General features: G+C 44.8%; 14 protein-coding genes across 18 annotated transcripts; 4 read left to right on the top strand and 10 right to left on the bottom strand.

The window, feature by feature from the left end:
• Nucleotides 1-2,171: 2,171 nt before the first annotated feature.
• LOC311360439 (ATP-sensitive inward rectifier potassium channel 10-like) lies at nt 2,172-11,220 on the bottom strand. Of its 2 annotated transcripts, none has more exons than XM_084480516.1 (6): nt 10,961-11,220; nt 6,928-7,273; nt 5,368-5,579; nt 4,761-4,892; nt 3,755-3,932; nt 2,172-3,156 (listed from the first exon to the last, which is right to left on the bottom strand). In XM_084480516.1, exons 2-6 carry the CDS (start codon nt 7,271-7,273, stop codon nt 2,720-2,722), a joined length of 1,305 nt encoding a protein of 434 aa, XP_084336642.1. In that variant the 5' UTR covers nt 10,961-11,220; the 3' UTR covers nt 2,172-2,719. The 2 variants fall into 2 exon arrangements, with proteins under 2 accessions (XP_084336642.1, XP_084336643.1); XM_084480517.1 differs by lacking the exon at nt 10,961-11,220 and adding an exon at nt 9,480-9,613.
• Nucleotides 11,221-18,943: 7,723 nt separating this feature from the next.
• pnp5b (purine nucleoside phosphorylase 5b) lies at nt 18,944-24,534 on the top strand. Its single transcript, XM_084481030.1, has 6 exons — nt 18,944-19,143; nt 20,181-20,350; nt 20,510-20,613; nt 21,771-21,946; nt 22,323-22,513; nt 23,304-24,534. Exons 1-6 carry the CDS (start codon nt 19,118-19,120, stop codon nt 23,501-23,503), a joined length of 867 nt encoding a protein of 288 aa, XP_084337156.1. The 5' UTR covers nt 18,944-19,117; the 3' UTR covers nt 23,504-24,534.
• Nucleotides 24,535-28,164: 3,630 nt separating this feature from the next.
• LOC311361294 (uncharacterized protein) lies at nt 28,165-35,083 on the bottom strand. Its single transcript, XM_084481469.1, has 8 exons — nt 34,649-35,083; nt 33,662-34,234; nt 32,499-33,254; nt 31,575-32,202; nt 29,950-30,161; nt 29,585-29,649; nt 29,400-29,493; nt 28,165-29,309 (listed from the first exon to the last, which is right to left on the bottom strand). Exons 1-8 carry the CDS (start codon nt 34,902-34,904, stop codon nt 28,201-28,203), a joined length of 3,693 nt encoding a protein of 1,230 aa, XP_084337595.1. The 5' UTR covers nt 34,905-35,083; the 3' UTR covers nt 28,165-28,200.
• A 7,415-nt stretch (nt 35,084-42,498) lies between these two features.
• Nucleotides 42,499-44,885, bottom strand: LOC311360633 (uncharacterized protein). 2 transcript variants are annotated; one of them, XM_084480733.1, is made up of 3 exons: nt 44,519-44,885; nt 43,473-44,268; nt 42,499-43,279 (listed from the first exon to the last, which is right to left on the bottom strand). In XM_084480733.1, the coding sequence occupies exons 1-3, from the start codon at nt 44,799-44,801 to the stop codon at nt 43,210-43,212; spliced, it is 1,149 nt and encodes a 382-aa protein (XP_084336859.1). In that variant the 5' UTR covers nt 44,802-44,885; the 3' UTR covers nt 42,499-43,209. The 2 variants fall into 2 exon arrangements, with proteins under 2 accessions (XP_084336859.1, XP_084336858.1); XM_084480732.1 differs by having other exon boundaries at nt 42,499-44,268.
• Nucleotides 44,886-44,970: 85 nt separating this feature from the next.
• arhgap30 (Rho GTPase activating protein 30) lies at nt 44,971-54,447 on the bottom strand. Of its 2 annotated transcripts, none has more exons than XM_084480856.1 (14): nt 54,387-54,447; nt 53,419-53,806; nt 52,768-52,870; nt 52,498-52,642; nt 52,127-52,209; nt 51,880-51,987; nt 51,337-51,455; nt 50,887-51,058; nt 50,537-50,634; nt 50,359-50,430; nt 48,730-49,674; nt 48,235-48,395; nt 47,084-47,676; nt 44,971-46,985 (listed from the first exon to the last, which is right to left on the bottom strand). In XM_084480856.1, the coding sequence occupies exons 2-14, from the start codon at nt 53,504-53,506 to the stop codon at nt 45,365-45,367; spliced, it is 4,308 nt and encodes a 1,435-aa protein (XP_084336982.1). In that variant the 5' UTR covers nt 53,507-53,806; nt 54,387-54,447; the 3' UTR covers nt 44,971-45,364. The 2 variants fall into 2 exon arrangements, with proteins under 2 accessions (XP_084336982.1, XP_084336983.1); XM_084480857.1 differs by having other exon boundaries at nt 48,796-49,674.
• Nucleotides 54,448-55,969: 1,522 nt separating this feature from the next.
• Nucleotides 55,970-59,135, top strand: LOC311360836 (uncharacterized protein). The gene is made up of 6 exons (XM_084480931.1): nt 55,970-56,310; nt 56,428-56,546; nt 56,813-56,909; nt 57,084-57,205; nt 57,492-57,588; nt 57,822-59,135. The coding sequence occupies exons 1-6, from the start codon at nt 56,097-56,099 to the stop codon at nt 58,832-58,834; spliced, it is 1,662 nt and encodes a 553-aa protein (XP_084337057.1). The 5' UTR covers nt 55,970-56,096; the 3' UTR covers nt 58,835-59,135.
• Nucleotides 59,136-61,170: 2,035 nt separating this feature from the next.
• On the top strand, nt 61,171-64,695 carry LOC311361002 (uncharacterized protein). The gene is made up of 2 exons (XM_084481170.1): nt 61,171-61,581; nt 61,854-64,695. Exons 1-2 carry the CDS (start codon nt 61,278-61,280, stop codon nt 62,705-62,707), a joined length of 1,158 nt encoding a protein of 385 aa, XP_084337296.1. The 5' UTR covers nt 61,171-61,277; the 3' UTR covers nt 62,708-64,695.
• A 782-nt stretch (nt 64,696-65,477) lies between these two features.
• Nucleotides 65,478-76,674, bottom strand: nectin4b (nectin cell adhesion molecule 4b). Of its 2 annotated transcripts, none has more exons than XM_084481168.1 (11): nt 76,222-76,674; nt 74,420-74,626; nt 72,590-72,757; nt 71,483-71,764; nt 70,831-70,948; nt 69,073-69,224; nt 68,532-68,697; nt 68,243-68,294; nt 67,740-67,799; nt 67,173-67,376; nt 65,478-66,176 (listed from the first exon to the last, which is right to left on the bottom strand). In XM_084481168.1, the coding sequence occupies exons 1-11, from the start codon at nt 76,268-76,270 to the stop codon at nt 65,865-65,867; spliced, it is 1,770 nt and encodes a 589-aa protein (XP_084337294.1). In that variant the 5' UTR covers nt 76,271-76,674; the 3' UTR covers nt 65,478-65,864. The 2 variants fall into 2 exon arrangements, with proteins under 2 accessions (XP_084337294.1, XP_084337295.1); XM_084481169.1 differs by having other exon boundaries at nt 65,479-66,176; nt 67,173-67,373.
• A 769-nt stretch (nt 76,675-77,443) lies between these two features.
• On the bottom strand, nt 77,444-79,744 carry fcer1gl (Fc receptor, IgE, high affinity I, gamma polypeptide like). The gene is made up of 5 exons (XM_084480740.1): nt 79,554-79,744; nt 78,849-78,940; nt 78,676-78,714; nt 78,095-78,118; nt 77,444-77,931 (listed from the first exon to the last, which is right to left on the bottom strand). The coding sequence occupies exons 1-5, from the start codon at nt 79,615-79,617 to the stop codon at nt 77,866-77,868; spliced, it is 285 nt and encodes a 94-aa protein (XP_084336866.1). The 5' UTR covers nt 79,618-79,744; the 3' UTR covers nt 77,444-77,865.
• Nucleotides 79,745-80,608: 864 nt separating this feature from the next.
• vangl2 (VANGL planar cell polarity protein 2) lies at nt 80,609-95,207 on the bottom strand. The gene is made up of 8 exons (XM_084480655.1): nt 95,129-95,207; nt 89,706-90,103; nt 88,920-89,043; nt 86,145-86,752; nt 85,206-85,339; nt 84,190-84,325; nt 83,412-83,655; nt 80,609-82,791 (listed from the first exon to the last, which is right to left on the bottom strand). The coding sequence occupies exons 2-8, from the start codon at nt 89,774-89,776 to the stop codon at nt 82,531-82,533; spliced, it is 1,578 nt and encodes a 525-aa protein (XP_084336781.1). The 5' UTR covers nt 89,777-90,103; nt 95,129-95,207; the 3' UTR covers nt 80,609-82,530.
• Nucleotides 95,208-95,498: 291 nt separating this feature from the next.
• On the bottom strand, nt 95,499-105,165 carry ncstn (nicastrin). The gene is made up of 17 exons (XM_084480672.1): nt 105,100-105,165; nt 104,304-104,405; nt 103,631-103,754; nt 103,275-103,396; nt 102,561-102,706; nt 101,859-102,006; nt 101,327-101,439; nt 100,557-100,709; nt 100,089-100,193; nt 99,818-99,895; nt 99,350-99,519; nt 99,080-99,182; nt 98,452-98,550; nt 98,146-98,233; nt 97,679-97,842; nt 97,094-97,306; nt 95,499-96,603 (listed from the first exon to the last, which is right to left on the bottom strand). The coding sequence occupies exons 1-17, from the start codon at nt 105,155-105,157 to the stop codon at nt 96,481-96,483; spliced, it is 2,109 nt and encodes a 702-aa protein (XP_084336798.1). The 5' UTR covers nt 105,158-105,165; the 3' UTR covers nt 95,499-96,480.
• A 535-nt stretch (nt 105,166-105,700) lies between these two features.
• Nucleotides 105,701-121,389, bottom strand: copa (COPI coat complex subunit alpha). The gene is made up of 30 exons (XM_084481314.1): nt 121,220-121,389; nt 120,757-120,870; nt 120,577-120,650; nt 120,172-120,252; nt 120,001-120,077; nt 119,735-119,844; nt 117,608-117,717; nt 117,228-117,327; nt 116,202-116,420; nt 115,743-115,893; nt 115,472-115,538; nt 115,314-115,389; nt 115,110-115,192; nt 114,562-114,787; nt 114,021-114,159; nt 113,441-113,603; nt 111,516-111,662; nt 110,825-111,014; nt 110,568-110,663; nt 110,137-110,225; nt 109,566-109,689; nt 109,328-109,417; nt 109,014-109,120; nt 108,625-108,771; nt 108,277-108,417; nt 107,610-107,792; nt 107,296-107,406; nt 106,827-106,988; nt 106,264-106,458; nt 105,701-106,064 (listed from the first exon to the last, which is right to left on the bottom strand). The coding sequence occupies exons 1-30, from the start codon at nt 121,257-121,259 to the stop codon at nt 106,005-106,007; spliced, it is 3,672 nt and encodes a 1,223-aa protein (XP_084337440.1). The 5' UTR covers nt 121,260-121,389; the 3' UTR covers nt 105,701-106,004.
• A 582-nt stretch (nt 121,390-121,971) lies between these two features.
• On the bottom strand, nt 121,972-125,717 carry pex19 (peroxisomal biogenesis factor 19). Its single transcript, XM_084480416.1, has 8 exons — nt 125,625-125,717; nt 125,148-125,239; nt 124,729-124,891; nt 124,533-124,618; nt 124,247-124,432; nt 123,893-124,063; nt 123,619-123,663; nt 121,972-123,436 (listed from the first exon to the last, which is right to left on the bottom strand). The coding sequence occupies exons 1-8, from the start codon at nt 125,686-125,688 to the stop codon at nt 123,350-123,352; spliced, it is 894 nt and encodes a 297-aa protein (XP_084336542.1). The 5' UTR covers nt 125,689-125,717; the 3' UTR covers nt 121,972-123,349.
• Nucleotides 125,718-127,600: 1,883 nt separating this feature from the next.
• On the top strand, nt 127,601-133,403 carry myadmb (myeloid associated differentiation marker b). The gene is made up of 2 exons (XM_084480689.1): nt 127,601-127,707; nt 131,303-133,403. Exon 2 carries the CDS (start codon nt 131,463-131,465, stop codon nt 132,342-132,344), a length of 882 nt encoding a protein of 293 aa, XP_084336815.1. The 5' UTR covers nt 127,601-127,707; nt 131,303-131,462; the 3' UTR covers nt 132,345-133,403.
• The last annotated feature ends 5,865 nt before the right edge of the window (nt 133,404-139,268 follow it).

Below are 139,268 nucleotides of genomic sequence, written 5' to 3'. Positions count from 1 at the left end.
CAGACACCAGTGACACTCCTGTTGGTATTCTCACAGTGGTCACAGAGAGAAGTACATCTCCAGTTCACTTCAGCACTCCTGCAAGCGCAGCCATTGTGGTGGAAGATGAGTTGGTTATGATGGACATTGCCATGTTTGCCGAAGCGCATGTGTTACTTTTTGGGCTGGTTTATGCTTTGCATCTGGACTACCCAAAGAAGCTTGTTAACACGTTCACCTTCATTCAGAAGGTACTCATGGGGTTGGATGATGGTGCACCACTCAAACCTTCTTTGCTCTGTTTGAAAAATGACCTGCTAACGACAATGTAGAAGTTGTGGATTTGTCCAGACACCTGTATCATGACAGCATGTTTGTTGTTGCATTGTTTCATTGTTTATTTGATTGATTGTTCTATGCAAGATGTGCCTTATTAAACAGGTGAGTGCAGGAGAAATACGATAGACCAAAAGGGTGTGTTTGATTCGTTTCAAAAGGCTCAAATTTCAAATTTCCTTTTTGGTTATTAATTGAATTTTTTTATGTGCAATGATTTATTTTGATTTCTTTAAGATTTACTTTTTGGTTATTTATTTTATTTCTTTCCTTAAGTTATGTTTTTGAAGTAGAATGGCCATAAAATAACTTGAAGATGCTGTTTTGAAAGGCCATACCTTTACACTGAGCACAAGTTCCCAATGCTTTTATCACTGAGTTACAAACATTTCAACATTTGCGGTTAACCATACAAACCTGTTTTTATATAATGTATGTGTGGATGTATATGTGTTTACAGTTCTTTTTCATGATATGCAAGGTTTCCTCCAACCAAACGGGTTGTTTACATTTTCAGATTGTGCATTTGTTGGCCTGTCTTTACAAATGGTATAGACTTGAAGTCTTTATTTTTTGGTATGCTTATTGTTTAATCAAAATTCAAATCTTTTATTGTGTTGTTTGGAAGTTGGATGGCCATGGATAACGATTTTAAGATGCCATACCTTTTGATATTGAGCACTGAACATCATGGTGCTCTTGTTTTTATCTGTAATACACATGTTTTCAAAGATTTATGCACTCACCCATACAGATGTTTGTATGTGCTGTTTGTATGCTTACAGTTCTGTTGCTGTGTCCAAAGTGGTTTGGAGAAAAAAACATCTGAATAAAACCACTGAAATATTCTACATTGAGTATTCTGTACTTTAAAAAATAGTAGTTTATGAGCTGTGTAAAATTATCTTTTTGGTTACTAACCAGTATATTTTTTGAGTTCAAAGATGTTGATCAATTAAGTACCATAGCATCAGAACAACTCATTACAAAGAAATTAAAAAATATATACAAATTAAAACATGTTTTAAGTACAGTACTCACAAATTTGAAAAATAAAAAATACTATTTGAGTGTAAATGATTTAAAAAATGTAAGTACTCCAAACTTAAATATTGTGACTTACTTACTCAAAAACTTTGAGGTAATCGGTTTCCACAAAAGTTTTGAGTATTCTGAACTTGTTCGGGTTTACAGTGCTGACCAAACCAACCTTATAAGCACACTGGCTACTAAGCTACCAACCAAAACACGTGACAACTAGCCCAACTAACAGCAGTAAATACAGCAGTATGCAGTAAGCAGAATATCATTGGGGTTATCAAGTGGGCACCCTCTTTCACAGATGTTTCGTTAAGTTAGGCCCACGACACCTCCTGAAGGCTTAACAATGAAACGAGCGTCCTGGATTCACCCCCCTCAATGCTGCCACCACATTGCCACATTTAATGCATCTAAACACTCTCTTTCCTGCATCGTACCTCTAGCCCTACCACTAACCCTGACCAAACAAACACGTTAGCACAATAGCACACGTTAGCACATCTAGCTTACCTTAGCTTGGTAACCCCAGGAAGTATGTTTTCTTCTTATCCACAGCCATTCACTTGCTCGTTCTGCTGCCATGGACATGTTACTAACCGCCTGCCTCAGACTTCGTCCACAAATACCCAGTTCAGTCAGCAAGCTAATAGCAGATCTAGCCATGAACCAACATCTTATTGTTGATTTGATTTGGTGTTGTAATTGGAACCAGTCAATAGATGCACAGATGGGAGCATATGATCTCTAAAAATCGGCCCAGAAATTGGGTTAATTTTTGCCCGACATTAAAGGATGCTTTTATTTAGAAACCGTATTTTTTTTATTGTTTAAAACAATGCAAGCATTCATACTAATCAATATGTTTAAAACTGTTAAAATACAAGCATCATTTTAAAGTTACTGTTCCATATACATCTTCAATCAGTATGTTAAAATATTTTTTTAACCCTCTATGACTAAATTCACAAATGTGCATTAACTTAAGTTAACTTCAACTTAACTTAAGTGCTAACCATGACTGTTTAAAAGCCATGACGACACTAGATAACAAATACATAAATGAAAGTCATACCGACACCACTCATCATATGAAATAATCATATGAAATACAGTAGCTTGTGTCCAAGCTGTACTTACTAGATTCCATTTGTTCTACATTAGTGTAATCATTTCTCTAAAGTGCTTGCTGCTGTGTGTGTGTGTGTGTGTGTGTGTGTGTGTGTGTGTGTGTGTGTGTGTGTGTGTGTGTGTGTGCACGCCCCCCCCCCATTAATGTGTTGGCCGTGTAGTGTAAGATGTGGAGGTAAGTGCAGGGGTACGCCCACCAGCAGCAGCAGCACCACCCTAACCCCCCCCTGCCCTGTCAGACGTTACTGATGCGTACGCTGAGCGGGCCGCTGTCCCGGACCCGCCCCTGATCCTGAGCCCCCTGCCGGTAGCTCTGCTCTAGGCGGATCTTGTCCGGGTCGGTCCCCTCCGGCACGGACCCCACCCTGCCGCTCTGGTAGCCCGGCTGGGTGGGTGGTTGTGGTGGAGGCGGTGACGGGTTAGGGTCCGTGGAGGGCGATTTGAAAAAGGGCGTGGTCTTGGTTTTGGCCACCTTGTCGAAGAAGGCAAAGTCGGCCACGTACTTCCCCGACGGGGAGAGGGAGACGACAGGCGGGAACTCGTAGCCCCACAGGATCTCGTCGGGCAGGTAGGAGGTGCGCACCTGGCAGGTGGCCGAGGTGGGCTCCACCGTGGCGCTCAGGATGACCAGCAGCTCAAAGTCGGCCAGGTCAGGGTCGGTCCATCCACCGCCTTGAGGAAGGGGGGGGAAAGAGAAGAAGAAGGCCCTGGTGACAGAGGTCATCGTCACTGTATGTACATTACTGTACATACAAGTTTTAAACCAAACCGAAAACAACTTTGGGGACACTAGAACACATATCTTTATTTTCAGCTGTCAATGTCAGCTGCCCAACAGAGGAAGTCGAAGAGAGAAGTTGAGATATTTGCAATACTTCCGCAAACACGGCCGCAGCAGTTTAGTGACAAGAGATCTGACGGGTATTTCTTTTTTTTTTGCCGTGACATTTGTTGCATGTGCGTGACAGCGTGAGATTGATGCTGAAAGCGTGTCAGAGTGTCATGCCAGATGCGTGAGAGTTGGCAACCCTGTTATAACTCGCCACCAGTTCCCAACTTTCATGATAAATGTAACAGCACACGGCACTGGACATGGCCCAGCTTTGGCATCATGGTTAAAGGGGTCATATTAATTAATTTTGTGGTTCAAGTTATTTAGGTGGCCAATAACAGTGGCCAAGACGCGTTGAACGAATTGCATATTCAAAACTACCAGCGATCGCACCCCTCCTGCTGACCACGATTGAGAGGACAACTCTTCTAGCCTTACCCTTGGCCGCCCAGGCTCTCAAAGGGCTGCTGTCATCAATGGTGTGGTAGAAGGTGAGGGGTAGGATGAGGAAGGGACTGTCGCTGGATGTGTCCACCTGGAACGGCACATTCCTCTGGTCCAGACGCACCGTCTCGCCCTCCTTGGTGAGCGACGACTGAAGCAGCTTACCTGTTACCTGGAGGGGAGGTGTGTCATTGCTGAGAAAACCTTTTCAACCTGTGTGTCAGTGGAAGCTACACAACAAGCTGTGTTGAGGTCTCAGAGCAGCAATGTAGTACATTTAGGATGGGGGAATTAATGGAAAGGAAGCTGCTGCCGTTTCCATCAAAATCCCTTCCCTGGTTTCAAGCACGAATTCCAGATGTATGAACGATCCAATGCCAACCGTATTAGATTCAATTTTAATACTTTCAAAATATTTTAATATTTTTAATACTGTTGAATCCATTTTCTTGATGTTTCTTCTCCTGTCTAGATTGGCAACCTTCAGCCCAATATCCCCCAGGCCTGGCCGTCGGATCATCAGACTACCTCCTGCTAGCTGTCCCAAACACCTGACCGTTGTTTCAAGCTGCACTCTCAGACAGAACCCAGGCATCTGAATATCAACTCGCCGGAAAGGTGAAGCAATAGACCATTGAGTGCGCTAGTTAAAAAGACGCAAGCCCCCATCCACGAGAGATAACACTGTCACAAGATTAAATGCCCAAGAAGGCGATGGCAAAGCCTTAGGCCTGAAGGACCGCCCTCGAAACCTCGCTTCGCCAGATAGAAGCGCCTCGATGGAAGCGCCTCGATGGAAGCGCCTCGATGGAAGCCAAGAAGATCACTGATGATAGTGACCATTGTGAAATATGTTAAGTATAAAATATATGTGATTTCTGTCTGTGTATACATATAACCACAAATCAAAAATCATTCTCAAATGTTTCAATATATTTAATAACACACACACACACACACACACACACACACACACACACGCACACACGCACGCGCTCACCTGGCATCCTAACAGGAGACTCTTGCGCATGTTGGCTACCCTGATCATGAGGCAGGGGCGACCCTCGTTGGTGGACACCACGGCATGCTGGGAAAACTTCACAGTTTCACCGCGCTTCTTCGGCCGCGCCACCTGATGGTAGAGAGACACATTGACAAACCCTGCTCCGCTCCTTAATAAAGAGAAGTAAATACAGTGATGGAAGCCTGACAAATGGCCCGATTAACACTATTCCATATTTGAGCTGATGTCTATGGTATGTGGATACGTTGGATGATACGTATGGATCATGATACGTATGGGTCATGATACGTAGGGATCATGATACGTATGGGTCATGATACGTTTGGGTCATGATACGTATGGGTCAAGATACGTATGGATCATGATACGTTTGTGTCATTTGGATACATTAGATATTCAAGGTGGATCTCCAGCATGGGAAAACGGCATCATGGCGCAACGCGTCTTGCTCAATGGTTCTTCAGCCTTCATCCATGGCTTTTTAAATTTATTTTTATTCATATACGTATATATAAAGAATCTGAATCACTACGACCTGCCTTGACCTAAAACCCCTGGCACTCAAAGTTTCACCACAGCGCACCTTGGCCAGGAAGGTGCCGGTGATGAAGATCTCCATCACCATGGTGATGACCAGCTGGATGATGAGGAGGAGGATGGCCGCGGGACACTCCTCGGTGATGCAGCGGAAGCCGTAGCCGATGGTGGTCTGGGTCTCCAGGGAGAACAGGAAGGCCCCGGTGAGGGTCTGCATCTGCATCACACACGGCGTGTGGTTGGACGGGGGATCGAACTCTGGAAGTACAGGAGTGGAGAATCAGAGGGAGAGAGAGAGAGAGAGAGAGAGAACGAGCCAGAGGCAGAGAGGGAGAGATCGCTTTATACATAGAGAGATAGGCAAGAATATACAAGGCAAGCTAATTATATATAAGCATTCAAACACAAGGCCATTCATCGTGCTTCACAAAAGGAAGAAATCCCATCCGCATTGAAAGGACAAAAAATAAAATATGTGTAAAAAAACTATGTCCTTGCTTCTCTTTGTTTATGTGTATGCATAGATACATATATCTTTGATTAGATACATATATATTAAAAAAAGGTGGCTGATAAGAGTCAATTTCCAGATCAAGAGCAATGCTCCGGGTCAGATGACATACCACACCACAGCAAAAAGTCCCCACGTTGTTTAAATTGAGAAAAGTGACCTCAACCACGCAGGAAACCTTACTGCGTGACACACACCATGTGACATGTGACATCCGCTTTCAACTGTTACCAACTGAAACCTACAGCTTCCTTTTGGTTTTATCCAATAAGCCTGCAGCCTTCGCCTTTTTCATGCTCTGTACATTGTCTGTGAAGACGAAGTGTGGCGTCTGTGCCACATATGGTGCACTATTATGCACTATTAAAATGTTGTGTGACTATATGTTTCTGTATACAAATGTTGTTATATCTCCTGTACATGTTTGTATATAATTGTGATATTATATTATCTGTGGTGTAACTTTGGTGATTTGGATACACTGTGACCCCAAATGTGTCTTGGGGTGATTGGGTGATTGGCAGGCGAGCCTATAAAAGGCCGCTGCGCCCTGTGACGTGTCACGTACAAGGAACACTGATGAAGGGCTAGACCCGAAACGTTTACCCCTTGTTTATGTGGCCTGTAATTGTTGTTTCGGCTTTTAAAATACACTTTTGGAACTTCTGAGCCCTTGTGTGCGATCTCCCCTTTCTGTACATTGTCTGGAAATGTGTATTTAATTCAAGTATTTCCATTTCATTTTTAATTCACTTCATTTATATTTGAACAACTTATAGTATGTGCCATAAAAGTGATGATTTATACCTAATCAACGAATGATAATGAAAATAAATCCTCATGGAAAAATGTTTTTACTTGAAAGGTAATTTATTTCTTAAATATACAATAACTAACGCTTTTTTATGTGCTCTGAAATATTCTTTATCATGTATAGGCTAACTAACTCTAAGGCTACATGAACGTAGAATATTTGTGTAGACTGCCGATTTCTTTCATTACACTGACTGGAGCTAGCTTGAAATAGGCAATCTTGCATATTGTACCTTTAAGGTCAACTATATGTTGTGTTCTCCACTTCTACTGGATCCTCACCCAACAGGTCACCGTGGACCAGAGCCACAAGGTACCAGAGCACACCGAAGAGGAACCAGGTCCCAGCGAACGTGGCCGTGAACAGGAAGAACTTGTAGCGCCACTGCATGTCCAGGAAGGTGGTCCAGAGGTCCCGCATGTAGAGGGCGCTCCGGCCACTGATGTGCTCGATGCGCACGTTGCTTCGGCCATCTTTGGACAGCACACGCCTCCTCCGCCTCAAGTTCCCGCCCCCTCCAGACTCGCCGCTGCCCAATAAGGGCTTCAGAACATCCGTTTGCGTTTGGGAGTGGCAAACTTTCTGAGGGGAGGAGCTACGAGAGGAAGGGGGTGTGGCAGATGTCATCTAGCCAACAAGAAGGAAAGACATACAAAAAAATGTCACTGCCCCGTTCTTAAAGTGTAAACAAGAATACCATTATAAAACCTCCCAAACATGGCGTGAAGTACAATTAGTGCAGATTAGACATATATTTGAACAAAAATGCCACTCTTCCAGAAGTTTTAAAAAGCATTTGGTTACTCTTTAAAAGTTTAATGTTTATATTATGAAAAAAACACAACATATTAACTGGACTAAGTAGCTTATTAATAAAGAAGTTTTTAATTTAAAGGTGTAATATGTGAATATACCAGAATGAGCAAATGTGCATTTTTTTCAATACTTATTATATAATGTCTTGCATAATGATAGATAAAGCGTTGCGATGTGCCGTAAGAGGATATTTTTTCTTTCCCTGAGTGACAAAAAGGATTTACAGTCTAATAAATTGTGGTCGGGTCATTTGTTCGACACCAGTCCAGAGAGCTGGAACAACCAATGAGTGACGAGTGACACTATCTACATTTCGCTGTAAATGTTACACCGTCGAAACAGCCATACAAAGAGGTGGAATAAATGCTACATAAAGAATTAAGGCTTTTGAACATTCAAATAAGAAAGTATTGCTTGTGACGTGAATGCATGTTTATTTATTTAATATTGCTACTGGTTGTTTTTGGCAATTCGCTAATGGTCATCTTGACAGAAACTCTGCGAAGATTGTTTGTAGAGCAAGGGGAAAGAGGCCAGGTGGGCGGGGCAGAATGACAGTGAGATCAAAAGGAACGGTCTTTCAGGAGTTCAAGTGTGTTGCTACTGCAGCTTTAAGTAATTCAGAAGATGGTAAATAAATTAGTAAATAATTTTGTAATGCTACATGCATTCATCCCATTCTCATTTGTTATTTAAATAATTAAACAGGACATGATGTAGATGAACAGATGCTCCCTTTTAAAATGTTAACACCCGGGAGTGTGCATGAGTGATAGGTGCATTTATTAATCAATACTGACTCTTTCCTGTCAATCGCAAGTGTTCGAATGCAACACTTGCGGAAACTTACAATTGCGATTTTGGATTTTCGCAATTTTAACAATCTTGCTTCAGACTTCATCAACTTCTGTGCCTTTTCTGGATTTTAAAGTTAGCAAATATGTTAAGTATTATTACACACAAACACTGCAGACAAACAGCTGGCCCAGAGACAGACTGCTGGTTGCTGGCCCATCCATCCCATTGATAAATCCACTTACGTCCCACGCATCAGGGAACCCGGTGCAGCATGGCAAAGAAGAGGGGAAGAAAAAAGGCAGTAAGAAGGTAGATAAAATACAAAGAGCAGGAGAGAGAGAGAGAGAGAGAGAGAGAGAGAGAGAGAGAGAGAGAGAGAGAGAGAGAGAGAGAGAGAGAGAGAGAGAGAGAGAGAGAGAGAGAGAGAGAGAGAGTTTAGATTTCGGACAGAGATGGACATTATTCCAGGAGACAATCAATAAAGCCTCTATTTTGTGTGCTAGGAGAAAGGAGAAATCGGAACAGGTGAACGAAGCCGTACAAATCTTTGTGTAAAAGTAGGTTGAGTATCTTGATTAAACATCCCATCGCCCCCTTCAAGGCGATACGGGGGTATAAGTTGGGTTTCGTGGCAGTGAGGCCTTTAAATGGACAAAGACTAGAAACTAGAGAAGGCGCTAAGCGTTTGCCAGGATGAGGGCCAAGGTTGGGCTGCACCTGTCGCTTCTACAGCTCTGTTCTTCACTGTGTACAGGTTCCCCTATTCTTTTCTTTACCCCAAGACCGTTGCCGTGCTTTACTTCAATTCACTTCACTTGTCGTGTACCAAAGTACCAATTCATAGGGCAAAGTATATCAAAATAAATGAACCAAAAAGAGACCCCGACAATGTAGGTCAAAGCTTGCATAATCAATTAACAGTGGCATCCCCTTTGTGAGGACACCAGGCCCCCCACACGAAACTCCTACAAAGATTTCCTAATTACAATGACGGCATTGAGAAAAAACCTCGCTTTTACTCGCTCGTGTTTTGCTCTCGGCCAATCACCACTCTCTCACACATGAACACATACACACACATACACACACACATTCACAATAAACACATGCAGAAACTCTTACCGACTTTGGAAGGCGCGTAATAGTTGCCGAGTGCCACAAGAGAAACTGTGTGGATTTGTTTTTAGAAATGAACAGAAGAAAAAGATGCCACACTGACCTCTCCAGAACTATATATTCCATCTCCATGTCGACGCCTCAACTTACTCTACCTCGCTGCCCCGGTTGTGCTGAACTCGATGGCTGCATCAAAAGTTTTTCTTCTCTCTCTAAGCTAGAAATTATGCGTTTTCCTTATTTTCTCTCCATCTCTCTCTCTCTCTCACTCTCTCTCAGCCTCCCTCTCTATCTCTCTCTCTCTCTCTTTCTCTCTCTCTCTCTCTCTCTCTCTCTCTCTCTCTCTCTCTCTCTCTCTCTTCTCGTTTTCCTCTGTGAACACAGGAATGCTTTGTTTGCAAGAGAGATGAAAGAAACAAAAGATGCCATTGACAAAAACGACTGTATACCCATCCGTCCCTATGATTGTATGTGTGTGTGTGTGGGGGGGGGGGGGGGGGCTGATAGAGTATGGCTGATAGAGTGTGTGTGTGTGTGTGTGTGTGTGTGTGTGTGTGTGTGTGTGTGTGTGTGTGTGTGTGTGTGTGTGTGTGTGTGTGTGTGTGCGTGCGCGTGTGTGTGTGTTCATACGTGGATTCATATGAATGTATTTCATATTCAGGTTTGCATGTGATTGGTCCATGAGTGTCTGTTGAGCTATCCAAGAGTCGCAAACATTGTCTATGTGTATGTACACACTAGCCTGTGTAGCACAGAGATCTGTGCCAAAAGGCCCCTGTTAGTATTCAAGTTTGGAATCATTCCCTCCACCTCTTTCTCTCTCTCACTCTCTTTCTCTCTCTCTCTCACTCTCTTTATTTATCTCTATGTCTGTCACTCACTCACACGTTACATTCACCAACCCACACTCTCATTCTCACCCCCTCATATTTCCTGTTCCAGTTAACTCTTTCAGATGTGCATTTGTGTTTTTTTTTTTTTATTTCACCTCCACCCTCCCCCACACACACACAGCCATCAGCCCTTGATCACATGGTATACATCAGAGGTGAATATATATGCACAGTTGAACACCATCGTTACAGTACACATCTGAGACCACTGAGGAAAAGGTTTTAAATCATTGTGCTTTTTTTTTTTTGCTTTGTTTCTTTGTTTTAATAAATGATGTAATGAATACACAATTATGTATATATAATGAGATATGAATCCTATTCTTAGTCTTTCTCATGATCTTTACATATGCATTACTTACGCCCTTTTCTCTCCATGTATCTCTATCTTTGGCAAAAACATAAATTATTTGTCAAATTCGATACCCTACGAAAGATTTGTTTGGCATATATTTTTACTTAAATGTTTCTTACATTTAAGTAAAAATATATGCCAAACAAATCTTTCTTAACCCTAACCCTAACCCTAACCCTACACCTTATCATTGAATAAAATGCCATTAGTATACAGAATTAAAAGGAAACAGGGAGAAACACCATAGGCCTACAGTACAATCCCAACTAAAAACCCCTGTACCGTCAATACCAATGTATTGCTTACCTGCGTGGATGGTGCAAAACGACCACTCACCTTTTCTTTCTGTTACAGGACTTTTGCTTGAGCCACTGGACTGGGCAGAATAAGACTTAAGTTACGTCGGATCCCTAATCACATGTCAGGAGAAGTTGGTCCTGTCCGCGGATGGGTTGGCATCGTGTAGTGACGCAAAGCCTTCTCTCATTCGGGTACCAGAACCTGCAGGAATCGACGGGGCACGAGAGGGCTCGACTACTTGTGGGGGCTTGCTGTTCGGCCACATTGACCCACCATTCAAGGGACTGATGAAGACACCCCTGCAGGCTCAGGGTTCCGGGTGCTGACTGGAAGCCCCACGCGGCCACTCGCAAATTCTCTCCAAAGTGACAGGATACGGATATATAAGAGGCCTCTCGCTCTCTTCTTTCCCTCTCTGTACCTCTCTATCTCTCTCTCTCTCTTGTTTTCTTTCTCTCTCTCCCGCTCCCCCTCCATCGCTCCCTCTCTCTCTCTCCCTCTCTCCCTCTCTCTTTCTTTCACTGTCTTTCTTCCCTAAATAGCTGGCGTGCCCCGGTGTGCTTTCCTGTAATACTAATGAGTAGCTTCCCACTCCTACGTCTCAGTTAAGACGGAATGTTAGACAGGGAATTCTGATATTGACATATTCGGCCAATTCTGCTCAATTTGAACAACATTACTACCGCAGGATGCCAACTGGATCACCCGTTCAACACAAACACACACGCACACACACACACACACACACACAGATTGTGTGCACGTGGCTCCCACAGTGGCACAGGATCTGTAGCACACGTGCACAGCAACAAACACCCCCACGTGATCCCCCCCACCGCCCCCCTGAAAGGGCACATACACACACACACATCCATTGAGACCCCCCACCCCCTACATACGTACACATACACACACACACACACACACACACACACACACACACACACACACACACACACACATCCACCCAGACCCCCCCAGCACATACACACACACATCAGACCCACACACCTTCAAACATCCCCACACACACACACACACACACAAATACACAAATATATATACACAGCAACATTCACACATCTTCGCACAAGTTCACACATCAGCACACACACACACAAACATAGACACACATACACACACACACACACACACACACACACACACACACACACACACACACACACACACACACACACATATTAGACCCACACACCTTCACACATCAGCAAATACACACACATAGAAGCACATACACATTCACACACACATACACACATGCACACCCAAAAAACACTCTTAGGAAGTTCCCTTGGAGCCCCCTATTCACCGCTTTTGTGTCCGGCGTTCGCTTTGCTCAACTGCGTCCGTACTCGGTGTCCTGTCGCTGGACTCCCATAAATAAAATGGGGAGGCGAGGGGGGCGATGCAGTCGTGAAGTGAATAAATCACCAAGCATCACCACCACCACCACCACCACCACCGCTCTACCCACCCCCAGCAAGGAGCAGACCCCTTTCTCTCCATGGCTTACACCCGTGTCTTATTCTTTGAATGGGAAATGGTAGGAACTGAGGACAAGGGAGTAGGAGGACTGGGTAAACTGGGTAACACATGCCGGGGGATTCAACGTCCTGCTCACGGGCAAAATACAGATATGTACCCATTGTACCCCGCAGTGTTCAAAGCACGCAGAGGTGTTGTAGGGCTAGAGCTTAGTCAGAACAGTAGGCGTTTCTTACTTACATACAGGAAGTGCACTTCCTGTATACAACCTGTGGTCACTTGACATGCATATGGGGGTCCCAGGGGGACTGCTGTCTCATAAGCTATGAGTCAGTTCATCTGATGGGGAATTTTATGGCATCAAAATGAAACCTTACATGGTTTGAAAGGGCCCTCAATACGATTCCACATGAACCACTAGTTAACCGTTCCCTTCAACATTGATATTATGGGTTTGATGTTAAATGTGTGTGGAAGCAGATGCACAAAAAAGTGCAAGAAGTTGGGGTCCGCAAAAAATAATTCTGACCTCAACATTGGGGTCGTGGACCAAAATAAGGTTGCCTTATAAGACTTGGCTTGGGCTACCACCTTCAGTGATGGGACTACCAAGTGCATCGGGATAATCATGCAGCTCTCAGGCTGCCATCAGCCATCTCCTGCTGAGAACTTTTGGTCATGGTGAGGTGAGGTGAGGGGAAGGAGGAGGACGAGGGGGCGCGGAAGAGGTGGAGAAAGCTGTGCAGGAGGAGGTTAGAGGTGGCGGAGGACGAGGACGAGGAGCTGGCCGAGAAGGAGGAGGAGGAGAGGGGGGCTGGGGGGGGGGGGGGAGAGGAGGAGGAAAGAAAGGATGTGGTGGAGGAAGAGGAGATGGTAATGGAGGAGGAGAAGGTGGAGGAAGTGGATGAGGAGCAAGACGAGCAGAAGGAGGAGGACGTAGACGACGACGATAAAGGAGAAGGAGGAGGAGGAAAGAGAAGGAGCAAGAGGAGGATGATAAAGGAGGAGGAAGAAATAGGAGGAAGAGGAGGAGGAGGAAGAAAGGAGGAGGATGGGGAGGAGAAGGAGGAGGAGCAAGACGAGCAGGAGGAGAATGAGGAGGACGACAACGATAAAGGAGGAGGAGGAAAAAGGAGGAGAAGGAGGAGGAAGCGGAGGATGATAAAGGAGGAGAAGGATGAAGAAAGAGAAGGAGGAGGAGGACGGGGAGGAGAAGGTGGAGGAGGAGGAGGAGGACAATGAGGATGATGAGGATGATAAAGGAGGAGGAGGAAGAAGAGGAGGAGGAGGAGGGAGAGAAGGAGTATGACGACGGCGACGAGGAGACAGGACGACGAGGAGAAAGAGGAGGAGGACGAAGAGAGGATCTCTAGGGATGAAAAAAAGCTTGGGTGAAAAGTACTGAATGACCCCATCACATGCACATCCATGCACACTCACCAAAAGACATCCTCACACACGCACATACACAAACACACACTCACTCACACACAAACACGCACACACACGCACTCTCTCTTTCTCTTCATCTCTCCGGTCTTGTGTTGTATCCCGGAACTTGTTTATTTGCCTCATGGAGTCCTTTCCTTCCTACGAGGTATTGGTTGAATAGGTTGACACAGGAGTTCAGAAGACTGTGTTATTTCTTCATCCGATCATTTGTTTGTCTTTACTTTGGGTTTTCTTGTATTTAAATTGATGTAACGGATGTTGGTGTAAAATATCAGTGTCTGTGTTGAGCCAGTAGATGGCAGCAGATACTCGCTTTAAAAAAAAGAAACTGATCCGAGACACGAGTTGGACGTGAGACTGAGTAATTAAGTAGGATAGTTCAAAGCAGGGAAAAAAGTGATCACACAACTAAAAAAGAATGGCCATGGCCTAACCCATTTTTAACCCAAACATTAATAAACGCTATAGGGGCCTAAATAAATAGGTCCCCATGAGTGTTTCTGGGCATTTTACAGCAGTAGTAAAAAATAAAAAATAAAATTAAAAAAACCTTACGCCAACAACACTAACAACAAACATGCTTTGTTAACATGAATGAGTTATTAGAAAGGGATGTTTTGACAGGAAAATGTAGGCTGTTGGTTTCAATACCATACTCTGCCCCTAGTCAAGAAATCCTGGACAAATCCTATCAGATTTCTATCACAATTTGAAAGCCAAAGCTCCTCCTCAACCATCCATTCGCCCTTGAGCAAGGCAAATGGTAGTGGAGGTGGTGTGCCACAAACACGGGCATTCACTAGAGAGAGAGCAGTGGTTACATAACAGAACACTGATGGCTCTGTTGCCATAACACTGTCATGCATGATGAATGTATGGATGAACAAATTAACGAATGAATGACATGTGGACACACAAAGGAATCACGGCTGGACACACACACAAACACTAATATTTATCGAAACACACAGGCAACCTATTCATGAAGGCAGACCCCTGAGCGTGTGTGTGTGTGTGTGTGTGTGTGTGTGTGTGTGTGTGTGTGTGTGTGTGTGTGTGTGTGTGTGTGTGTGTGTGTGTGTGTGTGTGTGTGTGTGTGTGCGTGTGTGTGTGCGAGTGTGCGTGTGTGTGTGCGTGTGTGTGTGTGTGTGTGTGTGTGTGTGTGTGCGTGTTCTTGCCCCCGTGATGCAAGGCAATCACCCGTTACTATGTCCTCCTCACAGTCAGTTCCTTTGATAGATATCCACACTTGTCATGCCATGTCATTCCTCCACCCACCCTCCAAGGCCATATGGAAAGCTAGGGAGTCACAGCTGTTTGAGAGGAGCATTTATAATTGATCCTTTGTCTTCCCATTGTTTGCTTCAAAGGGCAGAGGTTATGGAGTTTCATAAAAAACGTTCAATATATAATATTGAACGTAATAATAACAGCATGTGCAAAAACATCACATTAGTTATAAAACCAATAAAAAAAAACTTCTGGGACTTTCAATTGTCTTTAACAAGTTATAAATTTGCATCATGTGTGACTCTCTTTCAATTTCACTGATTTCTCAACATATTTATGTAATTTCCTGGTGATTTCGTGGCTTGAAAGTAAAGTCTGCAGGCCTATTACAAAAAGGAGGATCTCCCAACGTCTTACTGCTTGGCCCCACCGCGTGGCCATGCCCCGGGCTCTTTCTCAAGGGTCAGCAACCCGCGGCTCTGGAGCCGAATGTGTCTACCCCCACTGTGGCTGTTATTTTTATTTTTTATAAATAATAACTTCTTTTTTTAATCTCAAAGGGAACACCTCTTATTTTGGAGATCAAGGTGATACTGTGACACACAAAAAAAGTTTTCATATTTTGAACGTCACATCCTACACCAACACATTTCATAAACAAAACAAGTGCACAAAATATGTACAAAGTACAAAATATGTGGTATAACTATATATAAAACGTTAGATGCTGTGCTATCTTCATTTTAGGGGTCGAATAGGTTTTATGGCTCCAGATTTATTTGGTCCACTCTTTTGGAGGACCACTCTTTTGATAGTGAAGGTTGCCGACCCCTGTGGCTTCTTGGGGGAGTGCACCCCTCTGTCGATGAAAGGGCTTGGAACCAGGAAATGCAATTCCACCACGAGTCCGTATGGTCCGCCACAGAGCCATCTAGTGTCAATTAGAGGGGTTCCCAAACCTTTTCACCTCGAGACCCAAAAGGGAAAAATTGGTGTCTCCCCGGGACCAAAATAAAAAAAATCTTCATAAATTTCCGTAACATCTACATTTATCTACATCTACATAAACTACTGATAAATAACACAACAAACCAGGAATTTAAAATGTATATTAAACGTTTTTATTTCATAAAAAAGAACATCACAGCAATATGCTGAGTGTAATGTTACGTTACTCACGGCCTCATTGCGAATTTGCACTATAATCTTTAAACTGAGCAGCATCAATACAATCACTAGGTCAGCTGGAATTAAGTGTGGTCAAGTATAGTAGCCTAAACACAAACAAAATCACACCAATAGTCACTCTTGTAATAACAATAAAAGTGTAACATAAAGTTGTATATAACGCTTTAATTATGAATTCAAGTGTACTCAATGAATGAATGAATTATTTGTTTATGTGGTTTATGTGGTTGAATATAGTTTTTGTTAGAGAAAAGTCATTACTAAATCAATAACCATCTTTGCATCTTTAGTTAATTGATACAGTAATAATAAGTTGAATAAAGGGTAGGCTACATATTATAAATGTGCACAATGCACAACTAATTGTATTAGTTCATTATTATGGGGAAATGAGCAAAGCGTCACATGGAAGTGTAGTAAAAGGAGGCCTCTGTTACACTACTCCCCTTTTGTTGTTTTTTCTGTTTAAGATGGTATAACATAATAAAAAAAATGGGCTTTGCTTTTGCGCAGTCATGCATTGTTGACAGAAAAGGTTCGTTCGTCATAGGCTGGCTGGCCCGGATGGGGGGAGTTCCCCACGTGTTCTCCGTGTTTTACCGTAAAGACCGCCCGCCAGGGACTTCCCTACACCAACAAACACTGAAAATGAAATGTAAAGCAGCACAGCCTGCTGCGATGGTGTCTTAAAACAATCACGCATCTCAATCGCAGTTAGTGTAGTCCTTAGAAAGTGTAGAAAAATATTGGATTTTCAGCCGATATTAACGCTCTGAATTAGATATGTGACGCGGGGAACTAAAGACTTGATCCCCGGTGTGAGTCCCGTGTGCCTACGGCGTATTCCTTATCAGGAGATGGGGAGAATTCTCATGTCGGGCTCAGCTCTTATATTTTCGCTTGACATCGCGATCGAGTAAGGGAATCAAATAAGTCACACTCAACTTTACCACGACCAGAGAACGTGAAGACAACGTTTTCAGGTCTAGGTTGGCGAGAAGGGGGTGCGGGATGGGGTCCCGCACACAGCGTCTGAGCTGGAAGACGGCGGAGCGAAAAAGAACGCTCTTCTATTTGAATAAGGACAATTATTTCAAAGCATTGTTGTGCATTTTACTCAGCCAATAGGTGGCCCAATAAACACTGGTCGGTGGCCCATTTTGGGTTGGGACCATGAGATTTAGAAAGCTGATTAAGAGCCATCTAAATAATAGTGATGGTCGGTATAAAGTTTGCCTATTCAGAATGATACGAAGGTCTCCGCGCTACAGGTGCTCCGTGCATGCTATGCGTGTGTGCAGTGACACGTCATGCATGCATGCAAGTTGCAACCAATAACGTGTGGATAGACAGGGATCATACCATTAAGCAAGCAGCGAGGGGCAGGGATGCGCGTTCCGCCCATGGACAGCTCGGGTGCGCTGCGCGAATGCAATGGAAACAATCGGCTACAGCAATTTATTGATATTAGAAAATGTAATTGTTACTTTTTAATACTTCAGAACAAAGGATGGATTGAATAATTGAAGTGATATATATGCCTACACATACGAATCCTAAGTCAAAACGGGCAGTGGCGATCTTAGCCCTTTGGAGGCTCCAGACAAAGGTGAGGGGATTGTTGAGGGGGGAGTTTTGGGTTGCGGGCGAACAGGATTGTTGAGGGTGGGGTGGGGGGGGGGGGGGGGGGGGGGTAGAGTGTTGGATTGCGGGCGGACAGGATTGTCGGGGGGGGGGGGGGGGGGGGAATTGCATGATTGCTTCGCAAAAATATGACGGGATTTGCCTAACAGTACGGCCCGCCCCTGAAAACGGGCTACATTCGGCTGAATTATAAAAGGTATAAGTGGTAATATGAAGAGCCGTTTGGGAGCCGAAAGAGCCGGCTCTTGTTGGTGAGCTGATCCAAATGATCCGAATCACTAAAAAGAGCCGTTATTCCCATCACTACTAAATAACTAAATAACGCGCCCTGCAAGACACGCTCATCTCGTTAAATGAAGTTAAATTAAGTTTAACTTCACCCGCCAGCACGCGAGCCTTCCCACAATCCCTTGCACCACGCGAGAACGTGTCCAATACAAAATGAAACGGAGGCGAGAGCCACACTCGAGGGCGCCACGTGTTGGTGGGGCCAAGCCCCTCCCCACCAAATCATTAATTTTTATGAATGAATGAATGGATGTGTCATGTTCTGGGGAAAAACTGCCCCAAAACCCCCCTAAAATATGCCACGAATCAACGAAGCAAGCTTAATATTTCTCTGATTGATGCATTTCCTTTTTTGTTGCTCTCTATACTTTAATACTCAAGGATGGAAATACTTACTTCAATAACGAGGCAGCCCTAACTTGCAACACGTTGGTAGCAACACGTTGAGCACGGGCTATTACGTGTCCAAGCAAGTTCTGCATTTTATATATAGAGTCATAAAGTAATTTTGACATACAAAAAATATTAAAGGCGTGTTTAATGATTCTAACCGAGACATGCAAACACTGAGTGCTGGGACTTGATCATCTTCTCTAGTAGGCTGCGGCCCCCCACATCCGCCTTTGAGCCAATCATAACGCAGGGTCCCGTGTGACGCTGAAAGGATGTGGCTCATGCCACGGGCTCTGACTGGGCGGAGAGGAGTACCATAACCCAAACGAGTCGTACTCAAACCGCACGCCATTACCGCGGCAGAAATCACTAGTGCGACGTAAACGTAAACGAAGACACAAGACCGATCGCTCTGTAGTTGTGAGGCGAAAAAAACCGACAAACTATACTGGTTAATTGCGGGCGCTGCGAGAAGCATCTAAAGTCTACGTTATGATGTCGTCAAGTTCAGCGCATGGGTGAGTATCCTATCCAGTGTTGACATTTACCCAAAACGTTTCTTCCGCTTTTTTAATTAATACTTAATACTAATACTACTAGGCCTACTACTACTAATAATAATAATAATAATACGAATAGGCCAACATGAATACTATACGAGCAAAATATCAGATTTGGCCCAACTGGGGCGAATGGGTCGGGGTGAATGGGTCCAGGGCTTAGATGTTCCATCCTCAGTCAGCAGTGAACAGCGAACATTTGACAATTAAAGCCTTCTTAAATATAGGCCTACGCAGTTGACCACGCCAATGGACGCACAGTAGCTTACATAAATTACCTTTGGTGGAGATGTGTCTATTTAATTCAATAAGTGTGCCTATTTTAAAACGCCTGTTTTACTATCTGGCTTTTAGCAGGCTCCGCCCAGTGTGAGGGTGTGTTAGTCATTTCATAGTGTTTGTTATATACACTATGAAATGATACGCCTTGTTACACAAATAAGGAAACGTCAACAAGCGATCATCCTGCCCCACCGGCAGAGAAAGTTCCAAAACGTGTTCCTATGTTATTACATCGGAATAGTATTTGCAATAAATGCTAAGATTTGGACAGGACAGGAATTAGGATTTACAATCAATAAATCGAGGGGGATCTCCAGCCTTACACATAGCTATAGTAAAGAAAAAAAACATAGTAAAACCTTTCAATAATTGGAGCCAATAGATTTCATGAAAGCCATTGAGAACATGGATGGTAAAACCAAACCGTCTCCATGCCCTATTTTTATTTTACTTGGATCCTGTCCTGTGCCACTGATAAGAAATAAAACGGTGTTCTTCATCGGTTGCTCCATTCCAGATGCAAAGACAGCACTGTTGTATTTCACTGTAACCCTCTTGATAAAGTGTTTCTCTCTCTCTCTCTCTCTCTCTCTCTCTCTCTCTCTCTCTCTCTCTCTCTCTCTCTCTCTCTTTCTTTCTCTCTCTCTCTCTGTGTCTTTCTCCACCTTTCTCTCTCTTTCTCTCCCACTGATGCCCACCATCCCGACTGAAAGCAATAGCTATGAGGAATGCAAGATCACATCCGATTGGCTGCAGGCCCACATGGACGTGCGCCCTGTGCTGGCCATTGTCTGTGGCTCGGGGTTGGGGGGGCTAGCTAAGAAAATCAAAGACCCAGTCATCCTAAAGTACGAGGACATCCCTAACTTCCCCCAAAGCACAGGTAAGCTCGACCACCTGTGTGTGACCAATATGCTTGTGGATGAGTCTGATTGTCTTTAACCAACATCCTTGTGTGTGTGTGTGTGTGTGTGTGTGTGTGTGCTAATGTTTGTGTGTGCTAATGTTTGTGTGTGTGTGTGTGTGTGTGTGCTCATTGCAGTGCATGGTCACGCGGGTCAGCTTGTGTTTGGGACTCTGCAAGGGAAGCAGTGTGTGTGTATGCAGGGTAGATTCCACCTCTACGAGGGTTACCCCGTTCAAAAGGTGAGTAGAAGCCCCCAGGCTCTTGAATGTCGAGCTCAGTGTTTAGTTTGTTATTTTTTAGTTTGTCGTGGCTTGCAATCATTATGTGTCCCTTTGTTTGGTTTAGTTTACTTTGGCCCTGTTTAGCTTCCTTGTACAATGTATCTGTTTCTGCTCTCTTTTACAGTTTAGAGTTGCGGAAAGACTTAAGACATTGTGAAAAGTAAATTAGTACCACAGGATGTTACCAGACAGTAACCATGCAGGAATACATTAAGACATGTATAGCCACTACAATTACAAATAAAAATCAGCTAGCATAGAATTATCACTTCTGGTTTTCATGATGCTCCTTTTGAATGTCATGGTAATTTTTATTGGAATTGTGGTGGTGTCAGACCAGTCAGTCTCGTTATGGAAACACTTAAAACACTTAAACACTTAAACCCTAACAAGGAAAGAGATAAGGACCACCAATTTAAGATTTTTATTTAGAACATTAACAAAGTAACGCTAAAGCCAAGCTGGTCTGTAGAACACCTGCTCTTCCTGTTTTGGCAAACAGTTTTTATAGTATTGGTTACTTGATTCCTCCCATAAAATCCAAGCCAGGGTTTTGAACAATGTCCATACATGGCTTCACCGCCATCCAACTTCTGTCATGGTCATTATTCTGGGATTTTAGCCCTGTTTCATCATCTAACCTATCTAACTTAACTTACTCATCTAACCTTGTCTGAACATCTCAATATCTCTGTATCAGACAATGTCATGCATTCACATATCTTGTTCTTAAAGCCCTGAAGGCAACTGTATACTCTTCCCACCAGGAGCCAGGGGCGTAATTTGTCCCTGAACAAACCGAATAGATGCTTTGTCTATTTGAAAAAAACAAAACCTAATATCACCTTGATCCCCAGGCCTGTGGCACAGCACTTCGGATGACCTTTCCATGAAGCCAGAGTCTCTTCAGAGGACTCCCAGTCTTTTTTCCACGTTTATCTCATCCATATAGCAAATAAGCCAACATATTGATTACAATCCTCTAAGGTGATAGTCAAATTCTCCCCCAGGTTGTGAGACATGCAAATCAGACACATGCCAACCAGGCTAGTTCAGAAACAAGCTTGGTGACTTACTGCAGTTGATCTTTTCTTCTTTTACCGCACGTGGACCAGATCACGCTGCCCATCCGCGTCTTCAAGCTGATGGGCGTGCAGACTGTGATCCTGACCAACGCGGCTGGCGGTCTCAACCCAGGCTACAGAGTAGGGGACGTTATGGTGATCAGGGACCACATCAACATGCCCGGCCTCGCTGGGAACAACCCACTGGCTGGGCCCAACGATGAGAGGTGTGTGTGTGTATGTGTGTGTGTGATAATGGAGATGAGATGCCTTCATGTAACATTTCGGAAAAAACATAGAGCAACATGGAGCTGGGGTTAAACTCAGAGATATAGTCATTAGTTAATTCATGGGCTCCCTTGTTAAGATTTGGCATATTTGGCATAAGACCACTGCTGCTGAATGCGAGAGACATCAAGAAATAAATCTTCTTCAAATTGGGCCCTTCAATATCTTCCAGACTTACTACTATAGTTTTAGAGTTGCATAACATTTTCACTTACAAAAAAAGGAAAAGGGAGATTCATTAATCCAAACCCAACCAGGCCTCATGTTCTTGTTCTTGACGGTAAATACGTTGCTTCCTCCACACCACTCTTCAAGGTTTGGTGTCCGCTTCCCCTGCATGTCGGACGCCTACGACAGGAAGCTCCGGGAGCTGGCGCACAAAGTCGGCGAAGAGTTGGGCTTCACTGACTTCCTGAAGGAAGGGGTCTACTGCGTCCTGGGTGGTCCCTCCTTTGAGACCATCGCCGAGTGCCGCATGCTGCATTCAATGGGGGCGGACGCGGTCGGTAAGTCTACGAACTGCGGTCACTGCGACATGGGACGCACACCACCCCCTTATCTTATTTTATTTTATTTAACCTTTATTTATCAAGGTGAGTCCCATTGAGACCTTTAGCCTGTTTTTCAAGGGAGCCCTGACAATCATCACAATTATCAATGGCACGCTACAGATTCAGAGAACAACATAGGGGCAACTGCTGCTTTTACTGAACAGTGTTAACATGGACCATCATGTGGACCATCTGGTTTGTGTGTCCAAAGGTAGATCGTAAACACGTTTCCTTTGTGCCTGATATGTTTGCTGAGAGTCTTGGTGTCAGAGATTTCTGATCATGGAAGATCCTCAGCACTCAACACGTCCTATTACATCGTAGAAGTCGACTGATTTTTATTATTATTATAGCAACAATTTTTATTGTTGCTTTTTCGGTTTTAATCACATATTTGTATTATTTTTGAAAAAAGCAGTACTGATACAAAACAATGAATAGACAGACATATTATATCCCTCCCACCTTTGAACTTTTGCCCCTGAGCACAAATTAAGTAAAAAGGAGAAAGCAATAACAGAAAGATGGAGATAAATGAATTCCAATATCAATTGCAATCCAAAAATAAATAAACAAAACAATGGTACAAATGGTAATGGTATGATAAAGAGTATTTCACAATACAGTTTTGCGACAAAGCAAAGCGCATTTCCAACAATAATAACAATCAAGCACTACTACTAATCAAGCAAACACTCATGGCTAACCGCTCAGTCCTGCGCTATAACCCCCGTCTCTCTTCCAGGCATGAGCACCGGCCACGAGGTGATTGTGGCGCGCCACTGCGGCATGCGTTGCTTCGCCCTGTCCCTCATCTCCAACCAGTCGGTCATGGACTACACCAGCAAGGAGAAGGCCAACCACGAAGAGGTGCTGGAGACGGGCAAAGGGAGGGCAGCCCAGATGGAGCAGCTGGTGTCCACCATCGTGTCTCGCATGGAGTAGCACGGGGGCATGTTAGGCCGGCTCCACGTGTCCAATGGCAGGTCAACATTCCTATTCACTTACTAACTCCTAGCGACTGATATTTCCCGGGAGCTTGGGTCGCAGCTGGCCGGCTCAATCGTTAATACTGCTGAGGCTTGTTTTTGGAAAACTGGAGAATGCGACCAAAGAATTCTGTTGCATGGGGAATGTGGTCTCTTTTGTCGAATGTAGTGTGCAGTGTTCCCCCTACACGCACCCAGCAGTGGCCCCCAAATACCATTTGTTAGTGATAACACTTATTACTTGTTATGTTTCTTAAAATTATTATTCTACCTCCCTATTTCGTGTAATTATCTACTACTTTCCAGGTATGAATACCGAACCACTACCAGAAAGTTGGACATATATATTGCATTATTTTTGTTAAATTAATATTTATAATATTATTAAGTACTATTGACAGTGAATGGGGAAAAAAAACGCTTAAATAAACCCCTCCGAATCTGAACACCTGAGACTGGTTAATTTAAGTACACATGTAAATCAGAAGAAAGGAGGTCCAAATGCTCTCTAATAATGCCTGATCTTATGTAATTATTTTGATTTTGATTCTGCCCCATTATTCAATCATTCAAAAGTCCACCTAAAAGTGGCCCAGGGAGACAGGACGAGTTGGCTCATGCAACACATCTAGGTATCGTCGCTGAATAAAATCTTAGGGGAAACACTGGTGTGAAAATATTTATAAATAGATATATAAAAGGTAATTTATGTACATACCTCGAGAATATACTTGAACATAAGACACACAATATAAGTGATACAATTACTCTTGGGGTTTAAACTTGAAACCACCAGCATCTTTGTTTCTAATTTAAGAATTGTATTTATTGTTTTAACTCGATAATACATTCCCTGCTAAAGGTGAAAGGTGTGATGCTTCAAATATTTATGGGAACTGTATGAATTATCGTGTGTGTGTGTGTGTGTGTGTGTGTGTGTGTGTGTGTGTGTGTGTGTGTGTGTGTGTGTGTGTGTGTGTGTGTGTGTGTGTGTGTTTGTGTGTGCGTACGTGTGTCAAAGTCTAAACCACATTCCATAAATATATCTCCTACCCTACTGTTAAAAAACGTGTGCAGAAATCAATTATTCTACTTAAAGACGGGATGGTTACAGATAGTCTTGAAGGTTCCCCTTGAGGAACCGTCTAATACTGATATAAAAAATGTGTTTATTATTAATTTTACAACAATCAAAGAATTGAATTCCATTCCTGTTTAGTTCTGCACCCATTACCCCTGTCCCTGTAAATTTAAATGGAAACAATATGCAGAATGCATGTTAGAGAATGTCATTAATCCATATCTAAGAGCATTGGGTATCCACAGTGCAACTCCAATTAGTCCGCTGGTACATGCAGAGTATTTGTCAGGCTTCACTAGTAATCTTGTATTTCTGTCTATGTTGCTTCATTTCCAATAAACAAATAGATCTGAATAACAAAGTGAGTGGTTGTGTATTTGTGTAGGTTAAATATTAAAGACAAAGAAAAATGAAAAATGAAAAAAAACTCACAATTGTAAATTTCTCTTGCCAGGACTGAAGGAGAGGAAAAAGGAGTGGTAAAAAAACACAAATACATTCACGTTCACATGTGGCCCACCTCCAACCCCCATGAGGTACAAAATGTTCGGTAGCACAAACAAATGATAACACAGGCCGGGTTCTGTTCACTTATTCCCATGAACGCCATTGGCCCCCTCCCCCCTTGTTGTTTTTCCTCTCGCCTCAGCTAATCAGCCCACCTTCTCCTCGACCACATTGCCCCGCTGTTTCTTACCTAAAACACTGCTGCTGCTGCTGCAGTGACCCCCTCCCTGGGCCCCAATCCCAAATACCTTTCCAGTGGGAAGCTACAGCGTTCCCACGTCTTCACCATATAAGGTCACGGGGGCTTTTTTTACATAAGCTGTCAAGTGTCATGCTCAGTTAAATCTTAGTCTTCTTTCCGTGTCGAGCAGGGGGATGGCGGGTCCTTTTAGCAGTGGTTATAACAGTATGGGTAAGGTGACGTAGCATGATTGTGACAGTGCCTAAGAGGTCAGCTTATGGCTTAGTATGAGCTTAAGAGTTCAAGCCTTTGCATCAGGTGTGTTCTCTGCTTTTTAGCTGCTGGATTTGATGGACACTCAACACAGTACTAGTTGTACTACTAGTACTAGATCTCGTCCTGTGAACAGTAGAGCACAGGTCGATGATTGTGTTCTGTGTGAGCGTATTGTAAGCCATGTGAGTTAGGACGCCACTAATACGGTCAAAGGAAAGTTATCGGAGTGTTATCGTAAATATAAAGCTATGGGTGTATTTGAGGTAGAACAGGAAGGACAGACTGCAGTGACACTTCAGGGAATAACCCGTTGCTGTGTGAACATTGCTTCAACTCAAATACTTGAATTCTTTGCCGGTTGATCATGATGCCAGACACAGGCGTATCTTGTGTCGGAGGCCAAGAAGAAATAAGTGAGAAAGGAGTGTTTGCCCAGAAGTCAGATGGTTCCAATGCGACCGGATCATAGAAGGTCCTCTGTGGTGCTTCATTCAGAGCAGCACCACACTGGGGATGAATGGCCAATGCTGTTATTAATTGAGGGGTTTTGCTGCCCCCTGTTGCTCTGGCAGACAACTGTCAGTGTACATAAAGGTTGACATTAATTATTTTCATGAGGCAACATAACACAGGATATTCAGAACATCATTGAAATGTGCAGGAATTGCCATAAAACGTCAGCCAAGCTAAACTGCATAGGAATAATGATATTGCACCCTATTTAGCTTACCTGCTGGGCTCCATGTAACTCACATGCAACTTAGATTGCCACTGGTAAAATACTTTGGCATCTAAGCTCACACATGCCTAAATGGTCTCTCCAGAGAGAATATACCAATACCAATATCTTAGTTACATTTGTTGCATTTTACCCATCGCCAGTCTAAATGTAATGATCTTTCTTGGTCGTAGTACCAGAGTACCCCTGAAATTGCTTCCTTTTCCTAATTCTCGAGCTGAGGCTTGACCGCTTGAGCTTTGAGCACCAGCGGTAGCATGATAAAGGAGCAATGTGGAAAATTGGGAATGATTGAGACAGCTGATTGGCTTCAGCGTCGTAAAAGGCAACGTCAAATGATGGTGTTCTGACGAATAACAACCTTCAGACATCGTAGTCAATCACATTTGTTATATGTGGCCATACGGCAGTGGCTGATTGATGCTCTTGTTGAGCGTTCAACAATCGGAACTGCTGGTGTAGTGGAGATAAAGGAAAACATCCAGAGTTTAGCAGGAATCAGGGAACGCAGCCTGAATAGTTGGATAATTGGAATGCAACCTTTGGCTCCAAAATGGCAACACATTGGTGACACATCGCATGCAAAAGGGCCTATAGACATTTGTCTTTCACCAGAGATGATGTAGCTTCCAACTGAAATCAGAAACATACAAAGTCAAAGGAAAGAGCTCTTGATCGCTTTTGTAAACAAGCTTTGGGTTTCAAATGTTTAATTAAAGTTATTTGCTACCTGTGATCATCAGAATACAATTGTATGTGGATTCCGTTTGGGGTTTCAGCTTGGAGTTTTTACGGTACATGCACATCTGTGTGCAAATGGACAGCAAACATCACAACTTAAATATCAGTTTTAAAAAAAGGCTTGCGTAAAGCAATGCCCTTCATAAAAACACATTCATAAGCTCTTTTATACAAATCTCAACCTTGATTAGATCAACTCTGGGATCATCTTAAGCATTGGTTTTAACATGGAACATGCAGAGCATCAGATCAGGAGCAAGGGCTGGCGATACGTACGTATATTATAGTCAGATGTTTTAATGAGGACTATTTCCTCTAGGAAACGTAGTTATTACACCTTTCAAAAGAAAAATGGAACACTAACAGCATATTTTGAGAAATAAATAACAAATAAAAAACAAAACTCTCTTTAGTGGGGCTTAGAGGGTAATATGGTCCCATATTGTGATATCAGGAAATTACAAAAGACCATGAAGTCACATCATGCGACACAATGGCTGTGTATAGGAAATTGCTCACCCGTTCACTATTTGGGATGTCAACATGTTGTAGTGCTACTCGGAGTGTCTGACATCATACCCACAATGCACCGCAAAAGCTGTGTACAACTGACAGTGTACAAGGGAGACTACACTAATCCTGCATATCCATGTCCCACGATGCACAGCGGTTCTCATTTTCATCATATTCATCCGTCTGGTGACACCTCACACGTGTTTACAGGACCAATGCGCATCCCACTGACAGACCTCCACAGCAGATTAGTGTCCCAGTTTCCCCTTTTCCCTTCCTTACTTGTTCCCTACATAGTCTATATCCCTGCAGAGTGTTCACTCTATAAGGATTAGGAAACGGATGAACAAGTGAGCAATTTCAGTTCACGGTCATAACGTTGCGGCTGCCATATCCCCATTTCCCGCCCCTCCACCACTCTATCCAGTCCTGGTGTGAATGTGTGTGTATGAGTGTAGGGTCTGTGTCTGCGTGTGTGCGTGTGTATGTATCCATGTGCGTGTGTGTGTGTGTGTGCGCGTGTGCGTGTGCGTGTGTGTGCGTGTGCGTGTGCGTGTGCGTGTGTGTGTGTGTGTGTGTGTGTGTGCGTGCGTGTGCGCGCGTGTGCATGCGCGCTCAGCTGTAGGCGTGGATGATCCGGTGCCTCTTCAGGTGGTGCAGCAGGATGAAGGTCTTGCCACACTGCGTGCAGCTGTAGGGCCGCTCGCCGCTGTGCGTGCGCTGGTGCACGCGCAGGCTGCTCTGCTGCGTGAAGCGCTTGCCGCACTGGCCGCAGCCGTACGGCTTCTCGCCTGTGTGCGTGCGGTGGTGGATGTTGAGGTGCGACGAGCACTGGAAGCTCTTGCCACACACGCCGCACCAGAAGGCCCGCCGCCTCTTGTGGCTCTGCTGGTGCAGCTTGAACTGGTGCAGGCGGGCGAAGGCCTTGCCGCACAGCGAGCAGATGTAGCCCCGCGTCGCCCCCGCCGCCGACCCCCCGCCCGCCGCCGAGCCCGCCCTGTGGTGGTGGTGCGCAGGGGCAGGGTGGTGGTGGTGGTGGTGGTGGTGGAAGCCGTCGGGCGAGAAGGCCGGCCGGTCGGAGGCGGCGTCCCGTTCCGCGTGTTCGTGGGGCGGGTGGGCCTGCCCGGGGTTTCTGGGAGGGAACGCGGCATGGTCGCTCGGCCTGTCCTGCGGCGGGCCGTGTGCGTCAGGGGGGCCCCTGGAGGACTGGAAGGCGGAGGCTTGGGGCGGAGGCGCATCCTTCTGGTACTCGCCGCCGTAGGGGGTCTTGCAGGGGGGCTTGGGGGCCGAAGGGGGGCCGCCGCCGCCGGACTTGCAGTGGCCACCGGGGAATGCGTGCGTGTCCGGGTGGTTGGGGAACGTGTTGGAGTACTCCTCCACGACGCTGGAGAAATCCAGGAAGCCGGCGTCGATGTCGTTCCCCTCAATGATGGACGACCACAGCTGGTTCTCTCTGTCGTCCAACGAGAAGTCCCCGGGGAGCTGATTCTGTTTGCCGGTGCCGTGCTGGCATCGGTCCCGACTCGACGCAGAGTGACCCTCCTCCTTCTCCATTTTGATGGTCAGCTGCAGGTCGTTTGTCTCCTCGCCCCGCAGTCGGGGATTGTGTGAAACGGCGAAGTGGTTTGGGGTGCCTTCATTGGTGAACTCTGCATTAGACAACTGGCTGGGCTCCTCCAGCAGGTGCGTCTCGGCGGAAGTGTTCGAGTATTGCATGGCATGCCCTAAAAAAGACACATTAGGGTGAAGGTGGATGATGCAGCCGTCAACGCATACAACCGACCACTAGCTGACCCATATTCTTTTGGACCCACCTATAGAATCTGAAGATCTTCTTCTCCATACAGCTTCATCTGGAGTCTCCTCCTTTATGGTAAAGGCTGCAGTATCCTGATCATCGTTGGCAAACTACAAAATCATCGGGTTTAATTTAGCTTTGCGTTTATTTAATTGAATGTACATTAACCAAATGAGGAAGTCGTAAGGGTGCGAAACCTACCTTGATATTTCCGGCGGGATGCGGACAGCTGCTCCCAGCATCTGTCCCGCTGTCAATATAGCTTTCTAATTGGTACCAAATAGACAAACAAGGTAGAGCCCCTTTAGTACGTAGCCTATGACAATTAGTTAGGCAGCTGCATGGTAACTTGTTTCAATCCCAACAAGCTAGAATGGATGATGGATGATCAACGATGAACATAAACACTTAATACCATGTCCAATTCTGGTAGCTTTTGTGTTCATTTATCTAAGGCATAACCTGGTTTAATGACATATTAAGATAAAGCATCACTTTATAAGCATACGAATGCATGCTAAAATAACAATGAGTAAAGGTTGCACATAAGAGCACCCACTACTTACCAAATCCCCGATGCATTTGTGCTTTTTGGTTTTCCATGACTAATAATTTTCTTTTCAGGATTTCATTCTCGCTCTGTGTTCGTGATATTTCAATATGTAAAGAACCGCATTTATCATCGACAAGTTTAGAAATTTCTGACACAGCTGTTTTTACCAACACCTCCATGATAGAGGTAAGCTGGGTTTGAAAAGGAATACACGTCGCCATGTTACTTTATAAATATAAGTATATTAGGTTGATTTCTAACAATATATCATAATGCGAATACTTGTTATAAACTGCAATAACAATCGAGGCAGGAAAAATACATCCCTGACTGTAGTAACCCGGAACCTTTGTTTCGCGTGGCGGAGCATTTTACCGTAAAAACCAGAATACTGTGCCCGGTGGGTTCAGGGGATTCTTGGCTCCATCTATCGCTTGCAACCTGTGTTTCAACTGCAGGACAACTCTATGCGCTCAACGGACTGGAGACCTAACTTAGGCCAATAGCGCGTTTGTTTGACATAGTGAAAATGAAGAAAATACATGAATATTAATACTTGTTTTTGAAGGAGTGAGTACAAAAAAACAAGTGTATCGAAGCTACAAGATTTGGCAAACAAGCAGCACTGCCAAGCTTATGTTTGAGAATCCACACTATTTTAGCATAATGGCTGAATAATGGGAACCTTAGGGGTTCTATAGAGGCCTTTCTATCCTACTGTTTTGCCATTTATCATAGCAGACGCAGAATGATTTGCAAATGATAGATTGCAGATTAGCCTTCCGTAGGGCAAAACTCTAACTGTTTACATGCTAAACATTCACAAGACTAGTTATGGATATTCATTACACAAAGATTAGTCTTTTTAAGACACACCGAAGACCAAGCGTCAACATTTTGATACTTTCATTTTCGTCTGGGTATATTATATGTTAATGTCAGAGGCACCTTTTTTTGTGGCGTATACAATTATTAATTAAATGGACGATAACCTATTATTGCTTCTGAAGATAGGCATTTAATTCATCATGCAAGCATATTAGGACTCTTTCTGTTGAATGGTTTCATACCTACATTCCTCATTCCAGACATGTGGGCATGAGGCAGAAACATACAACAAAGTGATTGACAAAATAACTAATTGAACATTTCCTTTTTTAATCTTGAATGTTTGAATTTCAAAATTGACTTTTTAGAAAAAAGGTCAAAACTTCAAAGAGGCTAACAGGTAATGTGGCATACCATTCATCTTCAAATTCAGTTTAATTTGTCTGAGCTACTGTGTGACAGCTATAGATCAACACAGAATCGGTGCAACATAGGAAACCACTCAGAAAGACTGTATTGCCTTCTTTTGTAACAATTTCATGCACAACACCTAGGCAGTACTTACATACGCACAAACGTATGTAATGTGACATTGAACAAGGCCCCGGTTCCCACGATTTCTAAGGGGCCTGCGTCAAAATTCTCACCAAAGAAACGGAAGGACCACCTTATTGACTCAAATTGAAATTGCACATGTCGACAGCACTATAAAGTATTGAATATGCAATATAAAAAAAAACACATAATCTTTGCAAACTATGCACCTAATGTCATTTTAAATAGAAAACAGGATTCACCAAATAAACCTACTAACTGGGATCTTTGCACTGGTGGCTCTCAAAGTTACTCCAACATTCATAGCTCGTCCCACAAGTCAAACAGATGAACCCGTTCTGCTTGTCCACGTCCGCGCTGCAGCCCTCCTCCAGGGCGTTGAGGTCGGGCACCTCGAACGGCGACGACGTCCCCTCCTGGGAAGGGTCCATGCCCGTATACTGCTCCTGCAGCATCAGCTCCATATCGTCTTTGCCCTTCACCGAGGGCACCTCTTTGTCCTGGGACCCGTGGCCCCCGGGCTCGCTAGCCGGCCCGCTGCCGGGACCCAGCCAGTCCTTTACCATGTTCGACACCACGCTGGCGGCGTGGGCGCTGTACGTCGACGCCAGCGGGGAAAGGCTACGGCCGCTGTCCTCGATGATGGAGGTCCAGAGGAAGTTGGCATCGTCCGCTATACCTTGTGCGTTTCCCGGCGGTAGAACGTAGTCCGTTCCGGGCTCCAGCTTCACAGTGACCGCTGGTTCGCCACGGCCTACGTCGTACGGCGAGTCGGGCATTCGTTCCCCCAGGGAGGCTGGTCCAGCCATGGACGTACCAGGGTTCATCGGGGGTTGGGGGTTGCTTTCCTGTTGCTGTGCCTCCAACATTTCTATGCTCTGTTCTTTACCAAAGAAAATGAAAAACATTGAAATTAGTTTTATGAGCCAAGCATAATTTCCTTCATTATTCAAGCTTTGTTGACAGCTGTATGCATTTAGGGCTAAAATAAGTGCTTGGTTATTAGATTTGTTTAGCTTTTGTTCAATTTAGAGTTTGTTTTGAACTTATGCCAGTCTCTCTCTCTCACACACACACACACACACACACACACACACACACACACACACACACACACACACACACACACACACACACACACACACACACACACACACACACACACACACACACACACACCAGTTCTGTGGGTCTTCAAGTGGATCTTCAGACTGCCTTTCTGATTGAAGAACCTCCCGCAAATTTGGCAGCCATACGGCTTCTCGCCCGTATGGATCCTCACGTGCCTCTCAAGGTGTCCGCTGCGCTCAAAGACCTTGCAGCAGAAAGGGCAGACAAAGCATTTCTTGGGCTTTGCCGGCTCAAAGGAGGGGTTCCTCCTCGCCCAGTGGGGCTGCCACGGCATACAGTTGAAGCTCGCCGACATCGCCGTCTCACCGAAAGACCCCGGGGACGAATATCGCGTCAGGGATGTGGCGTTGTCACTCGGATTTCGGTACGGTTTCACCGACATGTTAAAGGGACGCAAATGTTCCCGTGGTGTAGAATGTAAAGAGCCATGTCCCGGGCCAGATGGCATGTTCTTCCCCATGATGCCGTTGCTTGTTCCTGGGTTCTTTTTCACATGAGGCCCTGACATCCACGACTCTCTGTCTCTATCGAAGACCTTGACGTCCTCCACCGGCGGGCTACCGCTTGCCTCCCTGGCTGGCTGACTTCCACTGGGACATGGGTTCAGGGGTTGTGTGGCCACTTTTACCTCAGGTCCTGACTTCACTGGAAATCCTGTGGTGGGATGGGCTTCTTCTTTCAGCAGCTCATCTTTAACTGTAGACTGGCCCCCATTTTCAGCATGAGGGGTGTCTGTACTAAATTTCTCTTCAGGAACTTGCTGATGCTCTGCTGCGCCTTGTATTTCTGGTTTTGACTGAAGACCTGTAAATGTAACATATTCATTAGGGCATCTCTAGAATTGACCTCTAACAATGACTACACTACAATACAACATCAGCTGATGTTCTGCTGCACCTTGTATTTCTGGTTTTGACTGAAGACCTGTAAATGTAACATAATCATTAGGGCATCTCTAGAATTGAACTCTAACAATGACTACACTACAATACAACATTATAATTATAACATTATGATTGAAGCAGACACCTTATGGAGGAACCATTTTCCTTGTAAAAAGACAATTTACACAGATGAATATCTAGATGAGTGTTAAGGTGTGAAGAGACATACTTGTTCATAAGGCATGTCGATGGCTTAATGACAGCAACCTCACAATTACCAAACGGGGCTTAGATTGTGCACATTTGAGTCACACATGACAAACCTACCCTTTTGGTGTATCTTCATATGTTCCTTGACGCTGCTCTTCTGATTGAATCGCCGACCGCACAACTCACAGACGTACGGCTTCTCGCCAGTATGGATCAGCTTGTGCCTTTCGAGGTGGGCCCTCCGGCTGAAGTTCTTGCCACAGTAAAGACAGGCGAAGCCCCTCTTAAACATTAAGCTCTTAATGTTCCTCCATCGCACCGGGTTGTAAGTGTTACGATAGTAGCTGAACGCAAGCTGCTCACGGGCAGCGGGGTTTTGCTGTACAGCCCCTGAGCTGACAACACTAGAGGTGCTGCCAACTCCTGTAGGAGCCGATGGACCAGGCTGCAGGCCATCTGCTAAACCCAAATAGTCAGAAGTACCGAGTCCAGCTGCGTTGTACATGGAGTTTGATCTCCAGGCTCCAGAGTCCCTTTCAAACCGGGTCTGTTCTGCTCCCTGCTGGGCCAGGGCCTCTCTGGGGTCCATGATGATCTTCTCTCCAGGCTCCCTCTTGACTTGTACCTCAGGTGTGGAACCTTTGCTTGGGTCCTTGTCGAGCATATTTTCATTGGAGGCATCATTGGCGTCTGTGGAAAAAAAATAAAACAGTCAGGTTTTTTTTCCAACAAACATCATAGCCCTTTTAAATAGAGGCATTATTGCAGGACAAATATAGCTGTGCTTCATAACACTCACTATGGGCTATTTCTTGACTAATACTAGAATTATACAAAATAACTTTAGATTACTAATTAAATGTGCTCCTGCCTGACTTTTAGTTTCCCTACAGTTTACAAGCTAACTTACTCCCACATCCATACATTCCTTGTGGATCAAGAGGTTAAGGTCTAGCCTCTTGGATTTAAAAACAACAATCCAAGATGGTTTGCAATTGTAATTCAACTTATACGAATCAATCTGACTCCTCAGCATCAGAATTCATCCGAACCAGATGCCTTTTCTGGAGTAAAACGATGTCGGATTGTAACGTTACGCCTTACCATCACTCCCTGGTCGGTCATCATCAGTAAGAACGATCACCCCTCGATCTTGACCCCCAGTCGCTGCTTTCAGCTCATTGTTGAGAATGTCGATGTTGTCTTTCAGCTTTAGGATCTCATTGTCGCGTTGGCATATTTCCAAACGCCACACCACCATGCCATCTTCGACAACTTTGGCGATTTCTGCAACAGCAGCTTTGGACAGTGCATCGATAACAGAGGAAATCTGAGCTCGTATATTAACGACACTCAACATAGTATACGTATAAAGGATACGTCGAGATGTTCACTTCACAGCTCTAGGCTACCTTGCAAAGGCCTCCAGCTTGTTGTTCTGATCAAAGTAAGGTAGCCCATTTACATTTACAATAGAAAGTACACTACCTGATCGTATCGCTTTTGTCGTAGCTTATAAGACGCTACATGCTAATATACACAGACTGAATCATGGCCGAACAAGCGAGGAGTTCCTCCCGTTCTACGGATATGACGTAATTACCTTAATAACAGACAAACGCGCAGCAAACCAAAACCCTACAATTAACTTAAAACTAGTATGGTCATTTTAGAACTTTTATTTTTTTTCAAACATTACTTTAGAAGTCATATTTGTTGAAATTCTTGACAGCAAAATGATCAAATGCTCTCTCAAAAATGCTGTCATTTTATTCGGCCTGAATGGAATTATTGGGTGGCCACACTCCGCCCCTGCAGTCATTGCGCATGACCGGAGTCTTCCACAAGGCTAGGCCTTTATAGGTCCATGGGCAAGTAGGCACATATGGCTGTTGGTGGCAGACCTTTTGCTAAAGCTAGCGATGTGCTTTGTGGGTGTGTCTGTGGCAGAAGGCCTGAAGGGAGGAGTCATATGTTTCAAGCGAATGCCAGTTATGAATGTTTTTTTCTCCGCATAGTGGACAACACCATTTAAGCTGACCAAAGGTTTACCCGGGTCAATTAAAACCTGTGCGCGTGGCCTATTTACCATTCCGCCCACTTCCAATATAAACTGAATTCTCACCTGTGTTCGACACCTGACCTGTGTTCATTATCCACCTCCAGAACGCACGCTCGTTTACCTTGTGTCTCTGAATAAACCAGTGTGCGAAATACCCTTCAATATTCGGGGGGGGGGGGGGGTCCCATCTCCCGATTGTTGCGCAATATCGATCTAAATTTTTCTCATGCAGTGGCCTATAGCATAGCCTACTTAGCAGACGTCAAGGCGCAAAGTCAAAGTACTTTGTGGGCGGTTCTATGGCGCTGTTGCTATTATGACGGCGAGATCAATGAGCTTTGCGCCCGGCGTAACATGCAATAAACCAATGAGAGTGGCATCTCCCATCCCCTTTAAGAGCCAGCGCATTTTCACTTGACGAGTTGATTTTTTGACAGCGCGTTTGCAGTCTCCGCTGAGACAGATGCATGATGACCACATGAATTTCAAACTTCAACTGGCTCAGTTTATGGCCAAATAATAGGCATAATTAACACATGGAATAGCGTTTTCTTCTCCAACTTCAGAAACAATGATTCGTCATGTAAATTGCGGCAAAGACAACTTAAAACATATGCGGACGCGGTCCTCGATGGCCGCAACTGTGGGTGACGGGTCTATTCAATGATATGCGGCAATACATTAACAAACATCGTTTGTTACCAGTATTGTATACATTATCGTTGTCGACTTGTGTTCATAATGTGTCCCCCTGTTAATATACATCGCCATGGACTGCATTATGCGTTACGTGTTTAATTTGCGTGTGTTTAGACAGATGGGCGCGCACACACGCGCACCAAGCAACACCCGCATTAATTCATTCTTTAAACACTCACTCGCGGTAAAACTATGTTTTCTCACGATCAAATACTCATCAATCCTAAAAGTAATGGGCTTGTACACGATGTCTGGGTCAAGAACATATGTGTTTGCTGTACGGTGTTTGCAGATGCATTGATTTAAAAGTACAACTTACCCTGTATCAGCTGTTCTTTCCCAAATCATTTAACCAATCATTTACCCTAAAGATTTTGTTTTGGAAGCCTGGAATATACTTTGCTCGAATGTATTATTGTTATTATTATTATTTTAACGCATGGCATAGCCTACTATACTTCATTCATGTTCATTCATGCAGCCCTATGGAAAAAAATGTTTCCACAATCCACACGCTATTTCTATGCAGTTTCACACGTATGAATAATCTTTGACATCATAATATTTAAATCAGGTTAATAGTTTGCATGTTTGTGCTGTGTCAGGCATGCAAACTGGTTTGGGGTGAAAAAGGTGAGAATGCTGCGTGAGCCAAGGAAAACACAGACCCACTAGGGGGGTTCCAGGGTTATACTCTAGGGAGTTAATTTTTTTAATGAAAAAAAAAAATATATATATATATATATATATATATATATATATATATATATATAAATATATTTAAAAATTATATTTTAAAAATTATATTAAAAAAAAAAATGACCTGCGCACGCACGTTTTTCTTGGACCTGCGCGCGCAGGTCCAAAAAAAAACATGCGTGCGCAGGTACAAAAAAAATTATAATTTTTTTTAATCAAAAAACGTGAAGTATACATACACAGACTAAACTGTTGTGATATGAAACAACTTTATTTATCTTATAACCAAGTCTCATATAAAAAGGAAATATGGCCTTGCTTTTTCTTTGCAGAAAAATAAAAAATTGCAAAAACACCAATGATGATTCATAATGTTTGTCGATCAGATGCTTAAATTAAAATCAGAGGGAGACAGCAAGTGCCGCTCGCAAGCGACTTCCCACACGAGCAACGGAATCATTGGATTTTATTATATGCCTTGTGATAGGGTTGCCTTGTGACGTGGCGTTTGATCGCCTACGTTTCGACTGCGCATGGATTTTTGGAATTTTAAATTGCTGCAATAAATTATATTTGTGTTGACTTCTAACATGTCTGTCTTTGCTGTTTAAATCTAACAGTAGTCTACGAGTAATATATATGCGGGAACCACTGTTTTTGGGGTATTGCGAAATAGTGCCAGCTGGACATTCAGTGGTATTGGATGATGTGTTTTAATAAAACACATCCAATACACGGAATGTCCAGCTGGTGACTCCACTGAGGCTATATTAACGATGCATCCTAGTGCTTAACGAGAACCCCTTTAGGCGTCGTTAGCTACGAGGGTTTTAACGACGTTGTTACGTAACGATGCTTTCGGGAAACGGTCCGAAAATTCTGCAATGATCGTACGACAGTGTTAACGACGTCGTTAGGCTAACGATGCTTTAACGATGGATCCATGCTCGTACAATCCATCGTACGATGATCTCACGATGCATCGTTCATTTTAGGGGAGCGTTTCCCGAAACTCATCTTAACATGAACGCGCGTGCTCTGCTCTTACGACGTCGTAGGATTGTAGCTGTCTACTGACATGGTGCTAAAATGGGCTCGGTAGGAGGGGGAGACGCAGGAATGTTGTTGGATTAAACAATATTTTGTGGCAGCAAAAAAATATCTCCCCATCAAGGCCAACAGCAGAGTAGCCTACGAAAAGAATAGACTAATATGATTGCTACAAATATTAAAACACAATTGATTTGGTCTAGGCCGACATATGATATATCAGTCCTAATCCCGAACGCACCGTGCGTACATTGTAGGGATGTCACGAGAACCGATACTTCGGTACCAAGTCGATACCAAAATTAAAAGAACGTGACGGTACTCGTTTTTCTTAGTACCGTAGGTACTGTAGGTACCAAGGATGCAATTCCTCCGGACGTCACGTGGGCAGCATATACACCTACACGGGAACATGGAAGACGGCAACTGCAGCTGCAGCGAGTGCGACGGCTCCGCCTCGACTCGTCGATAAAAAGAATAGCAAGAGTCGTGTCTGGAAGTACTTTGCGTTTGGAACGCTGCGCCGCGCGACTGTTTCAGACGGGACCTGTTTCAATGTTGCGCTTCTAAACACGCATGGTACGACTGCGTTCGGCATCACTTACTTGATGTTGTTTTGATTGAAGATCGGCAGGTTGTAGTGGGTGCGGCGGTGAATGTGTGCGTGCGTGTGCGCGTGTGCGTGTGTGTTGCGAGCGTATGCAATTTCAAAGTAAACAAACCAACTCAAAGCCGATGCATGCATCCAAAATTATTCGTTCAAAACCAAATAAACAAATCAAAAACAGCGTTGCTTATTCGCTTCAAATACTTTTTATTTTCAAAACTTGGTAATTAATACGGCGCGGTACCGAGCGGTTGAAAACAATGTTGGCGTCTCCTGTGGCTGCTTTGCGCACCTGCGTTATATTACTTAATATTAGGTTGGAAGTTATGTTTTAAACCCCGCCATGCACGCAAGTGTAAACGCGAGCCGCATAGCTGCATGACTGCCTGCTTTCAGCGCGTATTCTTTTTTTTATTTTTTTATTATTATTACTTGAACGCTACATGCCACTGTTCTTTTTTGTAATGTTAATAGTGGTTTCTTTTTATTCATTACTTGAAGGCTACATGCCAGTGCCACTGTTTTTTGTAATGTTTAAATGTTTTTAATAAATAAAGTACATGGGATTTATTGTTTTGTTTTTGACCGTGGTATCGAATTGGGTATCGAGAATCGTGGAATTTCACTGGTATTGGTATCGACTATTAAATTTCTGGTATTGTGACATCCCTAATAAGGACATGTTATTTTAATTCTGATTTAACATTAATTCCATGTTGTTACTTTTCAACATCAGTCATTAGGCTAAATAAAGTCACGTTTGGCAATTAGCGGAGTCCAAGTAACCTATTCTCGCAATATAGACCCTAAAGGTCTAAAGGCCCTCCTCAAAACAAAATTACAAGGTGTCTAATTAAAGGCCATGACACACTGTTACCTTCTGTTAAATTCCTTATTTCTGGGTCAGACTGGGAATCAATTCTGAGGTCTTGGTTAAATACTATGGCAGCAGGTATCAGTATACAGCTGTGTTCCCATGTCAATGCATGATTAAAACATATCTAAACACATTTTGAATGTCCTACGTCAACAACAGCCAATGGCTTTTATATAAGCCTTCCTTCAATTTGTTGATAGGCCTACTAAGTAAACGAAATTTGGGTTATGGTTATCAAAAATGTTCGCCGCGCGCGCTCTTCGCACGCCCGCTGACATTTTGCAGATTATCTCTCCAGCCAAAGTCCCATTAAGGCAACCCTGCCTTAATGACACATCCAATACTAACTCGAGCGACTTTGAGTAACATCTCGTTTGCTAAATGACAGAATGATAAAAGACGAGCATGCTCGTCATCGAACAGTGGACTATGCGTGTCGACGTAGTAACAGTTGACAGTTGACGTAGTAACAGTTGACACACAGAGGCCCTGACAGCACGGCTGCCAACCAGCCACGCCCTGCAGGCGAACATCCATCTCTGATGTGTGATATTCCCCACCAGCTGTCAGCTCCGTCCTTTGTCCCCCCCAGCCCAGTGGATGCCCTACGCGCTTTGCGCGCGCACACACACACACACACACACACACACACACACACACACACACACACACACACACACACACACACACACACACACACACACACACACACACACACACACACACACACAAACACACACACAGTAATGTAATGTGGTCGCTGACCAACCCGGTATCACGCAATTTCGTGCTCATGCGCGCGAACGTTATCTATTGAATCGTGTCCCAGAGCACGATTGTCTTGACTTGTTTCGTGCTATACGGAACGAAATGTAAACCCATCCATTTTGATGGGGTTGTCCTTGATCATTTCTCATAGAGCTGATGCACGCTAGGGGGCGACGTTGAGCCATAAATCCCTCACAGTGGGATTCTATGGATGTAATTGGTAAGTACGGGTACTGCTGAGGTAAACTAGACCACCCCATGAATGTATTTACCTAAAAAGGCGTAGGCCTACACCTGAAGTAAACTAGCTCAATAACGTCGGGTTTATGCAAACGTATACACCAAAGACCACATTATCCCTATTTTTCATTTATTTTCAACATTAGAAATAATCATCCATGGTTTTGAATGGCGAGGGTCAAACGCTGCGCGCTTGTAACGGCTTAAAACGTGGGTGTCTAAACTAGGGTGACCAGACGTCCCCGGTTTCCGGGGACAGTCCCCGTTTTCAGTAACCTGTCCCCGGCTACTGCTGTCCCCGGAAATGTCCCCGGATTTCACTGTGACTGAAAGAAAGATCTGACCCCCCCCCCCCCCCTCAACAATCCCGTCCGACCGCAAACACCCCCCGTCAACAATCCCGTCCGACCGCAAACACCCCCCGTCAACAATCCCGTCCGTCCGCAATCCCCCCCGTCAACAATCCCGTCCGCCCACAATCCCATAACCCCCCACCACCCCCCTCAACAATCCCGTCCGCCCGCAATCCCGAACCCTCCCGGCAACAATCCCGTCCGACAGGGGGGATGGGGCAGTGTCCCCGTTTTAGTTTTCTATGACAAAAACACTACACGTTTGGAGGTTTTTACACCGCTGAGCCCAAAATGTCCCCGGATTTTGTCTCAGAAATCTGGTCACCTTACATTAGCTTGAAAGAAAAAAACGGTTTAAGTATGCTTATCTTTGCGTGAATTTCAATTTGCGTGAATTTCGGGATGACTCGTCTGCCAATGACTTCAAGTTGGTTGTGTTTTAACCAGTGATTGTTGCGCCAAACTGTTTACAAAGGGACACTTGCTTGCGACGCAGCAAGTGCCTGCTAGTTGACCTACCGGGCGGGACGATCAGTACTTCCCCACATAAAGAGCTTAGTTCTGATTGGATCGCTTCCCAAATCATCCTGCTTACATTTTCATCTCGTTTTTATTCGTTAACGAATCTGTTGAAGTGTAGTGGTGCCTGGTTGCTGCGGGGGGAAATCAGCGTTACGGGTGCAAACTAGCAACGACACATGCGTCGGTGTAGAAAGTCAATTGCACCGGATTGATGACCGTTTGCACCATTGCACGATCGTGATTCATTTGAGAATGAGAACGAGGGAGGAGCTGAGTCTGACCGACTCGGCTGAGAACTGTGCATTCGCGATTCGTTTGAACGAGAACGAGGGAGGAGCGAGTATGACCGACTCAGTGACTGAGAACCTGGTGGGATTTATTTATGCTGGAGACTTTCAAAATCAAGCTTACATTAATGTATTTCTATTTGTTTGACGTGTCATGGCACGAAAAGCAGTTTTACCTGGCTGGCTTTCCATCCCAGGCCATGCCAGAAAAAGGAAAATTCATGAATTAATTTCCAATCAAACTGGGTGTCTTTAAGTAGGCCTACAACTCTAATTTATACCTCATTTAACCCTGTCTTGTCCAACTAATCTCTGATACAACACAGGCATATTCTAATGTGGCCTTACCTGCTCACAGGTAAAACAGTTGGATGGCATAAGTAAAAAAGTATTTTCACAAGTGTGTGCGAAGCTGTATAGAATACATGATTTTAGTTGTCCCCCTACATTTAAATGTTTCACATCCATTCTTCAGAAAATCTGGAAAGCTGACAATTGCTAGGTTTAGCAATTAACCTTAAAGATGGTTTACAGATCACATCTAGTACTATGTTATTATTTAATCATTGTTGTATCCAAAAGCAAATTGTGGTATACATTCACCAAAATAATCAAAACATTCGTAACTCATTTTCCTTTTTGTGCTGAATGGTCTTACCTACCTTTTGTTTACCAATACTTTTATGTAGGCTACATAATTCACGAAGACCAACTAGTCCCGGAAAATGGCAACACAGAGTTGAATACCACCACAATAGCTTTATTTAAAAACTGCTTACCGGTAGAAAAAGTGGAATACATCAAGCAAAACAAGAGGTTAAGATACAATTCCCTTGTATCTTCAAAACTCTAATGCATCGACCTGTAAGGGGCCTTACACACTCGCTATTTATTCAGAATCCTAGTAGGTTTGTATGAAAACGTGGGATACACTTTGCATTAGTGTCCGGTTAGTGTAATAACACTAGTAAACAATGTAACGTTTAGCTTGTAATTGAGTTGGGAGTGGGGGGGGATGAGTCAGATCAAATGTAGTAATTTGTCTCAACAGCGTGTCCTTTATATGCACTACCTATGACGTTAATTTAAATGTATGAGAAGGCGCTGTCGCAATTGAGCAACACACACACACCCTATCCAAACTGTGTGGATAAAGGCTGTTCCAAAACATACATATTGGAGGACATGCTTGTTACATTGTTCATTATGTGTAATACCTAACCCTTAAACTAATTCAATGTTACAAAAATTGGTCATGTTAATGATTTTTTTAAAACACAGGAGCAAATTACAGTACGACCGAATAAATAAATAAACAGATAGCACAAACGCAGAGTAACTGTTTGGTTCCCAGAGTTGTATCGATAACGTAATCCTCAGACGCTTCTTGGCGGTGCCAGTTATCGGGAAGGGCACCGATGTAGGGCAGGATTCCAAACAGTGGGGTGCACCGGGTAGAGCGCGTACCATATAGGCTCAGTCCTGATCGCAGCGACCCGGGTTAGATTCCTGCCTGTGGTCCTTTGCTGCATGTCCTCCCCTCTATCTCCAATACCTTTATAATTATCTCACTGTATAAAAAAAATGGAAAAAAATATATTAAAAAAAGAAGAATGAAGAAGAATTCCATACAGTGCGTGAACAAATACCAGCGATGCAGTGGGGCATCATGTTCAAAACCATTGCTATTGCCCTCGTCTGTGGATCTCCTGGTGTATTTTGACGTTACTCAGGGCAGTGAAGCATTTCCCGCATGTTTCGCACCTGTAGGGCTTGATCCCGCTGTGAAAGCGCTCGTGGCGGACACAGTTGTCCTGGCGGGAGAACAGCTTGCCACAGATCTGACAGCTGAAGGGCCGCTCCCCCGTGTGCACGCTCTGGTGGGAGTTAAGCCGGGTCCTCTGCGTGAAAGACTTGCCGCACTCCTGACACTTGTAGGGTTTTTGAGTCCTGTGGTGGAAATGACCGTGGCTGGACTGCGGAAGTTTTTGGTTGGCTCGCCAGCCTCTCGCCATCTTCACAGCCATGGTTGGTTTTCTACTGGGGATATTGTCCCCAAAGAAGTTGCCCACGGAATTCCACCTCTGGAGGTCTGCCGGTAGAAGTCCCGCCTGTATAAGACGCCGGCATTGCATGGCATCGCCCTCGCCCTCACCAGACAAATAGGGGAATTCTGTTGAGGTGTTAGACTGCAAAATTGTACTTCCTGTGCACATTGGTGGTACCTGGGGCACTTCCTTCATCAGTGACGCACCGGAAGCCTTGGGTGCCCCGGCTGAATTCCAGTTGGTCGTTGTTCCATGTTGAGCCGGATCTGTTGGATGGGTTTGTTCGACAGACACGTCCTCAAAAACAGTACTGGATGGCCACGAAGAGACCATGTCCTCTTCAGGGTTAAAGGCCAACTTTTCGATCTCTGCTATCTCTGTATTGGTTGTATTCATTAGTGGAGGCTCATCCCTCTCGTCCAGTGGCTCGGACTTGACCTTCACTCGCGGGTCCATCTGCTCATGGATATGGTCTTGCTCTGCTCCGTGGGGTATACTAAAATCATGTTCAACTGCAAAACAAACAAAGCAAATGTGGTTTCTATCCCCTCTAAGATATGAGAGTGCTAGACTGGTTTCCTGACTAGAAGTTTGTGAAACGGGATGCTTGTAATTAATTAGCTTGACTGTTGTATTGACATTAAACCTTGCATAAATGTTGAACTAAGGACCGCTACGGTTTTGTTTGTTTTACTTTGGAATAGAGAAGGAGCTTAAGGATGGCAGAACTGGACGCACTGAGGATGTACTCGTGGGACTTACCTTTATCTCTCCCTTGAAGCCCGTACGCTCCAAACGCATTGATCTCTTCTGTACATCTCGTGGCTTCTGCTTTAGCGATGGATTCTTGCGCTTCAAAGAGATCCACTTCCATCCGTCTCAAACTTCTTTTGAGTTCTAGTATTTCACCGTCTCTCTGACTAATCTCAAGTCGTAGTACGACCGACTCGTCCTCGACCAGCTTGGTTATTTCGGCTACCGCTGCCTTTGACAGAACATCCATTATTGCCGACATTTGTACACTAAAATGTGAAGGGGAAGACATCGTGTCCACGAATTAAAAACGTCAAACAAGCACCTGTCGATTAAAAACATATATGTTTGTATACTGTCTGGCACTGGGTTTGCCTTATTTTGTTGACGTCCGGAGAAAATGAAGGACGGAAATAGTGTAGGAGGCGACCGTAATGCTCATAATAAAAGTGACAGACAAATACTTGTAAGATGATTTTATTAAAAAAACAAAAAAAAATAAGAATTACAAGTGGTTCCTCGCACTTCGTGCTTGGCACCTAATAATTATTAATTTGTCAGGGTAAAAAAATATTTCTTCCATTAAATTAGCCTAATTAAAAATACTTCAAAAATAGGTCAAAAAAGGATTTCTGTTAAATCAATAAAACGATTAAAATCTTTATTGCATATTATTGCATGACTACATACACATGCACACAGAAACACACACACACACACACACACACACACACACACACACACACACACACACACACCTACAATTATTACCATATTGTAGAAGAAAGAGTTTACAGTTTACGCAAATTAGAATACAAAACATGTTGTACAGTTGGCTCCATGCAATACAGTGCATCATTCATATCCCCAATCCTTCTGCTTCTCTCTGTCACTGCTCTCTCTCTCCCTTTCTCGCCGCAGGGTTGCTTTGGCGACCGCCTCATCAAAACACATACTGAGTGGATTGTTTTTAGCGCTGGCATCCTTCACTGTGATATCCTCCCAGTCCCTACTCCTCCTTTGCCTCTCCACTACTGCTAGCCCCTTCCTCTGCTTTACTTCCACTTGTTTCTCATCCGCACCCTCTGCTACTGCTTCCACCTCCCCAACATAAATGATATCTAGTGGGGTCTCTTTTTTCCATTCCCGCTCCCTGTCTGGGACCCTGCCCTCACTGCCCTGCTGCTGCTGCTGCTGTTGATGCTGCTGTTGCTGTTGCTGCTGCTGCTGCTGCTGCTGCTGCTGCCGGAGATTCAGTGCTGTTAACCTGCAGTGCTGGGGTTTTGGCGGCACGACCGGCACCGACCGGACTTGGTAAACGATAGACGGAGATTGGTGGGAAATGACCAGCTTTCTACCGACACCTATCTCAGACCCCACTCCTGAGTGGCCTTCAGAGCCCTCCTTTAACGTGTGGCGCTTTGACTCTGACATGTCTCGTTGACTTGTGTTTGTTCCTTCGGCTTTTCTGTCCATGCTCACCAGTGGTTGAGAATGGTCTCGGGTGCTCCCTGCATCCTTCCTCTCCTTTTCAGGAGCTTCTGGTTCACCAAAGGGCTGGATCATTTTACCGTCTCCACAATCTGACAACTTCTCTTGTTCATCGTGGTTTTTACCATCTTCTCTGTCATGCTCATCATTTGGTAAGCTTTCCTCTGTTGAATCACATTCTATTGGCTCTAAATCTTCCCTTTTCCCTTTGTCTTTGCTGGCTTGTTCATCAAACACTTCCCCGGACCCCTCTATGGGTGTTTCTGTGATCCAAGCTTCGTCTTTCTGGACCATCTTTTGCTCCTTATTTTCTTTCATTTGTTCGTCCAAAACATCAACATCGAGCTGTGCCATAACCTCAATGTCTGTTCCCCCTTCTCTAGACTCCTGTTCTCCCTCTCTTTGTCCAATTTCTATTTCTTCTGAAGAACCAACTGGGCTCACACTGGGCTCCGCCCGCCATTGAACCATTTCACACGGAACATCTTCGCCTTTGTGGTCTAGCGTGCAGACGTCAGCCTCTGGCCCTTGTTCATCTCTCTTGTATGCAGGCACTCTCTCGGGCTCTCCATCTGGAGTTCCGGCCTGGGTCTCCTCACCTACGTCATTTGTCTCTTGCCTGACCTGATTCCACTCTCCCTGAACACTGTCCATTCCCTCATCTTCCCAAACACAGAGGTCTGACGGGGGGGCGGGCAGTTCTTCGCAAAACTCTGGAGACACATCAAGGATTCCATCTGGGACGTCACAAGTCTCTATCTGAGAAGGTGGAGGCGTCGTCACCTCAAGTGAACCACTCCCAGAGTTGTTCACACAACTGTGGTCCCCTTTGACTCTAACCTCCGCCGTTGCTTCGCTGCCTGTGAGGACTTTGGTTTGCAATGAGCTCTCCCAAGCCGCTGCATGCTCTGAAATGAGGGCTGGGGGGTCTGATCCACCTGCAGCTTGACTGGTATGGACCACAAGGAGGTCTCCTGTTTCCCCTCTGGAAATGGGAGAGGGTGATAGAGAGGGAATTATTAGGTGAGACTTTTAATGTGGGAGTTTTTAATAATATGTGCTAGATGTATCAGTTCATCTTACCTTTGATTTGTCATTTTTGTTTGTGCTTCGTCTTCTTCACAGCACTCATTTTCAACGATGACCATGGCCTCGAGCGCTGCGGCCTCAGAGCTCTGCAATAGGTGGCCAGACTCTTTGTCAATGAAGGGGTCGACAAATTGGTCAGCTGGAGGTGGAGACGGGTCCGGACAATCTGAGCCAGTCCAGCTCAGGTTGTGGAACGCATAACTAGAGGGGAGACTTTTGTAGAACATGCCCTCGTCTTCATTATCACCGCCATCCTCTTCAAAACAACCGTCATCGTCTTCATCATCTGTATTGCAGTCGTCCTCTTCGTCGTCTTCGGAGGAGGACTCGGGCGGACAGAAGTACGTGCTCATGAAGGGCAGGCTGAGGGACTTCATCTGTCTGTTGGAGAGCCTCTGCAAAGGCGGATGGTGTTGGTCGGGCAGGTGAGGTCCGGGGTTGGGCTCCGAGTGTCGGTGCAGGCGGTGGGGAGAGGGTTGTGTCTCCCTGGATGCCCGGGGGGAGCTGCAGAGAACCAGCCTGTGAGCTTCCATTTCCTCGTACTCGTCGTCCTCATAACCGGGCGGTTCCACGGAGAACTCGTTCAACTGATTTTGAGGGGGGGGAATACAGAAATACAGTAAGTATCCGGTTGGAATGGCACGTTGTCTGGAGCCTGTCTACACATTAACGTATGAACTACTCTTTCTGTTTCTTGAATTGGGTCTCATTCAGGACATCCACCAATAATAAATCTAATAAAGACTGTACTCTGTACTAACGCACCGAAATCATAACTTCAGCATGTTGTTCTTTGAGTTGTTTGAGTTGCTGTCAGCTGGATATAGCCTTTGTTAATGCGCTCCATAAATGCTACCTCTAACAACAGGTTAGAGGTCAGTCCAGAATTTACCAGAACTATGTCAGCACTGATTATGGAATATTAGGAAGCATATCCTGAGCACTGTTGCCAAACTAGCTAGCCATGACATGTGAGTGTTTGTAGATGAGTAAGGTGAGTTGTTTGATTATGATATATTCAGATATGTGCAGTTGTTTAAATACGCTGCCAGGCCTCGGAGTGAATGGGCCAGTGTGGCTTTCGGATTAAATAATGAAAGGAGATTGCAGTCACCTATAGCAGCAGCACAGACACACACACAAACCTGATTTGAGACACTGCAGTCTATATGGTCCAGGAAGTCAAAGCTTTCCTGAACATAACCTGAGAGCTCATGGTCAGATCCCTCCAGTCCAGGGACGTGTACAACACTGGGCAGCTCTGGTGAGCGGTGGACTCGGTTCTCCATCCCCTCACCCATCATATCTGAGAGTAAAGTCAAAATTAAGACATTAACATTACACACATTGTGCACACATTTGATAAAAAAGATAACACCTAAAGATGATGAAGCTGATGCAGGCACCAATCCACTGCAGGAAAATTTGTCTGACCTTTAGACATGCAATAGCAGAATGTATTCCTTTAATTGCTGATGGACTATCATTTTTATAGTTTGTCGTTAAAATGGCAGCAAACGTACAGATATTGTGTGTGGGAGATACTCAAAGTAAATACTGGTCCCAGCATGAATGCATTTGTGGAATAAGCATCACTAGCAATGTGACAGCTATCATACATAAGCAGGGTTCTCAATTACCCATGTATTCATCTTCAGTGTCTTCAGGTACATATTGGTGCAGGTCAGAATTCACAATTTCAGCACCTTGTTCTCCATCCGGGACTTGACCTCCAATGTTTTCCACAGGCTTGACCTGGTCATCGTCCATGACCCCCTCGTCTTCGCTCATCTCCTCACTGTCTCCCTCCTCTTCCCCACCGCTTTGCACATCTGGCTTCCAATTCTCCTCGCTCTTGTCTTCTTCCGGATGATTCTGTTCATCTTTCTTGTCCTCTACCAAAGTCTCTGTTGTGACAGCAATTTCTTCTCCTCCTCCTCCTCCTCCTCCGCCTCTTTCTCCTATGAATTCTCCTCCTCCATCTTCTATGACTCCTCCTCCTCCTTCTTCTATGACTTTTTCCCCTCCTTCTCCTCCTACTCCACCGCCTTTTACAGCTTTTCCTCCTTCTCCTCCTCCTTCCTGCTCCTTCTTCTTTCCGCTGACCTTCCTCTTCCTCTCCACCTTCCCACCTCCTCTCGCTTTGCCGTCAACCCGGCCTCCTCCGTCCCTGTCCTTGCCGCAGTGGACCACCCTGTCCCCTCCGCCCCCCTGCAGCACAACCAGGGCCATGTTGGAGGTGATATGGAGGGGCACGGTGACCGTGTGGGGCTCGGAGATGTGCATGGCCGCCCGACGGCCCAGCTTGGCCGAGGATTGGCCCGGGGATCTGGAGGGGGTCGCCGGCAAGCCGTCTCCTCCCGCCGCTGTGCCGCCACCCCCGATGCCTTCCGGGTCCAGGGCACTGTACGTGCCCTGGGTCCCCCCACCACCGCCCAGGACGCCGGTGCCCCTGCGATAGGTGACGGCATACCCGCTGCCGCCCGTGGCACCAGCAGGGGGCCCGGCCTCGGCGCCGGGTAGGGCACTGGGGATGGCCCCAGACCCGGACATGGAGGAGGAGGGCTGGACCGGGTGCCTGGATCCTAAACATTTTATTGAAAAAAAAAGAGAAAGGTGTGTTACACTATCCAGGGCCCATAGGAAGTGGTCCACAATCTTGGATAATTATATTTATTTAGAGGTTTCTGACAATGGTATGTCCCAAAAAATAATTTGAAGAAATCATTTAAATGAGATCTTACACAATACTGTGAGGTAATACCTTCATCATGTAAAGAGGATGTTGTAAACTCTCTGGCCGACTAGGTAATTTGCTTATATGGCCCAAGATTGTAATCCATGTCACAGCTCACATTTAAGAGCTTAAGAGAGTAGGCATAAAATGTATTCCAATTCCATTGTTAATGGTCAGATAACGTGTGGTGAAAGCTAACATTTCCCTAAACAACCACTTCATATGCATTTTTATTTATATCACACAAGAATGGATGGTTTTCAAACAATGAATATATACATGCATTTGAAAGTTGATCCCTACACTCAACGTAAGCAACATCAAGTTCAACCAACCAGATGTGCAGTGAACAATCGGCACTTGCTGATAAGAAAAACTAAATTGTGTTGAGCCCAATAAAAACTTGATTGGACTTTTACATTATAAATGTAGACCCGTGCTCACAAACTTATTTTTAATATGCTGGTAAGATACAGAAAAGTTCCCTGTTTAATCATGAGAAACCAGACACAGAATTTTCTTTTAACTGTACCTTCATTTGTATACGTTTGAAGGCTGAGGGAGTCCATACTTCTGGCTGGCCTCAATGAAGACCTGTCTTTCTCTGATAGAAGAACACAAGAAAGACCACATGCAGGATTAAAGAAGTTGGAGCAGTTGTCCCTCTTGTGCTGCTGCCTGATAAATGACAGCAAATCTAATTGAATTACCTTTTTGAGAGTTCTTGCTTCTTTTCCACGGTTCGTGGAATCGTCCCCCGATGTTGAAGATGGACATCCATTTCCTGCCCTTGAGAGACCCCTTCCTCCTTATTTGGATAAGGATAACACACACACACAAGCCCACCCCCACCCCCCCCCCCCCCCCCCACACACACACACACACAAACACACACATGCCGGCATTTACTAAGGTTGCAAAATATCCACATACACCCTAATCATTGCGAATATTTGCTACATTAGGATGAGCACCAACAAAGATGCAAGCTTGGTTGCATCAGTGAACAGATAACCCTCATCTTTTATATACTGTAATACACAAGGATAATTCTACATACTTGTCAGTGCCTTCAATAATCGCATGGTAGGATCTCATGGCAATTGGACCATCGCCAGGGCTTATGTGGCCGTAGTGGGCCATATTTGGAGGATGGTCCCGAATGATTGGTTCCTCCGGACCAAACGTTGCAGCTGGGGAGGGTAAGGATGGCCGCCTAGCCTGTGGTACATCTGGAACACAAAGTTACATTAGAAAAAAAACTATCACTGGAATATCAAGATTTGCTTGCAAAACATATATCAGTCCACACAAAAACATCATATCCTATTACACCAAGATACACTGTGAAACATCTTGTAACATTTTCCAACAACCTAATTCACATTTGAGCACATTTGATGTGATTCAAAGTTCTAGTTGTAAATACGACACTAAACCCGTGATTTTCATGGCCCATGCTCGGACTTTCACCAAATACCGTCCATGTGTCGGCGCTCTGGACACGCACCTTGCCCACTGAAGAGTTGAGAGACGTGTGTGAGGATGAACTCCACCACGATGGACTGCACCCTCACCTCCATGAAGGCTGCCGTACCGTTGAACCCAGAGTTCTCAATGTCCTTGGACCTTCACACACACACACACACACACACACACACACACACACACACACACACACACACACACACACACACAAAATACATTTAACCAAGAAAATGTCATTGAGGTCAAATTTAGTTCCAATAAAACGGTCCATTTAGGTTAGTCACCTTGAGATCAAATAACTTGTTTTTTTCTCAAGTCAATCAGTTATGTTAATTTTATCCAGACCCTCTACAGAAGCCACAATTGAAATCTGTTTCCACAATGTTTGTTTTTTTTCTCCAGTATCTAAAAACCAGATCAAAGCAAAGGCTTTGATACAGACCACTCACAGATCCCTTTGATCACCACCCATCTATAAGTAGGTTTTAACCACCCCCTCCCCCTGTGACTCCTGAATACTGTGTCATTAATCTGAATATTAAGTTAAAGTCATTGTTAAACCAACCGGAGGAGATTGGGGGCCCAGACGATGGCCAGGTTCCTGGAGTGCATGTTGGTCTCGGAGGACCGGGAAGCCATTCTCACAAGGTGGCACATGAGAAACTCCAGAGTCCTCGGAGGAGGCAAAGATCAAACACAAATGGAGTTCAAACACTAACATTAATAAGATACCTACTAATGTGCCCCCTTTTACAGTTGACATCCACTCTCACTCTATATTCTCTGTCTCTACTATATACGTAGATATGTACCTGTAATGAAGGGGAGGAAGCTCCTTGAGCACATCTCTTATCTTCACCAATCTCTCTTCCTCCAGCTTGAGGGCCACAGCCTCCTGTGCAGAAACGGTTGGTTTTCTAGTCACCGTGTTTCATATTCCATATGTTCAACCTTGTTTGGTCCAACTTTTTGTGAATCACAAAAGAATTCTGCACACACTTGTTTCCGTTATACATACATGTCTCACGTTTCCTTTAAATGTATTTTTTTTCTTTTGGTTTCAATTTGTTTCTGTACATCCTCCCCCCACTTATGGCCCAGACTAAGTGGCACCGTATACATGTACTGTATGTGTTCTGCTTTTGCCATCAGACGAAAAAAAACACTAATGTTTATCACTCACAGCAAACTTGTCATAGAGGTTGTAGGTGAGCAGTGGGTTGGGCAACTCCCGGAAGTAGGCCTTGCACAGGGAGCTGACACAGTGGATGTCCTGCAGGTACAAATCCTTGTGGAGGTCCGGACTGGCTTCATTGTCAAACTCACTCCTGGGGAACACCGGTACTGACATTCACATCATGCATCCAATGCATGTCGACATACAGTACATATCACGTGCATCTGTCATATTAGGGACAGGCACACACAGGGGACATTTGCACCACCTACGCACCTGAGTTTCTGTATATTGGAAGATACCCCGGACAGCCGGTAGATGCCGTCGACCACTCCGTGCTCCTCGAGAAACTCGCTGCAGATCCGCAACACATGTGGAACTGTGGATTGATGGATGGATGGATGACAGATAGTCATAGTCAAAACATGATGTGAAACATCTCAGGTTGAGATAAGAGGAAAAAAGACATCCAGATATATATTATGCTTCTTTGCATTCAGGTTGTAGCACAATTTGTAATTTCCCTCTCTGAAAGGAAATAAAATGTAAAGCTTACTTAAAATCAGGGGTGGGGTATATGGTAGTAGCAGGGGCATACTATGTGGCATACTTTCTATTCTGTTTATCCTTATTTTGTGCATAGTTAGCTAGATCTCCTTAAAGTCAAGTGACAAAGACATCACTTCCTACCTCCTTGGTCTAGCCTCACCAAATAAACCTCAAAATTTGTGCAAAATATGTTTTCTTGATAAAAAAAAAAAGAAGAAGAGAAGAGTGCTGAGAATTGAGTGCTTGGCACTTGGTTCTATGAACATCCTTACTGTACCGACAGCAATACATGACAAAAGCGTCTGCTAAATGCCCTAAATGTAAATGTAATGTAAATGAGTGGAATGGAACCAAGCGGAAGGCCCCAAAGCTGCTTACTCTCTTGAGAGGAGGCGGCCAGATGTTCCTGCAGATCACAGCCGAACACCTTCTCCTTATTGGCCCCCTTCCTCCGGACTCTCCGCATGTCTTCCTGGTCCCTCCCGCCGCAGCTCTACTCACATCCAGACCGCCGTGCTCCGTTTATGGGTGAAAGTGAGTGAGGGAGTGGCTTTGGCCCCCTAGACCCCTGGAAGAGTCTAACCAGCAACGGTAGGTTTTAAGGTGAGCCCGGGACTGTCTCACATCCTTCAGGGGTTGGACTGCTTTCTTTTGGCGGTGTTATGGTGCATCGTCAATACGTCCAAATACGTAGACTTCTTAATTTGTTGGCGTTTACTGAGTTGTGTCAAGACTGTCGTCCACCTGTTTTTGGGGCAGGTGCAACCTGTAAATTCAGAGCCAAAAAACTGTATCGGTTTTCTACATGCAAATGCAGTAAGCTTCACAGCACTGACTGAATGACGCGCAAACTCAACTTTAAAAGTAAGCTTTCATTCAAATTTTTATTGGCAGACCCCACCCTTAACAAGTTCTCCTATTTTGCTGCGTAACCAAGTTCCTATCCATTCAGTCACGTTTCCTTTTCTCCCAGCGCTTATGCAGAAGTACATGTCACAAAAACCCTAAAGAAACCTTTAACTCTGACCGGGGGTTGATGCATGTTACATCTCTCCATCATGAGGCCAGTTGTCTGCCCTACAGCCTGTCAGCCTACAGCCATTTTGGGATTTTGACTATCCCGGAAGCCTAGCATGATCTATGATCATGTCTGCAATGTTGAGCGAGCGGAAATGGAGTCAAATAAAGTGATAACTAATGCCCGTCTCTGTATTCATCTGACCTCTGCCACACCTGACTCTACCTACCCTTGTTTCGGCCCTCCGCCCTATTTCCCTAAAGAGCGTTAGTAGAAGTTTAAAAGTAGAACAGTTGAAAGGATCATCAGAAGACAAACATTTACCTACCTTCACACTGCAACAGCACACAAATGGCAGCAGCAACACGCAACACAGTGACGCAAGAAACCGCTATACTTCCCCTGCTGACTTCCTGAGTATCTCTGCTTGCCTTGTATGCTCTCTCTCTCTCTCTCTCTCTCTCTCTCTCTCTCACACACACACTCTCCCTCTCTCTTTATGTATGTAAAACATTATTACAGACCATCCTATCTCCACATAAAATCTATTTCTCATATCTTACCACTTTGTGAGTCTCTATTTTACTTTAGAGGAAGGAAACTGATTCATTTTTATTGAATGTTAATGTTGGTTATGGATCCTTAAGGTGTCCTAGGTTTTGGGTTGATATCTAATGAAACCTCATGCTGTATATATTACAGTTACAGTAAGATTAAATTATTAAATGGTTTCATAAAATGCACAAACACAATCTAATACAGGTGTATTTTAGAAATTCAAATCAGCAAATGGCCAATCAATATAGGCCATTTCTAAAAGATTATATCACACTCTAGATCTAGATGATGTTTTCTAAATTATTTGATTATCAGCAATATGACCTAGTCTGAAAAAAAAAAAAGAAGTGTAGTGTATGTGTAAGTGTAGGCCTATTTTTTAAACAGTCCATGATCCCTATGTACTACAGTCTGGATCATTTTGGATCCTGCAGACCTACTGGGTTGTAGAATACCTTCTGGGGGAGGGGGGGGGGGGGGGGGGGGGAGACAGCGCAGAGCCTGGTCCGGAAACCTACAACTGCCAGGGGGGTGGGAGTTACGTCTTGTTTCCTGGTTAATTTATACTGATGAAATCTCACCACAAATCTCACCAATCTCACAAGTGGATGACGTTTTCAGAAGGGGATTTTAATTAGTGTATTTTCCACAGTGGCCCGTTTACACAGTGTTGGTTTGAAATCTTAGAACGTTTACAGTTTTCTGCTGCTGCCCGAGTTGTGTTTCAAAAGATGTTCCTTCAGCTTCCCGCATCAAGCAACCTGATATGTCAAAACTAATATGAAGCTTGAGACTTTAAATTTTAAAGGTGTTCAACTGAGATTGTTCTAGATTCTATCCAACCTCAAAAAAAGCTCCATGACGAGAGCTTAAACACAACACAATCTTGGAGTTCAAAATGTTATGTTGAGCATGACTTATGTCAGTACCCTCAACCTGGCAAGTTGCAACCTGCGTAAGCTTCGAGTCTTGGAAGGAGGGGGCGGCTATCATGTGAATGCAGTACCTATTTTAAACGCTTGGGGTCAATGTTACATACAGCACCTTTAATCTAAAATCTTACTTGCGGGACTACAGTCTAGAGAGTTGCTGATTTGAGTTCTGCTGGTGCAGCTACTAACTTGGGCTTACTGAAAAACAACACAAAATCATTGTCACCGGCCGCCGACGCGATTGATTGATCGGTTGCTCCGTCAATGTCCAAATGATAGCTGGGAGCATTTGCCTTGCGGATATATTAGCAACATGTGGTATCGATGCAACGTCATCATAAGGGGTCGGACAGGCGTAGCCTGTAGTTTTTTGACTGTGTATGTCTGGACGCCTACCGCTCCATATCCGTTGTACCGCTTCGGACGCAGTTCATTCTCCCCTCACCAATAACAATTTTGTGTGTTATTACTCCATAACGATTCATCGTGCTTCGACCGTTTTATCAACGCATACAAGTATCGTTGTTGTGAGAAAAACACGTAACAAGATGGAGAATTGCAGCTTTCAGACTGAGCTGGTGTCCATCATGGAGATTTTAGCCAAGGCAGCAGTCGCTGAAATAAACAGACGTGTGGACGACAGTTGTGCAGTGATACGCCTGGAGATTACTCAGAGCCAGAATGATATATATGTCCTTAAAAAGAAGTGTGACGTTATGGAGGCAGAGCTCAAAAGGTCGAGGATTCGAGCAAAGAAAAAAGGTAACGTTACTGGCATTCAAAAGCTGTGTACAATCGCCTTGTTGTATGTGTGTGTGTGTGTGTGTGTGTGTGTGTTCTCCAAAGGTAAACACTTTCTTCGTGTGTTGTTCCCTTCAGGTTTTAGCACTTCCGTTCACGAAATATGTTCTCCATTGGCCAAAGACGTCTTAAATAAAGAGGCAGATACGGTGTCATGGGGCAGAGAGTCCACAATTGAGCAAATCCAAGCCCTGCAGGTAATCGATGCGTCTCATCTCTTGGGGGCGGGGTTAACAGTTACGAGGTGAAAAAAAAACAATCAATTTGAATCCACCTGAAATGAGCCATGAAGACAATAATGCCTCACCATACGTTTAGTTACAGGATTTGTAATGCTGCAATGCTTTAATTCAGTGTGTTTCAATAACTCATTACTTTTTGTTTTTGTTGTGTTCTCCCAGATCCTGTTAACCAGTGTTTGCTAAATAATGTTGGTGTCTCAATATTTTGTTTTGTTTTGCAGCGTGGAGATCTGGGGTCTGCGAACGAGATGGACGTCCTTCCGATCAAAGAAGAGGGCACAGAGGAAGACACGTGGAACAATGGGCACCAGGGGCAAAGTGAGGCAAAGGAGTTAAAATTGAATTGATGGACACTTAAAACATATTTCATGAATTAGATTTGTCGTGCTCATGATGGCTTCGTCAACGATTACACTCTATTGTGAAAAACATGTGTTTCTGTGTTTGTGCTCTCGAAGGTAAATACTTGGTTTGTTTTGTTGTTTTCTTCAGGCTTTGACACTTCTTCTGTTACCGAAATATGTTCGCCATTGGTTAAAGACATTTCGCACAAAGAGGTGGATATTGTATCTTGGGGCAGAGAGTCGACACTTGAGCAAATGCAGGCCCTGCAGGTACTAATCATTTTCATGATTATTGATGCATCTCGCTCCCATCTTTCTTATTTCATTAACTAAGTATTAATTATAAACACATTTCAATGTATTAATCCCTCATGTAATCATGCAGGATTAAGGCAGTTACGCCTAGCCATTCTAACAATGTAATAAATTAATACGCTGAAAGGCAGTCAGTGTGTGTTGAGTTTTGTTAACTTTTTGTCGTTCATGGCCCGATCCCATGTATACCCCTGTGGGCTAAATGTGAATCGTTTTTCAAAATGTTGTATTATCTTTGTAGCGTGGAGATCTGGAGTCTGGGAACGAGATGGACGTCCTACCGATCAAAGAAGAGGGCACAGAGGAAGACACGTGGAACAACAGCCACCAGGGGCAAAGTGAGTCAAAATGAGTTTGTTTTGTCCCTCCCTCCTTCCCTTTTATACAGTCCTTCAACATGTTGATGATGAGGATTTCTGAGGGTAGATACACAACAAATGTCTATACCATCCAGTGGTACTCTGGTGAATCAATCTGTCCGGTCAATTTGCCATTTTGACTGGAGCCTGTGTACGCTTCTTAACCACAACTCAGTTAACTGTGTAAAAAACGTTCTCTCCCTCATGTCCAGGCAGCAGGGCTGAGCCCCTAACCCCTGACGACTTCCCTGAGCACTATCACTCGGAGAGCCCACCACTCCTGAGCGATCCGCCGGAGGCCTTCCCTCGCTTACCGCTGCCGCAGCTGGTGCACGACCAGACTCATCCGGCCATGAAGCGGGAGGAGCCCGATAAGGCGCTGGCGTGCATGAACGACTCGGGAAGTGCCTTCCTCCCTGAGGACGAGGAGGCTGAAAGACAGCAGTGGGCGCCCGCCGACTGCAGCTCCGACGACGCCAGCTCGGGCGATCCGGGGTTCCTGTACGGGGCCACGCGACCGGAGTACGAGCAGAGTCCCTCGCTGTTCAAAAACGGCCTGCCGGCCATTCGCTACGTCAGTGTGGACCTAGGGTCGTCGTTGCATTCGGCGGGGAAACTGCATTTGGCGAACAGGCTGACGGCGGCGCGGGCCCGGAGGCGAGCCAGGAACCTAAGCTACAAGCGGCTGCAGCAGCAAGCGCATGCGCAAGGCGAGGCGCACCACAGCGGGTCCAGCCATCCGCCAGCACAGCAGCAGCAGCAGCAGCTGCAGCAGCATCAGCATCAGCAGCAACAGCAGCAGCAACAACAGCAGCAGCATCAATACATGGTGGCCACTGGGGACATGAGCGACGCCAGCCAGGGCACGTCGGCCGCAGGGAACCACCTGGGCTTCTGCAGCAACAGCCGGGGCAACGTGGCCCTGGCCAAGGCCCGGATGAGGGCCCTGTCGTGGAGGAGCGGCAGCGTCGGGGACAAGCGGTTCTGCTGCACGTACTGTGACAAGAGCTTTGTGCGCTTCTGCCAGCTGGAGGAGCACCTGCGGCGGCACACCGGGGAGAAGCCGTTCAGCTGCCTGCAGTGCGGCCGGAGCTTCACCAAGCAGTGCAACCTCATCCGGCACGCTGTGGTGCACAGCGGCGAGAAGCCCCACCAGTGCGCCGCATGCGGGAAGTGCTTCACGCAGCGCTCCAGCCTCAAGTCCCACCAGAAGACGGCCCACTGATCCCTCCCCGCCAGGAGGGCCGGCGTCGTGCGGACGGCGTAGACGGAGAAGAGACTTGGAGCTTCAAAGTGTCATCGAGCAAAAATATTACATTTGAAATGTTTTTCAGAAATTGTAAGTTGGGTTATTAAAGTGACAATGTTAGATTGACTGTATACATTTATAAAAGATTGATGTACAATTGTGTAGATATATCTGTAGTACATGCCGAAAGCTACAAATAGCCATAATCCAATACAATTAATATCCCTCTGTACCTGATGTATTGTATTTTGAAAGCTTTACTTCAGGCCAGATTAAAATCTTGTGTTTACGTAATTTGTAGTTCCTCCGGGGTGGGGGGGGGGTGCATTCCCTGTGTTGTGTAAACGACGTGTTGGTGTTGGCGTTGGCTGCTGGTTGTTTATTGAGTGAGAGCTGGCAACTGCAGCAATTGGGAGGGGCCACATTAAGTCAAAAGTGGTTGCGAATGCAATGTTTTGTAATTCTGTCAAATAGAGGCACAAGTCTTACACATTGTCACTTTAAAATGGAACAGTGACGTTTGACAATTTTCTATTTACTTGGATTTTGTTTATCCACAGAAACGGAGTGGGTAGTATATGTACTTGGATAAACTACTAAATAGGCTAATAATTTGAGTTTTTTTTTTTTTTTTTTAATAACAGTGGCTGTAATATTGTAGTTTGGTTTTCACTGGGTACCTGTTCCAGAGAGTCTGATTTCGAAAATGTTCTGTTCCAGATAGCATGACAACTCATCACCCTGCTCACACCTGCAGCAATGACTTCTATCATGCATATAAGTGGTTTTAAATATTGGCAACCAACACGTTTATCCTTATCTTTTTACAATATTTTAACTGCTGTAGGCAACGTTCGAGAGTTGTCAAGAGAGCAGCAGAGAGGAATATTTTGAAACCAAACAACCGAAAAAAGTATCCTCCCTCTCTGCTCCAAGCCTGTGTTTCTCCGCCATTGTGAAGTGGTGCATTTCATGCACCTGTGATTGACAGGCAAGATGTATTCCATGAATAATTAGCTGGGAACGGTCTTAAAAACTAAATAGGCTTATTTAGAGGCAGGGACATTCAACTGAAAACACCGCTCATTTCACTCATTCAAAGCTGACGGATGGCTATGCCAGTTCTAACAAATTGCACTGATATAACAGCTCTTTAATCAAACAGCACCTTTTTAACCTTTTAAACCTCACATTTTATATTAAATTCATTAATCTCCTTTCTTGTTTAGTAGGTTACATTTCAGAAGCCAAGAATGGTCACTGTGTTGCAGTGTCTATTGTATTCTATAGACATAATTATAAATAAATACAAACACATGGTATGCAGTAACACTGTTTACATGTTCAGAAAATGTAGCCTATAATATCTACAGTAGCAGGAGAAAATATTCCCCAATTCTCATTAATTCTCATTATTTCATGATTTGATATTCTATATCATATTAATTGCATCTACAATTATTCCTAGTCATACATAACCAGAAGGTCTTCTTTGGCTGCAGTACAGTAATATCTTAGTCAGAATCCATCTTCTTTCTAATTTCTGTGTGTGATTGGTGATGCCTTTAAAAGCCTGCCATGAACGCATGCTGAGATACAGAGTGGGTCTCATCTTAACCAATTTCTTCGAAGAGGTCCCTGCACTCAGTAAATTAAGTTTTCGGCTATATTTTTCCAGTATGAGACCGGTCTGTCTGTCCTGAGATAATACTATCAAATAGAGATCAATAAGTCTGGGAAGTAATGATTTCATTTAATTATCTACAGTTTGGTAAGCTACAGAAAAAAATCTATTTTGTGAGATGCTGCATGCAAAAAAGGTCTCAATTAGTCAGAAGCCAATCATGGGTTTAAATTAAATAAAAACTCAGGGAAAGTAGCAATGAAACAGTACATTACTTTGTCATCAAATCCTCTACAATGAAAACACTGGCACAGTCCTTACCCAATCATAAAGAGCAACTGCAATCACCAAATTATTTAAACAGGTGCTGCTCTTCCTATTTTTTGAATTTAGTGCTTGGTGCCCTTGTGTTCAATCAACTGTTTTGTAAAACGTGTACATTTTTTGTGATGACTTTGTATTATTATAAATGATTATACGGATGTAGTAATTTGAGTGTATGTGCTGCTGTGGTGGCGTATTAAAATCAGTTTGTGTATAACTATATTGTCTCTGTGGTTTCATTGAACCCGAACCAGTAATGTCGAGTTAATTTCACTGAAACCTTTTGTCCTACCGAAGACACCGTACGGGAAGTGTCACGTGATCATGAAATTCGCCTGAACGTATCTTATGTACGGAAGTCGGTCGTCGTGCAGGGTGGAACTGTTGACTATTTTATGGTAATATTGTTGACGTTATCATTGAAAGCACATTTGTCACTTTCTTGGTAGGTACGTTTTTCATCGGGCGGAAATGCTTGTCCAGGAAAACATGGCAAACGTTGTCGTATTTCAAAGCAGACTATCCTCAGTCATGGACATGCTAGCCAAGACTGCAATCGTAGAAATAAGTAAATTGTGGGATGATGCCTTTGCTTTTGTGCAAACTGAGATACGCCAACGAGAAGATGAAATCGAATCTCTAAAAAACAAGGTGTTGACGATGGAAAAGGAAAGGCTGGAACTCATTTCAAAGACGCCACCATCAGCTCACCCCTCGGCTCCATGTTTTTCACCACCACAGCCACCAGATCAGCCTGGGAAACCCGATGATAACGGTATGGACAATCAAGTTGGTCTTAATGTATCACTACTAATCTCCAACTTCTAATGCTTCTGAGTCCTAAATACATCTACCTTTTTATATTTTGTTATATTAGGTAAATATTTATTATATATATTATATATTTGTAGATACTTAAAATATATGTATATATGTTTTAAGTAGCCATAAATAAATGTATGAGATGACAACCACATATCTTTATAAAATGTACTATATTGTTGTCCTGCGTCTAATTCTAAGAAAATGCATTTCTTCTCTCTTCAGGGCCCATTGCTGTTTTGATTCAAACCAAACAATCACTGCCAATTGCCAGAGAGACGGCGGACACATTAGAAAACACCCCCACTCCCACACAAAGAGAGGAAAGACGGTTGGAGCTCCATGGGTCTTGGAGCTCAAATGAAGCTGACGATGAGTTGAGTGTTGTTGAATTAAAGGAAGAGGCCGTAGAGTCGCGTGTGGCTGAACTAAAGGAAGAGGCTGTGGAGGACGCTATCCAAATAGGGGATCTGGAACAGGACATGGAACACAATTCGGACTACAGTTCCAATCAAACTGCGACCGAGGCGGACCTTCAAGCAGCCCATGGCGCTATGGAAGACAAGGACAGTCAGCAATGGTCATCCGTTTCCATTGCAGACAGCGATGACACGGACGACTCAGATTGCATCTTCAGACCACAGCAATTTTCGGAAAGTCTGGATAAGGAAATGAAGTTCATTCAAAATGCACTGGACAGTCTTGACAATCAATCCGAGGCGGGATACATAGATCGTATGATTCAGGCACAGCCGGGACAGCCTATGGAGGTCCAGGTCATGGGACTAGTGCCCACGGATAAACATTGTCCAAGCGAACAGTACAACCTGATGCAAATCAGGGCTTTGAAGAACTGTCGTGTGAGGGAGAAGTGGTACATTTGCCCGTTCTGTGGCAAAAGCTTTGACCGCAGTAGCCACCTGGAGATGCACCAGCGTATCCATACGGGGGAGAAACCGTACACGTGTACCATATGCGGGAGGTGCTTTTCCCAGCGGAGCAACCTCCGCACTCACCAACGGACTCACAAAGAATACTTCCATCATTCGCTCAGTGCTGAATTGAATCCTCAACTCTGAGTGAGGGAGTAAGGGCTACACATCAAACGCCAAGGAGGGACAGCACCTTCTTTGGTGAGACATTACCTTCTTCCCAGGCGGGATGTCATGAGAGAATGACTGGAGGCGGGTTCTTAGGTGTTGATGGTGGCGAGAGAGAGGGACTTTATTCTCCTCTTGCTAACATTGTTAGTGTTTCACCTGGGTTGGCTTACGGATATACACAGCTCACACAGAAAGATCGGAATTTGCATTTCGGTAGTGAGGGGGACCAGAGCTGACCGGATGTTATCTAATAATAATCCGCCTTCGCCCCCTGGACTAGGTGAAACACTAGTTTTTGTGCTCTGATGGCTGAAATTATGTGACATGTCAGAGGTTTGTTTAGTGTTTTGGTTTAATTTGTTTTGTTCTATGGCATATGATTTAAAGTTTACCGAATTGGGGTTAAAAATGTGACTGGTACCAGACCCACTTGAAAAAATAAATAATTGTATTCAGGGTCTGGTGTCGGTTGGTTGAGTTTTGCTTGGCATGAATAATATTATATAATACATAAATTAACTGAATCTTTGTCACCATAGTGGGCAACATTGAACAACTCTGACGCCAGTATGAAAAAGTTTGGATTCTGCCTTTTGATATTTTTTAGGTATATGGATTGTGCTATTGAAGCAGTTTTTAAAACCCTTCCAGAAATATCGGCTTTAAAGTTTCTGAGCTCAACATGACTAGCAGAATCGTTTTCTGCTGCGTATTTGGTTAAGGTGGAGGCACCCTTAACCAGTCTCAAAAAAACACAGAAACCCATGACGTGGTTTGAATGTGGTGGCTAATGACCATTATTACGGAAATTCTACAATCAGTGTTCTGCTTGGATTGGTTGATTACATTGTTACATTACTAATGGTCCAACTCAACATCCAGAAATCACCAAATGTCTAATATTTTCTATTACGAAGAGAATGTCAACAATGGTTTTTCACATTTTATTGTCCTCGGAGGACTAAATGATATGCTCACGTTCTTTATCTGCCATTTAACTAAAAAATAAACATTTACAATATTTTTTGTCCTTGCTATACTTTGAGTAAACATTTCAATGCCATCAGTGACATTACTTTCAATTGCTTACCACAATATTTACAGAAGTGTATCTCAGGAGTCTGCTTTTGACTTAGTTTCCTACGGTAGTGCATCGGTAGAAACCAAACCGGAATAGTAAACCGCTCCACGTCTTGTCTGATCTCGGAAGCATAGACTGTACATGGCCAAAGAGTTCAGTTGGCAATAATCAGAATGATCCATTAGTTTAACATCTTCATTAGAGTGATCCTGTTTTCTGGGCATTAATAGAGTGCACACAGCAATAGTGGGGTTAATACAGAATAACGATGAGACCCACTACAGGGCCCGGGTGGATCAGTTCACAGACTGGTGTAGGTCCAGCTGTCTTCTCTTAAACGTAAAGAAAACAAAGGAAATAATAGACTATAGAACTGGGAGCCAGCCCCACCAGGGTATGGTTATAAATGGAGAAGACATTGGGATTGTAACTGAATACAAATACTTAGGGACAATAATAGATGATAAGTTGCAATGGACCAGTAATACCGACACCATCTATAAAAAGGGGCTGCAAAGGCTGCATTTTACGCAAGCTGAGACAATTTGTGGATAGAGATATGATGTTACTCTTCAATCACTCTTTCATGGAGAGCATTTTACTTTTCTGTTCTGTTGCGTGGTATTTCTCCTTGTCAGTAACCAATAAAAGCAAACTAAGCAAGATAGTTAACATGGCCAGTAAGGTTGCGGGACAAAAACTAGACAGTATGGCCATGACCTGTGAAAGGAGGGCGTTGAAGAAAGGTCTAGCATTTAGTGAAGACATGTCACATCCTCTACACCAGGCATATGAGGTGTTGCCATCAGGGAGGATGCTTAGGCTACCCTATTTCCAAACAAATCGAGCTAGTAGGTCATTTATTCCAACTAGTATTACACTTATGAACAAGAAATTACCTGCAGGACAGCATTTTAAATAGCACTATGCACTTTCTTTCCAGCTGGACTGTCACAGTACACACAACTGCACTTTACCATCCTACTCATAATGTATAGTGGGGTTTGTGTCCTCTGTCCTGATGTTGAGTGTGGGGGGATGTGGTAGGGTGGGGGTGGTTGGCTGAGGGAAACTGTTGTTTATCCTGTCTTGTCTAAATGTCTTGTCTTTTTTTGTATAAATGTATCAGACATACTGTATGGCGCAGAACAATTTTCCGCAAGGACAAATAAATCTCTATCTATCTCTACACATAGGACTCTTACGTGCACACATAGTGCACTCTTACTTAATCCTCTTCATCTTTGATAGGACATGAGGCCTCAGCTCCATGTCCTATTGAGTGGGTTTTTGAGCCACGAGCTGGACATGAAATATCAGGTTCACCCCCTTGCATATCGATTTGTGAGCTTAGATTTATGGGGCCCATCTGATCCCAACTGTACATGGGCCTATCAAACCCGTTGGAACTTATGGTGGAAAAAGGGCTATAAAAATACATTTGACTCCCGCTCTCAGCAGCTGACTGTATAGAAACTCCCATTACTACAAAGAAGACTCATCCAGATCAACGTTTGAGAGAGGACAAAAACAGGTAGTTTGTGGACGTTTGGCACTTGTCCATGTTCTCTTTACATGAACCAAATTTAAGTCTCTTTGTTAACTTGTGCACAGCTGTGACCAACACCACATTAAATACTTACCAAAATAATTTGTTTAAATTTATGAGTGTACAGGGGGGGGGGGGGGGGTGGAATATATGCTACAGTTGCTGTTGGATTTCAAACCTCGTAGTTCAGCTTCATCAGACAATCAAAACGGTTCATGACTAAACGCTGAAAGAAGAAGAAGTGACCAACCATGACCATGCCTGATGCTTGCCCACAATTGGCTATTGCTTGTTCGTAATGCCCATTCTGGGCAATTCTGGGCAAGGGTTTCACGTTTTCATACACTAATAATTGCCACTGGTTTTCCAGTCTTGGGGAACAAAAGTAATCGTTCAGTTTCTCAGGCCACCAGCTGGCCTTGACCCACAAGGCCTTGAGGGCTGCTGTGCGTGAGGGCGGGCGGTCGCCCATCGTCGTCGTGGCGACGAGAGAAGCTGTGCCTCTAGATGACCTGGCCCCTGGGGTGCAGCAGGATGGCGTTGGAGTGGGGCTTGGGTCGCAGCACACCGTTGCTGTAGTAGAAGTGGTTGGTGAGCGCCTCGGAGATCTGGAAGCTGCTGCTGCTATCCCCCTCGTCCCCCTGCTCCTCCTCCTCCTCCTCCTCCTCCTCGGGCGTCGACTGGTGGGGCTCCCAGTCCGGCTCTGTGGGCGTGCCGGCCTCCCCCGCGGGGCTGCCGGGCTCCTGCTCTCTGGGGCCCAGGCTGTCGTCCGGCTGGGGCTTCATGGGGACCAGTGAGGAGGGCAGGCCAGAGTCCTGTCCAGAAGGACCATTATAAGTTAAGATGGTTTTTTATGGCCTCCAAAATGGCCTCCAAATATATACATATTACATTTAGGGGCGGGGCTATATTAGTGTTCAGGCTTGACTCCACTGGCTACATCGCAGAATTTGCCATTCTCATGACCAAAAACTGCCAGTGGATAACAATGAATGCATGCAATAGCAATCCTCACCAATAGAGGGCAATGTGAGTCAATCTTTAAATCTCATCCTATGTTTTTAACTTTGCGCATTCAATAATTGGACCAGGATCAATCTCTTGCACTATGTAACCCACTACATCACTTTTTATCTAAAACAAGTGGGTTATCCTATAATAAAAATCTCCTTCACCTCTGAAGAGCATAGGCCTACCTCAGAAAAAGCATTGTTTTGAGTGGAACCATGAACTTATAAACCCTGCATTTGTTGTTACTTGTCAACCATCCAATAAATAAAGACATTGCAGCAGCAGCACTTGCCAGTAACCATTGCTTTTGTTTGATACATGATGTATACACAATGTTTAACATACTCCCACTACTGGAGTTTGTGAGAGAGAGCCCATTCTGCTGACCACAATTAAAAAGGACATCCCTGGGTCTTCTAATGGGCTAAACACGGCAGGCTAGTCAGACGATGTTTGATTGAAAGAGGAGAACATCATTGTGTTTGGCCATTTCAATGGGAAAGGTTGGCAACACAAATAAAGACACAACCACCAGCCTGGTTAAATCCAGATCATTCATTGATCGTCCCCTTTGTTTTTCTATTTCCGTAACAATGAACTCTGAATGAAAGCGGAACATAACCGGCAACATCTGCCCTGCTGAACGCACCTCTTGACGTGCATCCTAGTGGTATTAAAAAGCTGCCGTACCAACCCTGCCCCATTCTTCTACTGCCAGGGGTTTCGCCCACCCAAACCACCACACAACCAGAAGGGATCTCCCCACAACCCGGGCCTCTCCATTGGCGGGTGACAAATACCAATGACATGTTGCTGTTCTTCAGGTACGACTCCACCCTCCTCCGACGCTCCTCCTTCTCTCCGTCCGCCTCCGTCCTTCTGATGCCCTCTCTGCTGTCGGGCCACAGCACGGGACGTCCCAGCTCGTCCACCTCCACGTCGGTCGGCGGGCCCCACTTCCCGCCCAGGGTGGACTGGCTGCCCTTGTAGATCGGACGATCCTGCTGGTGAGAATGAGGCGCGTTAGTGGGTCGGAAAATAGCGTCCTACCGCAACGCCGGTGTAGTGATTCTCACTTGTGACTCGTATAGTGCAGTGATTCTCACATGCAAGTCGTATAGTGCAGTGAGTCTCATGTGTGACTCAAATAGTGCAGTGAATGTCATGTGGGACTTGTATAGTGCAGTGACTCAACATTCCACAAGAAGGTACTCAAGTATCATCCTTGATGCGGAAGCGTAAAGATGAGTTGACAAACAAGTTTTGGATGCCCTATGGTTACCTCGTATAATTATCTTAGTCAAAATAGGAATAAACAGGTGTGTGAAAACCGTCGGATGAAAACACATCGGAGCAGTGGAACTCACCAGAGACATTTGGCTGCTCTTGATTCGGCTGTCGACTCGAAGTAGAGCGTAGTCGTCGGGCTGGAAGCAACGGAGAAAAACCAAAGATTAGGTGGGTCTACAGAATAATACAAATTAAACCATTCAAACAAAATACATGTATTTTGAAAGAAATCACATGACCCAGCGTTGCGTGTCGAAGGAGCGTATGTTGTGGCATTGCGGTGTGTAGTTTGTTTGGAGTGGGGACAGGGCTCTAATCATTGGCCTCTATGGAAGACTAGCGGCTCCATGGCGGGGTGGGGGTAGGGGGTAGGGGGTAGGGGGAGGCTCCATGGTGGCTGGAGCCGTCGATAAGGGTGGGTCTCAAGACAGGCGTCCCTCTGGAGGCCTGCTACTGGCATTCTCCTTCACTTCAGAGGGGAACCAATGAAACACCAACAAACAAGCAAACAAACAAACAAACCCAAACCAACATGGCAAACCAGCCCCATCTGCACCTCCGCTCCCGGGCCCGTACTCACGCTGTTCAGTCGCCGGCCCGAAGTCGTTCTGGAGAGGGTGTTCATTTCCTCGCTGGTAGATGGAAAAAAAAAAAAAGAAACGAAAAAGAGACAAGCACAGCACATTTTAAAAGCAATTACCAACTTTTAAACGGTGCCTAGTGATTTTGTCCAGAGTAGAGACAAACAGACTGGAGGTTTTTAATGTTCATTGTTCAAACCCCCCCCCCCCCCCCCACACCCGTCTCACAGAGTAAATGCAAGCGCTTAAAGGCTCCACATGGGCCGGGCCAAAGCACACAGAACTCACGTCCTCTCGCTGAGCTCCATAGCCAGCTTCTTGTTCTTGCGGCGGTGGTGGTGGTTGACCAGCAGGATGACAAGCACCATGACCAGCACCAGGCCGCCGGCCGCCGCCCCGATGATGATCAGCATCAGGTTGTGTTTGCTCTCCTCCCCGCTCTGCCTCGATTCCCCTGGAGGCAGGTGCGAGAAGATCACAATGTTTAGTTTAGCACGTTGGTTTTTGCTCTGCTTTTGTGTGTGAGTGTGGGACGCCTGATTGTGATACGCACACACTGCTCGCACTGCAATTGTTTTTTATGGTTTGTATATTTTCACAAGTGGGCAGCATAACCCTAATATCACCCTTGATTAATAACTTGACATAATTTTATGTTGAGACAAACCTGTTTTTTTCAACTGGATTGTATTTAATTCATTCACACAATTTATACTCAACAAGGATGTTATACTGGATCATTTGACCTGGCACTGGGCTGTTGTTCCAAAGAAGCCAACAGTAAAATGTGTTATTTTACTTATTTTTAACTGTAAACCAATGCACATACCTGCTATATCCAGAGTGATTTCTGCTGTGGCTGCTCCCACATTGTTCTTGGTCACACATTCATAGGTGCCACTGTCGTTCATTCTGATGGGCCGCCCAAAAACTAGTTTTCCACCAATTACCGTCACACCGTCTGGCAGAGCCCCGCCCTTCCTGTAGAGGTGTAAGAATTGAGTATGCAACATGTACAAGTTGCTATGCAGAGCTTACAAAACACTAGCCTATAAGCTTATAAAACATTAGTGTTTGGCGACAATGGAAAACCCTGTCGTCATCTCTAATGATTCATCAGGCATTAAGGAGACAGTAAGGTGTAGGTTAATTATAGAATCGGAAGCAAAACAACACAATATGGACACAAAAAAACGGTGTCTGGATGATCTGCCTCATTTTCAGAGCAGTTCCCCACCGCTCCGATCCGGTTGTCACAGAGCACAACCGCCAATTTTTGTGCACCTGTACACAAGTCCTGCCTGCTTACCGACTGACCCATTGATCTGAACTGAGTAAATTGTAGGTGTTGGGCATGCTGGGGATGGGGGGCGTGTGGGGAGGGCTGGGGGCGAGCACAGTCCAGGGAATAGGTGGCCTACATTACTTCATTCGGCCCATCAGAAGTCTTAACATGCTGCACAATGGTGGACGCGAAGATCCAGTTTCTAATGAACTCCACTGAGAGGAGTCCTGTTGCTGTGGTTTCAGCTACCCTTCCTCCCCCCACCCCCCTTCTTACAAATGCCCTTGACTAAGAGACCCCGGTTTTCTAGCCGGACCGCTTCTTAGCTACTCCGAACAATGTAAAAGGGAGTGAAGAGGCCTACATGACGCATCTGTGCGTATGTAATGTTGGCATTCCCATGACATGGATAAGTTTTAAGTTGCTGCAGGCCAAATTGGGGATTAACAAGATGTTTAAAAAAAAAAATCAAAGGCCTGCACTTTTAGTCTCGACAAACCTCGCAACTTAGCAGCCAACGAACATGAAGGCGTAGAAATGTGCCCTGCAAAATTATAGAATACAACAAACAGCAAAAATGAGGGCTATGAGACCGTTTCAGAGGCGTAATGTGTGGAGCTGGATCCAAGTTTATCTTGTATTCGGTCACGAAATGTAATGGCGGGTGCTGTATATGTCTCATTAAAAGCACAGAACCGGTGTTTTAGCAGCGCGTTAGTGTGATATTTAGAGTCGGCCACTGTGATTAAGTGCTTAGTGTGTGTCTAGCGCTCTTCCTCGTGTCTCCCCGTCCCCCCACACACCCCTCTCCCTCCCTCCCTCCCCATCTCCCTCTCGTGTGAACTAGCCCGGCGTGGAGTTGAGCAACATGACACCGTGGCTTTCATTCCGCATTCAATCGAGCCAAGAAAAAAAAAAAAAGGATGTCCCTCTTTTTCTTTCTGGTTAGGGGGGGTTGAAGCACCACCTTTTGTTTTGCCAGCCCCAGTGTATTAGTGTACTAGCTCGGCGTTAGCATGGGATTACCCGTGTTTTGCGACGCATTCCATCGGCGTGTAAAAATACACAACCACACAAAGCCCTCTGCAGAAAAAGGAAAGGCGGTATTGGGAGGGGGGGGGGGGGGGGGCGTGGCCGTATTAAGTCTTTAAATGGCTTTGGAACGTGATGATGAGTGCAGGGAGACGGGCTGTATTAAAAAGGGGGTGGCCTGTCTTCGTGAGAAGTGCATTGGCTGATGAGGATGATGATGATGATGATGATGATGATGATGGGAAGGAGGAGGATGGCGCTGCACCGTACCGTGTCCAGGTGACGGTCCCAGGCTCAGGGTTCCCACCACTGCTGCAGGTCAGCTCAGCGTTCTGCGCCCCGTCGACCCACTCCTTCAGACCGCTGGAGATGGCCGTGTCCGGGGGATCTGGGGGGGGGCAACACACACACACACGTTATTTGTGTTTTCACTTAACATTTCTTGATATGTATCAAGAAAGCACAGGATTGATGAGATCATCGTGACCCATTAAGTTTGACCCATCCCCCCCCCCCCCCATCACCACCACCCAGGGGCCACCACCCAGGGGCCACCACCCAGGGGCGGCAAAGGAGGACAGAGGTCGGGAAGGAGCACCAGGCCTGGCCTGACCCACCACCCACTACATAACATAACACTATATCAAACACAACTTGGCTGTTTGATTCACTGTTTTCTTGCACTGTTTAAGCACTCCCTCGTGTAAAGCCTCCCTTGGCTTGTATAGTATTCTTCTTGTATTGTTTCGCTGCATAAATATTTGTTTGCATTTTGTACTTTTGCACATTTATACTTGTTTAACTCTTATTCTATTTGTGTTTCCATGGTGTTTGCTGCTGCTGGAAGTGCAATTTCCTGAGGGAACCTTCCCGAGGGATTAATAAAGTTCCTATCTATCCATCCATCCATCCATCTACTCACATTGCACCACCAGGCGGTTGGAGTGCCTGAGGGGCTGCTTGAGGGCCGGGTGGGACACCAGGCAGTCCAGCCGCTTGCCGTTCATGCTGCGCAGCGGGTGCAGCGAGAAGTAGCTGGAGACCGAGCCGCCCTCCGAGGTGGTGCGGCCCTGGGGCTTTCCCGGCAGCTCTGTGTCCCAGGAGAGGCTGGGGGCGGGGCGGCCCACGGCGCGGCACGACGCCGCCACGCGGTACGACTCGCCCTCCACCAGCACCTCGGGCTCCAGGGAGGAGATGGGCAGGACTGTGTGTGAGAGGGGCTGAGGGTTAGGCTGGGTTGAGGAGTCTCTACATCGCTCTCAGCTCTCTTTTCTCGACTGTGTGTTCAGTCTTAACAGGGAAGGGGGGGGGGGGGGAAGAGATGGGCTCAGGGTTCGTCTAGGTGGAGGAGACTGTGTTCCTTCAGTCTTAACGGGGGGAGGGCCTGTTTGAACAGGTAGACTTCGCTGTCACCTCCGATGATGACTGATGGGGAAAATATGAAGGGTTAAAAAAAAAAAAAAACAGCCGCTAGAACTTTAGCTTTTAACAACCGTTTTCACTTCAGGGAACCGGGCAGGGGGAGGGGGGGGGGGTTAAAGGGCGATTAACGTTACAACATGTGAAGGACGGCCCACAGAGACGGATTCAGTGGGACAGAAATACAGCTGCTTGACATCCTGATGGTGTCATAACAGAAGCCCCAGGCCAAGGGGAGAGACATTGGACTCCTCCTGAGGCCCGGGGCCTGTGGCGGGGGGGGCTGGGAGCTCTCTCTGCAGATCTGCTGCAAAACATCATCTGTGCACCAGGCTCTTGGGAGAGCCGCTCCACAGCCTATCGTCATTGGGGTGGGAAGGGTGGGCATTAAGAGTGGAACCATCCAACAGTAGCAAAGGAGTTGTCAACAGAAGCGTATCCACCCTTTCTTTGTTGGCAGGCAGCAATAATACAGAGCGAGAGAGAGAGGGGGATAGAGAGTGAGAGAGGTGATTGATATTTTTACAGCTCACGTATATGGCAATCCCGCTGTGATTAGGAGGCGGTTTGCCCGGAGAACAGAGAGGCCTTGTTGGAGACGGGCTCTTACTCCAGACGGTGAGTGCGATGCGTCGCTCAAAGTTCCCCGACGGGAAGGTGCTGATGTGGCAGGTGTAGCTTCCCTCGTCCGACTCCTCCGTGTGGGGGATGAGGAGCGCAGAGTTTTCTGTGGGAACGCCGTTCTCGAACTTCACCCGCCCCGAGTAGCGGCCAAACTCTTGACGTTTGTAGAAAAGGAAAAAATAATTTTTTAGGGTCAACATGGCACAGAGGTTGAAACGGGCACACTGCTCGTGTGACATGTTGCACAACTCATGTACGTGTCGAGGAGCACAGTGCATCCAAGCCAAAAGGAAGTAATCTGGCAAAATTGTGGTACAGCAACTATGGAGTCGGCGTGAGTGATGCGTGCACACACACACACACAGTGAATCAATTAATTACTCTTTGTTCTCTGCTATAGCCTCAGAAATCAGATTTACTGCATATCTCCGTAATGAAACAGGAAACAAGGCGTTATTCCGCCCCTTTCAGTGAGTGCTGTCCGACCCCGGGCTCTGTGCCGTCGCTCCCCAGAAGTTATGCTTTAAGAAAGTAGGACCGCTGGATCCCAGATTAGGTTCCCAACAAATCAAATGATTTGAATGGGCTGATTGACTCATGGTTGTGTGGGTGTTATTGCTTATTGACACTCACATTTTTATTTTAAGTATTTATTTTTTAAGTTATGATTTATAGTGACGGTAGAGAACAGTTGGCATAGTGCCAAGTTTACATTAAAGCAACATACTTCAATTTAAATAAATAACCTTTGCAAAGACAGCATGAACTTTGGGAAAGTTCAGCACTGGATTTAGGTTACACTGTGGTGCAAAGAGTCCATTGTTCATTGTCTCTCCCTACATCTGAAATATGCAGCGAAGCAATGAATTGCTATGTATCATGCAGAGGACCGAGACAAACTAAACACAACCCGAAAGTTTTGTGTGACCAATCAAGCTAGCTTAGTGGCAAGAGGAAGCACTCTGTGTCCTCCAAAGCTGCCTTGGTCACAATCTTTTTTTCAACGAAAATGCCTCTGAAAAGTGATATGATACATTTAGAATATTAGACATGGATTCCGTTCTGTGTTCTCAAAGGCGTATGTTTTTCGAAGCCTTGGGATTCAATTTGAAATAGGTCATATTACGCCGTCAACGAAAAGGCTGCCTAGAGTACCACTTTCATTTCTGATTCTCTGATTCCAGCTTCTTGAATGTGAATGGTTTCTGTTTTCCTTGGCCCTCATGACAGTAAACTGAATGTCTTTGGGTTGTGAACCGAAGAACACTTGAGGATGTCATCTTGGAATTTGGGGGAAACACGTTTTTTCAACAGGGAAACAACAGTATTTTGACCCCATTTTCAGGCATTTTATAGACCAACCAAGTGATTAATCAAGTAAAAATAAACGATCTACAGATTATATACGATAAACGATACGATAAAATAGAATAGTCAGTTGCGACCCTATTCAATTGCAGCCTACAAGCGACACTTAAAGGGGACATATTATACCACCAGGTGTGAGTGCGATTAGCTGTTACAAGCCTTTTTGAAAATGTGGCGCTTCTGACATCACAGGTGGGCGTGTACACCTAGAGTGTGTGCTGGATAGATCCGTCTACCAGCCTACCCAGTGGACTGTAGCAACCGTTGCTCATCTATCCGTCATACATCTTGGTGGACACGCCCACCTGTGATGTCAGAAGCGGCACATTTTCAAAACGACTTGTAACGGCTAATCACACTCACACCTGGTGGTATAATATGTCCCCTTTAGTAATCGGTCACCCTGAGAGGAACCCAGGCTTCCTGGCTGCAGCAGCAGCAGCCCTACCTGTGTGTCCCTCTGAGAAGTGGGCGGTGATGATCTGCTCCTTGGTGCCGTCGCTCAGCTCCTTGTACCAGGTGACCTGCACCACCTTCTCGCCCGGCTCCACCACGTAGCGGCAGGGCAGGCGGGTCTTGTCCTCCGCCAGCGAGAGCAGGGCAAAGACCGGCTCGGGGGGCTCAACAAAGCCTGACTCCGAGACCACCAGGACCACTAGGGGAGGGAGACAGAGAGAAAGACCACCGCTTCAGTATACACACACACACACCACAGCCGTGTTGGTATTCTGAGATGTGACAGTATTCCTTGGTTAACGTGATTACAGAGGCACACCGGTTGCAAAGCCTGCAGTTATGAAATGTGTGTGCGTGTAGAACACAGTTTCCACCACGTACTTTAGCTAGTGGACGGTTTCCCAGAATCATCTTCTCTTTGTTTTATCTTCACCATTGACCACTTCGAAGCCAACTGGCCTATTCAGATATAACATGTTGTCACTGTTACTACTTTAAGCCTACTAGTTTTGAATATCTTCCAGCTGGAAGATAACTGTGCTTATGTGTGTCATCACTCCAAAAGCCTGAATACCAAGTTTTTGCACAAATTAAAGTATTGGTCCCCATTTTTATAATACTCTTTAACAGAAGGCTATAGGCTACTTTATATAGTGTATACTGCAATAGATAATGCTGTACACATTTGCTAATGTGACATAAGGAAAGCCTGGGGCATTATATTATATTAGCATGTTGGAGCACAGTTTCAAGCTATAATTATGGATGAAGTTGAAGTTAATTTGAAGAAAGCGTGAGAACAAAATAACTGCTAGATAAAACGAATGCAAGGTTGAGGGTGTGAAAAGTTAACCACTGCAAACATCAAAGAACAAACATGTGCGCTTTGAATTCTTGGGAAGAACAAGTTACTGATTCACGGCCTGATTAATGATTAGAACTTTTCAGAAGACTGCAACAGAGATATACAATGCGTCACTGACTCAAATCAGACACAGATAGACAAGGCCACCACATATCCAGCTCGATTCAATGCAGGAAGTGCAACTGGGGAATTCTAAACACAGTAATGGACAACGAACTACATCTTCTTTGTTCAACACGTTGCTGTGGTGGGCCATAAAAGAAGAGGCAGAGGAACAGAGTTAAACTAACAACAGTACACTGTAGGCAAACAGAAAAGCGTTGGTTCGAATGAATGTCACAAAGCTGCTCCACTTGCTTTTCTCGTTTGTGTGTGTGTGACAGTTTGCGTAACTATCTCCCGCCTCTTTGCATATTAAAACAGAACATTTTTACATAACTGTGTCTTTACGTTCAGGCTACTCATAATAACCACCCAAGCATCAATAACAGCGAATCGTCTCCCAATTGCTTTATTAACCCCATCTATTAAAACACACACACACCAACCCCCCAAAATGAAAGATGTTTACTAAAGAGAGAAAGGAGGAATGCCACCTGGCTGCATTCATACATGGTGCGTGTTCCTGCAACACCTTCCTGTCCCCCCTGTGTGAACCACGTAGCACGATCAATACTAGTAGTTACTGCTAGTTAAATGATACTGATAACTGATACTGATTATTCAATGGTCTAGGGGTCTAAAACCTGTTTTCTCACCAAACGCACCTTTAAGCATAGTTAAAAAATTGTTTTAATAATAATAGTGATAATACAACGAAAAACAAATAGGATACTTTGTTGAGTTTAAATAATGTAAGAATGATCCGAAGGCAGAAACCTGCTTGGTTCAGATACCTGTGTGTTTTGGAATTATGATTTCAATCTTACCAATAGCTGACAGCAGGGTCAGTCTGGCGCCCCACAGAGGAATCCCCATCTTCAGAGGTGAATCGAAATACGGCGTGACTTAATAATAATAGAAAGTCGGGTCACGTTAGCACAGCGTCAGTGGAGGCATTTTTATTTTTTAGAAACAAATAATTTTGACGTTTCCAAATCCAGCAGGAATCCTCATCGGACGGACTGCATCCCATCAACCTCGAGGTAGGAACATCGTTGCCTTCGATCCAAACTCCAAAGTGCTGGTGGAACTCCTTCAACACCTTCGTTTTAGTGACAGTATCCGTCCCCAGGTAGACTATGTCTATGCTCCGCTATAGCTATGCTCAACATAGGAAAAGCCAAATTAAAGAACTATTCACATGGTGAACAACGTGTAGACTTCTACATTAGTGTACAGGTAAGATAACTAGGACTTTTCGTGTAGTATTGATAGACGAAGCGTTCCAGTGGCTGCTTCGATTCCGTACACCTGTCTGACTTCCTAGCTCCGCCCCTTGTCCTGTGGCCGCGCCTCCTATCGGAGAGCCACGCCCCTAACACCCTGACCCACTAGTTGTAGCATACCATACAACTGGATAGCACCATAAATGAATACACATAACGCAAACATAAACACAAATGACACGCATTCAACGCACAGGGTATCTAGGTAAAAGGAAATATAATGTAAGTAAGTTGGTCTACATTTTAGTTTTAGTAGTAGTAGTTAGGCGACACGAGGTTACTTTGGTGTAGTTAGGTGTAGTCTAGTGTTGAGATCTGCGTGACTGTGTGAATCGTTTTCTAATACAGGTTCCATAACCAGTTATGTTATGTAAATATGAAAACACTGCGCCTCTCAACACGCTCTGTGTACATTCGTGGGACGAGGTCTTCCACACAGGCTGTGCGTTGTATTTTGGTGCGTGATTGCCTCCTAGTGCTGTTGTTGGTCAACTCAAATATACCTTTCCAAAACCGAGGCCTACATGTTATCCATTACCGGGGAATAGTTAAATGTGCGTGGGCCTATTATGCCACCTAATCTTGAAGCAGTGGATAAGAGTAAAATAATATGTAGCCTACCACACCTCTATCAAGATATGCAGGGAGAGTTGGCTAATGTCTTGTTAGATTTCTAACTATGTTTAAGTTGCGGTCTGGGCCTTTGGTACGGTTTATTTTAAGATTGAAGAACATGCAGCCATTTACAGGAACTGAAGCAATGCAGTATGTGGTCTTGGGTTTATTTGTCTAAATGAAACGCAATAAAATATATACTTTAAACGTTCAAAGGTAGAAAGACATGTAACATAATATAAAATGTATATACAAATATTTATTTTTAGCAGGGATCAAAAGTTCTTATATATTATGTTGAAGATGAATTGATTACAGATTTCTTTACTGTAATCTAAATAATCTAAAATGTCTTCCAAAAAGCATGTTAGCATTATACTATATATATATATATATATGTGCCCTTATTACAAACTACAAAGAAAAAATAAACATACTAACTCTATTGCATTCAACCCCACAGGCTGACAAGCTACAAGCAACAGCTGGGGGGTAACGGGGGTTACTGTGCAGCCACTTCTCTTCAGACGACAGCAGCCGTGATCACACAACACATGATTTCTTCTGGGATCACATCTGAGCTTTCTTCTCCACCCTGATGGTCTCGTAGGTGTCCGAAATATGAGGGGTCAGGCCCTGCCAGAGACAAAGAGGAAGTGTTAATACAGCCAAGCGTTGTGTTGCTCTAAGTGACACGAAATTAGCATTGGGTATGCTGTGTTGCATTGTGATAGGCCGAGCTATGCAAGTAGAAATATGGTAATATTAGGAAAATATATTTGTGCACAGCAATACTCACTGAATATATCCCTGCATCAGTCTTCTGTAAAATAGAAAGATATATATGGGCATACAATTCCGAACATATATAGCTCACAAAATGTGGGGTGCATGCGTGTGCTTACCATTTTTCAAATTAATTTTTAAAAATGTAAGCGTTCATGCCATGTAACTTTAAATGTCAAACATGAATAAGAAGTCAACCTTTTACTGTTTGACTTTCCCTTGTTACACACATTAAGACATTCAGGCTCATCGCGATTTTGGATTCTCCACTTTCCAAATTTTATACCATTTGTATAGAAAATAAACATAAAAATAAACAGAAAGTCTATGATATAGTCTATGATCGTACATTCCGTATTTGACAATGCATTATGTAAGTGTATCAGACCAAACGCTGCACAAGTAAAACTGCTGTAAACAGGGACAGTGTATATAGTATTAGTAGTATTAGAGTACATTATGGCTGGAATTTACATTGTTCATGGCTGGATATACAGCACCAACTGAACCACCACTCAGTCATGCAAACGGACCACAACTTTATTAGGAAATAAAAATATATTTCCCATAAAATACAGAACAAAAAACACTTACCTCAGGATGAGCTGCAGGCGGATTATTTGCAGGAAAGAGCTACAAAAAAAGTAAACATACTTTTTTGTATATCTATTTTTGTACATATTTTTAAAGTATCAGATATTATATTAAATATATAAAATGTGTTTTTTAATGAAAGATTAATTATATTTTGGTTTAGTTTCTCTTACCTTGAGTCTAATGTAGAGGACCGTCAGAACGATGCTGTAAGAGATCAGAATAGCGTCCAGGATGTAGCACACCTTCATGTCATCCAGGGCGTCTGACAAGGCACAGCACAAAAGATGTTGGCCACCCAGATCACAATCGCCATTGTCCGATAAGTCTCCATTTTACCATGTGCTTCTTTACTACCTCATTCGCCCTTCCACACACCACCCCACTACCCCCACACACAGTAGGACAATTATGAAGCTATAACTGCAGCTACGACTCAAGCCACTAGAGGCTGCTAAATGAGAAAACGTACATATTGCAGGTTTAAGATGTACACTATACACCTGCAGTAGAAGTATATGGAGAGAGCAATAAGGGTGCCACCATGTCTGGTGTTGTATTAAGAATAAGTTTCATCCGGTATAATTCCATATGTGCCATGGTTGGTCGGCCTAGCCCATAGGCTACCAATGCTTCCGTTGCCCCATGATATTACAACAGTAGTTAACAGTGATTAACTAATTATAACTATTATAACAGTACCTAACACAGGAATTATAGCTAGAACTATGCTATATTTAACTATTAACTAACTATAGTAAAGTTATATCTATAATAACTTTTATCTGAAACACTGACCAGTTTATTTGAGGCGTATGTATATTATGCAGTCAAGGGTATATCTTCAACACAGAAAGAAGAAATAAAGTGATCCTCACCCACACAGCTGAGGTTGAACATCAGAAGGACGGCGAGGAGAGACACTCGCATCATGGTCGTCATCCTTGGGTGGGTTTTGTCGGCGGAGAAGATCAAATTGGTTTGAGTTGTAAGGTATCTCTTGGTCTGATGTCGACGACGACAGTCCTCTGAACTGAGCACTGACAGTGGCTTCAACCAGGAAGCACAGTGGCTCTCTGTCCGTTCAGAGACTAACGAAAAAGAGAAAAAACCACAGGCAGCATCACCTCCCACACTCCATACACACACAGCCAGGCAGCTTCCTCTTAATTCACCAACCGGGTTCCTACTTCTTTTGTTCTTTACCAAAAAATGGATAAAGAGGTCATTCATACCATGGGAATATTTATAGCTGGTATATATATTATGTATTTTAGGTAATTTTGAGTTGGACTTTTGAGATTGATTGCAGAGATTGATTGAGATTGAGTGCATCTTTTTTTTCATGTTGCCACAAAGATAAGTGTATTCACAACCTATATTGTTATTTTCAAAAGCAAATATAACCTTAGTCAGTAAAGCTTGTAACTGCTCATACAGCTTTGTTGAGCTGTCTTCAATCGCACCTACCTACCTTAAAAGAGAGGTTAAAGAGAAATGGTTTGGCAACTTAACTATTGCCTTTGAAAAAAAAAAAAGCCTAAAGCCTTTGAATGTTGAGCCTTCTGTTTGAAACAAATAAATACATAGATTCAGATTATTCATCACTAAATTGTTTGCAGCAGTAATATACAACCGTTTTTGTGCAGTGAAAATACTTTTTACTGCATTTAAGTGCTTGTCTCAAAACCTTATCTAAGTAAAATGAGTTGACTTCCTCTTTCACTTCCCATTACCTGATAGGACAAGTAATACAGCAGAATCATCTTCCAGCCGATAACGTAAAAGCAGAAACAAGTAATAAATTGTTTAATAATGGAAAAAAATAAGACACTATACAAGCTACAGTTACCAAAAAGCGAGAAAATACAAGACAAATCTACACAGTGTTTTTTTTAGTGTTTTTTTTTTTACAAGTCCCCTCTTTTAAAAAAAACAAAAGAAAAACTTTGTGGAAAATTGCATCATCATAACTTAGGCACCATTAAAAAAAATGATAGAAAAACAAAGTTCTCAATAAAAAAAAATTAAAGTATTTCAGGCATGCATTACAAAATTAGAAAGACATTCACTTGCATCTTTTGATCATGGGACTCTGGCGGAATCATCCTGATCAGCCGGATGTGAATGTTCATCGCAAGGCTTTACCTCAGAAAGGTGAAAAAAGCCCCAGCTGAATAACTTTCCTACTGAGGAGGCAAAAGGCTTAATCAGTCTGTGGTTCCCACGCATTCAGGCTTACGTGTACATAGACAGAAATAAAGACGAGGATATTGAGGCTTGACTCGGTTCCAGTATATTTCAGTGTGGAGACATTGAAGGACGTTATCGTGGATCCAAAAGTGGCTTTTTGTCATTTTTTTCTGTTTGTTGTCAAAGCATTACGTAACCCGCACGGGTTCATAAAGGCGTAAGGCGGTGGAGGAGGCAGACAGCGTTGGACCGGTGCTTGGTTTGAACTTGTGGCACAACATGGTGATCTGCCCAGAGGCTACGCAGCGAGCAGGGGGCTGAAACTCCAGCTTCACAAACATAAAAGTGCACACGCGCACACACACTCACATACACACACGTACACACACCCACAACCACCTGGACCTGCTTGTTAGTACTGCCTAGTGGTTGCAGGCGAGATGGGGTCAGTGTGCGTAAGAGCAGTGTTGAAATGCTCTTCTTTAAATGACAGAAGTAGTGTGTATCAGCGGTGATACAATCACACGTCCGGTTTGCCTGACTTGGTTTTTGTTTGTTTGTGTGGTTGAGTGAAAAAATTGCAAAAGAATATATGTACATTAACTTAGTCCTGAGGAGCCAGCTGGATTTCCTTCTCTCCTAAAAACACAAATGTTGCTAAAAATAAAAACGTCATGTTGGAATGGAGCTGCAATGTTTAGTCTTATTAAAAAACGTGGAAACGTGGTTGTCTTGGAGTTAAAAAAAGAAGGCCAGTGTAAAAAAAATGCAAGCCGCCTAAACAAACATTCATGAATTATTACAACATCGTCTTAAGAAACACGAAAGCACTTTTGCTTTTCAAAAAACAAAGCAAAGCGGCCTGAAAAGGCAACACAAATTGTTAATCTGAATCGCATGGTGCTACATTCTGTTAATCTTAAAAAAAAAAAAAAAAAAAAACACGTTGCACTCTCGGTATAAAAGCAGTAATAAATTGTCCCAAGCCAAACGTTACACTGACGGGTAATACGACGGGAGTGGTATATCGACGTTCATCATGTTAGGAGCCACACTCCGATTGGTCAGCTCGTAAGGAAGTGAGAACTGTGATGTCATACCCGCCACCGCCGCCCCCCCCCCTCCCGGCCCTCAGTGGTTCATTCCTCTGTGTCATCGAGATGTAGTCCAGTGGTTACAGCAACATGGATACAATCGAAAAACACAAGCAACGGTATAGGGGGGGGAGGGGAAAGGGGAAGGATGATGTTGTCTTTGACACATGTGTCGCAACAACCCACACGCTGGTCACTGCAGAGACACTATGAAGGCGTCCATATTCAGCATGGGTGGGGGGGGGTTGGGGGAGGAGATACGAGATCTGGGCTGTGTCTAAAACACTCCTCCGGAAACAGGGTCTTCTCCCCCCCCCCTTGGAGTTATTTCCATGGAAACAGACGAGGGGGCGAGTGGAGCATTGTGGGGGCAATTGATTATTTCTTTGCTGCCACATTAGTCTCATCCATCCACGTGGTCGACGCTGGAGTGTGAGGAGAGGTTGGAGGAGGGGGGGGGCAGGGAGTAAGGGGGGGGAGGGGGCGGGGGGTCCCGGTCGTACTTTAAAAAGGATTTCACAAATCTTTGTTTATTATTGTCGTCGTCCGGGCGGCGGCGGTGCCGCCGTTACACCGAGGTCTCCGACTGCAGCCGCATCACAAACTTGTGGCTCTTGGGGTCGATGAACTCCTCGCCGATGCGCAAGAAGGGCAGCGGCGTCACCGTGACGACCAGGGAGAAGTCGAGGCGCCGCAGCGAGAACACCAGGGCCTGGCGCAGCGCCGAGGTGACGGGCTCCTCGCTCACCAGCGTCCACTGTCGCCCCCTGTCGCTCTCCCGCTGGTACTGCATGGTGGGGCCCGGGCTGAGGTACCGCTCCAGAAAGGCCTGGGGAACAGAGCAAAGGGGGGGGGGGGGGAAGAGAGGAGGGTTGGTCTTGTTTAACCCGATGTAAATCACTGATCTGATCTGTTGAATTCCAGAGGAACAGCTTGACAAGCCACCCAAGCGTCGGCACATCTGCATCACATCTGGGTCCCTCACTGTTTTGTCTATTGCGTAAACGACGACTTGGAATTCATTTTACGGCAAGTTAACCATGCATATTTTCTATGTACAATTTCCAACAAGCTAGTATTCTATTACTACCCATTTATGCTGATAACTCGCAGAGCAGAGTAAAACTAAAATGTTACCGTTTTGCAGTGAAGAAGAAACCCATGAAACATAACAGCATGTTTTTTCAAAACCTTTTTCTTTTCTTTTTTATATCCCAAGGGAAATCACGCAGTGTTGGCTTATAAAATAGTTTTGGGCGATCATCGGTCTCTCCAGACACAGTCTAAGGGCCAGACCGGAGGGTACGATCACCCTTATTTGGGCAGACAAATCGTCGGTTTGCAGAGAGACGCTCGGAGCAATTACAAACCAAAGAGTTTTTGTTTGGTAAATGACCCACTCCCCCTCCTCATCTCGTCCCTCCTGTTTCGGGCGGTGGCTCCGCTCACCTTGGGGCTCATGTTGTGCGTGATGCAGAACTGCAGGTGCGTGAGGATGCTCTCCATGCTGTGGAAGGGCTGCTGCCGGGTGGTGCGCAGGTACTTCTGCATGGCCCGGGCCATGGGGGCGAAGATGGCCTGCGCCGCTTCCCGCGGGTCCATCACCTCGCGCGGGTGCTTGGGGGACGCGGCCACCTCGTCGTCGTGGAGACGCTTGATGTGCGTGAAGGCCTCCTCCACCGCCACCACCAGCCTGGGAGGGATGACATGTGGACGCAGTTGACACAGGTGTTTGTCGTTTGGTTGTTTTGGTAAAAGCCTTGTGGTGTTACTTGGGAGTCAGTGATCAGTTGGGTTTCTTCCAGGATCACTTAGGATTGAGCTAAATTTTATGTAAATCATTGTAAACATATTTTATTTTTCCTTGAGGAGGTTTCCATTTTCTGGTACTCATGTACCAGAAAATGTAGAACCTTTCAAAGCTTGACTTAAGCGACGGCATGCCCTCCACAATGAGATATAATGTATCAAGCAGAATACTATTAATACAATTAACACACATTTCAGCAAACTAAAGAGGAAATTACCTTGTTCTGGATAGAATCAATCAGATCGCTGAGAAATCTAAATCTAAATCTTACATCCCCACAGACACTAGCGGTCAGTGGAGTCAAGTAGAATGAGTCGACTCCGACGTGAATGAATGAGTCGACTCCGACGTGAATGAATGAGTCTACTCCGACGTGAATGAGAGAGTCGTGATGCCGGGCCTCCTCGGGCGTCTCACCTGGCCTTGCGCTTGCGGATGCGGCGGTCCATCTCGGCCTCCTCGTAGTAGAACTCGTTGTGGGAGTTGTCTCTCCTCCGCGCTGCCGCCGCGATCATGGCCCGGGACTGGCCCGTGGAGTTATTGGTGGAGCTCTCTGCAAGACACAACAAGTCGTCCGTTGAGCACACAAAACCAAGCACATGCCCTCCACCTACTCACCCGACGCCAGGCGCTGTTATGTGGGTTAACGGGAGGCCCTCTCTGGTCTCCTTCCATTTTGCTGCTGCTCGCCATCATTATCACAACGAGAACCGAATTCCCCGGACCACGCCTTCACTAAATGCTCTCAGGTTTGTTTTTTCCTCTTCTGGGGCTGCGGGCTGGTCGCAGAATGAAAACATACGACAGAAAGAGAGACGACTTAAGGTGTTCTCTTCTCAGCTACGACCTCAGAACAACTTCTGAACTTGCGCCCAGGCTCATTATACTGGGCAGGTTGTTGTTTTGTCTTTCTCTCTTTGTCTCTCATGCCCATTTGATCTCTTAACAAATAGGATAAAGCTAGATGGAGGAAGCTTAAAGCTAAGCAGAAAGAATCGGGCCAAATGTAAATGATAAAAAAAAGAAAATACACAATGTATTAATAGATTATCTGAATGAATGCTGCTGTGGGAATGATTTTTGCGCTTTAAGGTGAAGGAAAAATAATAATTGGGCAAAAAAAGAGGGGGGGGGGATACCCCCCCTGCAAAAAACCCCGGAAGAGAAGCCCTGATTATTCAGGGAGCGGTCTTCAAATCCTAATTGTCTTAATTACAGAGGCAGGCATGTGGTCAACCGGAACTTATATTATCTGGATATTAACAGATCATCTAATTTACTTACAGCGTACAAAGGGCTGTGGCACTACCACATCCCACCCAAACCACAGCTCTAAAATCTCAACCTACAGCACCTTTAACAGCATTGGAGGGGACAGGAAGCAGCTTGACTGAACAGAGCAGAGAAGGAGTCGGGAGGCTGTAGTTAGTTACCGTCCAGGGAGTAGACCTTGAAGCCGGTCATCTTCTTTGAGAGGATGGACTTGGGCAGGTTGAGCAGGGCGGGGTTGTAGACGGGGAAGTCTGTGTAATAGTGGTCCAGCACCCACACGGCCGCCCGCTGGATACTGCCAGGAAGGAGGCGGAGGGGAGCACACGTTACTCCTCAACACGATGCATTATGTTTAATACAAAACAGTGATTTAACGTCTAATGTGTTATTTCAGCTCTGTGTAATGAAAGTATGTGTTATGAAAAAGAAAGACGCGAGACGCCTTCCGACACATTCTTGAGCAACAGTAAAGCATTTGTTTTATGGTAAACTATAGAAAACTATAGGTTTGCTGCTGAGTCGTGTAGACGTGATAAAAAGGTAAAGTTAGACCACTGACATCGACCAACGGTCAGAACCTTTAATGTCCTCGGTGCAGGCCAACCAAAGCTCAGCTTGGCACACTAAGGCTTAACCAATGCTAAAAGTCCAGTGGAGAAAGGGCAATCTTAATACACTATTTATGTGTAAGCAGTAGTACTACTACTAAGGTCCTACTACTATAAACAGAGTTTATAATCCTATACAGAAAGTAAACAGCTGACTCAAACTACTATCACTATAGCTTAATGCACACATCAGATCAGTAGCCCCAGACCAAAAGGGGTAATAAAAAATATGGCTAATTATAGAAAGACCTGAAACCAAAAGCCATTCAGTTCACAAACCACTGGATCGATAACGTTAGCAAGTCAGATCTTTAGACTTTGACGACTAGGTACTACTGTTACACATCGCTGTGTAATATTCCCGTCCATGGGTTTAAACTGGCCGACGGGCCTATGTGATGTGATCCTATGTGACTGACGTGAAGTGAAGAGGAATTTCAACAGGATCCACGCAGCCTTGCGTGAGGAGGACCACACGCCCCGTGAACCAACCTGAGGTGGCCCACGTTGTAGAAGCGGCTGACCCCGTCCGTGCTGCGCACCACCTTGAGGCAGAAGGCGGGCTGCAGGTGGCGCACCTCCAGCAGCACCAGCGCCAGGTACTGGATGAAGAGCAGCGCGTCCACCAGCGACGCCGCGTACTCCACGATGCCGCGGTAGTCGCGCTCGCGGGGCTCCAGCACGCGCACGCCGTAGAACAGCCAGTAGGACGCCACGAACAGGAACACCAGCACCATCAGCAGGCAGCGGAACACAAAGAAGCGGGGCAGGGAGGAGCGCGCCGGCCGCAGGAACAGCGCCCACGACGAGATGAGCAGCACCAGCAGCTTGAAGGCCAGCGACACGTACAGGCCCTCGCATGGCGTGCCGCACGGGTCCAGCCCCTCGCGCCACAGCGCCTGCGGCAGCACCAGGAAGGCCAGGGGCGTGAGCAGGGCGAAGAGGCTGAGGCAGCCGCCCAGCACCGGCCCGGCGAAGCGCGTGCACCGCAGCGGCACGCTCTCCTCCAGCTCCTTGGAGACGCGCGTCAGGTCCTCGTTGGACACGCTGTCCACCGAGGTGCCCGTCACCACCGTGGTGGTCTCGCCCCAGTTGTCGTCCTGAAACACGGAGCGGGACGTTGCATTTAATTGGTTGTGGGGGAGCGTTGGCTTCTCGTCAACAGATGGCTTTTTTTAATGTTGGGTTAAATTGTTTGTGTAAGATTAGCAAAAAGGGCTCAAAAGGGCAGACTAGGCAACTAAAACGACTAGTATTTAAGTATTCACCCCTACAGTAGCCGCGTTTACATGGACACTTCTGTTCTGAATAGATTTCTAATCGGAATAGATCTATTCCTGTCATGCGATCCGAACGTACTGTATACATGGCATTTCCAAAAGTGGTAAGCAAACGTTCTGTCTCTCGCGCACACCTGACACATCTGGACCGGCGGCGACTTAATGGACGTGTTATCACTATTTGGCATTTTTATGTATTTTGTTGGTTTTGTTTGTATCGTTTGTTGGTAAGGTTGGTCTGAAGCGCTCGTAGAAACTTCTTAGCTCTAACGTAGTGATGATTCAGCTCCTGACGCATTCTCCGCCATTGTACAGTAACCTTTATAAATCCCTGTTGCGCATGGAACTGCCACATTGGCAGTGTTGTGTTTCACCAAAAAAAAAAAAAAAACTGTCTTCTAAATTAATGAAATACTGGGAAACGAATAAATCATTATAAGCAACGAGTGAACTTAATAAGCGGTCTAAATATTTTTTTTCAACCACCGCCTCTTTCCCTTGACGGTGCGCAAAGCCCGCACGGCGCACACAGACAGGTAGAAAAAAGCAAAGCAGCATAAACACACAGTTGTGCGTTAAATTTGTCCATCGGGGAACACGTCAATTCCTCTAATGTTGACGTTTAAAATATATCAGCACCTATTTACCTTGCTCTTCAGCTGTAGCCTTGCTGAACTCCCTGCATCCTCGCTGTCTTCATTAATTTTTTCCAGATTCGTATGGTGGTCTTATTATGGTAAACTAGCTCATTGGTGAACACCTCGTCAGGTTTTAAACAGCGACACACACTCGGAGACAGTAGCCTAGGCCTAAAGAAAGACAGGTCCATAGCTGCTGCACAAAAATAATGCATGCCAAGCAGTAGACCTAGTTGGTCTTAAAGGGGGGGAAAGCAAGTTCAAGTTTAACATCGATTTGCAGTGATCACTTGGCTGAAGGGTTTTATATGCCTATTCATTACATAATTAGCGCATTTGAAACTTGTGTGGCCTATATGGGTGCGGCTTATTCTGCTTTTTTAAATACATAAATGAAAGGCTTGCGGTTTATCCATGATGCAGCCTATATGCGGGAAATTACGGTGGGCCCCGACAGGGCGAACCGGACCCCGACTTGAAGGGGTTTATTTTAGATAATAACCGGCGACGTTCTATAGGCTACATTATTACTTGCCGAAACGAAAAAATAACTTCACACGGTGTGTCTTTTTATAATTTATTTGTTACCATTCGTAGTGTTGATCAGAGAAATAGTCTGCCAAAGACGTTGACGTCGCTAAGCAACCGAATCCACTGGGTTTGATAAGTTACCGGACTACTTGCAGAGTGATACACAGACGTGAATCAGGCAAAAAAGCCATTTTCCTTGACAGTGAAAATTCGGGTTGCATAAAGGTACAGACGGACCAATTGCGAACTACTGCAGCTGCTGATGCCATCTCTCTAAGTTACCCGCACCCACCCCAAACCAATCGGAATAAGTGTATACATGTCGATTATAGCGGACTACACCACCTCTTCTATTCCGCATTGAATTCTATTCCGATCAGAGAATTGTATTCCGATTGAGGAGTATATATATGATCATTTTTTATTCCGATTGAGCTGTTCTTCCACTTCTATTCGGAACAGAAGTGTCCATGTAAACGCGGCTAGTGAGGATGTGCAGAGTCAACACCTTTGAGCAGGAACCTCAAATACCACAGACCAAAATAGCGATACTCTAAGTCTGCAGGTGGACCACATCGGAAACCTTGACTATACCAAGTTGGAGCTATATACCGTCTTTAGTGTCTCTGGTCATGCTGAGCAGTTCATCGATGAACACATAAACCAGTACAGAGTAAAGTAAAATTCTCAAACAGCACGTGCATTTAGAAAGATTGTTGGAATGAATGGCGGTGACTGCTAGTGACTGGTCGGTGCATAATACATATAGATGCTAGCTCTATGACCGTATGGAGGATAAGCGAGGCTGCGTGACCCACCCTGTCATCTCCGCGGGTGGACTCTGCGTCCAGCAGGGGCTCGCCAGGAGCCTGGATGGTGACCGACTTGTCTCCACGGCTGCTGCTGTCTCGGCTCTTGGAGCGGTGCCTGTCCCTCCGGTCCCTGGAGAGCGGAGGAGCACAACAAGGGGTTTGGGATTTGGATTAACATGGGGGCCGTTTGGTGGACAACAATGGCGCGGTCACTCCTATAATTATTGTCTTAGTGTTGTTCCGCACACCGATCCACATCGAGAGGAATGTGTGGGACTACTGTGCACCGTCTTTGCAGCTTTTTGGTTGAGCAACCGCTTGCAGTGCATTGTAGGTACTCCCAGTTTTGGGTGTGGATGTGAAAGTGTTTGTTTGGAGAGCCATCTGGAGGGCTAAACTGCCAACCTGGCTTGAATCCAAGTGGGAACGGGAGATACACACTACGTTTTACAGGGATAGCGGACTTGAATGCATTTTAATTATCTGTGCCTATTTTAATTATCGGATTAGACTTCTCGGGAAGGAACATCAGATTAGAGTATGCCAATTTTGGCCAATGGGAGCAACCCAACCCGATCCAATTAAAGGGAATATAAAACAAGACTAAATGGCAAATGTTGACGTTCTTGGTGGGAGCTCACAGATGAAAGCGGCCCAAACCGGGCATGGACACATCAGGCGCCCTGTGGAGCGTGTGTGCTGGTCCACACCGCTCCGACCGCAGGGCGAGCCGCGGTCGCCTGAACGGACAGAACACCTCCTCTCACTGCGGTGACCGCCGCCGCTCCTTACCGGTGCTTGCGGGAGGTGCGGGAGTGCGAGGACTTGTAGGAGTAGCCCGAGTACTGCGACTCGTTGTCCATGTCTCTGGTGCCGGGCGCCGGGCGGACCTTGCGGGCCCCTCCCCCTCCTCCACCGGCCGTGCCGCGCTGCGGGCCGGCTCCACCCAGTTGGCTCTTGCGCTCGGAGATGGACTTGGTGGAGAGGGCCAGGGGCAGCTTGAGCAGGTCAACCTTGCTCCTTAGGGAATCTATCTTGGAGGCCTATGAGGAGGAGGGAGGGTCGGGGGAGGTGGCAGACGTCGTGGAGGACGAAGGAGGAGGCGGAGGAGGAGCGGCGCTCCAGAACCCGTGGCGGAGGGGATTGTGGGTAGCGGTAACGTGGCGGGGGAGACGTGAGCTGGCCAAAATCTGAAAGAGGAGGGGGTGTGGAAGAAGACATAAGTACGATACATTCAAAGACATGAAAATCAAGCAGAGCTTTTTTTCTTGTTTACAATGGAATATGGGCACTTAAGACTCAAACAGTAAATCCCACTGCATGTTGAAGGATCAAAGCTTTTTTTTTGCTGTAGCCCTAAAAGGGTAATCCAATTTCTCAAGAAATAAACAAGATTAACTACCTGTGACATGACACATGGAAGTCTAGAATCAAAACAACCCCAGGGAAAAATCGGGCTCTTCTCCGGTCTCATAATAAGAGCAGTGGATTTGTTATTAAACGGCCACAGCCCTCAAAACAAAGGTAAGCTAAGCCAAAACCATACACTGTCAGCCACCATTGGCAAGACTTAGCTACTAAAAGCCACTAACGGCTCCATTTGGTGAACCGCCTTCCTCTCACGTTACCTAGTGTGTGCTGGTGGTATCCGTCATATTTCTAGATAAGTATAAGGGTACGGCGAGCTGGAGACCTCGCTGTGCTGTAATCCGTGTTAGGCTAGTGCCCAAGTCTTCCGGGGTCTCGTCCTAATCGTCACCGGACTGTAGCCCCCTCCTCAAAACCGAAAAAAATGTGAGTTTAGCCGACGCTATCCAGTGCAACAATAGCGGCCATATTGGATTACCGTGTTTTCACAAAACTTGTTTGCACTCTTCCTCTCCCACTCGCCCGTCTCACATTCCCTCCCACACTCCCCCCGTCCCCCGGGTAACAGGGCCCCTTCGCTGCCATGGCAATGAAAGAGGGTGTTCAGCTGTATGGGGATTGGAGGCTGACAGTTGCCGTGGAAACTTGACCCTGTGCCGCCCTCTGTCACTCGTAAGAAATGCATGCCCAGATATTCCAAAAATGAATTTTATTTTCTTAAGAGCCGGAATGACGGATGTTGGCCTGTCGTACGGTGGTTAATTGATAAAGGCTGGGCGCTGCCCACTGCCTTTGATTGGCCGCTTGTGGGAAATGGCCAGTGATGCACTGTCCTATTGGGCTACTGAATGAGGGTTAATGTGTGTCGTATAAACCCCACCCCCACCCCCAAATAAAATCCCATTGTACTAACTCGCTTCACTTTCCGCCAAGCGAGAAAGTGTGAGAAACATCCGTGTCCTGCATTCTGTGTTTCTTTTTGTTGCATCAGATGTATAATCCATTTAGTTTCATGTTTCTTTGCTCTGTATGCATTTCTTTTAAGGGAGCTTCTGTATGTCTAGAAACGCCTCTTTATCTGCCAGCCCCATCAAAATCTGTAGCATCTAGCTAGGTCCTTAGGGGCATACCAGAACCCATGCAGTTTGAGTCTATGACGGAAATTGCACATTACAGACCTATTTTTTTTTAAAGTTGGCTTTTTCCTTTCATAATGATTCAACTAAAGCTTGATGATTTAGGGAAACTGAATAATCATTTTAGCTGCAGATAAACAATGTTCATAACGTAATTATTCTAACATTTCTAGAACACAATAACTAAAATGTAATACGATTACCATGCATGTGTTATAGCAATGAATAAATCCCTTCTAGGGACAGGCATCATTCTCATTGAATACATAAGATGTAGATGTACATGAACCCAGTATATCGAATGTCTAAAGGCATAAATAAACATAAGGCTACTTAAGAGTAACAAAAACACAAGTGCCTTGGAAGTTGCAAATAAATTATGAGAGAAAAATCACTAAAGGGAACATAGCCGGGATCTCCACGAGTCACCAAACACTAAAATCAGACACAGCGTAAATGCCTGGACGTGATGAATTGATATATAGGCCTATAAACAGAAATATTGATCACACAAGTTTATATATTGCCCAGGATGACAAAGTGCACCAGTGTCGTGGCTGTGTTAATGTAATGGTCAAACCATTTGACTACATAGGAGGTTGATACACCCTGCTCGAATTATAAGCCGAATTACAAACACATCTACAAAACAAACTACTGCTCCTGACAGAGATCAGGCAAACAATACATTGACCCGTTGGCCTCCACATTCTAAAAACTCCTGTATAGGACATATACACACAGCCCTCTTTAAGGCAGTGCCAAAAAACAATTGTTTTGTTTTATAGAGCAGGGTGCCAACATTGCTTGTTAGGACAGATCGGGTTTCCAGGGGTTATCAGCTCCGTAATTACCAACTACTGAATACAAATAAACAGGACATGCTTTAACAGAGCCTCTTCTTGTTCCGTTTGTTCCACTTATTAGAATGTGCTTTTTGTTGAATCCAACAAGACATAGCGCTGTAATCAGATTTCTCACGAGCATGTGTACCCTACTGGGTCTTGACATACGGCCCACGGACCACGCATGTGATGTCACCCTGTTGGACTGAGGTGTAAATAAATATGGATGGTGGACTGGGGATGGACTGGGCAGCCTCTGCTCTAAGAGGGTATGACAGCAACACTGCATTTACTGAGGTGTGGCATGTCAGGAGGGCCAGGTAGGGTTACCTATTCATCTCAGAGTCCTATGACCTAGTTAATGAGCTAATGCGGGAAATCCTCTGGTTGGCTTCATTGTCAATGTCACGCCGAACTCCTTCAACAATGCTCCATATAAACACAAGAAAGAAAGAAATTATATTTAGAATTGAGTATGGATAAAATAGACTGGTGGTTATGGCTGCCTCAAAAATGCAAGACAAAATGCGTATATCAACAAAATGCATTGTTTACTGCCTCATTTTGCGCAGGTTTTCCAACTGGGTTTGTTCAAACACAGTAAACAGTTATCACTGGGTGACAAAGGTTCCCTCCAAAATAAATATCTATGTTAAATCACTGTTCATTTTAATCTACAAAGGGAGAATTGGGATTTCCTCTCCAACCACCTCTTCAATACTTCAAAGTAAAATTTTGAACTTAAAAGAAAATACATTATTCTGGCCCATTGATATCTTAGTATTATGCACTGCAGAACCCCATGTTAACTGTGGTGTAGCCAATGCACACCAGTCCATTTGCCTGTGTCTGTGTGTGGTCTTTGCTGGGACATATTATGATGTTGCTCTTGAACAGAGTTTCAGAAATAACTGTATGATAAGAGTTGGCCTGCATGTATGGTGGTGTGCAAGTTACACTTTGCTATCCACGGAAATCCTAAGTGGCCTGATAGGTTGCACACAGCGATAGATTTGTCGACCACATAGAGGAGGTGTTGTGTTTAACCAGGTCTCCCTTGTCAATGAGTCATAGGAGAGACTGAGGCATGATTCAAATTGTTGACATGGTATAGCTCGCATAGTTACATAAAAACATAATGTTTAACCGTATGGTATGGACTGGAGTAGTTAGAAACCACAACACCAGCTAAAGAAAGCCTACAAGAAGGCATAACAAATGTCATGTAATAAAACCTTAAAATGTATATAATCACCAATAATAACGTTGAAAATATAATAAACCAAAATTGCAGCTATCACTGCACCTTGTTTACTATAAATAACTATGAATACATAAATCAAGCCGAAATTGTGGTAAACACATATATGCCCTTCATTACAATGTAAGGCTTCATTTCCACAATTCATGAACATTTAACTTAAAACTCAAATGTTAGTTTAAATCTACAATTAAGGAGTTATTTTAAAGTGTCTAGGTGTCATTCAACCTATTAGGTCAGGGGCACTGAACTAACAGCTGCAACAGTTTAAGGCTACAGTGAAATGTCTACAACCCCATTTGAGGGCTGATGTATACCAACTGTGAAAATAAGTTTGGGCACATCCATGCTCCGCTGGGAAAGGGCTCATCAGAGGACCAGGGCCACACACACACACACACAAGCTAGTGAAAAAAAGACAACTGCCACTGTCAACTTTTGCGCCCACATGGGAGAACAAATGTAACAGGTGTGTAGTGTACACATCTAATAGGGCGCGGTTGAGTCAACAAGGTTGGTTGGTTGGTTGGTCAAGTTACTGTCTGTCTTGGTGATGCGGTGACTGGCAGAACATCAGGGGCTCTTTTAACGTTATCAGATCATTTACACACCAATAAGTACTTCAATGGCAGGAAGTGGCCCATTACAGGAGAGATGGATGCTCGAATATATTGGATTCCTTGACGCCACTGCAGAACATGTTTGAATTGTTAGGGCACATGTCTGAGGCCAATGGCCTAGGAAGACTTAATATCACCATGTCACAGTTACTGTAGCAAATGTAAAACCATTTTTACTAATGTCTCGAATAGGCTGTTACTATGGAAATACTGCTTACAATAACCCTGCAAGTGTAAAGTGCTGCTCGTAACGTTTCATGAACGTACAGCCACAGTTAGGTGAAACAGCCCTGAGGGTGTGCAATAAATTATACGTCTTGAGATCTCCACATTTGGGGTTTCGAGTACAATGTCGCGCTAGTGCAGACCCGCACTAGGGGGGAGGCTAGCTAATGTTAGCTGTAAAATAATGTATAACCTTATACCACCGACCTAATTAGGACGGTTTACTCGCCTATGTGCATAAAGGAGGTATTCGGAGACGACCACAAAAAAGGAGGGTCCTGCGGGGCAGACAATAGAAGAGACTCGCAGCAGGCCCCACAGTCGCGCACTGATGCGATATTATCCGAGGGATCATTTCGCTTTCTCCCCCTTTCCATTTTGAAATGGGACGGCCTGGGAGAAATGAATGGATTCGCTACGATAGGCAGGCTTCAAAGGGGACATTAACGTTTAACCTAAGAGTATTCGTTTTTTTGCTTAAACGTGAGGGTCATCCGCTCGGTACCACACACTCGACCCCGGTCAGAAAAGCGACGTGGCCTGGTTGAAAACAATAGGGCCGATGAGGGGTCCTAAACTTCCCTGCCGCTGCTGGCTCTCGTCTACCAACCATTGCGTTCTCCCGACTATTGTTTGGGAAACACGAGACCCTCGCGACACGAATTCGTGTTTTCCTTGACTTTATATCGGCGCGAAATAACTAAAATAGAACTCGCCCGATGTGATTTCCGAACAATTCCAAGAGTAAATGTATACTTACTCGCTCCGGTATGTCCATTCAGGTATTTTCTTACTTTCCACTTCTTTCCACTCAACCGTACTACTGAGTGCGCCCCGCCTCCGGTTGCCTAGGCCCCTCCTCCCTCGCTCTTTGGCTCACCGCCAGGGTCATTGGGGGGGGGGGGGGAAAGAATCACGTTGAATTCCCGGCTTGCCTTCTTTCCGTGCAATCTGCAGCTTACTGAAGAACAAATGTATTTGTACTTCAGGTAAAATACCTTTTGGTTTGGATAAAAAATTTTGTTGAATTGGTTAAGCATATGCAAATGATCAGTTATCTGGGAATTGTATTCAATATAAAATGTATTCACCTTTTTAGGAATTAGATCAATCCAGAGAAAAACTCAAAACCCATTCATTCGCTTTATTGTCAAGCCTAAAGGCATAAATCATCATAAACATTGGGTCTGATTCATTTGAAACATCCTGAATACTTTCTAAATGGCATCTCGATTTTTTAAGTATTTATATCAATTATAGAAACATTCCAAAAATTGCTTAACCAAAGACAACACATTTGAATGTTAGGATCCCAACACATTTGTACATTTAATCTCTTGAAATTGAAGATGAATGCAAAGAAACAGAAAAAAAGAGCACATCTATCATTTTTATATTGGGACTTCGGAATGATTCATTTTAAAATGCTAAAAAAAGTCTTAATTTCTTATTCAGGTGCGACAATTACGTTTTCAACCAAATCCACATTTTTACATTTGTTTATTTGAGCATCTTAATCACACACACAAACACACCCACTTATACAGATCACTAATGCTCTGTCACACACACACACACACACACACACACACACACACACACACACACACACACACACACACACACACACACACACACACACACACACACACACACACACACACACACACACACACACACACGTATTGAAATACAAAACGTGAAAAATAAAAACTTAGGGAACGGGATCAATGACAGGAGCATGTCCGCCAGATGTTACACCAGTAGGTTGTTATATTCTGATGAGATCAAATGCATCCCGGCCTATCCAATGCGATCCAGTATCAATGTCACGGTCATAACGTCCCAGTTCAACTGAGTGAGTCAGTGTGCTGAATCTTAGTCTAAAAAAAACCCCTCCATCGACTTCTCCGTGTACCAATTTCTTGTGGGATTTTAAAATAAATAAAAGGAAAAAAAACAACACGAAGCAAAAAAAACGAATCAAAACAAGGTTGGGTTTTAGGGAGCGACGTGCAAGCAGTAGTAATGGTGGTCGCACCAAGTGGTTGTGGGGTTGAGTTCCATCTCGCCCCACCCAACGAGGTGTTGGAGCGGGCAGGGGCGGAGCTTTTAGTAGGTGGCATTGGCTGGCTCACGGCCGGAGCTGAACAGGAAGTCGGCCTTGGCGTTGATGAAGAAGGTGAGCAGGAGAGAGATGAGCAGTATGCCCACGCCCACACCCAGGGTCAGCATCTAGGAGCACATACAGGGCGGAGTTGGAAGCTTGGTTCTGCAGATCTTTTGTACATCTGTAGTTGTGATATAGTTGTTCAAATATCGATGGCAAACCCCACTTTTCCCATTTGCGAAGTAAAACGATTATTCCTTTTTGCCTTTATTATTTTTTTAATTATCAACAAAACAGCACTAGCGCAGTATGCCACTTTTGTTTCAAATGACTGTTATCCCAATATCATGAGGCACTATAGTCAAGTAAACCCGTTTAGTCATGAAACACTATAGTCATGAACCAACAGTTCATGAGGCAGCCCGAGCTGAGTGTAACTCAAATGATTAATGCAACTAATGCAATTAGTTATGATCGGAAAGCTCTCAAAACCGAGTGAAGCAATTAAAAAAAACAACTGCAATTCTGTCAACCTGAGCAGGCTCCACCTGGTTCCTATTGTGAGTCAATTATGGGAGAGAGTGGGACCAAACAACTACTAAGGCCATGGCCTACCTCCAGGTCATGACCGGCCACCAGGAAGATGCGTGCGCTGATGGACTTCCAGCGCGACTCGCTCCACGTCGAGTATTTGGAGGAGTTGTACTCTCCGAGCAGGAAGGCCGGGGACTCGGCCCGGGTGAGTCGCGTCGTGGAGCGCACGCAGGACCCCTCCGGCTCCGTGCCGTTCGGAGGGATGACGCCCCGCACCCAGAGGTACGAGTTCATCTGGGGGGGAGGTGGGGTGGGACAAAACGGGAGTGGTTGACCAACAACTGCAAATGTTTTCACTTTCATTGTCTTTAGAAGAAGTTGGACGTTGTTATACTGCGGTGCATGCAACTTTACATATAAGCACAGGATTCTACACATTTCATCTCATATACCTTTTCTTAAGACACAATATAAACACAACCTCCAGTCAATAAATAACTGTTTTATAATGCTACATTACGTTACGTTATCTTTTTTTAATCGAATATGGCTGCCACCGTAAAACAAGATAAAGGCATTCAAGAGCCAGAAGAAAATAAACCCTGTACTAAGCTGGTTTCTATGACATCAAACCCTTTTCTGAAGGAACGGCGTGGCTCTCCTTACGTCTGTGCTGTCTGCGGCGTCGGCGAACTCGCTGTTATTGGTGCAGTTCTCCCTGCTGATGTTGACGGCCGTCCCTGTGAGGTTGGCCAACACGTAGCGCACCAGTTTGGTGGAGAAGGTGCTGTTGAAGTTCACCCCCACATAGTACTCTGGTGGAGCAGCTCCTACAAAAGGAAAAAGGAAGACAAAGATAGAAAATAAATCAATAGAGATCTCTTTTCTTGCTACAGGAAAGACTGCAAGTTTGTTTTTAACGACGTCCTGGCACCAATGACACAAACACACACGTAACAGAAATACTGAGTGTTGCTATTTCATCAACAACTGAGGTTAACCCAGCTTAAGCTTCAATCTGCTCATCGCTCAAAAGATGATGGTTGTGAACAGGAACAACAGGGTGTTGTTTATAGATCACATTATTCCCTTAAACATGATGGCACTGTCTTTATTCAAACATCCCAACTCACGCAGTACTGGCTGTTCTTCAGGGCTAATTATGGCCTCGAACCAGGGATTTTTGGTCTGGATCAGGAATCCATAGAGCATGTGAGCTACCTGTGATACAGACGACAGACAGAGGTGTTTCAAATGTTATCCCTCATCTCACACACACACACACACACACACACACACACACACACACACACACACACACACACACACACACACACCTACCTCTCTTACTCCAACACTCTCAAACCCTACCCATCGACTCTTTAACCCCCTGCTGCAGCATCAAAACGCCTAGAGTGTTGTAGGTCCCCTGTCCTTACCGTCAGCTCGTCTGCGTTGATGCTGGCCAGCCTCTCTTCGGCGCCGCCCGCCTGCTTGTAGAGGGTGCGGGCCGCCAGGGTGGCAACCTTGGCCAGACCCTGATGGAGACATTGTTTAACGGGGGGGGGGGGGGGGGGGGGGAAACAATCAGCAAACCACAGCATATACCATAGAAACGGCCCAGCCGGGGATGGTCGGCCTGTAGGCTGCGAAAACGACTACATTTTACATTTAGGGTCGACCACGCAGGGTGGCAGCCAGCTCGTCAGGAGCAATTAGGGTGAGGTGTCTTGCTCAGGGACACCTCGACACCAAGGAGGAGCTGGGGATTGAACTAGCAACCTTCCAGTTACTAGACTAACCCGCTCTACATCCCGAGCTAAGCCCACCTCAAAAAAGGGACGGGCTCTTATCTCACAAAATATTGAATAGCTTTTAATGTGTAATTTCTGAACAGCCTTGTAATCATTTAGCTACAGAACGCTTTGCCATGCTTTGTGACCATCCACCAGAGAGCCCCCTTGTTTTACGATGAGACGGCAGAGCTTTGGCATTCATGTGCAAAATGGTAGGGTTGCATTGTTCCTTGAATACCATTTTATTCAGTGGAAAGGTGTAAAACCGTACCTTAGCGGTGTCTGTGACATGGTTAAACTGCTCCTCTGGAGTCAGGCCAGCTGGGAACGTCAGGTTGAGGTACTCTGCGTTATCGTACATGCTCTCGAAGAAGCTGGCCAGATAAAGGATAATGAAAATCGAACATGGAGGTCAATGTCACAGGCACGAGTTTATTTGTATAATCAGTGTTAATCATTCAATATCCATTTCCAGGTTGTATAAGGTTATGATGTTTTTTGTTTACATGCCATCAATGTGACCAAATGTCATTGTAGTCACCTATTTGTGAAGCTAGTGCGGTGATCGGTGAGGACGACGCCAGGGATTGGCTGAGCTCGAAGGAAGCGTTGGAAAGAGGCAGGAGGAAGTGGCTGAGAGACATCAGGCTCACCCAATAAGATGTTTAGGCTGGTGGCGACCGACCTGAAGATGTCAGTGAGGTTCTTCACCTGAAACAGTTATTTGGCAATATTATACAAAGTAATCTATATTTCAGAAAACAACTGCAATTAGCTATACAGTGCTTCGATGATGTTGCAGGCTCATCCTAGCAAGACGCATTCCTCCCTTTGACTTTGTGGCACATATTATTCAGCAACCAGTGTCAAGAAATGACCTGAACCATTTGAAGGCTCTGGTAGTTTCTACGTTTTCCCTGACAGGGGTTTTGTGGGTGAGGGAAGCATACAGAATAAATATCAAACAGCAAAAGGGAAAGAAACGCTTTGATAGAGCATAGCTACAGACCTCTGCGTCAATACTGTTGTTCCGCCGGGAGACAGGGTCAGAATGGACCCACAAGCCTTCGCTTTCATGAAGGCCCACCTGTGAATGCAGGAAACCACCTATATCAACACCTCTCCACCGCATTATCCCAGAACAAACATCCACATCTGTCTATTGAATTCGTTGCTAGGACTAAACTCCATAGGATATTAACACAGATACCATTATGAGATACCGTAACACAGCATGACCAAAAGACCACAACATACAAACAAAAGCTAGTAAGGAATACCTGTCCAATCTCCACAAGAGAGTGAATGTTGTCCAGGTCAATGGGAAATCTATCTCCCTCCATGTCGTACACCAACCGCGAGCTGCCGATGTAGTCAAAGGATTCCTGCCGATGGAAGCAGAAAAAGGTTACATACAATTTATTGTGTGGCGTTAAGGGACTTTCAACAAAATAGCTTGACGACCGTGCTGGGACTTAAAGCAAGATTCTTCATTTTGCATAGAATTTGTGTTGTTGCAATACTCCATGGATGGTCTACAGCATTAGATAGAGGAGAAACAAACTGGCGGAAAAAAAAACACACTCCTCTGCGCAATGCGCTTCAGCTCTGCCTGCGGTGTTGCAGTGGTCATTGATTGAGCTGGGAGTGGATTGACTGGCATTGAGTGAGTGTGCTGCCTGTGTGTTGGTCCATGTCCATGTGGGACAGAGGCCAGCGGGCCAGGAGAGCGCACAGTCCCCACTTACCCCCTGGAAGAAGGTGTAGAGGATGGTGCGAGGCGGGGGGGCCTCCCGGGTGACGTTGGCGAGGGCGCCGGCGGCGGCCAGCAGCGTGATGAAGCCGGACGCGCCACTCTCCGCTCCCAGGCTGATGCCGTGGAAGAACGCCCGGCTGTCCAGCTGCCCACGCCACGCCACACATCCAGCCCAGGAGAGGAGCACCAGGATGGGGGGGGAGAAAGGGACAAGCGGACAGGGGATCAGAGGAGACGGAGGAGAAGAGCAAAGGGGAAGGGAGAGACATAGAATAAGAGGAAGAGGGTGGAGAAGATGCGGAAGAGAGAGAGCCAGAGAAGACGAGAGATTAAAAACGATGGGAGAGAGTGGTTTGGAGGTAAGGAGAGGCAGGGAAGGGAGGAGAGATCATATCTCAGTTAAGCATGTAGGTTTAACTTGTTGCAGCCTATTTGACGGCAACATAAATCCAACATTGGCTGGGTAACATGCACAAAGGAATGCAGCTAATCCAACGGCTGGGGCTTCGTTTTAATTCTGCTGCCACACAACCTATCGCACTCCGATCTGAACGCCTCATTTAGAGGATAGAATTTACTTTCTCATTTGAGATCTTGAGTTCCGAGGCTTTGAGTGAGTGCCGACTTGCTTGTTTCTGGATGCACATGGAATGTGGAATATCGCTGATGCCTAGCACGGTTAGCGTCACAGCATTAATGCAGTTATAGTGTGCTACAGCAAAAGGAAGGCTGAAATATCAGCAGGGAGGGGACAGTACTCACCCTGGCCGCGGCGATGACGACGGTCTCGTTCTCGTTGTGCCCGTTGGCAGAGTTGTTCAGGCTCTTGGTGGAGCCCCACACATTGTTGTTCCCCAGTGGGTCGCACACCACCTCTGAAATCAGGGAGACAAACGATAAGCAGCCGTGATGAGGAAAATAAATGATAACACTTAAATACATGTTGTATGTGACGCGAAGGTCAAAGATCAAAGGATTTAACTGGCATGGTATCCTTTAAGCTACGGTAGGCTATTTATTTTAGTGTCAATCAATGACCACTGGAACATCGCAGGCAGGGCTGAAGCGCATTGCGCAGCGGAGTGTGTTTTGTTTCCGGCATGATGTATTTTTTTTATTTTTATCATTTTATTCATGACAGATACACTGAAATATAGTTATTATTTTTTTTTTTTTTTTGGATACTTTCAAAATCTGGCTCAGTCTAGCAGGAGCCTCCAAATGTCCTACCCCAGCTTTAAGTCTGGATCACGGATCTCGACATATGAAAGGTTGTAAAAAAGGGGAGGTATACCCGGGTTGAGGCTGAACGCGCTGCTGTCGCTGCGCCGCATGCAGGTGACCGTGTCTGTGACGGCGTGCATGTGGGAGGAGAGCTGCATGGCACACAGTGGGTAGCCGGGCATGCTGCCATTCACCGCCAGGTTGTGGTCCATATAGCACTGGGAATACATGCATGCATACAACATATTATACACACACACACACACACACACACACACACACACACACACACACACACACACACACACACACACACACACACACACACACACACACACACACACACACACACACACACACACACACACGAAGGGCTTTGCACATCGTCATTTTATTTGGTAGGCGATACTCCGCCATATTGGACCGTAGTATGGTAAAATCCTACAATTTGTTTTACCAACATATGAGAAACGCTGTGGCCGGTTTAAAACACCACAACTCTCCCCATAATACCAAATGAATCATTTAAATATTTAACTATATTCAAAACATTAATTGACTGATTAACAATAACCAAAAAAAACATTTCTACTGCCATGAAAACCAACATCTCGAAGCTCCTATGTCTTCAAAATGGAGGCGCTCATTGCAACGTGACATTGTGACGTACTCTTACCAGCCTCACAGGAATAACCTAATTTGGACTCGGAGTCACAGTTCAACGTTGAAACTGTTGCATGCTCAACCAATCAGCGAACCAGTCATGCCTTACCTGTCGTATGACCTCAGTGCCGTTGTCGTCCTTCAGGGAGAAGATGGGGAAGTTAAACTCCTCGTAGGACAGACCGTTCCCCCTTGGGTTCCACATAGTGGTGTTGCAGTGAGCCAGGGTGGAGTCATAGCTCTCAGAGTAGAGACCTGCGGGAGGCAGAGCCAGTAAGATGGACATCAGAGATAGCAAGGGGTTCGCATCTGGGCATGGTGATGTATGTAGCTAGCTGGGTGATCTTTAACACACAACCATATGCAGCATAAGGTTTGAGGAATTATTTCCCCCCCAGCCACTGAGAACAAGGGAAATGATTCTGGACATGTTGAGCTTGTTGCCCTACCCATGATGCATTGCTGGGAGTAATGTCTCCGGTGTGTAGTGTCTCTGTGGCTGACTATCACTATTTAATATTGAAGTCCAATTCACTAAGAGTAATTAGAATAGCAACAGCTTCTCTTCAATTATTCAGCTCTTAACATCTTACCAGATAACAATTTGGTGGATGAAAAAGCTGATATTGCATAAACCATCTGTTATCTGTTAAATAATGCATGCATATCACTAATCAATAAGCTGCATTGAGGGTCACCTGCAAAAAAACTCCAGTATCAAGTCAAAATTCAAACCCTAACAATAAAGTTCATAGCATATGTCCACGGAGGTCATTTAAGTCATTATATGTGGAACCGGAGGCTCCGTGTTGGTGTAGCCCACCTGTGTTCTCATTGGGGCAGGTGGTGTGTGGAGAGAAGCCCTCAACGGGACTCGAGCTGGGCTTTATCACGGCAACGCCCGCAATGCGACTGGAGCCGTTTTTCAGCTTCATCATGACATCCCTGCAAGGGTTGTGGTGGGGGAACCATGGAAACACAAGAAAAATCAAAAAAACCTGGAGCTGTAGTTTTTGGATACAATGTAACAGAAGTTAAGAAAGAGACCAAGTGCTTATTTGTGATTTGTTATGTAAGAATATAACTGGAGAAGCAGTGGGCAGAGGTTGGTACAAAATACCCCAGATAAAATGTGGTTAATATAGGAATTGTATATGGCTATACAAACAGCAACCGTACCTGTTGAACAGGTGAGATTCCAGGATGACCATATATGGAGGACTGTTTCCAGTGGTCAGGACCCATTCTAAATTCTGCTCAGACTCCAAAAAGTGGATCACCCCGACATCCCCGGCCAGGGAGGCTGCCAACACAAACTGTGATTAAAAACCTGTTGTGTAACCAAGTGTCTTCTTACTTTGAAAAAATTTACCCACGCCCTGATTTTGTGTGATTAAATCATACGCAAGAAGATGATACAACATTGTTGCTTTTTCTTCTTTAATTAATCCAGGGCAATATTTCCTATGTGTGATACCATTATCTGTGCTTGCAACTGTGGAAGACTAGACAGGAAACAAGAGAGACAGAATGTTCTCCAGATAGGAAAGGTGATACAAAATCTCAATAAACAGAAGTCTGTTGAAGGAAAAGGGTTTCAAGGTTTTACAGTGGGGTCCCGAGATGCATAGTCATACAAATGTACACTACATCGGTGACACAGCATAAAGCAGTACTACATGTACACCAGCGCTATCAGTCTTCTATCTTAAAGTAAAGGCTGACCGGGTTACTTGATTGGGTGCAATAGAGACTCCAGCTTTCCGTATCACATGACCATCAAACATCTGATGTAGGGGAGGGAGTGGGGAGTCAGTTGACGTGTGCGTGATTGGATTGTTATTTTACTTACACTGGCAGCCTATTTGATGCGTCGCATTGAGCAACCTGACACATGGCACAGTGTCGTTGAGGTCGATGTAGATTTTCTGTTCAACCGAATTACAGCTCACACCTGGAGAGGACAAATGTGTAACGCAAATACTAGTTTGAATCAGGCAACATTATACCAAACAATGGTTAAAGAAATGAATCTTTCAATGTTTCCGTGAATTTCAATGTATCCAATTAAGTTGGTGTAGACCAATGCCATTTAAAAAGTATCCATTAGAGTTATTGTTAGCCAATGCCATTTTAAATCGGAGAGAAGGAATCCATATCAATGCAAAGTATAGTATGTGTAGGGGTGTTCCTCTAGTACAACATTTGTCATCGTATTTCATGGGTTAAATGGTTGATATCTCTAATGCATAGTTCATGAGGGCCTCTACAGAGGAATCACGCGGATGCGGGATTGTGCTGAAGGCGCTTTGAGTGTGTGGGATAGGCTCCTTGGTGAGGTGAAGATGACCAACAAAAGAAAGTCCATGAAATCAGTGAACGATCATTTAGTAATAAAGCCCAGTCCGGCGATTGATCACATTTAGCATTATTATACGACAACTAACTTCTAATACACTCTTTACGTGATGTAAAAGTGAAAACAAGAGAAATCATTGGGAAATGTAGCATATAGGCAAGTTTTCGTTAGCTCCCCAAGCAGCTAGTGTTAATAAACCCTACCGGTTAAAACTCAAACATATCGTGTAAACAGGGGGGAGGAGACAAGAACAGCACAGTTCGTTCAACACAACCCGATAATTACTTACCATGAAAAAGACAACAAAGTAACAAATGTATAATCCATTTGGTTGATATCAAATCCATCTTCCTGGTTTGTGAAACAAAAAAAACAGGAAGTGTTGACGTGAGAATCGTCCGGGTAACGACTTTGGTTCCGCTTGGAAAAGTAATACATTTCTCCAGCATTATTGAGGAAAAAGGATGGCACTGCAATTTAAATAGAAATACTGTCGAAAGATTGTTTTGTATACCGTGTTCTCACGATACATTTTCCAAACGTGTCCTATACTTGACAGCTGGCTGAATGTCTGTTTGAACCAGGCATGCAGGTGAAAAATAGAGAATGATGCGTGAGCCGAGGAAAACACAGACCCACTAGGGGGTTCCAGGGTTATACTCCGGGGAGGTTTTTTTTTAATTATTAAAAAAAATTTATATATATTAAAAAATAAATTAAAAAAACTTCGGGATGACTGATTTTCTCCCAAGAAAGTCGAACATTGGGGACTAGTCTTTTTTTGTATATATAATTAAATCCTTTAAGTCCTTTATTACAACTCATATCCATCAAAAACATTTTTTCATTTGAGACGCAGATATTCACATAGAAAACATACACAATGCACCTCAGATAATAAACAGGACTTTTATTTGGGATTTTCATGTATACAGTTTAAGAGTCAGAGAAAAGCCTCATAATTCTACATTTTTAATAAGCCACAACCATTGGAGGACAGACAGCATCCCTAACAAGTTATGCATTTCGGGACAGGTAGTGAGACAGTGAGAGGAAACACATTTTTTTATATTAAGATACGATAATCCTCTTACAGATCAGCTTTTTTTACTCCGCTTTATAACTGTAGATAATTCGGTTATCATGGAAAAACAAGTGGATGCATTTGTATATCCGTATTGGCCTTCTTTCTTCTCAGCGGAACTGGAGAGGGCTCACACGCAGTCCGATCACATCCTTGCCAATCTCAGTCACCTAGGGAATAAATAGGTCAAAGATATGATAAAACTTATAGTTACAATACCATTTGGAAATTTCACATTTATTGCTTAAAAACATAAATAATTGGGACTCTTCATTCAAATTACAAAAAAAACGTACATTGAAAAAAGTACCACTAGACATTTGTTCTTCAATATCTATAAGGACGTATAAAGGAGTGCTTTCGGCATACCTGTGTGACTCTGCAGACCTGGCCCTTGTATGTAGGGCAGTAGCAGGCTCCAGAGAGCGGGCACTTCTCCACCGGGCGCCCGCGGTACAGGGGGACGTAGGAGGCGGCGCACAGATCGAAGGGATTGTGGGGGTCGTAGTTCAACTGGTGGGCATCGGTCAGGGTCTTCTCACAGGCCGCCAGGATCTTGCGTGTCTGAACAGGAGGGTTGAAGTTCATTGGTTGTTGTTCGGAAAAAATTCAGATTCACAAATGTGAAAATATGTCCCACAAAAAAAATGCATGGTTTAGGAACAAAGGTGGTTGAAGATTATGTACATAAAAATGATCTATATACTTTAACCTCATAATCCTAATTACAATTTCCCAGTTTATGATTTCAAACATATTTTCAATCAATAAATTAGAAAATATAAATTCTAACTTTTTGAAATGAATACACTGGAAAGGCCCCGTTTAAAACAACCTAAAACTAACAACATCAAACTACAAACTCAATCGTCTTCCATCGACTTTAATTTTTTGTATTTCTCTGGCCGTCAAACAAACCAGGTGGGCGTTACCTGTTGAGCGACCTCCGGTTTGGGCCCCAGCTCCAGGAGGCGCCGGGCGAAGCTGGCCGCCGTCTTGAAGTTCCTCAGCTTGAAGAAGAGGTTGAGGGCGGTACGCAGCACCAACACCATGTGTACGGGCTGCAGGTTGCAGTGGGTGAAGTAGGCGGCCATCTGTGGTGGGGGGACAGTCAAACAGGTGTCATTATGCCCAGTAGGAAGAACCGAATACGCTGGGTTACACAAACCAGGGTCTAATCCATTTTTACACTTTGGAGTTAGTCCCGGTTCATTCCTTTACCTTCAAACAAATGCAGTCCAATGGTTATGAAGAAATACAATGAATATATATGTAACAACTGCATTTGCTCACAAACAACTGCTAGTAGATCCATTTACACATACAGTTTAAGGTTTACAACCAGGTTACGGGTCCTTCAGCCTCCTTCAATGTGTGTGTTCAAAGGGATTTAGTTTTTACCTCACACAGCCTCTTCTGCTGATCCAGTGTGTCTTTAGGCAACTTCTTCCTCTCTGTCTCCATGGTCAGACCCACGATGTACTCTCTGCAGATGGTGATCAGCTGCTGAGCCTGCCACATAAATACACACACAAAGATGAAACATCTACATGCAAAGACGCCTTTAAAAGACAAGGTAACTACAATAAAGAAATTACACAGAGAATGAAATTCAGTCCACCCAAAGCGCATTCATGTGAACAGAAGAAAACTGACTGTTAAAAACAGCCAAGCCATTGTCTCCCCCCCCCCCCCCCCCCCCGCTGTGACCCCACCTCGGCGATCTCCTGCTTATTGTCCACCACCAACAGCGGCACGGAGAGCAGGATGGCCCGGAAGCGCTCCACGCCCTCCTCGAAGCGTCCAGACGTGGTCAGCTGGTAGCACTGCTGCAGGCGGGCGATGAGATCCGAGAGACGCAGGCCCACGGCGGGGAGGCCCTGCTTGGCCCCGCAGTCCTGGTGGAAATAAAACAGAAGGAACGTCAGACGCTAAGAACAGGGGATCTATCGGAGGGTAGGCGTTTTGATGTGGCGGTGTTGTGTTAAAGTTGCCGCAGGTACGATTTGAGAGTTGCAGAGAGAGGGCAGAACAGAGCAAAACTGTGAAACGAAACACCCTAAAAACAAAAGTTCACGTTGATGATTCTCACTAAAAACATTATCTAACCCCACAGAATGCATTGTCAAACCGAGATTTGCAATATCCGTTTCTGATTGGCTGAAACCAGGGCTCCAGTTAACATGGTGCGTGACAACACCTGGAACCAATCTGCGCAAATCAGAAACACCAATAGCAACAACCCTGGTTTTCATTAGGAGGTGGCACTATCCCAGAGGTTTGATTTGAACGTCCAGTAACTCTAACTCCAGGTAGTGGATAAATCAACGCTGATTTGACCCAGCGCGCTTCAAGTCACAACACGGGACATGATGCGAGTACCTTCCAGTTCCTCTGGGGGTGGCCTCGCAGGCAGGGCAGGGAGGGCAGGCCCAGGTAGCAGGTGCGGCCCCGGGACAGCGTCTGCATGAACAGGGACTTGTAGGGCCCGAAGTTCACCACTCCCACCTGGTCATGGAGCAACTGCAGATGGTACGAAAGGGGGATGTTAGTGTCCCTCAGCGCAAAGTATTCAGGATACGTAAACAATTAGAATTTAAAAAAAGAATGCAGGTTTTATTTTGTTTTCTACACATAAGAGGATTTCATATTGACAGTACGATGCATACCCATATACTAAGCATGATACACCTTTCTCCTGCTCATTGTGTGCGTGTTGCGTGGACCTACCCTGGTGGCCGTCTCGAAGGAGCCCGCCAGGACGTGGTCCACTGGCAGCTGGGAGTTGTTGCACCACATCTGGGTGGGGCTCATTCCCTTGGTGGGCGGGACGAAGAAGCCATCCTCAGCCCCGCCTCCACCACCTGAAGGCATATCCTATTGGCAGGGGAACCAATTGGTCAGATTCAGTATTGTCTTTGAAAAAAGGTTTTAAATATATATCTTTGCACGTTTAAAATTACTCTCACCCGTTTCAAGAGTTGAATGTATTGTGTTGTGCATCACATCCCTATGCACTAAGCATTATTTACTGCACTCATGGCATTTCATAAACTTCAAACTGTCCTTAATATAAGAAAATATAGAAATAAGCAGAGTAACGCTTGTCTTTGTCTCACCAGCTCTGGGGGCAGGTCCAGGTCCTCCTCCACCTCCCAGCCTCCACCCTCCTCCTTCACCAGTCCTCCCTCCTCCCCCAGACCGTCCTGGGCGTCCATGAAACCATCTGGGGGAGGAGCGGCCAATCAGTGAGTCAACCAAGCAAGCAACCAACCAGGCTGCTGCTTTGTCATCGTCTTGAGGTTCTTATCAAAGTCTTAGGGTGTTTTAGAGCAGTAGTTCTCCAACTATTGTTATTAATGTACCCCCCTAAGATACTATTTTGATACTGCAAAATATACTATTGCGATGACTCAAAGAATGACTCCCTCACCTTCATCCAGCTGGAGCTCGGCGTCCTCTCCCCAGCCCTCTCCCCCTGGGGCCTCCATGTCCAGGTCGGCCGCCATCTGACCCGCCTTGCCTGAAACCAGAGCCAACCACACTGATTCAACCCCTGTCAACCCCAATACAGACCTCTGACCACAGCACATTACAAGGCAGGGCTCAGAATACAGTGCATTGAGAGAGTGAGTGATTGAGTCAGTATGTACGGGAGAACCAGGCCTCACCCTTGGCTGCGATGGCTCCCTCGAAGAAGCCCTTGGAGACGGTGAGCAGGGGCCAGTTGGTGTCCAGAGGGTTGATGGGGGGTGGGGGCTGTAGAAGCTGGGCCTTGGGGTCCACCTCCGGAATCTACCAGACCGCCAACCGTCACGTTAGCAACGCCCGTGGTACCCCGAGACCCCCCTCCTCTGGGGTTCCAGAGACACCCCCAACCCCACTGGTTGGGGGGGGGACATACCTCTACAAACAACTGCCCTCCATCTACTGAGATGGTTTGTGTTATTGTTGATGGATTGCAACTCTTAACTGGGCTTGGGCATGCAAGTTAAGGGCGATCGCCAACTTGGTCCCAGTTTATGAAAATGGCCCCATACTACAGATTGGTTTCATTTGTTGACTGCTCCAATGGCAATGACATCAGTTTGCTTTATTTGTGGACTGCTCAACCCGTATATTAAAATGATTGTTCAGGTAATACCGTCGAAACAGGTTGCCCATGGTGCAGGGCATTGCACAATCCCTTTAAGGTCTACTCTGTGAGAGCTAGAGTGTGTGAGTGTGAGTCGCACTACACACCGTCTCCTTCTCCAGGTCAAAGGTTTCTTTCAGGGCCTCGGCCTCTTCGTCCATGCCGTGGGTGGCGGCGGTCAGGTAGGCCAGAGACTCTGGGGAAACATAGAGGGGACAGGAGTGACTGGACTGGGGCAGCACCACCCACGTTGACTACCCCGGTTCACATCCTCATCTCAATTGTTTACATAGGGAGCGGGGACATGCTGTCGCACGTTGTGGTGCAGAAGAAGCGCAGCAAAGTGTGCTTTGCAGTGCTTCTAATAAAAGGGATAATAGCGCATGAATATGTAGGAGTATGTCAATAAAAAAATATCTACTCTACATATTCTTTATTTATTTTACATATTGTGTTCTTGTGGTTAATTTTTGATCCTATATTTTGTTGTTATTGAAATGCACCAAAAGTAAGATTCCGAGGAGGGGAGGGAACTTACTCTGTCCACAGTTCTTCAGGATGCGGACCCTCTCGCTGACGTCCCCCAGGTAGAGAGCCCCCTGGTAGTGCCCACTCATGTCCTTCCTGATCTCGGCTGCAGGACAGCAAAGGACATGGTGGTCAGGGTCTGGCTCAATGATATCTCCTCACTCATTTGATACAATTCATCAAACTTTACTGACGGAGAGTTCTCTAGACATTATGTCTGGAGCAAAGCCTCAACGCCGACGACACACACACTCCACACATCCGTACCGATCTTCATCATCTTGCGCAGCTTGGCCAGGTTGCCGGTGATGAGGTAGAGGAAGGTGAGCTTGTCAAAGTTCTTGGTCCTCTGGTAGCACATCTCCACCACCTGGTGGTGGCCCTGAAGCAGGGCTGCCTCGCCCAGGCGCTCCCAGCAGCTGCGCTCGTCCAGGGCCTTGGCGGCCTCCAGCGCCACCTGGTGGTCAGGGTGGACACAGTCTTTATGCATTCGGAAAATTTGGGTGGAATAATAAAGGCCACAAGTATGATATTCTCCGGGGATACCATTGGCGGTGTAGGCAATTGATCACACGTTAGTTATATTTACTAGTACTTTTACTAGTAATTACTTGGGACCTAAATAGTTATATTTACTAGTTATAATTACTTACGACAAAGTTATATTTATTCATGAAACTACAAAATATGTGTGTTTGTTGTTTTTTGGTTTGGGGTTGAACAAGTGTCCACCACTCAAAGCATCGCTCCTGAACAAATGCATTGTGGGACTGAGTCCCGTGTTCGCACACTACAAAAGGTTTACCAAATACTTATACGCATCCTTTTTTTCCTCTTGCATACTAATAACGTCGAGATGCTTTCGGACATACTACATACTATTCTCGACCAGCTATTTAGTATGCAAATAATCACATAAAATGAATAAGACGAAAGAGCGAAAGGCTGTGGTGGTCACCTCGATGTTGCCACACTCCAGGGCCAGGCTGAAGCGGGTCTTCTCGTCCTTGACGAAGTGGAGCGCCACCTCAGGGTAGCCCTTCTTCTGCAGGTAGGCGATGATGGACTGACCCACCAGCTTGGCGTTGCGCACCATGTGGAGCACCTAGTGGGGGTCGGAGACGGGTCAAGATGGATGGAACGGGTTCAACAAAAGGTTTGCCGGTAAAGTGATCCTGGGTGGGTGTCGTTTGAGAGAAACGGGAGAAAGCCATCCCCGCCCCACACCCATACACTCACACATAACCTGCCATTACCGCAGATATTCGACACCGGGGCTTAAAAAGGCCACGTCAATGGGTTAAACCTTAAGGCGTTCTCGCCATGCTGTATGATGGATAACACGGCTGTGTAGCAATAGCGCGCTCATGTGTTCTTGCTTGCTGTACAGCGCAGCAGAACATAATGTTTTAGAAAAATATGAAAAATGATACGTCGCTTTTTGCCAACTATCTTATAGGAGTAGAAGATTTTGTTCATTTTATTTATTTTACACGTATGTACTAGGGGTGTGATCGGCTACACGTGTACACGTGTAACCGGTTAGTAAATCATAACCGTTTAGGAAAAATCAGTAAACGAAAACCGAAAAAAAAAAAAAAATCAAAATCAAAATTAACATGTACTATTTATTTAGAGATTAATAAAGCTACAAATGTTCCACTTTGACAACGTTAATGCGCTAAGAAATGCACGTGATAAATGTTGGGTAATTGACCACCGTGCATTACGTCATGTAACACGTAAGTTTCACTCCCCCCCCCTTTCCGCCATGTTGGAAGGTACGCCCCTCCGAGTGCAGCTGAGCTTTGCGTTATTGTTGACACGGTAGCTGCTAGCAGAGGAGGTTGTTGAAATTCTGTACTGTTTTAACAATGCCTGGAAATAACTGCTGCGTTAAAAACTGCTTCAATGTGGGTTACAGTTTGTCAGGTTCCCTAAATGGACAACGCAGTTGTCCCACACTACAAGATTTTTTAATCTTATGTGATTTTTGAGTCGGATGTACACCACACACATAAAGAGAATCTCAGCCCATTTCTTGCTCTCCGATCGTAAATACAAATACATGAGATTCGAACACAAGACGGAACACCACACACGGACAATCTAGTCCTCTAATGTCCCGCTGCAGGGCCGTGGAGGTAGAACTAGAGCGACTCGTCAACAGTGAAGATGGATCAGCGTCTTTTGACGGCAGTGGTTTCCGCGGTGCTTATGCTTACATAATATCAGAGAATATCCGCGTCAGTTCGGCCGCGGCGCAATTAATGAATAAAGATCATAAACTGAATGGCTGTGCAAGTGTTGTGAGACACGGCTGCGAACCGGCAACTTAAAACAAAGTAGTGCCGGTTTGGTTCCGTGCCGCTGCCGTATCCAGTGGAATAGCAATAGCTATTATTATTATTATTGACTATAATGGTTTCTAATGTCTTCTTGTGTTCTCTGCATTTTCACTAGGACCCTTTTCCTTCGCCTTATTCTTCTCCATTTATTTCTATCTCGTAATGTCTCCTGCGTCTCTATGTTGCGTATTTCCTCATGTCTCTATGCCGCTCTGACAACGTTGCCCCTGGCAACCGATAGCCGTGGATGCCATCATGGCGGACGGGCTCAAACCCCTCCCCTCCCCTTCCCAAAAATCACGTGACTCCTCATTCTCAATAGCGCGACTGCGGTCCACTTAAAAAACAAACAAAAAAAAAACGGTTAACCGTGTACACGAAAAAAAAGGGGTCGTGTAACCGTTTACAATTTTTTGTAACCGTTCACACCCCTAGTATGTACAGAAGTGGGTGAAACACATGAAACATAACACAGCACAACGTCCACTCCCTGAAGAACCCATGAGAAGTGGTTTTAACAGCACTTTGCACCCACCTCTTCATACTTGCGGTTGACCAGCGCCAGCTTGAAGCGGTACTCGGTGGGGTCGATGGTGAGCACGCGGGGCCGGCACTCCCTGTCCAGGCAGTACACGCTGTTGCCACGGACACGCGTCACGTAGATGGGCAGGTCCAGGGTCCTGATGATACCGTGGTCGCTGTGGACGGAGAGAGGGAGGGGGAATTCACTGTCAGACCTCCATTCAGATGGCTTTATTCATCTCAGGTGGGGGGGGGGAGGCGGGGATAGTTACCCCCCCCCAGAAAATATTAAATATTAAGTATAATAACAAAAATTGAAAACACGAAAAGTGAAAAAGTGAACGAAAAAGTGTATGCGTATGTACAATTAATGTATGCATGCGAACAAATAAAATGTGTGCATTGAAAAATAAACAAGTGAATAAACATTAAATCGACATATCCATGTAGTAGCACATAGAAAATACTGACATATAGCACATATGAGTGTGAAGTGCCAGACTAATACTCCGGCCCCAGAGGCGTAATTTCTCCAACCAACGGATGTGATATTACCAATAACAACAGTTCAGAGTGTGGCTGTGTGGGCGTACCCGGAGGTGAGGGCGTATTTGATGTGGTTGGAGGTGGTGTAGATGAACACCCCGCTCTCGTCCCAGGCACCGCTCTTCACGCGGATGTTCTCGTGGATGTTGCACAGGCTCTCCAGCTTGCGGTTGCAGATCATGATGGCTGCACGGAGGATGGAGAAGAAAGGTGAGTGAGAGAAGGTTATTTTTTTTTTCTCAATGGCCCCAATAACATGATGTGTAATCTAAAGAATCATCATTTGATGTGAATTTGATGTGATTATTTATTTATTTGTTATTTATTTTCTGTTAATTATTTATTTGTGTTTTTTCTACATTGTGACATTTTAGAGATGAGCACAAATAAAAAAATGTAATAAAAAAAAATAAAAATAAAAATATCGCTGGTTCATACGTAAACAGTCAACTAATTCAAGTTCAAATCTCAACCGTTCCCACAATTTTGAGCAGGCTAATAAAATGCTGTTTTCCCTGAAACGAAACACACGGATGAAGTCCTACTGCCCGGACGTCTTGTCGTGCCGCTAGATGCGTTGGGACTCACCGTGCTTGGCCAGCAGGGCCACGTGGCTGGTGTCGGCGCTCCACACCACGTACTTGACCTTGGCGATCTTGACGGTGGCCAGCGAGCGCTTCTGCTGCACGTCGAACAGTGTGACGCCGTCCGCGTCCCGCAGCAGCAGGGAGCCCGTGCCGGCGTAGAAGATCTCCTCGCAGCTGGGCACCTGCACCTTCTTCACGATCTCGTTCTTCAGGTTCTTGATCAGAAGCTACATGGGGCGGGAGGGAAGGACACGGCATAGGTCGATATCTTGATGATAATTACGCCGTTAAAACGCTTTTAAAATGGACATGGAAAACTGTCAAATAATATATAATTTCACGCCATCAGAAAACGAACAAATGTACAAAGAATAATGGAATCTTCCACGAGTGAAAGTGGGTCTCACTCGGATAAATAATAACAATTTCTCATTCTTTATGGACATACATGGGTAAAATACCAACACCAAAATGCTTTGTCTTCTACCCATCCACCACTGAAAATCGCTATATAATGCATAACATATAGTCGGGTAAAACCAGCCTTACCGAGTGCATGCGATCCAGGACCGCAAACCTGTTCCTGGCCACCCACACTGCAGTCAGCCCGGAGGACCTCTTGCCTTCCGGGGCTGGAGAGAGACGGAAGTCAGAGTGATGGGCTGAACACTACAAAATACATCCCGATGCAAAGCAATATGTACGATTAAAGCAACAGGTTGGTATCGTTGTTGGTTTTTGCTGCCTTCATACCGTCTGGGTTCTGGGAGTCACTCTCTTTGGGAATAGAGTACAGGTCATAGGTGCTGTTTTCCAGGTTGGTCGCCCTCTGCGGGACAGACGAGGTATGAAACAGAAATCTAGGCAAAATGGTGACTCAAAGGGGTGTGTGTGCGTGTATGTGTACTTACAGTGCAGAGCAGGACTGCGTTCTCGGCGGGGTTGTAGGACATGCTGAATACTGGGAACTTGGACCCACTGGAGGAGAGAATATTCGCTCTGCTCAGACTCAGCATTTGAAGAGTTTAAACTGCGCACTACACTTATTGTAGAGCAATTCCAGGCTAATTTACATAAAATAAAATTTGTATAATTAATATACGTATATGGACTTTTTGCATAAAATAAATATATATATATATTGAGGCATTCAGCCCAGTCCCCAAAAACACACAATCTGACCTGCGGAGCTGCATGACAGCAGTGTCCTTGCTGCTGTTGAAGTCCAGCTGACGGAGGAAGCGGTCCTTGACGTAGTACAGCATGTTGCCGTAGACGGCGTAGGCAGGCCGCTCCCGCTCCAGCTTGAACACCAGCATGCCGCTGTCGTGACCTGGGGGGAGGGGAGGGGTTGGTATTTAACAGCCATGTCAAAACGTGGGCGGTTAAATACCTCACTGTAACTTTAAATCTGTTGCAGATAAAATAGAGATTTATTTTTCTGAGACGCTTCTTTCAAGCTACAAAACCTCATCTCCAGTGATGACATCTCCGAACTCTCTGAACTTCTGGATTTGATTGGCTCATATCAACTGCGTGACTCTCGTCCTAAAATCCCTTCCATCCATGACCTGAAACGACCCTTGATCCTAAAACCCAATTTCGGCGCTCGTCTTCCCCGTCTCCGGCCGCCCCGCTTACCGGCGGCGAAGAGGTTGAGGTTGGGGTGAGCGCCCAGCACCCAGAAGCGGTCGTGGTCGCGGCGGAAGGTCTGGACTCCCGTCCTCTTGGACATGTCCCACACGCGGATGCTCTTGTCCTCCGAGTTGGACAGGATGAGCTCCTGGCGCGGGTGGAAGACGGCACACGACACGTTGTTGTAGTGACCGCGGCACGTGTCCAACTCCCAGGCCTTGGACTCTGCACAGGACGACGGCCAAAAGGACATTAGAACGGATGTGATCCATGTTAACCTGTTCATCTACGTTTAATTACATTTTCCTTTGAATCGTTTAATGGTTTTCTTGCATGGGTAAACATGAGAATTACATTGGGACGGTCAGGAGTGAGAGGCACATCAATTGTTTGCTGTTTTTTACACTGGGGTTGTATCAAGACACTGGAACATTTCAATTTGCTTTCATTTCAGATTAATTCTGAATCTAATCACGTCCGTTGCAATATCTCAACGACATCTAGACTCAAGTGTTATTTCTTACAACTGCATCCATCTACTTATTACTTAAAAAGCTATGCAAGGCTTAGTGTGATACCACATTGTGGAAACAAACAAAAAAAAAAGCTTAGAATAAGAGCACTATAGGATAACCATGACCATGGAACAAACATGATATGCCATTCAATCTATGTAATAACATTAGGGAGGAGAAGGACAAGGCAAAGGGTCTATACATCCCTGAGAAACTGAGTGGTCTGCAGTACAAATGCTATTACGTAACAGATAATCTGATTTACACAGACAAACACACACACAAATATGCATGCGATTGTATATCACATGACAAAAAAACAAATATATATATATTTTTTTTTATTGTGTTTACACCAGACTATAACACTACGACCTGTTTGGGCTTCATTTGGTTTTAAATGCATCGCATGCCTTGGTTACATTCCAGACAGACTTAGAGAGCGAGAGACACAGAGTGTCAGGGACTGGCCGAGAGTGAGACACGTGTTGCTAGACAGAGACAACCAGACGCTCACCGTTCATCCTCCAGATCTTGACCTGCCGGTCATCAGCCCCAGAGACAATGAGGGGCATGGTGGGGTGGAAGGCTGCCCAGTTGACCCCACGGTCATGACCCTGCACAAACATTAAAAAAAGTATATATATATATATATATATATATAGGAGTGTATCATTCACAGAAACAAAGTTTAACAGCAACAAAGAGTTTTACATGTCAATATTAAAAACTAAAACAGTTGACCAATACTTTATATAATCTAAAAATGTTTTTTTTTTTTTGTTTTTTTTTTGCATTCTACCGAATCTGACAGACCACATGTCAGGTCCTGCTACAACAAACCCAACACCCAGCGCTAATGTCATCCTGTTGGTCTCGACCCAATGCCCAACTCACCTCCAGGACGTGCTTGACCACGGCGTCCGACGCCCCAAACAGGTCCACGCCTGAGATGCCACGCACGTCATTCTCCACCGCGCCAGGCGAGAGGTTCTTCTTCCGCAGACCTGGCGGGAGCAACGACCACCGCAACAACAACCAGAGAAAGAATAGGCCGTGCCAGGGGGGACAACAGGGGCGGGGGGGGTTGACAACATAGGTGTTACACATGACAGGACCACCATGGTGGTGGAGGAGGAGGGGGAGGTGGGGAGAAGAGAAACTTGGTTAGCAATCAAACACACAATGAGTAACAGGAGGTAGTGTTCGCTTTCCACATAAGCGATGATGGTCGCTGGGAATAACTGAACACACATGGCGAAGTGCGCACACGCGCGCACACACACCATCTAAACTGTGGATCTCCCCATCTGTCTCCCTGTATGGTTCAGCTCAAGTGCGTACCATCTAGAGACTGGATTTGGTTATTGTATGACAATGTCGGCTATCCCTCGTCTTTGAAGGGTGAAATAAATAAAGAATACGTCTAATTGAAACTTCTACCTGCTCACTGTTACTGAGAGATATTGACACCTTTATTTATTCTGTGCGGTTCAACGGTTCAAACTAAAACCTAGAAAATGTATACAATATAGTAAGAAAGGTGAAAAATGACAGACAATGTAAACCGTGCTTGGGTCAATAGATAAACCACACACAGGGCAGGGTTACAAGATCTACATTGATTAATGTGTGCATCATGAACCAATCAGTGGAAGTCCAAAGGCTAAAAATGGGAACAGAGACGGGTAGGGGGAAAACATGTAAGGGCGTTTGTGTTGGCGATTCCTGCTCCATATGAACCACAGAGGTGGTCAGTTAGTCACGACAGCGATGAGAACCCTCATGGGAAATAACACTTTCATAGAAAACAGCAGCACTAGGAACCCGTATGCAGGTGCGGATGTTTCCAGGGGAGCATGAGAAAGGGGGTGGACACAGGAAGGTAGGTGGTGAATGGGCCTGGATGGGATGGGAGTGGTTGGCAGCTGGGGGCGGTAAAGAGGTGCTCTGTATGGGGCGTTGTTGTCACTGTTGTGGTTTGGAATGGGATTAAATGGAACGAGGCTCCATGCTTTGTGTTAGGATGCTAGAGATTAACCAATGCATGGCTGCTATTGCAAGGTTCACATCATGCATCAGTGTTAATAAGCTCTCTTACTTACTGACTAAACCTTAATTGCTATTAGAGATATTATATGTTGTATAATATCTCTGTATGTTATATCCGTTCATTAATCGCATACTTAGCCGTGCAATTATCATGCTAACGGTAGTACGAGGAGAAAATGTAAACATCAATGGTACAAGTTTGCAACATATTATGTATGAAACCAGCAAACAAACTGGCATTGTTACTTCCTTATCCCAGGTATGGAGATAATGCAGATAGTGAGGTTATTAAATAGTTCATAACACATGAGCCATCTGTTGTATGCATGCAAAATAAATTGCTGTGGTGGTTTTTGTTATTGAATGAAACTAGGTACATTGGGACATGCAGTCAAGGTAAAGATAGGAAAGAGATTCACTAAATCCCCTGACAGAGGGACAGCAGAGCTTTGGAAGGCATGAGGTGCACGTGAAGAAGAGTAGGGAGGAAGTGTAAGACCAGTTAATGGGTTAACAAGAATGAATTGGAAAGGCAAACCTTTGTTAACAGAGAGATCATACAGTCAACAGATATTACAAAGACATGCAAAATACACAACATACACCTCTCTCACACTGACTAACTGGTTAATTTACAAACGAAATTTCCCATTTCATATGTAAAATTGCTTGCCTCCAAAATTGAGGCTGAAATTTTCAACCAACCATTGGTAATAAATGGTTGGTCGGAAATTCACAATTGCTATTTAGCCAACTTTAAGTACATTTTTATGACCCTAAATAGAGAGAGGTGTTATTTTGGCAACAGCCCACAGAGATGTATTCTCTTCACACAAAGGAGGAGAGAAAGAGGATTAGGAACTGATATTCAGTTCTGACATCTTTCTCCCCATCCATAACCCCTGATGCCCTGCCCGCCCTGCCCAGGCCCCTCCCACTATCCTCTGCCCGCCTCTAAACCCAGCCCCTCACCGGAGATATCCCACACGCGCACGGTCTGGTCCAAGCTGGCTGACACGACCAGGTCCTCAGAGGGGTGGAACTGGGCGCACATCACATAGTGGTTGTGTCCGGTGAGCACACTGGAAAAGAACGGTGATCCATATGAAATACAATATAACACGCCGCCATCATAATTCTTTAATGCTATAGTGGTAATAAGAAAAACTTAATTAATTAATAATTATGTGTAACTAAAAACCTATTTCAATATGCCTGCATAATATGTGAGTTCTTACCAGACACAGGTCCTTGACTGCCAGTTCCAAATGCGAATTGTCTGGTCATCTGAAGCACTCAGAATCCAGGGGTAATCCTGCACACAATGATAACGAATTAAGTACGGCCAACATTGACATTTACACACGTCATGTCATGTACATATATGGTTGGTCTTGACAACTACTCACATGGTGGAAGAAGGTGGTTCTGATGTAGTCCAGGTGTCCGAGAAGAGTGAAGAGGCAGCGCCTCAGCTTATAGTTCCACACCTGAGCAGAAAACGTTGCTTTAAAAATACACTGAAGCTGTATTCACATAGGAATGACTATCCAGAATACTTCCCTGCAGGGTCTTTCAAATGTGAAATGGATTGTGCAGATGCCATTTTACAAAAAATAAGTTAATAAAGTTATTTTAAAAAGCTTGTAATCAAGCTCACATATGATCCACAAATGAAACTCAGTCATATAAAAATGTGAAATGATTGAGAACAATTTGTTCACCAAAGTAATATATAGTTCCACGGATGCAATTATCTGTACATTCTATTTTCGGATTGTTGATGGGATAACGCAACGTCACCACAATATTACCTTGATCTTGTAGTCATCTCCCCCGGATACAAAGAGAGGCTGCTGCTTGTGGAAGTCAATTCCTCTGACGGGTCCTGTTTATTAAAACATACATGTCAGCAGCTCTTGGAAAACATATCTTCAATAACTGAATAAAATAAAAAATTCTCTCATCTCCAATCTATACTGCCATTTTCTTACCGTCGTGTTCATCAAACTTGTCAATCAGTGTGCACATACGATAGTCCCACAGTTGTATAACGCCGTTGTGCAGACTGGCCAGGATCCATGGCCTCTTGGGATGGAAACTCAGCCCTACAACCAAAGGTTTTTTGATGACAACCAATTTTGAAAACGCATTCGTAAAAGTAACACGTACACACCAAATCGAGAGACAAATAAAGGACAGTCTTATCTGAAGACCACTTCACTAGTGGATGAATAACGTAGCTAGCTTTAGCTTATTGCCTAACAATGTAACAGCTCTCTGCACTGCAATTCATTTGATTCATAACACCGCATAACATTTACATAATGTGTGTAGCCTATATTGAACTGTCAGAAAGACACCAAAATGTTGGCTCGATTTGAGCTGATAACGTTACGATTCATTTCAGCCTGCTAGCTATTGATGTAACGCTAATCATAATCACCGACAACCTACCTTTAACACGGGCGGACTTTGTTTCAAATTTGGTCAACATCGTGACTTCTTAATGACGTGGTCTTAGTAATAATGTATTTACTATTAGCCAAATAAACTTGGTACGCCTCATAAACAGGTAAATTCTAATACTCCAAGGGCTCGGATCGCCTTTTGCCCATTTGCCGTTTCCTGACACGTAGCCTGTCGTGTCTTCCTGGATGGAACAATAAAGTTGCGTAGTCAATCTTGACGCAGAAAGCTCCACGGCGGCCTAGAGATAGAAATGGAACACATAGAACCGACCTGCTTGTTCCCCGACTCATATAGCCATTAATGTCTCTTCTGACCCACACATTTCTATCCAGTTTTGATCAGCTCAGAACGTAACACTGTGCCTAATTAGGCAACACAACACAACACAAAAAAAAAAAATGATATTCAGAGAAACGCAGCTCCGGAGCCGGGGTCTGAGGTGTGGCAACGGGGCCTGTGGTGTGGCAGGTGGTCCGTTTGTTTTGGCGTTTTGCGTAACAGTTGTCCCCTAGCTACCCCAGTCAAGTTTTGGAAAATTCAATGAAATAATTAATACATTTTTTTAAATAATAAAATCATATATATATATATATATATAAACTGGGGCAGCTAGGGGGCGACTGATGCAAAACAAAACGAAAACAAAAAAAAAACGAAAATCCTCTGCCATACCACAGACCCCGAGGCTGCAGCTGGATGCTACTCGAAAAATATCATGGAAACTGTAGCAGTTTATCATTAGTTTATTTCATATTGCTATTTACAGGTACAACAAAAATATTGTGAAATCAGTCGGGTTTTTTTCTCCAAATGATGCCATGGGCATGTTAGCATTAGCCCTGAGAATACAACTCACCCTCCCCCAATATAATAAACAGTGTCAACATAGTCACACAGGCAACATCAACAGATCTCAACCGACATGATGCAAATCTAAAATTACCATTATTTTTCACTGCACAGCTGACATGAATTTATGACAATTCTCCAATCTGAAATCTTCCCAGTTCCCAGTTATCTGTTATTTTTTTTAACCAATGTCTGATTAGTACCTTTTTAATAATGGATGAATAGTTTTAGTATACACTATACACTATGTATACACTATACACCTGCAGAGTAGTTAGTAGTGAAAATGTAGGACTACAAAAAAAACTGACGTTTCATACAGGTAGAATGCATACCCTTCGCAGGACATGCACCCGACCACCATTACACCTGTCCAAGATGGCTAGCCAAAAGGGAGCACACGTCACATCTACTTCACCCCAATCCTTCTGTTTGTACTGAGATTCCACCAGGAATGGCCCATCCAAAACTATTGGGGAACTAATTGTTATAATAACCAGGTTCTTCAACATTATAATGCATATTTCCACCTTATTTGAATGTGTTTATTTATTCATTATATTCACACCACCATTTCTTTATTTTTTTACAGATCTATTTACACAAACCATTAAGTGAATAATCATGGGTACTGTTCTCCCATGTACAGCAACATAAGTGGGTTTATTGTGTAATGAAATAACAATAAATACAATGTTCAATCTGTATGTAAACCCAATGTCTCTGACTGCCATTTCACATAAAGAAATTCGATATAATTTAAAAAGTGCTTGGCTTACACATGTTAGAATCAAAACATAGATCTCAAAATGATCCAAAGTAATTTGATTCTGAATTATTGTACAAAAAAAAGGCACCGTTTACACCAGTGGAGAGGTTGGACTTACCATGAGGCTAAACAGTATTGGGAGGTCTACGCATGATGAAGAGTAAGATAATTAGTTGCATGGAAATGCTTCTAGAATTTTAACCGTGAAAAAGACCTGCAATAACCACCCATTAAAATGCTGCGTTAAGAATGTAAAAACATCAACCACGCCGTATGCCACACATTCAGTGTGTATATGTTTATGTTTGGGAGTGTGTGTTCTGTGGACTCTCTAGTTGGAGACAGGAGAGGAGTCAACAAGTCCCGTCTTCATCGATTTCTGACCCCTTTTCATATCTCTCTGAATATGTGACTTGCCCTGGAAACACACACCCCCTTGCCCACCGGGGCCGCAGTGCTTTTGATCACCGCTGTCATGGCCGCCATGTCCCACCGCCTCACATGATGGAGCAATTCTCTGCCGCACCCGCCCCAGGCACTCCTGGGAGGTTCAGGGACTCCATATCAAAGTTCAAGCCCGCCGGCTTAAGGAAGGGGTTGGATATAGGAGAGAAAGAGAGAGAGATAGAGAGAGAGAGAGAGTGAGAGCGATGTTAGAGGTCATGTACAAGGCTCAGGAACACAATGTCTTATTAGACACTTAGTAGCATGGCCCTAGGTCCTAAGATGAAGCAGGGTTATAGGACATGAATATAAATCGACTTACTGCATCTCCTGCCAATTCTTTAGGAGGCTGACCCAAGTCTTGCAGCTGCAAATCAATAATGGAACAAGACAAATCATTGAACACTTATAACTTAAACATTGAACAAGTCAACAGGTATGAGACATTCACTTAAACCATTCGTTGGGAGTAAGAAGTAAAGTAAGTACAATGTTGTAACTTGCACAATAAGTTTTTCAGTTTCACTATGCTTCCAACAACCCTTAAACAAGCAAAAGTCACAAACCACGACCGCAGTTTCCTTTTTCTCCCTCACCCGTTGCATCAGGTCCAAGATGCTCTCAAACTTGCCGTCAGTCTCCGTGCACTCTGCCCCCTCCTTCTCAAACTCGCTGCAGATGTCCCCCATGATCTGGGCCTGCTGCTCGTACCGCCGGTAGTCCTCTGGGCTCAAGCTGGGCTTATTGGACTCCAGCCAGTCAGGGTACTGCTCCACCAGTGATTGACAATCAATTATTGTAAGTTATTGTAAAAGTATTAATCTATTTTCAAAATTTTAAATTGTAGGACTAATCAACCACAGTGTAAATGCACGTTACATTAAAAGCATTGACATCTGACAGCTCAATTCTGCCCCATCTCTTCAACTGATAAAAAAATGCATGCATACCTTCCCGGTGATTTCTTTTAGAGATGGATAGAGCACTTCCTTGGAAAGCAGATTCTGCATGATGGACTGCATGATGGGTAGAATATTCCCATCATCTGCACCGCCACCACCACCTCCTTCACCACTCTCATCCAATCCCAGGCCTTCTAGAGTTTTTACCAGATCTTCACCAGCCAATCCGCTACTCTGTGAGTTACAGGTAGATTAGCCAGTACAGTAATATGGTGCTTCATCAAACATAGACTAGTTAGTTTGAGCCTGGCTTTGTAGTGAATGGGTAACAAACCTGCAGATTGTTAGCATTTTTGGCCAAGCCACTAAGGGTGTTCTTGAGGCAAGAAGTGAATTCTTGTTGAGATGCGACGTCCGTGCCTGCAGGGTCAAGTCCACAGACTTTAGAAGGAAGACTCAAACACATAATAAATGCTAATGCCACCAAAGCTGGTAGAACATTGGGGGATATTTTTATATATTCTTCTCACCAACTTTCCCTGCTGCCTGGGATAGCTTGTGGAAGTGCTGGAGCAGTTCAGGCTCTTCTTGGGCCAGTTCACTCATGGCCTTCTCCCACTCATCCTTGGCTTGGTCGGCCATGTCACCCTCAAAGAGACTCTCAAAGAACTTGCTATCCTCCAGCAGCGGGGGCTACACACATATACACAAACCATTATTAATATAGGTTAGCAAATTGTTCTAGCTTAGAAGCAAATGGCAACGGCTACGTGTCTTTTTTATGGGTAGTAAAGAGACATAACATAGGCTAGCACATACTTAGTCCGCCTTAATAAAATAAACATGATTACAATTGCCCAGTCGAAACTCGAGATACCTCGTCTAACTGCTAAAATGAACCCAACAAAGAAGAGAATTTAAGCCAACACCATTCGAATGACAAACCCACCTTCTCTGCACCATTGTCGGGTGAGGAGGACGCGTCTGCCGCCGGTGGAGCAGACGAAGGCACCGATGTCTTGTCAAAGTCATCTAGAGCGCCTACAAACAAACGTCACAATTTCGATAACGTTTTCCCACATACAAGAACAAAAAGAAAGATAAAACGAACTACTCTTATGCAAGACAGCCAAGACAAACCTTTCAATGACTGTTTTAACAAATGATATACCTATCGAAATTATGTGAAAGGTCAAATACAAATACATTGCAATAAGCAGCAAATGGATCAATGGTGGATTATAAAGTTCCTACGATAAATCGAGTGAATTTGGCCCAAATAGGAGCGACCTGTTTCGCCCCCTGGCTATTTACCTGGGCCATCAGAGCTAATTATTAATAAGAAATGAAGATCTATTTAGTCACAACCAAGGTCATATCACAGACAAATAAAATGTAAGCGTTAGTTTAAAATGTCAACCCTTACTATCCAATAACTCGTCCAATTCTGCATCTTGCCCAGCAGACGACTCGGTTGATCCTGACGCCATGTTCTCTTACTTGCCTGGATATCTCGGTCGCTGTCAAATGACGTAGACGACTGTTGATTTCGCGTACAATACGTCACATTATAGACTACAATAGAATAGAATAGAATACAAAACAATCCAAGATATATAATTGTGTTTAATTGAAATGTATTGTTATTATTTCAATTAAACACAACACAACACCATTTAATACAATAGAATAGCATGACATACAATGTATAATAGTTGCAAGCTTCATTTCATTTGAAGGTGCAAATTTACTTTAAAGTAAATTTAAGTACAGGCCTACTCCGAAAAATGTTTTTACTGTCATTTTTTAAACGTTGTTAATAATGTGTAATTTAAAAAAAATTATACGTAGCAAGCTACCTCAAATCGGATATAGAATAGAAAATAATATTTTGTAGGGCTACATGGTTTTAGACTTTACATGCCCTAATAGCCATCTCCTCAAGCATCCAGGAGCTATTGAGAACAGGGCTGCCATTATTCTGGGGACAGTGCGAAAACACACTCATGTAGGATAACAACCTGTGTTATTTTTGACGAACAATAGGCCATAAATCACTCCTGCTTCCCTGCATTCATTACATAGTATGGCCTAGCACATCCCAATGTCTATTCCGACAACATTTAGCTGTTCCAGATTTTCACTTTATCATACATGAATCTTAATCTCAACCATAATTGTGTTGATCATTGTTATTATTTGACGATAGTTGTTGCTATTTATTAACTAAGCCTAGGCCAGGGATGCAAACTGTCGCTTCTGGCGTGTGACACATGATTTCACCTTCAGTCTCACGCTCACGCTGCCAAGACTATTCTCACGCCAAAACACTGCGACAGCAACAGAGATGAGCAGGCGAACGTAACATGGTCCAATCTTAATGGTTAACTCTAGTAGGCAAGGCAAGGCAACTTTATTTGTATAGCATTTTTTTCCATACACGAGGCAGACTCAAAGTGCCTCACATTGAAACATAGTCATAAAATAAAACGAAAAATAAAATAAAAATGTATTTTATATAGAGTGTAGGCCTATGTCTTATATTGTGAAATTGTGAGTATTTCCCTGGCTGGAGAAGTCGCCAGGGCGTGGGTGTAGCAGGCTTAATCCATCAATGTTTGACCTAAACTCCTGCCCCCGTCACATGTGTATACTGTATCCCTTTTTAACCCCTGATCGTGAAATTGAGTCAAAATATGTGCACGTCATGATGAAGCATCACAATCTCACTCCATCCAGGTATCCAAAGTTGGCAACCCTGACTTGTAGCCTACTTATCATTTGGAAGCTTCTTAGCCTTATTAGGCCCTAAATGTATCTTATTAGGCTACATTAATTTAATATAACATATGAATCAACAAAGGTGTCAAATACATCAGTTACTTAGGAGTTATAACATAACAATGTAAATGTGATAAAACGGCAACACTATAGTCGCTATAGCGGCTATAGTAGGCCTACCAGTCTTCAAACTATTATTCTCCATACATATTTTCTGTATGTGGGCCGACATCTATTGCAGCTCCCTCGTGTCCAGTATCATTCTGAAGTGTGCAGGAAACGGGTATTTTCTGTGACACGTCACCCTATCAACATTAGGGCAGTAAATAAAAGTGGTTACTAGGATAACTTTCGCGGTTACTAAGCAACAAATACAAATAATAAGTAGACAGAGAATATGCATGTTTTGCGCTGCGTTCTTAACTAACTTAAAAATAGATACATTTTCTGTAACTATCTTCTTTCTTTTTTTTTTTTTTTTATCAATAATGTTGTTGTATTTGCATATAAAAACTGAAACTCGGAAACTAATTCCGAGGAACATAATATATCTCACACTATAACGGTGCGGTGAAAATATACCATATTTGGTCATATGGGCGGGAGTTGGGCCGGGCGGAGGAGGGCTGTTCGTAGGAGCGTAGTAAAAGAGCACCAGATATTCTAACAATTTACCATTCCATTTGAGACCTGCAGAGAACAACGTATAGCCGCCCCCGTGGAACAAGGTAAACCTTTTTTTAACCGAACCAAAAAAAAAAAAAAAAAAGTTTGTTCATTACTTCGGCTGTGCATGGTAGGTTAAGCAACTAGTTGCAACTTATTGGTTTCGGCTACCTGCGAGGGTTAAATAGACGAGCAGATCATTTGGCCCAGCAGAAAAAACAAGATGATTGCTAGCAGTTTTTTGGGCTTTTTGGGGCGGCGTTCAAGCCGACAAAAGTTATGCTATATTTATTTGGATGCTGATATAGGCGTTGCCTATGAGTGAACGCACGGAGAAAACGCGTGAATATAAATTAAAAAAACAAAACTTTAAGTTGTTTAAAAAATACTCGACGATTTTATTGAACGCGTGTGTACGTTGTAGGAGTTTGTTTTTGTTTACTGATGACACTACGCGGTGGCGGAGTTGGAGCAGGGCGCGGCATGGGGCACACCCACCTGACTGCTATAAATGAATGAACCGCTGAAGTGCTCGGGTCAAGTCAGGGCCTATGATGCTATAGGATTGCGAGGGAGTTTGTGCGTATACGTTCGATAGAAACCATAAATATAGCAGTGATATAAAGCATTATAAAGTAAGGCTGGTGTCTTAATCGCAGCTTTTTTCCCCGCCTCATCTGCCAATGTTCCGATCGCGGGTAGGCCTACAGGATCACGAGAACGACTTGGGTCAATGTTCATACGAGCTGATATTGCATCTGTGTGTGTGTGTGTGTGTGTGTGTGTGTGTGTGTGTGTGTGTGTGTGTGTGTGTGTGTGTGTGTGTGTGTGTGTGTGTGTGTGTGTGTGTGTGCGCGCGCGCGCGTGCGTGTGCGTGTGTCTCGCTCTCTCTGTCTCTCGGTCTCTCTCTCTGTCTCCCTCCCTCTCTCCCCACCAATGTGGGATTCTCGGGATGGTTAGCCGACAGAGCCTGTCTTGTGTCTCTCGGCCCACGGTGGATGTCTGAGTAGATTATGGGTGAAATCGAGTTAGTGATGTTGTGCCATGACAACCGAGCCATCCAACCCAAATGACCTGCCTGTCCATTATGAAGAACAACGCTCCAGCCTGACGGCCCTAGAACTCTATAGGCCACTTGTGTCCACACAGACCCTGCTATGACTCTTGTGGGCATGACATGAAATGTTGTGTGTGTGTGTGTGTGTGTGTGTGTGTGTGTGTGTGTGTGTGTGTGTGTGTGTGTGTGTGTGTGTGTGTGTGTGCATGCATGATGTGTGTGTGTGTGTGTGTGTGTGTGTGTGTGTGTGTGTGTGTGTGTGTGAGATTGTGTGTGCGTGCGTGTGTGTTGGTATAAATTGATCCATTTATGCCTTTAAGAAAATGTGTGGTGCTGCAGGTCACGTTTTTTTTAAATAAGCTTTTCTGTTTTGTCTAGCAGCAGCGTTGTCCTTATTTCTCTTCCGCAGACGGCTCTCTCCTCAGACCCCCCCCCCCCGCGCATTTCCCCCCACGTCCTACTCTGAGAGGCCATTTTTTCAGTTTCTCCTTTTTCCAGAGTGCCGTTTTCTTCCCTCTATTTTCCTTAATGCGCTTCCATACGCACTGTGTAATGGCGGGAGGGGGAGGATTGATTTTTCCATTACGGCCCCCTCTGCACGCGTTTATTTTGAGTGGGTTACACCGAGAATAATTGTACCCTTCCATGTGAGCGGCTGAGGGTGAAGGGGAGGGAGATAGAGAGTTTATACTGAGTTGAGGGGGGAAGGGGGGAGGAGGAATCAGAGGACGAAAGAGAGACTCACACAGACACACTTTGCGAGAGACAGACGGTGTGACTGCGGCGTGGAGAAGTGTGGACGAAATGAAGAAAGAACGAAAGAGAGAGAGAGAAAGAGAGAAAGAAAGAAAGAAAGAAAGAGAGAAAGGAAGAAAGAAAGGAAGAGAGAATGAAAGAGAGAAAGAGAGTGAAAGAAAGAGAGAAAGGAAGAAAGGCCTACATTGGCAAACATGACAGTTACCAGTTGTTCAGCAGCAGCCCAGACTGCAGCACATCTGGAATACATCATCAAGTTGGAAAATGTTACAACCCAGAGAAAGGGAGGAAAGGGCACAAAAAAGAAAAAGAAAACGGCACATAAATGGGGAATGAGAGAGAGAGAGGGATGGGGGGAGTGAGAGAGAGAGCGAGAGGGAGAGAGAGAGACAGACAGACAGCGAGAGAGAGAGAGAGAGAGAGAGAGGCTGAGTGAGAAAGATTTAAAAAAGAGGCAGGGAGAGGGAGGGTGGGGGGGGGGGGGGGCGTAGTGTACATCAGCGCCTGGTGACTCAGACCTCTGCTATTCTGCTCCATCACTGTGTTCAACTGTGTGTCCTTCTGTGGCTCGAGTGCGTACAGGGCTTCCCCGACAACCCCCCCCCCCCCCCCCCCGCGCGCCCTCCCTCCTCTCCCTGTTCATCCCCCTCCTTGACTCCAAGCCGACACTCCCCCTCTTTCCATACGGTCCACACTGACTCATCTTCGACCTCAGCCCCTTCCTTTCCCCTCCCTAATGCGTACGTTTTTATCAGGCGCCCCCCCCGCCCCCACCCCGCCCCCCACCCCCCTCCTCCCTGTTCTGACCCTTTCCCGCTGGGGAATTTTTGTAATGACTAATATATACACAAGAGCGTTCTTGTTGTTTAGAACTGTCAAACTGAGTAAACTGTGGCGAACACGCGTTGACAACCCCCCCCCCCCCCCCCCCCCCCCCACACACACACTTTTGAGAAGGGAAATGGGGTGTGGTGAATAGAGAGAGAAAAAAAAACAAGTGTGTGTGTGTGTGTGTGTGTGTGTGTGTGTGTGTGTGTGTGTGTGTGTGTGTGTGTGTGTGTGTGTGTGTGTGTGTGTGTGTGTGCTTCCCTGCATATGTGGGGGGGCCTAGGTGCACAACTGTTTCCTGAAAGATATTTCCCCCTCCCCTGAACCTAAATCTCTTCCAAATCTCTAACCTTAAAAATCTCTCCTCAGCTTACACAGCTTTCCTAGTGATTCCGATAAGCATAAAGTGTCCGCTAGAGTTATTTAGTTCTATCCATCTGAAAAACTAAAGAGAGTATTTTTTATAATGTACTTCCCCCCTGTTTCTCTCTTCTCTCTTTCTCTCTCTCTCTCTCCTTTTCTCTCAAATAATAAAATGTAGTTATTTTTTTCCATTTTTCCAGAAATGTTGCTATATTCAGTGGGGATATCATGAGGTTGTCCGGTGATGATAGAGACGTCTCACTTCAGGGTCGGGTGTGGGTCAACGTACACTATGCCTGTCTCATAGCGGATGTGCGTGTGCAAAGAACGTGTGACAGCATTCTAGTCTATTGGGCTGTTGCAAGAATGTCGAGTGTATTGCAACACTGAGCCCATTACAAACTATTCTTCTCAATTTCATACGCATTGCTTTAAACTAGGTGGAAACGTTTTTTTCTTTTATTCTGAATAAACTTTATAGTAAATCAATTCTCGTCCTTGGTTAAACATTGACAATGGTACAACACCAAATAAAGTTATGTCAAGCCCCTCCAGTGGTAGCGTTTGGTAGTGTCCCAAAAATGCACAAGACACTGACAAGGTCAACAATTAACCAAATGACGTAATATAGTGACTCCATTTTCTCTTCCCAGTTCTCCGCATTCAGACGCACATGATCATCCATTAAAGAGGCTTCATCCAGAAGAGGACGACCCAGACCACAACCAACCACGCCCGCTCCCTCACAGTTCATCTTGAAATTCTCAGTCAGACTTTAGTCTCCTCAACACACTCACACACACACTTGCCACCATGCCTGTCGTGCTCCACACCAGCCCTCTCTTCTGGACCAGGCTCTGCGCCATGGTCTTCTCCTGTGTGGCCTTCTCGGTGGCCGTGCACGGCGGCCAGCTCCACCACGGCACCGGCGACTGGTGCATCTTCTGCTGGGCCTTCAGCTTCGCTGGCACCCTCCTGGTGCTCCTGGTGGAGCTGTTCGGCCTGCAGGCGCGCGCGCCCATCTCCTGGAAGAACTTCCCCATCACGTTCGCCTGCTACGCCGCGCTCCTCTGCCTCTCGGCCTCCATCATCTTCCCCCTGTACTTCCTCAAGGGAAACATCAGCTACAGCGAGGTGCGCAACCTGCGCATCGTCTCCACCGTCTTCTCCTGCCTGGCAACCATCTGCTACATGTCAGAGGTGAGCATCAGCAAGGCGCGGCCGGGCGAGGTGGCGGGCTACATGGCCACCGCCCCAGGGCTGCTGAAAGTGTGCGAGACCTTTGTGGCGTGCATCATCTTCGTGTTCGTCAGCGACCCGGTGCTGTACGACCGCCACGACGCGCTCAAGTACTGCATGTCCGTCTACTGCATCTGCTTCATCCTGTCGGCGGCTGTCATCGTGCTGTGCGTGGGCGAGTGCACGGGCTGCCTGCCCTTCCCCTTCGCCCGCTTCCTGTCGGCGTACGCACTGCTGGCCGTGGTGCTCTACCTGTCCGCCACCATCATCTGGCCCATCTTCAACTTTGACCCCAAGAACGGCGGCAGCAAGGACCGGCCCAGCAACTGCGGCAACGCCGTGGGCCTGTGCGTCTGGGACAAGCTGATGGCCGTGGCGGTGCTCACCGGTATCAACTTCATCCTCTACCTGGCCGACTTGATCACCTCTGCCCGCCTGGTGTTTGTCAGTGCCTGAGTGAAGAGAGTGGGGTCAGGGGGGAGGAGGTGAGGGAAGGAAGGAAGGGTGTGATAGGAGAGGTGTGGGAGAGTAGAGTAATCAAAGGGTCACTGGCAGTGTTTAAATGTTGATGAGGCCGTAGGTGAATACTCGGTGCTAGTGAACACAAGCAGGGCTTAAACAGTCGGGAGATAAAAAAGGCGACAGCAAAAGGTGGCTCAGTATTGACATTGTTTGGGTTGTTGTCATGGCAGTGGGTTACTGTATGTTGCTTCTCAGTTTCGATTCAAGACCGGATGAGACTAATCAAGCTGTTATACTAATTTATGCCTCGGAAAACAAAAAAGTATTAATCGTTAGATGTATATGAATACAATATGGTATACAATATAGTTACATATTACATAATTTAATCGTAAAAAAAAGATCAAATTATATTGTTACAGACCAAAGCTAATGCAATGCGATATAAGTAGTAATACGTCCAAGGAATTAATTTTTAGCTTGTTGCCATTCATTCTCAAGTAAATCTTTGTACAAAATACATTTCACAAATGAACTCACAATGCCTCATTAGACCAGTTTCATTTTTTCTTGGATTACATTGTGCAGAATAATTTCAAATAATGTTTACAGATAAAGATCTGAAAATAGTTTTTTTAAACTTGGTTTACATAATGTTACGAGAAAAAGTTTTTTGCTGTTATTATACTGTATGCCTATCTCTAGACTTTAATCAACGATAAGAATATATATATATACGACATTGTGGATTTATACAAGACTGTCATGTTTCAGTTGCGCACTTAAAATTGTATGTGCACTTCTATATGTGTGTATGATATCTTTCATGAAAGCATGGAATGCTCAAGTATTAGTGAGTATTTCACTCACTTTGACAGACCAAATACTTACTCAATTGGGCCTTATAATTTGGCACCTGCTGTAAAATAATTATTGGGAAAAAAAAGATTTAAAAAAACGTGACTTTCTTTCTGTCATACTCCATGTTTTATATTCCCTCATTTGCGCACGAATGTTACAGCAAAATGTAATCAGGTGTTTTAATAAAAACCACATGGTTATGAATGTTTTTGGAGTCATTCTTTGGCTGACCATGGCAAAAAAACAGCAAAGCAATATAATAAGTGCTGTCCCTTTTGAATGAAAAAGTATGAAAAGATACAGATATTTATTCCAGAAATCAGGTATTTAGACATAATACAGTTAAAGACTTGTGGTAATAGTGTACTGTTGTCCCATTCAAGTATGTCATGGGCCTCTTGCCTCATGTCTTTGCCAGATATTGAACTTGCTTCAGCATATGACACATAAATCAATTTTTATCATTTAGTCTATTCTTAATTCTATTGTTTTTTTTATATCATATTATGTCATGGCTGGGTTAGTATCAAGTGAAAACAGCTGCTATTACAGCTGGTTTGTGTGGGTTGTGCTGTCTATCCTACAGTGTTCTACAAAGTCACAAGGTATGGTGGTAGTTCCTCTTGTTGGACTTATGACATATCAACTGCAAATCCCCCCACCCCTCCAACAATCTGAGAATTCCTCTTGCAACACAGTCAGGGAATGTGTTGCACACTCATTTCTATGGCGTAGAATAGTCATAGTGCAATAGTACAGCATGAAAGACTCCCACCCTACCCACAACAGCCAAGAAGGGATCCAACTATTATATACTGTATCTCCATCTGTTCTTCGTCGTCAATTTTAAACATCTGATGACGTTTTCTTTCAAGGCACATGGTATGCTTTTATTTACATGTCTATATTTCTCTCTATCCGTTTTTTTTCCTTTTTTTTCTTGCCAATTCCAACTGACCCAAGCCTAAAAATCCTTACAGACCGTACAGATCCATGTCTGAATGGTCTGTGTTCGGCTCCCAGGAGGACAGTTAAGAAAACAGGGGTGAAAGGCCATACCAGGGACCATTTGTGAGGGGCCTCTCTTGAGTATTTAGACTATACTGGGTGGCATCATGTGTCATTTAAGCCACATCCATTCTTAACCAAGCTGCACATAGTGGCATGCGATGTTTGAGTCACAGCTGCATATGAAAGCCATAGGCATGCATCACGGAACAGAGACAGGAATGGCTGATTCAGTTCAGTATTACCAACCCACCGGACCATAAATGTTTAAAGGGTGAATCGGATGTGGAAAAGTTTATGATTCGTGCCATCACATGTGGAATAAATCAATGCATTAATTCAAATTGATCAAAACGATAACCTGGTCAAGAATGCATGATAGAAAACAACGTCAGTTTTGCAAACAGTAATACGGGATCCATAGATAAGACCACCAGAGATGGTGGAGGACAGAAAAGCCAGTGATGGCTGTGGGAGAGAACAGGTGGCTTTCATTAAGCTGTTGCCTTGGCAACGTTGACCTGAGGACCATTTTAAAAGAAAACAACATTGCAACTGGAAGGGCATCAAACATTTTCTGCTATGAAGATATTCCATACACTTTATAATGTCTGTAAGGGGCGGTTCTAATGTGAATGTTAAGAAAAATCTGCCTTCCAACTGGTGGATCCAGACATCAGAATAGTGATGACCTGGATAGAAAGGGGGGTTCCCAGAGGCCATACTGGGCCCCGGTGCTAAGACAGAGGGTCCATACACGATCGGTCCCTTGTGTGATGCCCGCTCTAGAGGGTGTCTGGGGACATTTGAAGTGTTCCTATCCTTTACGGAATAAACTTTTTATACTCTTCACAATCAGATGGGTCAGACAGTGCCCGCTCAGTGCCTGTCTAAGGACAATGTACTGCTGCATGGCGTCCCTGAACCAATGCACAGGGACCGGGTCAGACCAGGGTCTGACGCAGAGTTTATCCAGGGTCTCCGATGCTATTTGGGGAACGGGGAAGAAGAACGCCGTCTCGAATCACTGTCAAAATGTTGCTCCTTCATGGAGGTTATTTAAAGTCGCTTGCTTTTGTTCGCAGCATCTCCAGACAGGCCAGCACACAGTTTTTCGTCTTCCCATCTCCTCCTTAAGATGGGACCTTGAACCTAGTCCAGGTCTCCAGGACGCTGTGTGGTATTGAATATTGTGCAAGACAGGTATTGCAGTTTTAGGATCTGGTTACATGCAACACTGTTGTATTCAGGGTGAAGGGATGTTATCTTGTCTTCTCATAAGGATTGTTTGATCTGTGGTAAATATTTCAGATAGGGCTGGGGTACAATATCTTCCTGGTAATGGGACATGGGATTATGGATGGTTGTTGAGTCGGCATGGTCTTAAGGGGTTTTTACAGAGGCATTTCAAGGAAAATTGCTAAATGTCTATTATATCAGTTGTTAGTTAAGTCGGTGGTACAGAAAATAATCGATGTCTTGGAGCAGACGACGGTCCTCCCAGTATCAAACCTTTTCAAAGAATAGTTGTCATTTTTCACCTATGTTCTCCTGAGCCCTTGGTTCATTGGAAGTGGCTGGGCGTGTCGTTCCTGCTCTCTCCGAGTGAGGGGCCTTGAAGACGTGAGCGAGCCGAGGGAGAGCAAGATAGGCTCGGTGAGAGAAAATGTATTCCTGGACTTCCCACTCTCACCCATGGAAGAACAATGACTATCCTGTTAGTTGGTAGGTCATACCGAGATCTTGATGTAACCACACAAGTAAAAGACGCCATGGAACTATCCAGAACAAGGCGCTTGGAGGGGGAAAGTTTCCTTTACTGCACGTTGAAGTTCTTTGTTTAAGGCACCAGACATTGGAGTTCAATGAGTCAATGTTAGATGAAGAGGATTGATGAATAAATGTGATAAAAAAATAAAATGCTGTAGATCTGTGGTATGATCTTAGCACTATTACATTATGTGTCTCACACACACACACTCACACACATACACACTTAGGCTTCCACTTCCACTTCCACTTCCACATAGAGAGAGAGAGAGAGAGAGAGAGAGAGAGAGAGAGAGAGAGAGAGAGAGAGAGAGAGAGAGAGAGAGAGAGAGAGAGAGAGCGACACACACACACACACACACACACACACACACACACACACACGCACACACACACACACACTCACACCCCAGCAAACACAGAGCTTTAAAAGTAATGTTAAGAAACATGGTGGTCAACCTTTACATGCTACAGCTAACCCTTTCTATAGATAGGAGGGGAGGGTCCTGGTGGGAATATAGTTTTCCAGTAACCATGGCCAGGTTTGGTCTAATGGCCACTCAATAGAGAGTTGTCACTGACTCTCCCCTGATGGTCCAGTGGAGGGTATTAGTGTAAACGCTGCAGCTGGTGCTGGCAGTGGCCTGCTGGGACCCGGATCCCACCCACAGCCAAGCTACAGATGTCGATCCCCATCAAGTTCTCTAATGCACTGCTGTAGATGACACTGCCCTCTGTTGATGAAACTAAGTTACTGTGAACTGTGAAAGTGTTTTTAAATGACAACGTTATTATTCCTTGAAATTCTTTGAAATTGGATTTCAGAGCAGGGGTCTCAAATTGCTGTCATCAATCTTATATAAATGGATTGTAACATGGCATATCACTGTAACAATCAGTCGTGATTGTAGAAAATGTCATAATGTGTTGCAATTGAATGAATGTGGTTTTTATGTTTGCGTTATGAATCATCGTAAAAAAGCAATTGGCTTGCAACACACATGAAACTAGCACCTTCCTCGGTTGCAAATAAATCCTGTGTTGCTCGCCCTTCCAAGACAGAACGCACAACTCACACAAGGTGTGTGTGCGTGTCTGTGTGCGCGTGTGTGTGTGTGTGTGTGTGTGTGTGTGTGTGTGTGTGTGTGTGTGTGTGTGTGTGTGTGTGTGTGTGTGTGTGTGCATGTGTGTGTGTGCGTGCATGCGTTTGTTTGGACATGTGTGAGGATGTGTGCCTGTTTGTGCATGTGTATGTGTGCGCCTGCGTGCGTGCATGTAAGGGTGCATGTGTGTGGATGCATGCGTGTGTGCTTGTGTGTGTGGACATGGACAGTCAACTTCCCCCAACAGTGCTGTCCCTTAAAGTAGCAGAGGCTGAGTCAACAGGCTGGAGACCGTTTACTAGAAACAGCAAGTGCTTCTGCTGTCACTCCCTTGTTGCACAAGGATATGCCAAGGTTATGTTATGAAACTAAATACTCCAAACCACACGCTTTAGAGGAGTCGTGTGTCATACTCGCTTGCAGGCTTCCATGGTCATATTGTTAGCACTCAGACAACAGCATCATAATCTGGATGTTCTGTTAAAGTAAACAGTTAAAAAACGAAACATGGGGTAGCCTGTGCAAACCTCTATGCTTCCCTCGGCATCGCGGTCATACACATTTCCTCTCCAGTGATTTTATTTTGCAATTAAAAACCATTTTAAAAATGTGGTCCTTCGGTGGCTGCTTTTCGGTTTGCCCGACATCTCCTTTACACTAAATCCACAGATGTTACAAAAATAAAATGACATGCTTTGTTTGCTTCTTAAAACAACACTCCCTCAGTGCCATCCTTTTACCTTCCCAGAACTTTCCGTGTGTGGAAGCCTTTCCTGAACACAAACTGAACACAAAGGCCCCACAGTGAGCATGCCAAATGGTAGAGGTGTGTGTGTTGGGGGGGGGGGCAGAGGTGGAAGAGTTGATGTCATCAGGACTAACAGCTTTGAAATTTTTGCTTTTGTATTCCAAATGCTAAACTCTTACGCAAACTACTCTAACCCACTCTGGCTTCAGTTTTTTACCAGCACTCATTCCGACCTGTCCCCCGTGCGTCCGTCCCATACCAGTTCCCTCCTGACATTCCCATGTATGGCCGTGTCGAACCATATAGGCCCATAAAACTGTCCACCAACCATACAGTGGTGCTGTTCTCAGGGCGTCTCTGTTACGGCTGTTATTTCTTTATTGGCTTTTTGTCATCCCTGTTTAATGGCCGTTAAAGGCTTGTGGTCTGTGGTTGTCATGCATGCAGCCTTTGAAATACACTGAATGAAGTGTTTGTAATTTATGAATAAAGCAAGTCACTCCAAAATAGGAGGGATTCTACATAGAATCCACACTATTCTACATGGACAAAAGCTCACAACCTAAAACGAAAATATGTCTATACTATGGATATACTTTGGATCTTCCGTTTTTCTTTAACAAAGTTTAATTTCTTACTTCAGAAACAGAATTTCGATCTTAACCAAGTTTAACAAAGTGTCCAAAATCAAAACTAAATGGTTTTGATTTTTTACATGCCATGACTTATAAAACAATGAATTGAGTACATATTTGGACAATGCCACTTCTCCAGCTACAAAACATTTGCCTGGATTGCCCTCAGTTTCACTATTGGCATAGTCACTGTGAGTAGTCTTTGTTGGATCAATGTTGCCCAATCCTTTCTGCTGTGGACAGAACATTACTCATACAGGCACTGTAAATCCTACTCAAATGAGAAAGTGAAGGTGTTCCAAGAATTCTACGTTAGGGTCCACTCATTACCATCCCAACCCTTTTATGACCTTTTTTTATTGGAATTTGGTGGTTGTGGGCCCGTTGAGTTTCGGAGCAAAGGGAGGTTTAGGACAAAAAACCAAAGCAACAATGAATAGAACTGAAAAAAATGTCTTCCCATATGGAAACTTTGATGAATGAAAGACCTTAGTAGTCCTTACCATAACCCTGTCATGTATGCCCATTTGGAACATTTTGCCCTGATGGCTGTCTCCTAAAAGGATGTATCGCTCTTTTGGGTTCCTTCTCAAGGCTTCTTCTCCATCCGATCTGGTTTGAGGAGGTTTTCCTTACCTTACTGATGGCGTAGGGTTAGGGGGGTTGATGAATTGAAACTGTGATTAAGGGATTAGTCGTAGTTTCCCGTTTTTCTTTTCCCAAAGCATTGTGACCCGGAAAAGAAAGAAAGACACACTGACTTCCAAAAGGTTTGTTTTCTTTGTATAATTTA

The sequence above is a fragment of the Micromesistius poutassou genome, assembly GCF_964030765.1.
Source record: "Micromesistius poutassou genome assembly, chromosome: 16".
Taxonomy (NCBI): domain Eukaryota; kingdom Metazoa; phylum Chordata; class Actinopteri; order Gadiformes; family Gadidae; genus Micromesistius; species Micromesistius poutassou.
The sequence above is the reverse complement of the archived record's forward strand: the minus strand, read 5'-3'. Positions and strand labels throughout refer to the sequence as shown.

Coding starts and splice junctions, on each gene's coding strand:
- LOC311360439 (XM_084480516.1), bottom strand. CDS start 7,273: ATGACATCTGCCACACCCCCTTCCTCTCGTAGCTCCTCCCCTCAGAAA. Junction 5,580..6,927: donor GGTCCACGGTGACCTGTTGG/GTGAGGATCCAG, acceptor CTGTACTTCCAG/AGTTCGATCCCCCGTCCAAC. Junction 3,157..3,754: donor GAGAGCCTGGGCGGCCAAGG/GTAAGGCTAGAA, acceptor CCCTTCCTCAAG/GCGGTGGATGGACCGACCCT.
- pnp5b (XM_084481030.1), top strand. CDS start 19,118: ATGATGTCGTCAAGTTCAGCGCATGG. Junction 20,351..20,509: donor TAACTTCCCCCAAAGCACAG/GTAAGCTCGACC, acceptor TGCTCATTGCAG/TGCATGGTCACGCGGGTCAG. Junction 21,947..22,322: donor GCTGGGCCCAACGATGAGAG/GTGTGTGTGTGT, acceptor CCACTCTTCAAG/GTTTGGTGTCCGCTTCCCCT.
- LOC311361294 (XM_084481469.1), bottom strand. CDS start 34,904: ATGTTGAGTGTCGTTAATATACGAGCTCAGATTTCCTCTGTTATCGAT. Junction 32,203..32,498: donor CTTGAAGACCCACAGAACTG/GTGTGTGTGTGT, acceptor TCTTTGGTAAAG/AACAGAGCATAGAAATGTTG. Junction 29,310..29,399: donor AAGATCTTCAGATTCTATAG/GTGGGTCCAAAA, acceptor TGTCTTTTTTAG/GGCATGCCATGCAATACTCG.
- LOC311360633 (XM_084480732.1), bottom strand. CDS start 44,801: ATGTCTTCCCCTTCACATTTTAGTGTACAAATGTCGGCAATAATGGAT. Junction 44,269..44,518: donor GCTTCAAGGGAGAGATAAAG/GTAAGTCCCACG, acceptor TTTGTTTTGCAG/TTGAACATGATTTTAGTATA.
- arhgap30 (XM_084480856.1), bottom strand. CDS start 53,506: ATGCGGAGAGTCCGGAGGAAGGGGGCCAATAAGGAGAAGGTGTTCGGC. Junction 52,643..52,767: donor TCCAATATACAGAAACTCAG/GTGCGTAGGTGG, acceptor GGTGTTCCCCAG/GAGTGAGTTTGACAATGAAG. Junction 52,210..52,497: donor ACCTCTATGACAAGTTTGCT/GTGAGTGATAAA, acceptor GTTTCTGCACAG/GAGGCTGTGGCCCTCAAGCT.
- LOC311360836 (XM_084480931.1), top strand. CDS start 56,097: ATGGAGAATTGCAGCTTTCAGACTGAGCTGGTGTCCATCATGGAGATT. Junction 56,547..56,812: donor AGCAAATCCAAGCCCTGCAG/GTAATCGATGCG, acceptor TTTGTTTTGCAG/CGTGGAGATCTGGGGTCTGC. Junction 57,589..57,821: donor CAACAGCCACCAGGGGCAAA/GTGAGTCAAAAT, acceptor CCTCATGTCCAG/GCAGCAGGGCTGAGCCCCTA.
- LOC311361002 (XM_084481170.1), top strand. CDS start 61,278: ATGCTTGTCCAGGAAAACATGGCAAACGTTGTCGTATTTCAAAGCAGA. Junction 61,582..61,853: donor TGGGAAACCCGATGATAACG/GTATGGACAATC, acceptor TTCTCTCTTCAG/GGCCCATTGCTGTTTTGATT.
- nectin4b (XM_084481168.1), bottom strand. CDS start 76,270: ATGGGGATTCCTCTGTGGGGCGCCAGACTGACCCTGCTGTCAGCTATT. Junction 74,627..76,221: donor GACCCTGCTGTCAGCTATTG/GTAAGATTGAAA, acceptor TCCCTCCCCTAG/TGGTCCTGGTGGTCTCGGAG. Junction 70,949..71,482: donor CAACCGCCTGGTGGTGCAAT/GTGAGTAGATGG, acceptor GCCCCCCCCCAG/ATCCCCCGGACACGGCCATC.
- fcer1gl (XM_084480740.1), bottom strand. CDS start 79,617: ATGACGACCATGATGCGAGTGTCTCTCCTCGCCGTCCTTCTGATGTTC. Junction 78,715..78,848: donor TCCTCTACATTAGACTCAAG/GTAAGAGAAACT, acceptor CTTTTTTTGTAG/CTCTTTCCTGCAAATAATCC. Junction 78,119..78,675: donor CGCCTGCAGCTCATCCTGAG/GTAAGTGTTTTT, acceptor TCTATTTTACAG/AAGACTGATGCAGGGATATA.
- vangl2 (XM_084480655.1), bottom strand. CDS start 89,776: ATGGACAACGAGTCGCAGTACTCGGGCTACTCCTACAAGTCCTCGCAC. Junction 86,753..88,919: donor CCACCCGCGGAGATGACAGG/GTGGGTCACGCA, acceptor TCCGTGTTTCAG/GACGACAACTGGGGCGAGAC. Junction 83,656..84,189: donor ATCCGCAAGCGCAAGGCCAG/GTGAGACGCCCG, acceptor CATCCCTCCCAG/GCTGGTGGTGGCGGTGGAGG.
- ncstn (XM_084480672.1), bottom strand. CDS start 105,157: ATGGATTTGATATCAACCAAATGGATTATACATTTGTTACTTTGTTGT. Junction 102,007..102,560: donor GCACTGAGGTCATACGACAG/GTAAGGCATGAC, acceptor ATGTATTCCCAG/TGCTATATGGACCACAACCT. Junction 96,604..97,093: donor TGGCCGGTCATGACCTGGAG/GTAGGCCATGGC, acceptor ATGTGCTCCTAG/ATGCTGACCCTGGGTGTGGG.
- copa (XM_084481314.1), bottom strand. CDS start 121,259: ATGTTGACCAAATTTGAAACAAAGTCCGCCCGTGTTAAAG. Junction 111,663..113,440: donor TCAACCGCAAGTATGAAGAG/GTGGGTGCAAAG, acceptor GACCCCCACTAG/GTGCTCCACATGGTGCGCAA. Junction 106,989..107,295: donor AGCAGAAGAGGCTGTGTGAG/GTAAAAACTAAA, acceptor CCCCCACCACAG/ATGGCCGCCTACTTCACCCA.
- pex19 (XM_084480416.1), bottom strand. CDS start 125,688: ATGGCGTCAGGATCAACCGAGTCGTCTGCTGGGCAAGATGCAGAATTG. Junction 125,240..125,624: donor ATTGGACGAGTTATTGGATA/GTAAGGGTTGAC, acceptor GTTTGTTTGTAG/GCGCTCTAGATGACTTTGAC. Junction 124,064..124,246: donor TAAAAGAAATCACCGGGAAG/GTATGCATGCAT, acceptor CTGGTGGAGCAG/TACCCTGACTGGCTGGAGTC.
- myadmb (XM_084480689.1), top strand. CDS start 131,463: ATGCCTGTCGTGCTCCACACCAGCCCTCTCTTCTGGACCAGGCTCTGC.